General features: G+C 40.7%; 9 protein-coding genes and 1 long non-coding RNA gene across 23 annotated transcripts in view; 7 read left to right on the forward strand and 3 right to left on the reverse strand.

Annotated features, from left to right (window-relative positions):
- akap8l (A kinase (PRKA) anchor protein 8-like) overlaps positions 1-3077 on the forward strand; it is a 10742-nt gene extending 7665 nt beyond the window's left edge. Inside the window, exons 9-13 of the mRNA XM_019276400.2 lie at positions 238-379; positions 735-840; positions 926-1056; positions 1393-1488; positions 1762-3077. Coding sequence (XP_019131945.2) covers positions 238-379; positions 735-840; positions 926-1056; positions 1393-1488; positions 1762-2226 — 940 coding nt within the window. The 3' untranslated portion in view covers positions 2227-3077. The remainder of the gene's footprint in view (positions 1-237; positions 380-734; positions 841-925; positions 1057-1392; positions 1489-1761) is intronic.
- A 1242-nt stretch (positions 3078-4319) lies between these two features.
- On the forward strand, positions 4320-22764 carry LOC104933358 (bromodomain-containing protein 4). Of its 5 annotated transcripts, none has more exons than XM_027283477.1 (22): positions 4320-4419; positions 7775-7930; positions 9330-9570; positions 9682-9774; positions 11111-11248; positions 11369-11501; positions 12319-12728; positions 12814-13188; positions 14574-14702; positions 14913-15134; positions 15327-15586; positions 15680-15780; positions 15875-16135; positions 16530-16628; positions 16761-17153; positions 17660-18271; positions 18965-19065; positions 19220-19340; positions 19495-19628; positions 19768-19958; positions 20291-20537; positions 20635-22764. In XM_027283477.1, exons 3-22 carry the CDS (start codon positions 9424-9426, stop codon positions 20698-20700), a joined length of 4233 nt encoding a protein of 1410 aa, XP_027139278.1. In that variant the 5' UTR covers positions 4320-4419; positions 7775-7930; positions 9330-9423; the 3' UTR covers positions 20701-22764. The 5 variants fall into 5 exon arrangements, with proteins under 5 accessions (XP_027139278.1, XP_027139280.1, XP_027139279.1 ...); XM_027283479.1 differs by having other exon boundaries at positions 20294-20537; XM_027283478.1 differs by having other exon boundaries at positions 7826-7930.
- Positions 22765-31254: 8490 nt separating this feature from the next.
- On the forward strand, positions 31255-48616 carry LOC104933360 (lysophosphatidic acid receptor 2). The gene is made up of 5 exons (XM_010748782.3): positions 31255-31815; positions 38331-38817; positions 39910-40404; positions 42335-42591; positions 46190-48616. The coding sequence occupies exons 2-5, from the start codon at positions 38562-38564 to the stop codon at positions 46292-46294; spliced, it is 1113 nt and encodes a 370-aa protein (XP_010747084.3). The 5' UTR covers positions 31255-31815; positions 38331-38561; the 3' UTR covers positions 46295-48616.
- LOC113746594 (uncharacterized) lies at positions 47982-49967 on the reverse strand. The gene is made up of 2 exons (XR_003462983.1): positions 49851-49967; positions 47982-49123 (listed from the first exon to the last, which is right to left on the reverse strand). It is a non-coding gene; the product is annotated as an uncharacterized LOC113746594 (long non-coding RNA).
- Positions 49968-52360: 2393 nt separating this feature from the next.
- LOC104933363 (protein NLRC3) lies at positions 52361-60557 on the forward strand. Its single transcript, XM_027283161.1, has 9 exons — positions 52361-52521; positions 54404-54561; positions 56579-56787; positions 56958-58836; positions 59265-59438; positions 59554-59727; positions 59840-60028; positions 60181-60233; positions 60510-60557. The coding sequence occupies exons 2-9, from the start codon at positions 54434-54436 to the stop codon at positions 60548-60550; spliced, it is 2847 nt and encodes a 948-aa protein (XP_027138962.1). The 5' UTR covers positions 52361-52521; positions 54404-54433; the 3' UTR covers positions 60551-60557.
- A 6-nt stretch (positions 60558-60563) lies between these two features.
- On the forward strand, positions 60564-67235 carry LOC109142509 (Caspase recruitment domain-containing protein 16). Its single transcript, XM_027283162.1, has 8 exons — positions 60564-60636; positions 60791-61017; positions 61285-61340; positions 64087-64304; positions 64420-64697; positions 65818-65931; positions 66052-66193; positions 66448-67235. Exons 4-8 carry the CDS (start codon positions 64145-64147, stop codon positions 66816-66818), a joined length of 1065 nt encoding a protein of 354 aa, XP_027138963.1. The 5' UTR covers positions 60564-60636; positions 60791-61017; positions 61285-61340; positions 64087-64144; the 3' UTR covers positions 66819-67235.
- Positions 67236-67637: 402 nt separating this feature from the next.
- LOC104926858 (protein NLRC3) lies at positions 67638-95420 on the forward strand. Of its 6 annotated transcripts, none has more exons than XM_027283158.1 (15): positions 67638-67690; positions 69966-70123; positions 85844-86049; positions 86171-88022; positions 88690-88863; positions 88976-89149; positions 89276-89449; positions 89929-89981; positions 90503-90969; positions 91192-91244; positions 92178-92395; positions 92511-92788; positions 93237-93350; positions 93481-93622; positions 93823-95420. In XM_027283158.1, the coding sequence occupies exons 2-15, from the start codon at positions 69996-69998 to the stop codon at positions 94158-94160; spliced, it is 4371 nt and encodes a 1456-aa protein (XP_027138959.1). In that variant the 5' UTR covers positions 67638-67690; positions 69966-69995; the 3' UTR covers positions 94161-95420. The 6 variants fall into 6 exon arrangements, with proteins under 6 accessions (XP_027138959.1, XP_027138960.1, XP_027138957.1 ...); XM_027283159.1 differs by lacking the exon at positions 67638-67690 and adding an exon at positions 68687-68860; XM_027283156.1 differs by lacking the exon at positions 67638-67690 and adding an exon at positions 68687-68851.
- Positions 95421-96298: 878 nt separating this feature from the next.
- On the forward strand, positions 96299-112464 carry LOC104926863 (calmodulin-regulated spectrin-associated protein 3). 5 transcript variants are annotated; one of them, XM_019276423.2, is made up of 19 exons: positions 96299-96504; positions 101103-101380; positions 102007-102147; positions 103046-103132; positions 103305-103340; positions 103894-103941; positions 104920-105058; positions 105344-105483; positions 105859-105952; positions 106066-106117; positions 106357-106418; positions 106506-106536; positions 106711-109165; positions 109264-109385; positions 109478-109761; positions 109863-109962; positions 110636-110748; positions 110838-110956; positions 111050-112464. In XM_019276423.2, exons 1-19 carry the CDS (start codon positions 96369-96371, stop codon positions 111380-111382), a joined length of 4770 nt encoding a protein of 1589 aa, XP_019131968.1. In that variant the 5' UTR covers positions 96299-96368; the 3' UTR covers positions 111383-112464. The 5 variants fall into 5 exon arrangements, with proteins under 5 accessions (XP_019131968.1, XP_019131971.1, XP_027139401.1 ...); XM_019276426.2 differs by having other exon boundaries at positions 106813-109165; XM_027283600.1 differs by lacking the exon at positions 103894-103941.
- A 2197-nt stretch (positions 112465-114661) lies between these two features.
- soul5l (heme-binding protein soul5, like) lies at positions 114662-121453 on the reverse strand. Its single transcript, XM_010740809.3, has 7 exons — positions 121210-121453; positions 120543-120602; positions 119634-119715; positions 119422-119542; positions 119178-119317; positions 117524-117687; positions 114662-116887 (listed from the first exon to the last, which is right to left on the reverse strand). Coding segments are annotated over exons 1-7 (1059 nt in total). The 5' UTR covers positions 121212-121453; the 3' UTR covers positions 114662-116397.
- A 1641-nt stretch (positions 121454-123094) lies between these two features.
- gpr108 (G protein-coupled receptor 108) lies at positions 123095-133972 on the reverse strand. Its single transcript, XM_019271872.2, has 18 exons — positions 133344-133972; positions 132709-132828; positions 131360-131410; positions 131081-131172; positions 129832-129902; positions 129446-129648; positions 129306-129368; positions 129101-129202; positions 128884-129017; positions 128080-128155; positions 127859-127932; positions 127650-127767; positions 127425-127555; positions 127162-127205; positions 126671-126720; positions 126403-126486; positions 125590-125711; positions 123095-124803 (listed from the first exon to the last, which is right to left on the reverse strand). Exons 1-18 carry the CDS (start codon positions 133437-133439, stop codon positions 124716-124718), a joined length of 1719 nt encoding a protein of 572 aa, XP_019127417.1. The 5' UTR covers positions 133440-133972; the 3' UTR covers positions 123095-124715.
- Between the last annotated feature and the right edge of the window lie 3712 nt (positions 133973-137684).

Below are 137684 nucleotides of genomic sequence, written 5' to 3' on the forward strand. Positions count from 1 at the left end.
ACATATATCCTAGATATTCAACTTCACCTTCATTTGTCCCTCTTCTTTGCTTTCTTTCTCATTGTTTCTGATATTAGTTTGTCTTTGTTTTCACTGTACATCACTACATCCGTTTTGTTGCAATCACTGAGCTCTGAGCTCACAGGGCTCTGCATGATACGTGATTTAGATCATTTCTATTCAGACTGTCGATCACCCTGTGCCTTTTTTTGATGAACCTTTTTTTTTTCTACCCAGGGTGATGTTTGCATGCTCTGTGTGTAAGTTCCGTTCGTTCTACAAGGAGGAAATGGAAACTCATCTTGAGAGTCGCTTTCACAAAGACCACTTCAAGTTCCTTTCCGGCCAACTGTCCAAACCCACGACAGACTTCCTACAGGTGACTGAAGTTTGTCAAACATCACACTTAGACACTCTAACATGCAGTAGATGTATGAAGGGATTCGTGTCATCCCAAATCGCACATTCGCACTAATTGTCAGTCATTTGCTTTTGGACACACAAATAAGTATTTGTATTTCCATGACAAATCTGATAAACTAGTTTAGGGTCATTTGGTTTTCTGTTTTTTTTTTTTTTTTTTTAACAATATTGTCCAGTCTTAACAGAAATATTTTCACAAAGAGAGTTTTCATTACAAGATAGCATGAAACAATAGCGCTCATCAGGCTCACTGATGAAAAATCTCTTGCATGAAATATAAACTAATAAAAACTTTGTTTTTGTTTTTGTAGGAGTATTTGCAGAACAAGTTCAAGAAGACAGAGCAGAGGGTTGACCAGTTGGAAAACCACAGTGCTACCATCTGCCAGGTGTACAAAGAGCAGGACCTCACCAGGGGTAAGCAGCAGTTTACAGTTGTCTAAGATTTAGGAAAAAAAATATTGAAGTTCACTCATTGCAATTATTACTCACGTCTGTATAGATCTCGGTATGGAGCACTTCATGAGGAAGGTGGAAGCTGCCCATTGTGCAGCATGTGACCTTTTCATTCCCATGCAGCCCCACCTGATACAGAAACACATCAAGTCTCCTGACCATAACTACAACCGGAAGGTATGGCACATTACCCCAAAATCATCTGGGGAAAAAAAAAAAAGCTTTTTTTTCATGTAAATATTTTATTATGTTTGGTACAAGCTAATGTTGTTTTTAATTCTGATAAAGCGGGCGTAAACAAACGCAATGGGTCATTATTGACTCACATTTATAATTTCATGCTGTTGCCAGAAGAAACTGAACTTGTGTTTCACAACATTACTTGAACATTAATTAACAGTTTTTCTTCAATCCACTGCTCACTACTCTGTGTAGTGGTGTTCGAATGAACTCTGTTGCACTCTGTCCTATGCATAACATGGGGCTGTACTCTATCTCTCTTTCTCTCTCAAGGGTATGATGGAGCAATCCAAGAGGGCTAGCCTGTCAGTTGCTCGTAGCATCCTTAACCACAAACTCATTGGCAAGAAGCTGGAGAGCTACCTCAAGGTATGAACAGTGTCATGTATCTGTGCATGGGCTGGAAAAAAGAATGCATGGTATTAAAAATATAAAACAATTGTGCTTAATTTACTAGTGCTATCTGCTTTGTAAATAGAAATGAAGACATGGGTTTAGGGTCACAGTGTAATTGCACATTTTTAACCACAGTGCAAGTGAAACTAGTATACACCGCTCACTAGTTTTATGACTTTCACAAGTTTGACTTCTGTGCTCTTAACCACTTAAGTTGTACTCATGAAAATATTCTTTTGTCGTCAGGGTGAAAACCCGTTCTCTGGTAACCAAGACGACCAGGATCCAGAGGACTCCATGGTGATGGACGTGTCTGAGCTAGAGATGACCAGTGAGACAGCAGACGGCCAGACAGACACGACAACAGTCAAGGACGAGGCGGCGGCTGAAGGAGAGCCTGGCCAAGAGGCGGTTGAGGGTGATGTGGTAGCGGCAACAGAAGCTGCAGCAGCAGATGAAGCAGCAGCAGCAGCAGCGGAGGAGGAGGAAAAGATGGAGGAGGAGCTAGGAATGGAGGGAGAGGAAGCTCGGAGGAACCTGGAGGAGGAAGAGGAGGAGGGTTTTGAAGTTGGAGAGGAGGAGGAGGAGGAGGGATATGTGGTCCGCGATGAGATCAGTGAAGAGGGATTACAGGGTGAGCTGGAAGAGGAGGAGGAGGAAGGAGTAGAGGCAGCAGAGGTCGAGGAGGAGGAGGATAAAAATGATGAATGACTTTTGCACCCTGTGCGTGACTTCTCATCCTTAACATCTGTCCGGACCAGTCATTGACCCCACACAGTCCAATTAAACAAATTTCATTGTCAGGCGTAAGAAATATATAAACCTGCTCCCACCATCCACCATTTTTATTGTTTATATAATTTAATTTTTAAAATTTTTGTTTAAGGAAAGGTTTACATTCTTTAAGATACTCTTTTTCGCTATCTTGCCGAGAATTAAATGAGGAAATTATGAAAAGATAGTCTGTCTTAACTGAACCTCTTATGTTTGTCTACAAACTGTCTTTGGAGGTGATGATGGAGAGAGCCAGACCAGTGTTCTCCCCGTTTGTAGTCTTAATGCCAAGTGAATCACTTCCCTGCTCCAGCTCCATTCTTAACATAGACCTGAGTGGTATCAATCTTCTCATTTGAAAGTCTGCAAAATGGCAAATAAGTATATTATTTAAAAATGTCAAACTATTCCTCTTGATACTTTTTCTTGTGCCTTTTGTTCAAATTTTTTTGTTGTTGTTGTTTTGGTTTAGATTAATTTGTTCAGAATCCTTTAAGAAATGTTGAGTATTGTAAAGTGGAGAGATTTTGACATTGTGTACTTTATTCCTCATCGGTTACCTAATGCCATAGCATTCTGTCTATTGCCAGTGTTGATGGTAAATGGATGATTTTCCAACCTTTTGGTAACATCTAGAACCGAGTGTGCGTTTTTTTTTTTTATTCTACAGCTGGGATGACTGAGATAATGTCTACTGTCTGTTGAATAAGTATGGATATTCAGAATTCATCAGTCATTTAACAAACAATCTTGTTTCACTGAAATAAGAAATAAATTTGTTGAGTAAATCATTGTTTCACTGTTTTTGTATTGAAAATTTTAACTTATTAACAAGTTAATGTAAGAAGAGTTCAAACTGTAAGCTTGACTGACCATCATCGGCATCCAAAATAAATGTTCAGAGCTCAGCTGAATGAAAAATGTAGGCACTACCTCAATATTCAACAAGAAATTCTGTATTGTCGAAAGAGATAAACTTTCAGCTCACAGTTGGTGCTGATGGCATGTATTTACATCAAAGGTGAAGGAGCTTGAGGAGTTGCAACACATACTGATGTAGCTGTTAAATATCTATTCATGACAGCTTTCTTGGATTTAACACAAACGGTGACCACAAGGCGGCGTACCAACTCCATAGACACCCCAAACACAAGTATCAAAAACATGATTAATTTTCCATAATATTTTATTTTAGAAACAGCTCGTGTGTTACCACCTACTGACACAAATTCCTCGGAAATAAGCCATGACAGGAATACTGGCTGTGGCCTCATAAATACCTCACTTATCAAATCAATAAGATAAAGAACATTACATTTACAGAAGTTACCCTGTTCAACGCCCTAAGATGCAATAATAGATTCATGAAAAGATTCAATAATAACATAAATGTATTTTGTAGCTGATTACTGATAATTAAATGGCTGATTTTGCTTTATTTTATGAATATCCACTATTTGGGATTATACATCATCTTATTCATTATAGATTATAGAAAATCATGTATGATACACTGTACAAGTGAAAGGGTTGTGACAAATAGAGAAGTATACTGTATAAATAGACATGCGCACACTATATAACAGCGATAGTGATAGTAAAGTGACGTGGATATTGCACAGAGTAGTTCATTACAAGTGACAGGTGTTCCAGTCTGGTTCAGTATGTGTTTATTATTATTGCTATACAATTTCTATATATTCTGTATTTTAACACCCTTCGTTTAACATTTCTTCTATTTTCCCAGTACTGTGGGGGATTGTACATTATTTACCGTTTGCACTTCCTCCTCCACCGCACTTTTTCTGTTTTGGATTTGCATTAAAAACCTGCGTAATATGAGTTTCTAACCCGGTTATTTACGTTCATGTAAACAAACAGTTCAAAGACGGAGCCTTTATGATAAACACCAACCTGTTTTGGAGGTTGAAATCATTACGAGGTATTGCATGATGCTGCCGCCTGGGGGTGGAGGAGGTGAAGGAGGAGGAGGTGGAGTTGTGGATGACATTTCGGCTGACAAACTTCGGCGTGCCTCCGTGCGTCTGACGTCACCGACGTCGAACGGGACTGTTTGTTCTGGATTTGGGGCGAGGAAGGTCCGCGAGCGCTGACAACCGACCGAAGAAGGTAAAAAAAAGCATTTTAAGCCTCCGCGTGGATGACATTGGCATATCAAACGAAAGCATACGACTCCGGGGATCCGGTAAAAGGTCGAGAACGGCCGTCGGGGGCGTTTTTCGCGCGCTGTCAGTGTGCGCTTCGGCAAGCGGAGCATGAGCTGTCTTCGCAGGCCTTACACCGGTTCGGGCACGCGAGATAGATGATTTTATGTCTTTTAAATTAGCGCGATTCCGAGTCACTGTGCGTATCCTGTGTTGTATCCCCCTTCTCTAAATACTCACGTTATGGTCGTTCACGTAGCGTCTGGCAGTCCGCGCTGTCAAGGTGCACGTTAGCTGCAGGTCGGTATCATGCTAGCCGTGTAGCTGCTAGGCTGTTTGTTTGTAGCCCCGTAGGCCGTATTCGTGACATAAGTTACGCCGTCTCCGCAGCGTAGTTTACGCACGATGGCGCAGGAAGCTCATGTGAAGCGCGGCGTACGTCATTTCGAGAATATCAACCCCGTCCGAGTTTGTACTCCGAGAGGCCGTTTACGTGCGGAGCTGTCACTTTGCTCTCAGTGGACATGGCGACGCGCTGACAGGGAAGGACAAGAAGCACGCAGCTCACCGATATAATGTGTCTCTGCTCTGTCGGCGGTGATAAATACGCTCAGCGTCGTTAGCCTCTTTCCTTTTCTCGGATAATGTTACCGGTAATATGAAGAGCGTAGCTGCGTGATAGTAGCAAAATGGCTGATACATTTTCCAGGATAATTAATTTAGGTGAATTTAAATACGTGTATTCGCTTCACTGTCTGGTCTCTTATTATTATTATTATTATTATTATTTTATAGCTAAATAGATGTCTAATGTTGTTTAGATTAGATTAGATATACTTTATTCATCCCACCACGGGGAAATGTACTTGTTACAGCAGCAGAGGAAAGTGTAGCATACACTACAGAATTAGAAAAAAGTAGAAAAAGTAAAAATAAACAGACAGAAATATCTATAACCTACACAATAAACACGAAAAACAATCAACTTTCAAAACAGACAAGTACTGAGGATAAAAGTGGCATGATATATAACAAGAGTATTGTAATGTAAAGTGACCATAGTGTAAGAAATATTGCAAAGAAAGTGACCATGATACAAATAATAATATTATTGCAAGAGTAGTGACCATAATATAAATAATATTACAAAAGTAAGTGACCATAATATAAATAACTGCAACGTATAAATGAAATAAAATAGAAAGGTGGTGGTGCAGGTGTGGAGCCTCTCCTTCGTACACCGTGGGTGTAGCAGTCTGTTGCTCAGGGACCCCACAGTGTCATGTAGGGGATGAGAGGTGTTGTCCATGATGGATGTCAGCTTAGCTAACATCCTCCGCTCACCCACTTCCTCTGTGGAGTCCTGAGGACAGTCCAGGACAGAGCTTGCTCTTCTAGTAAGTCTGTTGTAACCGTATACATAATATACAGTATAGTACAGTATATATAGTGTCAGGACAGGATAACCTGGGTTGTTAGTACCTTTAAATTAAAGTTTAAAGCATCACCCACTGTCTGCTGATCAGTTATTAATGGTACGGTAACGGCATGAATCATAATATTACACATAGTGTACCCCTTGCTCCTTACACAGTCCTTTTTTGACACATTCTGTAGGTACTATAGATGTAAAACAACCTTTTAGTTATCTGACTGTGGACCTGTAGCAGAAGATTGACATTTATCTTATAATATTTGCACACATTGTGTATATGTATTTAACAAACACAGGCTCGGATAAGTTATAATAATAGTCTTAATGATTAATAATCAGTCTTTTGATAAGAAGGTTTGGATGTTTTTAGGTGGAAGAAATTCAGCAGTCATCAAGAAGCAAAAATGTGAAACATATGAGACATTCCGAAAAAAAGGATCATTGACGTGACATAGACTCAGATGGTTTCTAGAAACTGTCATGGTCAGGGTTCAGTGTATTCTTCCATTAAAAACATGGATAAAGTAACTCACATCCTTTTCATATGGTCTAAAAGTCGCTGAAATATAAATCCACAAACTAAAGCACAAAAAGCTATAAAAGCAGCCAGCACAGTATTTACATGCACACGATGAAAGGTGCCACATAAGGATTATAAAAGAGCCACTGGGATATAGTGATGCACCGATTCACTTTTTTCACCTCCGATACCGATATCTGAGGTTTAGTATGGGCCGATACCGATCCAATACAGTACAACAATCTTTAAAAAAAAACAATAGCTTCACACACTTGACAGACATAAAAAAAACAGTCAGATCTTTGATTTAGTTTAGTGCAAAACTGATTTTAACATCCAACACATCTCCTTCGAAGTTAGCTGCTTTATGGCGCCTCCGTTTTGTTTACTCAGTTCAATGGAGTCGAAGCATTTACTGCGCAGGTATGGCAAGTAGCCGTCGAGTTTGTTGGCTGTAGGTAGTGTGAAAAAATTCCAGATCCGCTCGCTCCATTTTGAAAACAATGTTGGCTTCCGCATGCCGCGTTGCTTGCGTATGACGTCACTCACAGCGCATAGCACAGAATTAGACCGAATAGATCGGCCGATATGGATCGGCCCATTGTCACGATACCCGATCTAGAATTTTCTTCAATATCGGGACCGATCGGTGCATCTCTACTGGAATACTGAAAAATGAAGAATTGCTCATTGTGCTGTCTAATTCCCTGGGGAATAAAGAAGAGAACGTAGCATTACATTCTATATATCTGGACCATAATGTCTGCACGTGGTCCTTTTGTCCTTAACTTTGAGAAGTAAAGTCCTGGAAGACAGATTGTAAGCAGAGCACACGGATACATTCATAATGGACGGTAAAGTGTGTGGAAACATCAGACAGGAAGTTAGGTAAAGGCTCATGACAGCTTAGAAACCTTTTATCAAGGCGCCAAAACTCAGTTAAGAGGCTGTTTACTGTGTGTACTGTGTCAGTGAAATTTCCATTTAGAGAGAGAGAGAGGTCATTTCCCGAAAATACTGATGAACATTTTTGAATTAATTTAAGTGGATCTGTTTAAAATATTGCAATAATGTGAGAAATGAACGAAAAATATGCAGTCTCCATTGAAGTGGTTAGAAAAAGAAGTCCGGGTGACATCAGAGCACCATCAAATTTCCAACATGTCATGAAGGAATGCAACATTTGTCTGTGCTGTTTCAGTTGTACCAGCACCATTGGTTCTTTGCCTGCATTATGTATTATTAGCTTGCAACACACCGTGCTCAAACTCGGCAACATGTTTTAATGTTGGTCAGAAACAGCCCCCGTGTTGAGATTTAGTTTTTTTAATCAGGCCTCCTCCTTTTTATATCTTTCTCTCTCAGGTGTGACACTCAGCCCTCTCTCTGTGTGTTGTGGTCTCCTTGCCCCCACAGCGTGTCGCTCACTGACCTCCAGTGTTACTTCAAGAAATCACCGCCTCACCAATTGAGATATGATCACACAACTGGATTAGATCACAGCTGCACGGCAACAAACATGTGAGTCTTCAAAGAGGGGGGGGGCATTTGGTTTACAGAGAGCTTGGTAATAGAAATGTTGAGCTCAATGATGGCAAGTCTCTCCGCACCTTTTAGCCTTTGAGCCTCTAAGATTAGTCATTGATTTTTAGAAAAAGTCATCACTGTCCCCTTCTTCAGCTTACACAGTACTAAATCAAAGTAAATACTACTCCATAGACAAACTGATCAGGTTATCTTCTAAATTACATCTTCCTTTTTAATGGTTTTTACTCATTTTACTACTGCGTCATATAACTGGCTGTAAATAAATCGCATGTTTTGTCCAGCACAGTAATGGCATGTTACTATACTGATTGAAATGCCTTCCCCACCAGTTGTCACTGATGACAGGTAAAGGTTTTCACTGAAGTAGTACCTACAGCCTACGCTTTGCCTCCTGTCGCGACAAGCGTTTAAAACCGATTCTAGTTTTTTGGATTAAAGACTAACATTGCACTGACTAGTAAAACATGCTTCTCACTTTCTTTGGGGGGTTATGCTCAGCTCGTAACTAATATCCCCTGTTGGCAACTGTAACTGTTGAATGACTGTCGAAAGGAGAGCTCATTTCTTCTTTCTTTCCCCAGTCTCTACTTTTCCATATTTATTAGATAAAACTCATAATATTCAGCATCTTGGACTATCCTTGAGCTGGTTTGATCACTAGGAATAGCGTTTGCATGGTAGATTTATTAATTTATTGTTCTAATGTACATCACAGAGCAGTCAATCAGCATATTGTCATATTATTTCTATTAGTTGACTAGCTCTGCAACTGTACAACGAAATACAATACAGCCTCCTGTTATTTTAAGCTCATATTTAGATTATTTAGCATTTCGAGAGCTTCATACTGTACCTAAAGTCCACAAATCTGTAATGTGTTTACATTTTCCACTTCTAACTGATGAGGCAGAAAGGCCACAGGCAAACAGTCTTTATTTAACTGTTAAGCCGTCAGTCAACAAGTCAAACTCTTGTTTTTATTGATGTCTGACAGGTTTGGTCAGGAATGCACACACGTTTACACGTGTAAACAGAGATGTTGTGTCTTCAAAGCAAGATTCTTTTTTTTTTTTAGACCAACAACAACAACAACAAGGGAGAGAATAACAAATGAAGACATTTGGCTGCTGTCAGAGCAGCTGAAATGCAGACGAGGCGGTGTGTGTGGGGGGTAAAACAAGCATCTTCTTTGCCAGGCTGTCTCGCTCTCACATACTGAAGCTGAAGCTTTAGAGCAAATGCTTCTTATATTTAGTCAGAGTGATGGGTGGGTTGGTTTCATATTCGATGAGGTGTGATAACGATTCTAACCGTGTATCCTGAGTCATGGTAACAGTCGTGATGAAGCTGCATTTGTTAATTGTCCTTCTAGAGAGTCGAGTGAGGAGTGTAATGGCCTGAGGGGGCGCCCCCCGGTCCCACCTGCCCCTGCCAGGTCCAATCTGCCTAAACTGTCTGCTCAGCCTATGAGACCCACCATTGCGATGGGAGACGGACTGGAGGCAGGCAGCAGCCAGAACCCTCCCTCTGCCCCACCGCCTCTCCCCTTTAACCCTCCACCCCCTGAAACATGGAACCCCTCCAAACCCAAACGACAGACCAACCAGCTACAGGTATGGAGCTTTCAGGCTGTGTGTTTATACATGCAGATTGTTTTTGGACTTAAATCTGACCGCTTTTTGTATGATTTTTTTTTTTTTTTTTTTTTTTTTGCTCTTTTTCAGTACCTGCTTAAAGAGGTGTTGAAGTCAGTATGGAAACACCACTTTGCATGGCCCTTCCAAGCTCCTGTAGATGCCATCAAACTCAATTTGCCTGTGAGTCATGTGTGTTTTGGGTCCCAGTAATCAAAGTGTGTAGTCCAAAACACGCTGATATCATTTTAAATGATTCTCCAGAAAAGGCTGCTTATTTTTAGACTTTGGCACATTTGTTTAGACCTAAGTCTTCAGTTGAGTGATTACCAGCTGCCATAGACAGGAAAAACTTGTTAATAAACACCTGTAACTGTAGCACCTGCAGACTCTGTAATAAGTCTCTGCTGTTTATAGTTTATTTACTTGGATCCCCATTGACACAACAGCTACTCTTCTGGGGTTTCACTGTCATTGCTGCAGAGATTTGCTTTTGAGGAGAGAAATGTGAAACTGAAATAACAAGCAGAACACTTCAAGTTCATTTTATATGCTCTATATTACACTTCATATGTCATGTGGGAGCCAAACGTGTGTATATAGTTTGCATTGTGTGTTTGTTTAGATCCCACACATTTTGTAGATCACCTTTACTTCCAGTAATTGGCACAGGGAGTGTGGTTGTGTGGTTATTTTTACACTTACTTGGTGGGAGTTTTGGACAACGAGGGTGACAGGCTCCGCTGTTTTCTGTTTACTTAATTGTAGCGCCAGTTTTCCATTTAAAACGGCAGCTAAGATGCTGAGTCAGCTCCTACTCCTACCAAAATTAAGTCCATGTTGTAAGTTTGATGGTTATTACAACAAACTGAAAGAGGCATAACACAATGAACAAAACTTGACTATATGATACGCAACGTGATTATAGAAAATAAGGTGTAAGCACAACCACACTCCCTGTGCCAAATACTGAAAGTAAAGTTGATCTACAAAATGTGTGTTAAAGCTAAACAAATAAACAATGCAAATCATATGCACATTTTGGCTCCTACAGTCCTATCAAAGGATACGGCTTGGGATGTTGTATATTTATTTTTATGGTCAACAAATCCCATTTAAAAAGGCGACAACAAACATGCTTTTTGCTTCTTCTCTTATTATCTTCCACTTTCCCCAGCATATGGTTGGCTCCCAGCCCCAAACCCATATGGGTCATAAATAGATACTCAAACAGTAATTAGTGATTTTCTTGGGGGACTACTTTCATCCATTGATTTTGTGCACTAGTAAGGATTTATGGCAGCAAGACAACATGTGAAATTGATTTTAAGTAAACCAATGTGTCCATCTTTATCATAAAGGACAAACATGTCAGCTAGTTCAATGTTGTGGCTCATCAATGTGTTTCTAATGCATTCTATGGACTTTGTGAGTGTTGGACTGACAAGATTTAATTCTTCACTCTCCTCTGACACAACACTAACCTAATACTCTCTACCTGCTCTCATTCTCTCTTAAGGACTACTACAAGATCATCAAGACACCTATGGACATGGGCACAATAAAAAAACGTCTGGAGAACAACTACTACTGGAATGCCCAGGAGTGTATCCAAGACTTCAGCACAATGTTCACAAACTGCTACATCTACAACAAGGTCAGTCGCTGGCCATTAAGTTCTAGCTACATGAAGTTCAGGTGACTTTATCCTACTCATTAAAGGCATCTGTGTGAAGCCCGTGCCTTCTAAAACATGTGCATGTGATTGTGTATTTAGCCTGGGGATGATATTGTCCTAATGGCGGAGGCCTTGGAGAAGCACTTTCTCGAGAAGATCGCGGAGATGCCGCAGGAGGAGATGGAGATTGCTGTGGTCGCCAAGGGACGCCGAGGAGGCAGACGGGAGCAAGGTGTGACTTTCACATGTAATATGGGCTGGAAAACTGTCTACATGGGACACGGATGTGATGTGTCACTTAGGTGGAGCAGGTCTAGGATTTTTTTTTTTTTTTTACCTGCTACACAGGGTCCCTCTTTGTAGCATGTGGTTGTTTGCCTCCTTCATTGTGTATACAGGTTTTATAGGCTATACTAACTTGTACTGAATTAACTGGCTCATCGTGTACCAACATAAATGGGGAAACAAAGTGGCTCAGAGCACACGACACAATGCGAAATGTAAAAACAAAAACCAGAATGATTCTCTGCTGCTTTGCATTGTTCTGGTTCAATTATTATTATTATTATTATTATTATTATTATTATTATTATTATTGCTTTAACTCTCCTGTGAGCATGTAGCAGCTGCCTTGTCACGCCACGCCCGTTCCCCGTGTATTTTGGCTCTAATTGCCTCTGTTGCCTCTGGAGCCGCTCTCTTCCTTTCATTAACAAAGTTATTACAGCTTTTTAAGGTTGTAATTGTGCTTTTGTGTGTTTTTGGTCTACTTTTTAAGAGGAAGTGCCATGAGTGGCAGGTAAATGATACTAACCTAACTAGTCAAGCTTGTTTGTAAAGTTGTTATGTTGTCTGTACTGGTTCTTCCTCTTCATCTACTGTGCCTCACATAAAACATTTTTAGTTAATTCACGTCTCGATTGTTCGTTAGTCATGTCTGGTATCTATGAGCTTCTCATAATCCGTCTAACAGGTTCAGAGTAGGTATGTATGAGACTGCTTTGGCATTTTTAACCTTAATCTTTTTGTGTTAATATTCTTTCTTCCAGCTTTAATCACCAAGTCAGATTCAGGCCAAGACTCATCCTCGCCCTCCACCACCCCCCACACACGAGGCTTCTCATCCCCTTCGACCACCCCACAGACTCGTGCCGCGCCCACCCCACAAGCCCCTCCCGCCCTGGCTCTGGCCCAGCCGATGGTCCAACCTCTGTCCCAGCCTTTGGTCCTGCCTCAGCCCCCACGCGTGCCTCCTACACCCACCTCCCACGCACCCCATCTGGGACCTCCGTTTCCCCTCTCGACACCTGACGTCTTGGCACAGGGCATGACCTCTGTTCCTCCTCCAGCCCCGACACACCCAGGCCTCACACCAGGCCTCACACCAGGCCTCACACCAGGCCTCACACCAGGCCTCCATCCCGCCCCGATGCTGCAGAGCTCCCCTGCCCTCATCAAGGTGAGGAGAAGTCAGCAGCCATTCTCATTAATAACAAGCTTATTTGTTGTCATTTTCTAACCTATGATCTCTAACGCCCCAACAGCAACGAAAGAGCCAGAAGAGGAAAGCAGACACCACCACCCCCACAGCCAATGACCAGCTCAGTGAATCATCTCCTGTCTCTGCTGAGAATCGGCCACGCCGGGAGAGCAATCGCCCGTTAAAACAACCCAAAAAAGACGTGTTGCAGCCGGACTCTCAGCACCACCTGGGAGGTGGTTTGGAGACAGGAGGAGGGACGGTTACGCAGACGCGGCAGGATCAGTTGCGTTCCTGCGCACGCCTCGTCAGAGAGATGCTGTCCAAGAAACATGTAGCATACGCCTGGCCGTTCTACAAGCCTGTTGACGTAAAAGCTCTTGGCCTCCACGACTACCACGACATCATCAAGCATCCCATGGATCTCAGCACCATCAAGGTGACTTTATTAGGATTGGTAACAAACATGTGATGAGGACTTTGTGGCTGCCAGTACAATATCTAACTTGTGATATTTTACATGTAAATTCAATTCCTCTACAAAATCCCTTTTTAATAAAATAATTACCCAAACAAACAACCTAAAATGCAGCATAAAACGATAAGAAGCATATAAACAAATATATAGTGTTAGGGTTGCAAAGGTGTGGAAAGTTTTCAGGAAATTTCCAGAAACCTTCCATGGGAAGTTAAGATGGGGGAATTTCTGAAGTATTCCAAATCTGAGACTTTCCATGGAAATTATGGGAATTAACTAGAAACTGGGGGTAATTTAATAATTTGGGGTAAGCTAGTATCATAAATGGTCAATGAAATGATACTAGCTATGGCTTATTTAGCATCTAACTTAGATAGCTATCTACTTTATGAATACATTTCTGGGCGTTATTTGCAAGTTAGACATTAATACCATACATTAAATATATTTATCCCATACTATCCTCAAAACTTACTTCACTTTATGTAGATCATGGGCTCAAATGTGTGGCTTCAGTTGTCTTGTGCTCTCGTCCAGGCTTGTAGAAATCATCTGTGCATGTAGAGAGTGTGGCCTCAATAGCAGTAAGCAGTGCTATGTGCATCCGATGGAGGAATAGCAATAGCAACAATATTTAAGTTCCCTGTTTAAGGGCCAACCTTAAATTTTGTAAATTCCTGTTTTATTCCCATAGAAAATTTCCAACTTGAAAAATTCCTGGAATTCTGCAACCCTGAAATGAGGTTAAAATAGACCACAAGCATGATTAAGCATGTGTTTTATTTGGGTTTTTTTTAGCTCAAGGCTAGTCTCCAAAGGGATTTTTTAATTTCATTTAATATCTTTTATAATACGTGTCAGCTTTGATCAGTTGGTTTTATAGATCCAGTTTGGTTGGTGCAAATAAAATCTCAGGTCTTGCTTTTTTTTTTTTTTTTTTTTTTTTTTTTTTGACTAAACAAATGAAGAGTACATTTTTAAAACTTGATGGATCACTGTGTAGTATTAAGTGGCATCAGGTCGTGTAGTTGCTGATTACAACCCCCTCACCTCCCCCTCTTCTTCCTTGCGTGAAGATGAGACGACAGTGCTTGGCAAACGTGCTATCTTGAGCTAATGTTTATTTGTCCATTCTGGGCTACTGTAGAAACATGGAAGAGTGCTGTCTGTTGACAAAAACACAGCTTTTCTTATTTTCCGGTGATTATACACTCATGAAAATATAGTTACGAATACTGTATTCTATTACTGCCACAATCAGCCAATAGAGCACCGTTAATCTTGCAAAAAAAAAAAAAATGTGGATAGCTTTTGATCATGGCGGTGCATTTGTTTGTCTCCTGCAGAAAAAGCTGGACAACAGACAGTACAGAGACGCTCAAGAATTTGCGGCAGACGTCCGGTTGATGTTCTCTAACTGTTACAAGTACAATCCCCCTGACCATGATGTGGTTGCCATGGCGCGCAAATTGCAGGTGAGCAACATATCCTACGTGTTGAGCAATCCGTAAGATGAGTTTAGGAAGGAAATGTTGCGTGTGACGCGTTTACTTTTTGCCACGTAATGTAAGTGTTTGGGAACTGTTTGTATTTCAGATCAAGTTTCATAGTTTATTGTTCCCATGTTAAACACATCTATAGCTACATTTCGCCATTATTGCTCTCTGCCGTGCTCCGTCTAACAGGACGTGTTTGAGATGCGTTTTGCCAAAATGCCTGATGAGCCAGAGGAGCCCGTCCCTGTTCCCACCCCGTCGTCGGTCCTCCACCCTGCCCCCTCCACTCGACAAGCCCCGCCTCCTTCTGCTGTCTCGGAAGACGATAGCTCCAGTACCTCCGAATCGGAGTCCTCAGGAGGAGACTCAGAACAAGAAAGGCAACAGCGATTGGCTGAGTTACAGGAACAGGTTAGAGGATGGAAAATGAAGGGGGAGGGAGGCTTATGAGACACGACAGGTGGGTGGGCCACGCAGAACAGCTTTACCGAACGTGGGTGAATGCTGAAACACGGAAGAAACAAATATGCAGGTTGCCGTTTTTTGTTTTTGTTTTTCATTTCAGACCAAACAAACAACTGTTTGTGTGTTTGTGTCGTCTAGCTAAAGGCTGTCCATGAACAGTTGGCAGCACTCTCACAGCCACAAACGAGCAAGCCCAAGAAGAAAGAGAGGGAGAAGAAGGAGAAAGAGAAAGAGAAAGAGAAGGAGAAGGAGAAGGAGAAGAAGAAAGAAAAGCACAAGAAGAAGATGGGAGCAGAGGAGCCTGTGGAGACCCCTCCCGCTGTGGTGCTTCAGACGTCTAAGAAAAATAAGAGCAGCAAGGAGCTGATAAATGCAAAGAAGGACAGGAAAAAGCCTGGGTAGGTGTTCCAGAGGTGATAAAATATAAATAAATAAGTGATGTTATTCTAGCTGCGTTAACTGGAGCTAATCTGATCATTTGCCAATCACAGTAAAAAGGAAGGAGTTAAAAATAGCCGCCCAGCTGTGCTGCCTCAGCCTGGACCAACCCCTCTCGTCCCCTCGGCGTCTCTCGAAGCAGAGGATGACATGGGTATGTGTGTGAGAGGCATGTCGAGCATGCGAGCATGTGTTTTGAAAGTGTCTTTGGCTCACTATCAACCCCGCTGATATGCCTTCCTCCCCAGATGTATTCGGGGGCGTGTCCACTGACAGGTGCAAGCCGATGTCGTACGAGGAGAAGCGCCAGCTGAGCTTGGACATTAACAAGTTGCCCGGCGACAAACTCGGCCGGGTCGTGCACATAATCCAAACACGTGAGCCTTCGCTGAAGAACTCCAACCCAGATGAGATAGAGATTGACTTTGAGACTCTGAAGCCCTCCACGCTGAGAGAGCTTGAGAAATACGTGTCGAGCTGCCTCAGGAAGAAGAAAAAGCCGTCATCAGGTCGGTTGTTTGTATTTTTAAGGACTTTTTTTGGTTCATACACTTGCGCAGGTCTAGTTCTACCGCTCATAATTAAATCCCATGTAACCACTTAGCAGTGAAACATCAGCAAGACTACGTGATGCATAAAGTCAAGTTAATCCTGTCTTCAAGCTACCGTCGAGTCACCGATAACATTTGATTTCATTAGTTGGACTACGTTGTATTTAAATTAGTTTATGTTTGCCTGTTAGCTTAGCTTAGCACAAACGTCTGGAACAGGGAGAAAAGCTTATCTAGCTCTGTTTATATTCAAGCCAACCAGCTGCTAGCCTTTTATTATTTTATTTTTATGTCTCAATTAACTTCTCATCTAACTCTCCACCAAGACTGATCTTGATGTTTTTTGTTGCAGTTGAGAAGCCTCTGGAAGCAACAAATGTGACAAAGATGAAGACAGGATCCTCATCTTCAGACAGCAGCGACTCCTCTGATAGTGAAGACTCTGAGAATGGTAACACACACACACACACACACACACACACGCACACACAACAGCTGTCAGCAGAGTTATGTTGAGAAACAGCAGCTGTACTTCTTGATCATATCAGCTTTCCTTGTATTTCATATAACGTTTGTCTTCCAGGGCTGGTTCCCAAGCAGCAGAAGAAGACCTTGTCTAACAAAGACACCAAGAGACCGCACCAGCCCCTCAGTAGCGGAGCGGGCCCAGTCGCTCCTCAGCCTCAGATTCAGCCTCAAGTGATCCAGTCCAAACCACCATTTGTCCCACCTCCACCTGTCCACGTCCCTGTCCCATCTCTGGACACGTCCCAGCTGTTGACCTCTGGATTTGATCCTCTGGCTCAGTTCATGAACCCTCACCTGACACAGTCGAACACACAGCCCAATCCAACCATTACTACTGCCGGGGGGGCCCCCGTTGTGTCTGGCCTCCTCAACGCAAACGCACCCACTGGCCAGACGCCCACTGAGACGCACCCTTTCCTAAACCAACATCCCATCATACCTTCACCAGGTGTGTACACTTCAGTATCACGTTGCACAGCTTACATCTTTGAAGTTAATGGTCCTGAATGTGACTATATTCATGCAAGTAATGAGTGGTAATTGTCGTCACATAGGTTGTTTTGTCCAACCAGCAGAACACTGAATGATATTCGGTTTTAATCATATACAGTTTATGATTTTCAGCAGATAAAAGTAGCAAATGGCACATCTGGTAACCGAAAGAGGCAAATATTTGACATATAATACTTGATAAATCGCTTTAAGAATTGGCATAATCAAAAATGTTGTAGATTGTTTCTGTCAATCAATTTATTTGACTTATTGCTTCAGTACAAATACTTTTGATCCATATAAAAATGTCATCCTGGCACTCATTGTGTTTATGCTGTTGACTGTCTCTTTTAAAATTAAAGACAAGGTTTCAGCAGCATATTTTTGTCCAGAAAGGGGAAAAAAACATTCATAATTTAATTTTGTTCTGTCCCTGTCCCTCCCTCTCTCTTGTGTTTGCAGCGATCCACAATGCTCTTCCCCAACAGCCTTCAAGACCTAGTAACCGAGCAGCACCCCTTCCTCCAAAAATCTCACAGCCTCCCCCGTCCTCGCACTCCTCCCTGCCTCCATCCACCCCACCCCAACTTCAGCCCTCGCTTCCACTCACTCTCCCCCCTCAGCCTGTTCCCCGGCCACGTGTTCCTTCACCCCCATCGCACGGCATCCTGGGTACCCTCTCGGCGCAACCTCCCCAAGCCCTGCTGGAGGACGACGAAGAGCCGACGCCCGTCACTTCAGAAATCACGCCCCTCAATCAAGTTCACAACTTCTTGCAGTCTATCCAGCCTCGGCCCAACATGCAGACGCTACACGCTCACACGCATTCGCCTGCGCAGGTCGCCCCTCAGCTGGTGCCGTCGATGCACACGCAGGCTGTGACAACACCAACCCCTCCTCTCGCGCAGAGACACAGCTCGGGCCACGTGCACATGCGGCAGCCGTTCCCACATACACACACGCCGGCGCCACAGCAGCAGAAGGGGGTGGCCCTGCAGCAGAAGGTGCAACAGATGCAACAACAACATCAACAGCAGCCGTCACCACGCAGCAAGGCAGAGCCTTTCTCAACAGGTGAGATAAACTCAAGGCAGTGATTCCCAAACTGAAGGCCCGGACCTGCCAAGGTGATCAAAGGAAAAACGTTTCTGTCATAAAATGTTTATTGTTTTACAAGCTCTTCTCTTATTTGAAGTAAAAACAGTAATACATGTTGTAAGTGGGGGCTGTCGGAGTAAAGAGTTTTGCAACAAGAAAGCACAGTTACGTTTTTAAAAAGCAAACCAAAAAGTGTTGTAACAGCAAGTTAAACTAATCCAAGCTTAATCCAGCTTCTAAAACTTTTCATTCACTACATGTTGATTAATCCAATATTGATAATGGAAACAGGACAAGTAAACTGCTGCTGTCCTAAAAAGAGTAAATGAAAGATAATATAGTAACGACACAGTGATGTTTTTTGGTCCGTGTTTGTCTTCCGTGTAATTTAAACCGAGAGTAATATATCGTGTCATACCTGCGTCTGCGTTGTGGAACAAGCTAGCGTCCTCTCTGAGAACGGCTTTAACTTGCAAGGTGTGAGGGGGGCTTGTGACTAGTGGATGCAGCTGAAGAAGCAAAGGGCCAAAAGTCATAGCTGATCCCTGGGCTGCTGCAGCAAGGACTGAGCCTTTTTGTACGTACATGGGGCGCACACTCTAGCAGGTCAGGTACCAGGGCACCCGTTAGTAGTGGAGTATTTGCCAAATTTCTTCTTGTTTTTTCTAGGTTGCCTGCGCGAGAGCCCTTCTCCCCTGATGATGCACTCTCCTCAGATGCCTCAGTTCCATACAATGGGACAGCAGTCGCCCTCACAGACCAAGAAACATGTGAGTGATCCACCAAACCAGTATTTGTGTTTGTGTCTCTGACTATGTTTGCGAGTTAAAGGTTACAGTCAGACCAGTGTTTAATGGAAATGTCAGTCCTTGTCTTGACTCTTTGTATGTAAATATGACATGATATGAATGTGTCTGTCTGTAGGAGCAGAGGTCCAACCTGGTTGGGGTCAAAGAAGAGAAACCTTCTCAATCTCCAGTTCTGCCCCCCTCGCCCTTCAGCCCTGCCGTGCGTCAAGACTCACACAAACCAGACAACAAACACAGTGAGTATTTGTATTTTTAGTAGTAAAAAATAAATTTCCCAAATGTTGTCAGCAAGTTGTCAGAAACAGTCATGGAAGCATTATTTCTAAGGGTTTTATGATTCACTGATTTAAGGGCATATGTGCAGTTAATCCCCATTTACGTCTCCTGCAGGATTAGATCTGAAGTCAATGGATGGTTCTCGCCCCGTTCCCCGCCTCCCGGACTCCCCAGCACCACCCTGCTCCCAGCAGGATAATAAAATCAAGCAAGAGCCTAAAACTCCTATAGCTCCCAAGAAGACACAGGTGTGTGTGTGAGATGAGAAGTTAACCCCTTCAGCCACGTATTACAACTACACGACACTTCTGCTTTGTTTGTTTTCGCTCCTTCAACTCAACCTGCCGTTTTTTATTCCTCTCCTCCCTTCTCCTTGTCTTCTCCCAGGATGTGAAGTTAAAGAACATGGGTTCATGGGCCAGCCTGGCTCAGAGGTCCCAATCCACGCCGGCCTCCTCCGTGCGCTCCTCCAGCGACAGCTTCGAACAGTTCAGACGGGCTGCCAGGGAGAAGGAGGAGAGAGAGCGACAGCTGAAAGCACAGGCTGAACAGGCCAGGAGAGAACAAGAGAAGCTACGGTAGGCGGAAAGAAAATGGAGAAGTGTGTAATAAGAAAAGCAGAAGTCAGCAGCAGGATTACGATATTTTAGGGTGACACAGAGAGCCCTGGGAAATGATTCAAAATATAATATATGCAAATTATAGCATGTTTAGCTTTCGTTTTCACAACAGAGTCAAAATATGTAGCCATTGGAGACGAGCGATGTGCAACATAAAAAAATGATTAATTCTGATATAATATAGGTACCAGGCTGATAAATCCAGTATTAGTTTTATTTAATCATGGTTCATTATCATTAAATTAATTAGCAAATCTTACAGGATACTATTGTTTGTTTTGTTTTGTTAGTAGCCGTGACGACGACGACACCATGGAGCAGACTCGTAGAGCGCAAGACGACGCCCGCCGACGCCAGGAGCAACAGTCACCGCTGGCTCCAACACCTCCGGCTTCCACCCCGCCCACTCACTCGCCACAGGCCCCGCCCACACAGCCACAAGCCCCACCCCCGCCCTCCTCAGCTGCACAGAACACTCCCGACCAGCAGAGGGAGATGGCACGACGCCGCGAGCAGGAGAGGCGCAGGAGAGAGGCGGTACGCACAAAACTATGAAAGGAAAAATAGAAGAAGAAAAAAATCTGATTTTGAGGAGAGTGTTTTTAATTCTGCTTGTTCTCGCTCTTACCTGCAGACTGACACCATTGACATCAACTTCCAGAGCGACCTGATGGCCATCTTTGAAGAGAATCTGTTCTGAGATGGGGGGTGAAAAAGCAGACGAAGGGAGTGAGAGAAGGACCTATAGACACACACACACACACACACATTCACAAACATGCATATAAACCACAATGCTCTGAATACACATGGTCGCTGCTCACACAAATGCACACACACAGACACACAACCAAACACACATGATAGTAACTGTCCCTTTCTCTCAGTAGTTGAAACAGCTGGCTTGTGTCATGTGAATGAGAGGGGGGGAAGTGAAATTGGAAATAAGCAACCCTCTTTTCCTCCAACCTCAGATACGTTTTGGTGTCTGGCTTGGTGTTTAAGGTTGGTCGGTCTTCAAGGACAAAAGGTTGAAAAAACGAACAGCGAGGATAAGATAGTCGGCTGCCTCAAGGAAAGCAAGAAAAACAGAATGAAAAGAAGGGGACAGAACTTTTACATTTAAAAAAAAAATATTGTCAGTGAAGAGGTGAATTTAATTTAAGAAATTAAGTGAAAAACCTTATTCTCTAATGTCTTGAGAGGAGAGAAAGGGGTTTTAAAGGAACGGGTGAACAAATTACAAACGGACAGATCACTTTGTTTTTGTTTTTTTTCCTCTCTTCTAATCTCGTCCCTCTTTTTTGTTTTTTTTTTCCTTTTTTGTTTTTTATTTTAAGATGGATTTTAACTGGGAGGGGTGGGCTGGTGTGGTTTAGTTTGTCAGGTTCAGCGGTCATCTGAGAGTCTTGTTGTTTTCTCAGGACACAGTGGGAACGCAACACCCCCGGCCACATTCACACACTTTTCTAAGACATCCTTCCTCCCTTTTGCTTCCTTCAAATTCTCTCTCTTCAGTGACAAAATTGAAGAAGTGGAGGTTTCTAAGGTGACGCTCGTCTGTGTGCGTACATCGAACATCCGATGCGGCGGCGATGAGGAAGGAACGATGGCATTTTAAAAGTTTCAGAGTGTGTCCTTTGCCTTAGCGCTCTGGCCTGTAAACTAACAATCATACCCTACAAATTATACATATTATATATATAAATAGATACATGAATATATATTATATACGACGAAATGTCAGCAAAAAAAAAAAAAAAAAAAAAAAAAAACATGAGAGGAATTTGGATTTCGGGGAGCAAAGCTCGTCTCTGTGTTCATCTCTGAGCTCTGGTTTTGATTTTGTAGAATTTACTGTAAAGAAGAAAAAAAAACTTTTTTATGATTCTATTGAGAGGATTGTTTCGTCTGTCTTATTCTCTCTCGTACCTTTTCTGTTTGTTTGTTTTTGTTTTGTTTTTTTCTCGACTCTATGCCAAAACCAATCTATTGAGTGCTGAAAGTTCATTCACATTTTTTACATGTAAAATACATCTTCTTTTCACTTTATATTAAAGGCTATGTTTTTATTGCTATTTAATTTTCCTTTATGCCCTTTTTAAATCCGAAGTTATGCAGCAGTTTGCTCTGTAATAGTCAAGAAGCGGTTCAAAAATCACTGTATGTCACTTCTTTACTAGCCCCCATCATTCTGTAGTTGTTCAGTAACTGCACTTAACTCTTACATTATTTGCATCTTCTCTCTCTTTTTTTTTTTATTATTTCCTCTCATCATGTACATGTTTTTAGTCTTTCTTAGCCGTCATGTCCACCACTATCTTTCTCGCAGCTTCTACAGTCTGTATAATAGGTTCTTGTTTGTCATCTTAATGTCTTTTAGTTTTTATTTTTAAAAATGTTTTCATCATCCATGGTAACTATTTTGGGATGTCGTGTGCCATTGGGTTTTTCTGGAAGCGGGAGGTTTTCCGGGTTTTCCCGAGGGTGGGCCCAGAGATCTGTGAGTGTTTTCGATTCTATAATCACTTTTAATGTTTCATTCATTTCTTTTTCCCTTTTCATATTTGATTGTTTTGAGTTTATTTTGTTTTTCTTTTCCCTTTGCTATTTTTCTCTGATTTATCTTACCCAGAACAACCTGTTGGTATGTTGGTGAGTGAGGCATTGAGGTCAATAGATTCATCTTGTTCAGATTATGGAGTACAACATCTTTTTTTAAGAAAAGTATTAAAATGATATTTAAAAAAAAAAAAAAAAAAAACTTTAAAAAAATCTTGTATTTTTTTTTGCCTTCCACACTTAATCACACACATTTCATTTGGTCTATTATCCAGTCTCAGCCACAGGGGGGAGCTCTAAAGAAACACAGAGGTCACGTACAGTTCGCTCACCATGCCCTGTTACCTCACTCCAGTCCACACGCTGGCTTTAGTCTATTATCTACATAGTATTTTAAGTGAACCGGAGCACAGGCTTGTTCAGTCATCAGTGTCCATTCTCACGGATGCTCCTGTGGGCAAATAGAAACAAATCTCATAGAAAAGTGGAGCTGTTACTGCAGCAGATTATTGTCCATAACTTTTAAAGATTAAAAATGTTCAACTATCACATATGTAATACTCATTTGTCTTCAAGGACAGGGTGGCCAGTACAGATATGTAAGAATAATAAATTAAAAAAAGGTTATAATGTGTGATATAATAATAATAATAATAATAAGCAATAAGAAGTTACAATATACATAAGAATAAGAAAGTAATCAATACAAAAATATATAAAAAATTGTGAAGGGATGCAAAAGGAGGTAGATAACATGCATACAGCTAATAAAAACATAAACATGAAGACTTTGTTGTACTGTGATGAAGATACATCTAAGTAAAACTATTTTACATTTGCATGATAGTAGATTGAAAAATATAAAACTTAATTTTGAGCAGTGAGTACGTGAAATCAGTTCCAGCTATATTAAAATGTGAAAACCTCAGGGACAACGATGTTGTCATACAATCATACACAAACTAGTCATGTAATGCTGGGGTTCAGTTGTTTGCTATTTCTTTTTACACGTCAGACGGTGAAGGTAAATTTGATGCTCGCTGAAAAGTTGCTGCCACATTGTTAGAAAATGTGCCATTAGCTTGACTTCCATATGATTACATTATTATGATACAAAAAAACAATGATCATATGTAAAAAGTGTGAAGTATTTGACCTTCCAGTCATAGATCACAGTTCAGTTTCAATGCGAGAATAAAGTGTAAGAATGATCGGAAACTATCAAACGCACAGGAAATGAATGTGGTGTAAAAAAAGAATGTGGACCCAAGGTTTCATATGCATCAGACGTGTTAAAGGGCTCCCTCTGTAAGGGGACCACTGTGCAGGATGTACTTTTACAACAGAGGATGTTATGCTTGAGACCAGTTCAAACCAGACGCAGGTTGGAGAGAAGCAGCGGACATGCAAACATTGTCAGTCACATAATTTTAAACAGATCTGAGTTTAGAGGCCTACTATTTTAGGATGTGTTGCCTTGATTCTCAACAATCACACATCTGAAACCTTGGCAAACAGACACTGCTAATAATACTGCTGTTATTTAAACTGTATCCTAAACTCTGTCTCCTGTGGCCTTGAGTGGTCTGATAATGTGTGCAGTACACTGATAATCCAGCTGTTTTTCAGTCTTTCTTTATCTCATTTAACAGAAAACATTCCTCATTCCTTATTTGACTTTCAAATGAGCACCTTTGTGATGTTTGCATAGCATTCAACTTGTTATTGGATCCAGGGCGTCACAGAAACCTATTACATTTCCCAAAAAAAACCCAGTTGGAGGAGAGGCCAGTGAAACTAAATGTAGGAAAACTGCCAAGCAAAGCCCTGAATTTATCAGGTGAGGATGAGAAAAGGCCAACATAAAGATAAGGGATGCTGGTGATATGCTGCGCTCGCTTCTTCTTTCTCTAGATAACAATGGCAAACATGTACAAAGATACCATAGCTAAATAGTCTGGGAATGTGAGACTTGTGGCACAGACTGTAACTAGAAGTGAGATTTCGACAGAAAACAGGAAAATAAATGAAGAAGTGAAAAATGTGCCGAAAGTATGACAGGCAGAGAGAGGGGGGCGGTGAATGAGTAGCAGATAAAGAATGAGAAACATCACTTACTACTGCATGTGGCAACAGATACCAGAGTGTTGCCTCAATGATTAAGCTTTGAGTGTTCGCCGAGCAGTCATGTGATCCTCTTAGAGGCAGAGAAGCGCAGCTCTTTTTATTCTTGACCTCCTGTGTTTGTTTTATATACACCATCAAACCACTTCCTTTTCGTTCTGTTCTGTGAAACATTTCAGAGGGAAACATATGTGTGAAAAATGGGTTTTGGCTTGTGACCTTATAAAACAAAGCAACGGTGTATTACTTCTTACCCCATCTCAATGATTGCATACTGGTTGTGACCAATGCCACCAAAAATATGTTTTTCTTCTTTGATTTGAATATTTTTCGAGGGCAGAAGAGGTAATAATATCAAGAAGAAAAACATAATTTTGTGTAGCAGAAATGTTTTTTAATCTTGTGACCCCCCTCAGATTTGTTTTGTGACCCTTCTTGTGGGGTCCAAACACCCAGGTTGGCAGCCACTGCTTATCAAGATAACATTTTCTATGTAGGACATAGAGCAGAAACAGTAGACAGGGACTGTTTATATCTCTGAGGGTAGTGTGCTCCTCATAGCATAAACAGGGATTTTGTATCAATGATGTCATCGATTCTCTATCATTTGCACCAGGTTGTAGACATTTTATTTCTGTTTCTGCTGCGAAGTTGAACATTTTAATATTTTGGAGGCATTAGTTTGTGCTTGTAGTTTGATGTGAAGGTAAGTAAACTCATCAACAGGTGGAAAACTCAAGCTGCTCAAATTAAACTTATGCAGAATTAACAGCATGGCTGTCTTGATTGACAGGTCGGTGTTGTTATAAGTGGCTTGTTTGAGCGATCAAACATCATTCAGTCCACACCCTTTATGGTCTCAATCAACTATAAAGTCTTTAGCTGCTAAAATGCAGCTAGTCACTAACTTTGTCAATGAAAACAGCTGCCTGCTGCCTGATGTGTCTGGATATGATAGATGTTGAAACGTAACCAGGAACCAACAGAGTAAAGTTGTGGATTGTGCAACCCAAATAATGAACTGAAAGATGCTAAAATGCACCACAGAGCTTAGAGAAAACAGATTTGGGTGATGATTTTCTGACCTCTATCACATTTCTTATATCACATTTTTGAATGTGGCGTCTTTCTAGTGTTTTCTAGTGTCCAGAGCAGCACTTTTTACACTACATTTTAGCGTGTTGCCTCTGCTGCAGGAAACGAAACAGACGTGGGCACATGGAGGTCTATTCAAAGCTATGTTCCTCAGGAAATGTGATGTCATCTTTTAAGAGAGACATTGTGCATTTGTGTGTGTGTGTGTGTGTGTGTGTGTGTGTGTGGAGGGGGTTTTACAAACCTACAGTACCACATGCCAGCAACTTGCGCTGCACATGTATGACTTCCTCTCAAGACTTGAGTAAAAACTACAGCCACCTCTTCCCGTTAATGGCATTAAGAGCGGTGGGGGGTTGGAAATTAGTGTTCGGGGCAATCATTGGGACATCAAGGCCCTCTCAAAATCGATGCCAGATGACAGTAAGCAAATCCATGTGTGATTTATGCGCACGCAAACATACAGTCACAATTTAGACTTGGAACACATTTCTCAAGTCCCCACATGAGTCTAACAAACACACACTTATACATGCTTGCTGACACATTCTGCTGCTCACACGCAACTTGCTCTCATGCTCTGGATCTTTGTTGTTTTTTTTTTTGGTGCATATGGTCATCTGTGGGAGTCGATCTGGCTGTGATTCAGTTGTTGTTGACTGGGCCTTTCCTCTCCATCTCTGCCATTTTGCTGAATGCTGGTTGAAAATGTTCACGCCCTCTTCAGTAAATCACTCTGAGGCACTTCTGCTTTTCCTCCGTTGTTGTCCTGGGATCCACACAGCATTTCCTTTTCCTCCCTTTTCCGTTTCCTGTTCTAAAATAGAGCTTCCTTTTGTCTGTTTTAACTTTTATAGTAACACTCTATTCTTTTTTGAATTAACCTTTTGACTTTTGGTTTTGGCATTGTTACATTTATGCACACTTGGTGCATAAATAGCACCAAGAGATCTATTGAGCAGGGTTCATACCCCGACACAACTCATGGTTGTGAATTAATTAAAGACTTGTGAGCTGATTAACATAGTAAGAATAAAAAAAACTAGTGGAGAATGAAAGCTTGTCTTGAACTTGGAAACAGCAGATGACTAAACAATTTCACTAAGGTCCATTCAGTAGTTGTTGTTAACCTCTCACCGGTATCACCCAACCTCAAGCTATACATACGCACCCAGAGGAACGATCAGGTAGCTCAGCTAAATACTGACAAAATCCGTACACTCATGTATTTGTGTTCAAAGGTAAGTTAATTAAATGACACATTTGAATTAAAAGAGAAGAGAATTGAAAGTTAGCTAAAACTAATGAAATAGATTTTTTTCTTTTACAATATGTTTGTCGTTTTCTAATGCCTTAACATCTCATGAAACAAATAAACAAAACAAAGACAAACAGTAACAATACAACAGTTTAAGACCAGAAATATGTACAGTACACAAACACTCGACTTGCACCAATGTAAGATAGAATAAATTAGAAAAAAATAGTAGTTTAATTAGTAGTTTCCCTACATTATTGACAATTTCCTTTCAGGTAGAGCCTACATTTCTTTTTTAAATTAGATTTCTGTATGGTTTTCAGAGCTTGTTCTTAGCAATGTAAGTTAGTCTTTCCAGACCAAAACAATCCAAAAGCTCCCAAATCCCCAATGATGTTGCCACCATACTCTTCCACCATAGTACAATACCCCTCCTGGCTTGAAGAAGTCTAAAGTCAGGAAGCTGCTTCAATGTTTATATAAAATCCTTCAGACACATTGCAAGCACACATACTGTTTCTGGCACTGCAAGGGGTAATAGTATCAATGCAGACTTGGCCAAAACTGAGCCAAAAACATTGTTACAATTTAAAGATTGATTGATTGAACTGCATTGATCATTTTGGAGGCTGTTGAACTGCATCTCATTATACAGAGACGTGTTTCTTATTCTAGTCTAGTCTCTTTATGAAAAACTATGTTGTATGCTGTAAGATCAGTTTGTGTGGTGTGTTTACTCTCCAACCTGTAACTCTTACTGTTCTCTGTGCTGTTCTTATGTATTTTATTGTGATTAGAGATTCTACTGGCATAAGTTCAGCAAGTTGTGCAACAGGTGATTCAAATAATTTTCTTCCATGGAATTATGGGGCAATCTAACTGTCGGAAATGCTGGTTTGACCGGACCTGAATACTATCAGCTATACATATATCAGCCATTAAGTTAGATTGATCGTAGAAAATCACGTAAGATTTTTATTACAATCTTTTTTTTTGCTGTTCCCATCAACTCTGAATGGATCATACTGATCAATAGTTGCGCTCTTACCACAGTTTGATGTCCATTCATACAAAGAAAACTTACATAAGGTACAATTCAAGATCTAATAACAACAAATTTCACAACTTAAATTTAATAGTATATTTCTCTGGCCTGCTGGTAACCCTGGGTTTGTAGATATTATGCTCCAACATGAAGGATTTGTTTCGTCATGTGCTGTGACAAACATGTGTGAAAGGCATGGAGGGGCAATCAGCATCCTCGTCGTCATGGCGACAGCATACGCAGCCTCCAGGCAGCTGTCTGTGACGCTGAGAGGAAATAAGGGAATGGAGAAGCTTGATACAACAAACTGGAAAGTGTGACAGCTGGAACACAGAGACACACACACACATGCTGGCTACATACTCAGACACGCAACCTGCCTAATAAGGAAAGCAGATTGTACATGTTGAAACACGCCTGTCACATTTCTCACACGCAAACCTCCACACACTCGGGCCATTTGTGTAAACAGGAAAGGGTATCCAAAGAGTTTTTCCTTGCCCCATCTCTTCACTCTCCATCTCTGTCTGCCGTGCACTCGTCCTGTTATTTCCTTCTTTTCTCTGCTCACTTTCATTAGGGGACACTTCCGATAGACCTCTGAAGTTCCATAAACCTTTATTGCATCAATATCAAGTGCAAACAGCGCATCCCAAGCTCATCCAAAAGACAAGATAACTAGACAGCTTCATTTTGTCCCTGGCATAATGTAAAAACAGCCTCTCTGGATTCTGCCCTCTCACTGGGTTGGTGAACCCGGCTGCCTTCTGTCCTCGTTTTCTGAATAAAAGATGAGCCTATTGTTGCTGGAGGTTGGTGGTGTTGCTTCTGTGGCTGTCATTGTTTTGAACAGGCAGATTTGGTTGTGATGAGGATGAGGACAAGGTCAGTAGGGCAATATCTCTGTTATGTAGATAACATGATAACACCCAATGTGTGTTCGGTCATTGTTTACATGGCTTCTGAGATCAATATGAAGTAACAGCATATTTAAACATTTCCCTCACAAAAGATAGAGCTTCTGCTAACCTGACGTCAAACAAGAAGCAACGACATTACTTATTTAAAAGCAGGGATTACAACCTACAGAGGGAGAATATTGACACAAAGAAAAAGAAGGTATTTAAACCATGAAATGGACTGGACACAGAAACTACAGCTGCTCAAGTGGATATTTCAAGAAACCTGTAATGAACTGTGGTAGAAAAAGCAGTGTAGTTAATTGCAATTCAAGATACACAATTACAAATACAAGATATGGATGTTTTTTTTATGCTTACAGATCATGACAGGAAATATGGAGGCGGGAGAGAAACAAAGGTTGGTTCTCACCTATAACAAACTGTGGTACTCAAACCAGAAGGCCTCACTTTGTAGACAAAGAACTGACATTCAACAAGCTCATAAAAACATCTCTCTTTATTTGTCGTGTGCCTTTGCCCTCGCATCATTGGTTTCTCTCTGAACTACAGTTTACTAATTGAATGAATCATATACACTTACCTGTTCATGAGGTTTGCTACTGAACATGTCACTCGTCATGCATACAGATGTATACACAACTTACCAAGAAGCAACTTTAGATATGAGCAAGTTACGATCCTGAATGTTGTTTTTATTTTTGGTATTGTGTAGCGTATTCTATCGCATCGTATCGTATCTTAACTCAGCTTTCTTCCTTTCCCTAATCTAATCTGAAAGCGTGAAACTCTTTTAACATGGACATATGGGGTTTCCATGAATGAAAAGAACCTAAACTTGCTCGTCCTTACTCTACTACTTGTACTGATAATGTTGTTGCTGTTGTTTCAGCTGTGACTTCCACTTAAGCAAAGGTAAGTTTTTTTCATGATATTTTTATGATGACAAACATTTTCACCGGTTGTTGCTTCATTTCATGTTGATTTCCTCATGTGCATTTGCAAAGAGGAAGTTAAATAAAAAGTTGGAAATACTGACATTATGTATTAACTGAAACTTGTAAACGTATCTCAACTAAAACAGCATCATCATCTTAACTGACATAATAGTAACAGTAATAGTAAGCTATTACGATAAAGATCATCATCTTAACTGACGTCTTGTTCCGACAACACAGTTTACTGCAGTAACTTTCTATATGCAAAGTTACTGACATTTAAAAACACAACCTAAAATACAGACGGCAGGTTCTGGGTTTTGTGGGGTAATTTATTTAAAGTACTTCAGATGCATGCAAACAAACAAATTTGCCTGCAGCTTTTGGTCACGTCTTTTGTTGAAAAAAAGATGTCAATCATAATGGTGAGAAAGAGAAAGTGCATGGGTCCGTGTGATTAATTCTTTAGATTAGGTGACAGACACAGGACCAGACAGAGCCACCACTCTTTGAGCTTCACGGCGGCTCTTCAGAAACCTAAAGGTCCATGATCATATCATCCATACAGCCATTTTTCATAGCTGCACGTGGGGGGCTGGAGAGAACCCGCACAAACATCCCTGCACCACCATGACACCTGAATCAGATCATAAAAATGGATTATAATTACTGATGTGTTCATCACGTTAATGTGGTAGCTGGTAAATGTGGAGCTAAATGCTTAAACTTAACTAAACTTTGCTTATCATAAACTTACCTTAGTTTAACTCTGCTTACCTTAAATTGAACTTAAACCCAGCTTAAATTGAGTTTATCTTAAATTTAATTTCAACAGACTTAATATTAGTTTTGCTTAAACTTAACTTAATTTACATTGATCTTATTTTAAATTTAACTTAAATTTAAATAGACTTAATCTTAGTTTTGCTTAAACTCAGCTTAATTTAAATTTAGCTTAACTTAAGTTTATCTTAAATTTCAATAGACTTAATCTTAGTTTTGCTTAAACTCAGCTTAACTTAAACTTATCTTAACTTAAGTTAAGTGTATCTTAAATTTCAATAGACTTAATCTTAGTTTTGCTTAAACTCAGCTTAACTTAAACTTAGCTTAACTTAAATTGATCTTATTTTAAATTCAACCTAAACACAAATAGACTTAAAGTGCAATACTTCCTTTATTTATCTGTATAGAAACATCACCATTTGTACATCTCCTTCTTTACAGCTGTTAAATAAATTTGTCCTTTCCAGGACTAACCTCCAGCAATCCTTGGGTATTAACTATTCACCTCCCATCGCTGTCAAAATCATATAAACCCGCCTGAACCTCCCTGGTCACCGTGTCTGTCACTCCTCAGCTCCAGCATCATTGGCTGTTCTGCTTCCTCGTCAGGGGGGGTGCTGGAGGGCGGATACTAAAATCTCAGGTTGGCAGCAGCAGCACAGCGAGGAGGTCCAACCCGCTCCTTTGTGAGAGACACACAAGGCAGCAGCTGCGGGAGGAACGGCGCAGGAGCGTGCCGCACCCTTTGTGCTCGTCCTGGGACTCACCTTGTAGATCACTGCGCACAGGTAACCACCGTTCAAACTACCGGAAGCAAAGGGGAGAAAAAAAAAAGTCCCGACACAGGTGACCGACAGACTTTTTTGGACTAAACAAGGAAAGCTGGAATGGAGCCTCGGTAGAAACAGATAAAAAAAAAAAAGAAACCCAAGGATAATTTTTGGGATTTTGGCGCATATTTTTCACCAACCTGTGGTCAAAGGTGTTCAAATTGGCGCAGGTACGAGAACAGGTTTCATTCGCTTCAGGTTTCTCAACACGAGTGACTCTGATCTGGATTTACTTGATAGACTGGTTCAAAGAAAAGGTGAGTTCGGATTTCTCTTTTCCGTATTTCTATGTTTCTAATTGACTTTGCATTGTGAAATCCCTCCGCTGTGAGTTTCAAAGTGTTTGATGTGTTGGCTCTTTATTGTTCCTCTGTTTGGAGGTCCTGGGCTCCGATCAGCACGCTGAGGCATCTGCGCCGTCTCAAAGGAGTCTGGACTTCATAACAGCCTCGGACACTGTCAGTCTGACCGTGCCTTTTCCCAGAAATGATCCCATCTTGTAATGCGACTTTTGTCCTCTCTTCTTCTCCTTTCATTCTTCCTTTTGAGCCTGGCTGGGTGTAACCATCCCTGGCTGGCAAACAAAGTATAAAATGGTTTACTTATGTGAGCAGGTTTCAAGCATGATAAGCTTTTTTTATGGTTCATATTTTACAGTGTAGATGTTACCATTTTTTTTGTTGTTGTAACCTTTACAATCTAATGCAGTCCAGTACAACAGCCCTGCAGTAAATCCTGTCCATGTGAAGGTTGTACAGTTCAGGCTGTGTTGACACTGTGTCACAGAGTGTTGACTCAACTCCATGGCAGTTTTTGAGGTAGTAAATAGTTGTGGTGTTATATTGGACTGCAATGAATTCAAATCTTACCCGCTTACATTTACAGAAGCAAAAGAACAATCTCTTAAAGGCTGTAACTAATGATTATTGCCATTATTGTTTAGTTTATGAAAGAAGATAGTGGAAAAAATAACTTATCAATTTACTGTCATAAAACAGAGTATAGTTGCAAACTTAAACGAGCTGGCGTTTGTGCTTAATATGCAAAAAGATTAATTAATGAATCCCTGCGATAGTTTGTGATTTATTTGTTTTAGCCCTACATTTCTTAGACTTCTCATATAATACAGTCCAACACATTACAGCAGTATTAACATTCCACCTTTTCAGTTTACACTACATTACACAGTCACATTTTAATCTTAGTTACTTAATTCTTTTGTTTTTGATTGAAACTGACCGTTTTTGTTCAGGCACAGCTGCTTGTGTTTACACGACATTCAGCAACTTAAGCTTCTTTGGTTAAACAAAGACGCTTTAATCGAGGTGTTAAGGTGAAAATGCTCCTTTTTATCCAACAGTTTGTCCAACCAAATGGTCCAAAACCCAAAGATGTTTAATTCACAATGATGAGAAAATGAAGTAAAACAGTAAATCTTTACATCTGAGGAGGAAATTGTTTGACGTTTCTACCTGATAAATGATTGAACCTAATCATTTCACGCTTCTTTGTTTCGTCATGTGCATTTGGATGATCTGATGTCTACTCTCACATCTCCTATGAAGATTGACTTTGAGGTTGTAAGGTGAACAGGACTGGGTTTTTTTTTTCTAAGAAAAGCTTTTAAAAAAAAAAAGTCAGTCAATTATGGAAAATACTGACATTATGTACTGAAACTTGGTAAAACCGCATCACTGTCATCATCATCTTAACTGACGTGTACACATAGTTTACTGCAGGGACTTCCAATATGCAAAGTTACTGACATTTAAATACACAACCTAAAATACAGACAGCAGGTTCAGGGTTTAATGAGGTAATTAATTTAATGTAGTCCAGAAACAAAACCTGTGTTGGCCATGGTGTGCAGTAAATCAACCACATTGGTTTCTTGGTGTGGTTGGAGAGGAAATGCATGAGTCTGTGTGATTAAATGGCTAATGGAAATCATTATGCTGGTGACGCCCAGACTGCCCCACCAGTCGCATGTCCATGCTTCACAGCTGGAAGGACGCGCTTTAGAAGAAGCAGTTAATTAAAACAAATACACCCAGACAGAGTGCTCCCGAGGAGATGAGCAGAATTTCTGTCTTTACCTGGAATTAAAGGTCACAAACAGACGATCTCACCCTACCACCACCCCCGCCACCTCCTCTGCAGCATGTGGTGTATAAACCTTTCTTGATGCAAAGAAGCTGCTGGCTGAAGTTGATGTGCTAAGGCTTTAGAGAGAGTGAGAGGGAAGGAGGGAGAAGAAGAGACTCGGGTGTGGCTCCTCTGGTAATGACTGGTTTGGATTCAAACTGGTGTTTACTGATTCAGCCCAATCCATTCACACACAAACACAGACGTATGATGTATAAAAACACATGGTCATGCAAATGCAAACACTCAGAGCCACACAGAGTGAAAGCACCACAGTGAAACGTGGTGTCCAGATACTTTGTCAGTTTCGTTGGGAAGGGATCAAACACAGTGAGGCCAAGTTTAGGGATGTGCCCAAAATTTGAATGAGCTAAATGCTATAATTACAGTAAAAAAAAAAAATTTTTACTCTCTTGTCTGTAAGCTATAAGCTGTTTGTGAGTCTGTAGGACAGCTTAGTTTAGCACAAAGACTGGCGAAACAACTAGCACAAACAACCGATTTGATAAAATCTAATGTGTTTAATTTGTTGCGGCTGTGGCTTGGAGGTAGGTTCGGTCCAGGCTGCATGTCAAATGGTCACGTTCAGGCTGCCCTATCAGTTAGTGCTGTGGCTCAGTGGTAGAGTGGGTCGTCAAATAACCCAAAGGTTAGTGGTTCGGTTCTCGCTGCACCAAGATTGGAAGGTGAACTGACAACCGGTGGGGTTGTGGTACACAAACTCTATGTGTGAATAATAAAAAAAAAATGCATAGTTTAACAATTTCAATTCTTCTTTAATGTGGGTTGTGTTAACTTAGACTTCCTGCAGTCTCTGTTGGTTGCCAGGCAACAGCTCAAATTTGTTTTTGCACTTTGGTTTTTGAACTGGTAAACCACTGGTGGGGTTGGGAGGCAGATTTTGTTTCCTGTGCCAGGCTAGCTCTTTCCCTCCGTTTTCAGTCTTTGTGCTAAGCTACGCTAAAGTATCTGGGTCTTCAGTGCACTGCTATGTTTACTCATCAGTCTCTAACTTTGTAACTTTTTGTAACGTCAGGTGGTGCACGATTGTTGTTGTTCATTTTAGCTGGAAAAAAGCTGCCTGCTGCTGGAAACAGGTGTGATGACAGCGTATTTTCTGTGGTGAATCCACTGTACTAATTAGATTCTGTTGGTTCAACATCCTTTGATTGCAGCTGCATGATCGGTGTACAGTTTCATTTGTCTGAGACAATATCATGAATTGAAAGTAAAATGACTAAACATGCACATCCACGAGAGGCAAGGACATGTTTACTGTACCCAAATATTATATTTCCATCCTTTTTAAAAACATCTGTCTACCTTTTTGAGCAACATCAAACATAAAAATGACTTCAGTCTTGGTATCTTATGTTAGATTACGTGCTCTAAAGTATGTCAGTTTGAAGATTGTTGCAAGATCTTTGTGGTTTTACGAACCGTGATGCGAAGGTTACACAGATTAACTTCTACATCACTGCTTTGTTTGCAAAGTACACCGGAACAGACAATCAAAGTCTGCATTTTAGCCTCCGGGAGCTCTGAAATGCTATTGATGCACAATCAACACTGACTTGCCTGGTGGCTAAAACACAAATATATATATATATATATATATTATAATATATATATATATATGTATATGTTTTTTTTATGTTTTTCTTTTAACGAGACATTTGATGCCAGCTTTTGATACTTTGATACTACTTTTGACAGGTTTTAATACTTCATACTATATGCAGTTTTTTTCTTTAGCAAAGCCTGGAGCATACATTACCCACAATACAACTTGACAGATTAGTTTAGTATATTCTCATGTGTTAGTTTTTTTTATTTGCTGAATTAAGTGCAAAGCTAAGGTGAACATAAATGTTGGATTTGGTTTTCCTATGGTTTTTAAACACATGGTAGTGATAGGCACAGAGACATTTTGAAAGGTGAACTTGAGAGCTCATAGTTCCACATGACTGTGTGCACATGACCTTGATCTGCAAGGTCTGTGGAAGATCAACTGTAGTACTATCATCTGTTTGATTGATGGCTTGTGTCTCAGACGGGCACAAAGGCATGCAACGAAAACCTTTCTGAGTCTCTTACTCAGAAAGGTTTTCGTCTGCATGTGACAAAAATGAGAACTTGTGGGCACTGTTCAGCCAGTCTGCAGGCACACACACACATACACAAACCACAAATGTTTTATGTATGACTGCACCTTCATGTTCATCAGAAACGATGGTTACCATCAGCTGCCACTGAAATGCCGCTGCCCTGCCAGTGTCTGCCCCAGATACTGACAGCAGCAGTTGAAAGATTAATTAAGAAAAAATTGCAAATTAAAGCAGAAATCATGTAATGGAAATGCTACTTCACTACAGTGAATCAAATACAACACACTGATGACTGTTTTATAAAATAAAAACTAAACACAAATGCCAAAACAGCAGCAGTTGCCGTGGCAGGGCAGTGGTAACCCGACACGGCCGAGGCAGTGGCGGCTGCCACAGAAACCGGCAGCTGATTCCGACAATTCTGAGTTTAAAAGTCAGAATTCTGAGAAAAAAAAACATTTTTTTTAATAATCCTCTTCCGTACCTGTGAACTCAAGACTTTGACTTTTTGGCTCTTCAGCATCGTCTTCCTCTTTTCCCCCCGATATTTCCTTCAACTAACAAACCTTTTTTCTTGCGGTTGCGTCTCACCCATCATTTCATTCTCAAGCCTCTAAAGTTCTTATTATCTCCACATTTTTCTGTTTTTGATTTGGCACCTCTCTCCACACACCATTGGGAGGAGAGTGGGTCACCGAGGCTCCCTCCCTGTGTGTGTGTGTTGTGCATGTTTGGTTTGCGATTGAGTTACATAGCTCGATTGTGTAATTGTGAGGTGTGTCTCTGCTGTTTCCATTGTTGAGAGAGTTGAACTTGGAGGAGTTGGCAGTACAGTGCATGTCATCGTGCTGCGCTGGCTTTCACAGGAAAATGGAGAATCTGTGGCTTCAAATGCAACACGTGGCCTGTTTAGTTTACCGTAAATAGAGGATTGAAACACGCGGTTGTTGCCTACACATCGATTGCCTGGCATAAAGTTAAGGCTGAGCTCTCTCCTGAGCTGTGCTTGGTTTCATATACAGCATCATAAAGCCTTGTGTGTTCCTGTTGTGACTTGACAGATAGTTGGTCTTTGAGCTCAGTAGTAATATGGTAGTGCAGATAACTGCTGCTGTTCATCGAGATTGTCTGTCTGGTTTATGGGGATCTAAACTCTTTAACATGCCAGCTTCATGATTAATATTTTTGCTTTTTATATAAGATCATAATGTACTTATTTTCAAACAACAAAAAACAGTAAAAGTCATCTTTAGTGGGCTACTTTTTCTTTATTTATTCATTTGTTTAAGCCCAGTTAGTTTAACTGAACTGTGTGTATAATAAGCCCCCCGAGAAACACAATATATTGTGGTTGGGTTAGCAAAAGGTCACATAGTTAAATCTTAGCACTTACTAGCAGTAAGTTTAAAAATAAATCTCTTCAAATGTAAGTGAGCATAGCGCACTGATGGCTTCAGTAATGCAACCTGAAATCTAATTAATGATGTGCTGTCACATTTACTGCTAGTATAATAATAAAGATCCCCACCAGACGTGTTTTAAGACGGATAAAAGGACTTTACTATTTATATCTACATCTCCCTCACTGAAAAATCCACAATCTCTGATGCAAATATTATTTAATGCAAATGATTAACTGCTGCACACACATTATATCTCCACTTCAGCATTTAATCTTTTTGTGCACTAATGGTTTCACCTTTCAACATTACATTTACCTAAGATGCCTGTGTGAGAGAAAGTTTTCCTCCTCGGTAGATAAAAACAACTTCCAGTGTCAAAGTGCACATTTGTCATTTTGCAGAGTGAAAGTCCAACAAGGGACGTTGAGTGGATGAGGACAAAAAGCATTAGATCATTTGATTATTTCTCTGTTGTGTTTGCTCACATGCGTTGGCTGATAATTCTGTTTGCAGTTAATCATTATGAATTCATCGGCCAATTACATCCTTCATTTAATTGTTTGATTGATTGTAATCTAATTTCCGGTTTTCCAATTTCCTAGAGTCAAAGATGATGCCATTAAATGTCTTGTTTAGTCTGACCTATAAGACTCTAATAAGTTTACTGTAATGTGAGACGAGGACAAGATGTAAATTGTAACATTTGGGAAGCTCGTTTTGGGAGTAATGAAGATGATCAAAACAGTCTAAAGACAGAGCGTGTCGTATGCTGTATTCACTTTAAAGCCCATTTGAGGCAAATTGACTTGACTGGTTTGAATTTTGAATAAATATGACATCCTCAATCCTTTTTCTAATACTGAGATAATGATTTCAGCTAACCCAGCCACATGGTTCATGTATGTACATGTTAATTAACTTGTATGACCTAATGAGTTTAAATAGCTTACACACAATATTAATTTGAAAATTGTGATATGCACACATCTCTGTTGGTAAGAGCAATTCATAATGTTGGTAGTTCAATAAAGGTTGTTTGCACATTGATTTTTTTGAAATCACTCACTCATAGGGATTGTGTTTGTTGTCTTATGCTAATATTTAATTTTTCCACAGATTGAAGACCCGCAGATCAAGAGTGCACAAACCTCCATACAGTGAAGGATCCCTCCAGTCCTCACCTGTTCAGCTGATGGCATGCAGATCTCTAACCCACCTGAGAAGGCGAGTCTGAACGGTTCCCTAGACCGTCCCCTCTGCTTCCTGCCAGCAACTCCGCTCTCCTCTCCGTCTTCTTCATCACCTTCAACTTCTCTTTGATCCCACAAATCCACCAGATATCTCAACATGGCAATGCCGACTGACAACCCAGAACAATGCTACGACAACGAGTCTGTCAAGTTTTTTTATGAGAAAAGTGGAAAGAACATCAGCGACCACTGGCGCAGACGTGACTATGTGATTGTCACTCTTGGCATGACGGTCTGCTTCATTGTCATTTTTTCCAACCTTTTGGTCATAGCTGCCATTTTCAAGAACCGACGCTTTCACTTTCCCATCTACTACCTGTTGGGTAACCTGGCCTTGGCAGACCTCTTCTCAGGTACAGCTTTACTTCATCTGCTTCCATGTTGTTGTTATTATTCTAACTCAAAGTACCACAAATTATATTAATAACAAATGTTTCCCTGTTCTCTGCTGTAAAATGTGTTCATGATGTCGTTTGTTAATTTTAAAAAGATGTTTTGAGGGAATGTGACTTTTTTTCCATATGACCATAGTTATGTGGACATGGATGTTTTTGTGTCTCTTTTAAACCCATATTAGCTTAGATATTTAATGTCTAAAGTGCAACACACACAGGCTGTGTCATGTAGTGTCCCATCTGGGGAACAAATGTGATGTGAAGTTTTGCTTTTATGGAGAGTATATGAGTATAGATGCCGGGAAGTTGCACAGTGGTGTATCTAGACACATGTTGCTGGTAAATCTGGAATGTCGTATATCAAAACATCATCAGTGTCTATTTCAAATTGTGTCATCTCTCCATAAAAAGTCCGGATGTGCTTCTCAAATAATTAGGGACATTTCCCTCCTTAACACTCTAGACTAATTGTTTCAGAGTTAACACTTTTCCTTAAATATTTGAAAGTATGGATGATGTCTTTTTATCATTAGAGCCCAACAATAGAACCACCAAAGTATCTCAGGCTTACATGGAAATAAACTTGACATTGATATAGTTAACATGTGATCCTATGGATATAGTTGGGAGCCACCCAGACCTTGAGGGGAAAAAAAGAGTGAAACACACAGATAGCCAGTGGAATAAAACTTAAATTGTGGTTATACGTTATATGCGTGTTATAATTAGTGCAGAGCCTGGCAGTTGTACATCTAAAGACTGTGTTTACTTAAGCATGAGTAGGGTAAGTTACAGTAGTGTGGGAGAAAACAAACAGATCAGATCATAGTGATTTTGCATAACTGGCTAAAGCTCTGGGCAGCTATTTTATCTTGCTGATTTAAATCAGGATAAGTGACACCAAGTTTTCTGAAGCTAGAGGTGATACTGGTGGACAATGAGCCAAGTTGTGGTGAGATGCACTTAAGTGCCATAATGTAATAATGTGATTCATCCTGTAGCTCTTTGTTGCAATTCTTAAACCTTATCCTTAAACTTTTCTCTTCCCAGGTATCTCCTACCTCCACATGATGTTTCATACTGGTCCCTGGACAATTAAGCTGTCTGTACACCAGTGGTTTGTGCGACAGGGACTGATTGACACCAGCTTGACAGCTTCAGTCCTCAATCTCCTGGCTGTGGCCGTGGAGCGCCACCAAACCATCTTCAACATGCAGCTGCACAGTAAGATGAGCACCCGGCGTGTTTTCATCATCATGTTGTTCATCTGGCTGGTGGCCATAATCATGGGTCTGGTTCCCACCATGGGCTGGCACTGCCTGTGTGACCTGGAGAACTGCTCCACCATGGCACCCATGTACAGCCGCAGCTACCTGGTGTTCTGGGCCATTCTCAACCTGCTGACCTTCTCCATCATGTTGGCCGTCTACACCCGGATCTTTATATACGTGAGGCACAAGAGCAAGCAGATGTCGCAGCACACCACCCAGATGAGACATAAAGAGACGGTTTTCAACCTGATGAAGACCGTCTCCATGATCTTGGGTAAGGAAGCATACGTAGTACAGAAAACACAAACTTGACCTATTTTTGACTGGAAGGCGTGAACTGCTGTGCTCGTAAACATTTTTCTCTTGAAGCTTTGTTATCTCAATGATCAATGAACCTGATTTCACAAGAAAAGTATTCGACATATTTCCGATGCAGTTATTCACATGAAATTTAGATCAGACATTGGTACTCTGTACTGTAAAACTACACAGATAAAGAAATTACAGCTTAAGGAGAAAATGTATGAAATGCTCACTAACATCACAATAAAAATTATATTTTAAAAACAATACTCTGACCCAAAAAAAACCCCTCAATGCCAGCTGTTTCTGGAGCTTTCAGCTGCATCTCGCAGTCATCATCACTGGAAGTTTTTTGTATTTTTTAGTTACATTAAAGGACTCTTAAATACTGAATATATTAAATGTTATTTAGAGTCATAATTCATTATTATTTGGTTTATTACAAATTATGAATAGAAGATCTTTGTAGTGGATTAAGAGTTATACACAGGTATCGTTTTAACTGAGGTAAATGTGATAAATAATCATAGCAAAAAAAATTAATTAAATTAAAAATATTATCCTGTGCACAAATACATTTATCTCAGAGCACACCATAATATAATTTATATTACTTGAGAAACCAAAGCATCTCACACACTCTGTGGCTTGTCCTCTCTTCATTAGATTTGTTTTTAGACCTTCATCAAGTAAAATCTCTGTGTAACCTGTGGTGCGTGTGCGTATGCGTGCAGCTTCCTAGCCTTGCAGCAGGAAACAACAACTTCTTTGTACTTGGGGTTGTTGTAAATGAGATATTTCTATGCACCACCAAGACACTCATGTTGTGCGTTGTACAAGAGATATAAGCAGTTTCCTGAGAAATGCCGGCCTCATTCTTTAGAAAATAAAACCCCTGACAGCCTGTTTTAACGTATGAACGCAGACTCAGACTTGCATGCAGGTTCCTCTCTTAGCTTGTCTGTACTTGTTAACCCTCTCCCTTTTATATACACACACACACACACACACATATGTTCACTCCTTCCCATTTTCTCCCGCTGATTCCTCCTTGTTTTGACCATGCTCCCTCGGTCCTCTGCTCTCTTTCTCACCCTCCCCTGCTCCTGCTTTTGCATTTTGAACTTTCGATTAAATTCCTCAAAGTTTTAAAAATGTTACTCGTCTTTCTCACCGTCGCTCAGCAGCCTGGACTCAGCACCTCTGGCATGCAAGGAGGGCGAGAGAAACCGTGAGCATGCCCTGACAGGGAGCTGCATAGTTCAGTTACTGTGACAGAAAACAGCTTCTCTTCTGCCTGTATGACATCCCTGTGTGGGGTGTGTAATCGTGTACCTCTGTGAGTTTTTTGCCTTAAGTGAGGATATTTGACATTTTGGCTTTTCCTCATGTCGTCAAATTGCTATTTGAGGGTTAAAACTTGGCATTGCTGTAGCATGTAGTTGTAATAGTTAAGGTCATGGTCAAGGGCTGAGGAATGCATTGCACATTGTGCGTATGTGTTACCACATTTCCGTCTGTAGCTTCTGCATGTGCATATATTAGTGCTGAACGTGCCTAAAATATGTGCACATGTTGAATTCCTGAGCTGTCTAATCAAGTGTTATGATAATGAAATCTGATCATACAGACTAAACCCAGTCCACATGCTGACATGTTGTGTGTGTGTGTGTGTGTGCGTGCGCATTGTCTGGAAAGGAATTTTTCTCCCTTACCTACCCCCTACTTTTTCACATTCTTTACAACTCTGTCTGTTAATTTTCTTTCCTCTGAGTAACTCCCTTTTGTTATCTGTAACTTTTGTTGATTTCCACTGTTATTACAAGTCTTCTAATGACCTTATGTCTCCTTGATCTCCCTCTCTCTCTCCCCACACCACCCTCTCATTCCTCCCCCGTCAGGCTGTTTTGTGATCTGCTGGACGCCCGGCCTGGTGGTGCTGCTTCTCGACGGCCTTCACTGCGACGTGTGTAAGGTGCTGCTCTACGAAAAGTACTTCCTGGTCCTGGCTGAGTGCAACTCCTTCGTCAATCCCATCATCTACTGCTTCAGGGACAAGGACATGAGGAGGACCTTCATGGAGCTCTTGTGCCTGTGTCGGCGGGGAGGAAAGAGCAAGAACGCCTCTGGAGTTCACTTTAGCACCCTGGAGCACGAGGTACTGTCTGAGAGCAACGGAGCAGACGACAGCAATGACAAACAAAACAACCACTCGCACTAAGGATTCTTAAAGATAAACCCCTGACACTGAGATAGATAACATGCAGTATGACCCCTTAAACACTAGGCCAATGTGACAATTTAAGGTTAAATCTAAATGCAGCTTTTTATTTTTGGTTTTGCCTTTCATTCAAAAAGTAATAATCATGTAATATCACGGTTGAAGATGCTAATCTCTCTAATCTGATCTGTAGGCAAGGCACCAAGATTTATTCATCTGAAGCGATCTTGTTTTAGTTTGTAGTCAAGGTAGTATTGACCAGACATGTTTGAGTGGGCTTTGGTTGCAGCAGTCCGTGTGGAGAGCTAAAGAGGCTTTGACTGAAATACAATCTTCAACACCCACCAGCCGTCTTTATGCATCTTTCTAATCATTTTCAGAAGAAGTCTTATCTTGGCTTCCACAGAAATGGGAGATCAAGATGAGATTTAACAACACTAAACAAAAACTCATTTTAACAGGTATTTTAAAGCCTAAGTCACTTAAAGTGACTATAATTCTATATATTTTTTTATGACAACAATGCTTCGATCAAATGGTGCAAAAGTAGGCACACATAGTTTTGTAGTTTTGGTTTACTCTCACTGCTCTCATAGCATCGTTTTAGACCACAGCAGGCAGCTGTGGAAAAGGGCAACCACCTGCTCAAAACCAAACGGAAGACAGACACAGTTATTAGTGACTAGCTGGTGAACATAGTGGCACATTTACACTCAAGAGTTGGTGGAGACCAAAAATAGAGCTAAAGGAGAGTTAATATCAGATCCGCATTCATCGGGTGGACAGAAACACTTCAAAAATGATGAACCTTGCATATGAAAAACGATTGCACCTGATAGTTATTACCGATGATGACTGGTTTGTCTACTATAGTTATTACTATTAAACCTTATGTCCATCCTAATTTAATTCACTGCTTTGACCAAATATAAACAAGCACGCTTCTGCTTTCTCTGTTCGTGTGTGCATGATTGCAGAGAGCAACATTATGCTGAATATAAAACTGCTGAAACTTATGACACTATTTTCGTGGAGGCAGAGGTGCTAACGCTCAACCACAGGCTCACTGTGTTGAATTCATAGACATGACTGCATAGTGCCACCAAAAGCTACATTTGTATATACATAAACAAAAACAGAAACGATTGTGCACACTGAAATCAACTTGAATGCTCTTTCAGTTTCAGTGTTCATTTGCTTAGTTTTGAATGGAAAAACATGACGCCCTTGTGACTTGTGTTGATAATCTGTAGCTGTTAGTCAGTTACTTTGCCTTGACTGCTAGTTCTGTCTGTATGGCACCTCTGGTGTGTTGTCAAGCAGCAGAAAAGACAAAAGTGGCCCAAAAAAAGTATCAAGAAAAAGGCACATGGCTGAGCACTGACAAAAAAAAATCAAAAATCTTTTGATAGGTCTAAAGACAAAGCAATGAAAGGGCTGCAACTGGTAATGTGTCAACTCAATTCAGTCTATAAAATGTGAAATAATAAGAAAGAATGTCCACCATCATTTCACAGACCCTGTTAGTCTATATTTAATTTACAATAAGATAAAGAAAATAGGTAAATCCTCTCAACCACAGTTTTTTTTTTTGTCATTAACTATTCAATTAATTGGGGTTAGGATTTGGGATCGCCTTTTTCCTCACACTGGAGTTTGAACAGTTTTTTAACAGTATCAGTCAGTTTGTTAACAGGAAGTGCATCCAGTGGCCACGTCTGGTAAAATAGGCGTCCTTCATGCAAGTCTTAAAGGACCACTTAACCATTACTAATTAAATGTAAGTCACACTGAAGCTGAAGTAGATTGCATAACACTATTTTACTCCTGTGTGCTGAACATAGAAACTGAATGAATGGAAGTAAATGAGTATTCTGATTGATTTGAGTGTGCAGACTTTTTTTTTGTGTGTTTGTTGGACTTTAGTTACAGGCAACACTTTTTAGGTTGGCATGATGTTTTTGTTTTCAAATTTCCTCTCCCCTCACTAGTGTCTCACTTCTGGGTGCAGAGTGGGACATTGTGAGCACATTTGCACCCACAAAAGTTTTATGTTGTAGTGAAATTATTTTTATGATGAAAGATCTTGACGCTTTTGATAAATCGATTTGGTTTTGCTGTCATTTGCGTGATAATGACTTTTCTTTTTGTTCATTTGCTCTCTTAATCATACTGACGGTGTCTTTCCGGCTCCTAATGTTTGCCTGCACACCACAATTTCAGCCAATCTGAGAACTGGAGTAGGTACATTACTAATTTGCTGTTTTGTCTCCATCTTTGTTTGATAATGATTTCTCTACAAAATCAAATTTGTGTGTGTGCAAATACTCTTTGTGCTCAAAATGTGTATTTAATGAATTACGACACAAATGTGAAACTCTTCATCCAACCAGGATGTCAAACTTTCCATGAGGCAAACTTTAGTAAAACATCGACCAGCATTGTCTCATGTAATCATTACACTCCCGTTACTTTATAGGGACACACATCATTTCTATGTCCTCAGTGTTGTTTGCTAATTTGTGTGTGTGTGTGTGTGTGTGAATGTGTGTCTGTGCACGTGTTGTACAGTCTTAACCCAGTCCAGATGTGTACTTGTGGTTGGAGTGGGTCATGCTTCTTGCCACATTTCCTCTGACTTGTTATTCTGGCATGTGTGTATGTTGGAGATGTACTATGTCATTATTTCTCTTGTGCGCACACACACACACACACACACACACACACACACACACACACACACACACACACACACACACACACACACACGCACACACGCACACACGCAGTCTGTTATTGCTGCTAGCAGGAAGCGCAATGTGTGTGTGGTCTTGTATGCATGTCAGTGTGTATACTGATTCACAGAAGGGTTGTTTTAATGTCTTTTTGTAAGTGACATTAATGTTAGAAAGGAGGCAGGAGATGGTTGGAGCAAATTTGCAGTTGCTCTCTCCATGTGTTGATAATAAAATATTCAGTGCCATTTATGGATAATAGCAAATCATTAACTATAACTACTCTTAAAGGGAATGACCTTTGCCAGCAGGTATTAAAGGGATAACATTATACTCAATATATATTCTTTGTCTTCAGATTTCAGATAAATTAACTTGTTGATACTCATTTTCATATTATTGTAGTCTAACTGTTGGTGTTGTTTTGACAGTTCAGAAACATTTTCATATTATTTAGGGTCTATTTTTGTACAATTGTTGTTACAACTAATATGAATAAATGCATAAATCTGCCTACATCTGTGATATTTTGTCATGTCTGTCTGCCTGGTTTGTCTGCTTCTCAGCATGCTTCTTTGGGAAATTTGGAATCAGGTCAAAGTGTGTGGAAACACTATTTCAGGGACCTTTCTATCTCTGCTCGTTTTGATCTTTTTGCTAGTTTAGACATGACTAACCCATTTTTTCTTTTCTTTTTCCCTTCCTATTACTTCCTACTACACCTAATCCCCCGCCTTCCTGATTCCTTATTTCAACTCTCGCCTCATACTACTCTTATGTCTCTCCACTTCTGTCTTTAGAACTATAAAAGTCGTAAAGCCGAGCCGATGGAAAGGAGCAACGGGACGCCTCTCATCCATGAAGTCTCAGAAGACATGCCGGTCTCCTCAGAAAAGTGGAATTAACTCTTTCAACACATTCAAGACATGCAGATACACACTTGACACTGAAATCCACTGATCTGCGCATGCTCACAAACAAGCCCTAAGTAAAAAACTTTTCCTCTGCTGCCAACAGCGATGGTAATTCTGCTTTTTGTAATTTAAAGCTAACTCAGTCATGGGGCAAAGAAGAGTTGATTAACTTTGAATATCTGATGGCCAACATGATGGTGGATGTATCTTCTTATTCAGTGTTTCTCAAACTCTTACTACCAAATATTAGTTTATCCAAGTACCACCATTATGACAGATGTGAAAATACAGTAGCGTATTCAGGGTTCACACAGGAGGCAGGTTTATTCGTGATCTTTCTTATTTATTGTTGACTGTTGTTGAATCCTGAACCAAGAACTAATTTTATAGATTCCTCCTGATATTTCCTGTTTGGATCCGTGATTGCAGTGTTGAATCATCATTATTTTACCTCCATTTATTGTCTTAGTGCTACATTTATTTTGTAACTAATCACAGATGTATGTGTAGCTACGTGCATGAAAGTGGCTATTTCGCAGACTGGAAGCCGAAGTGAGAGGCTCATTTGCGCTCCATCATCAACCTTCAGCAGACAGAGGGAGGCAAAGCCTCCATCACTGGGCAATTTAAACAATATAAGGACTGGCACTAGAGAGCTAATTTCCTGTTGGGACATAAGTGAGCAGCAGCAGTAAACAACCACTGACCAACTGGAACATGGTGAAAACGTGTTGCAAAACAGAACTTTTGAGCGAGTGCCACAGAGTTGTATAATGTCTTTAATATTATATTCATGATGGACTAATGTGTATGCGATACAACAGCCCTGTGATAAATGATCACTTTATGAAGGTTATATTATGTTGAAACTGTTTTAGAGTTGATATATAATCGACTGCATCCATCCTATTGAACTGGGTTAAAATCATTTGTATAATTTTTATATATATTTTTTCTTCCTTAAGCTCATAGCAGAAACCAGTACTACTCTGTACTGGACTTTATAAAGGGTTATAAGTTATGACTAACGGATTTGTTTGTTAATTTATTATCGCTTTATTGACCAATTTTATTATTAAGAGCAGCATTTGAAAAATGTGTGACAGGCTCTGTTTGGATGTTTTTGTTTTTTTTTAACCAATCTGACTACACATTAGTTATTCTATTAATGTCTCATTACTGATCTAAAAGCATAATTAAAAGATCAGTGTGTGGGATTTAGTGGGATTGTGCATTGCTGGTGTTCCCATTCCAAGTTTAAGTGACGATGGCCATGAAACGTGCAAAAGACCAACTAGACTTAGAATATCTAGAGCCATTGTTTGGGTTGTCCATTGTGGCCTACTGTAGAAACAGTTCAACATGGTGGACACCCTGGAAGATGCCATGCAGCATCTGTAGATAAAAAACGGCTCATTTAAAGGTAACATAAAAAAAGTTCTTATTCTAAAAATAAAGTTCTTATTTTCAGGTGACTATACACAAGTAAAATCATAGTTTCAGACAGTATACATATAATATCTCTGCCGTATTCTGTAAATAAAGCTTCTAAATTGTTCAAATGATTAAACATTAATAAAGCCTCAAGTTAGAATTTATAATTCTGTTTAAAGTATTCTTATATCTCTTATTTGCAGTTTTTAGCCCAATATTTATGTGTGACACGCACGTTAGATAATTTTTTACTCTTCACAAAGTGGAAGTGACAAATCTGATGTGCATGTTATGTTACACTGTTATTTTTTTCTTTTCTTTTTTTCCCCATAAATATCAAAGCAGTTCTTCACAGTATGCTATAAACTGTTCCTCAAGCTTTTATTTTTTATTTTGTCTGTGTGTCACTGTATGCTGCTAAAACTGTCGTGTTTGCATCATTTAAATTGTCTCTGTGCTGGAATGACGCATACTATTCATTCGTAAATTGCTTGTGATATAAAACTTTATTTATGAACACATTGAAATTGTAGATTAGTGCACTTAATTAGCCAGCAGAGGCAGCTCAAAAAAAGAAAACATAAAGGGAAATCAAAATTTTCTTCGTTATGATAATATCCAGAAATGTTTAAATTTCTAAATTTATCTTTTTTGTCAAGCATGACTTGAGCTGACAGGAGAGTGTGAGATTAGTGACGTGATATGAAGCTTTAAGGTAAATATATTGCAGCTGATTTATGTTGATATTGAGCAAAACTGATGTCAAGATGTTTATAGGAAAGAGCCGTTATGACTGTAATGCTGTGTTTTGGTATCTTGTTTGCAGCCATGATCTGCCCTTGGAAAGCGACAGTGACATCATTAAAAACTTTGAATACATGTATCTCTCTGTCTTTTGTCTTCCTGCCAGATTCAAGGTTCTTTCTCTCTCCGTTGTCTATTTGCTTTGGCTCCTGTTGGAGAGTCATAGACAAATGGATTCATTAAGTCTCTTTTTGCTCCAATTATTAGTCCATTTGTCTCATTTTTCATTAACCCCTCTCTTTTTTTGCTTTCCCACTTTCCCCAGCCCTCCTCCCTCCTTCTCATTCCTTCCTGGTGAAAGATGACTCTGAATTGACCCCTTTCTGATGTTACCAAGAGAGAGTCTTTTCAGTGATATCGGCTCTTTCTTGTCTGTTGACAGCGAGAATCTCTTCTGGGAATGCTTCTCCTTCTTCAGGTTGTCCAGCTTCAGTTTATCCAGTGACAGGACACTCTTCTTCCTGCGTTTTTTACTGGGTAGCGCCCCCTTCAGCTGACACCAGGCTTTCTCCACAGGTGACTTCTTCTTCTTTTGCCATAAAAAGGTTCTTTTAGAGGAGGAGCCACCCATAGCCAGCTGATCTGCAGGACAACATGATCAAGGTGAATACAGAGAATGTTCTGGAGGCCAGTTTGGTTTTTTAAAACATAGGTACGGGAAAACCACCATTCAAAACCATGATTTTGAACTTGAAATATTTTGTATTATATTAAAAAATTCACTACATTCAAGCTTTTGGATAAGCTAAACTAAAAGTACCCCAACGGAAATGGAAATGGAAAATTCAAACGGCACATAAATTCAGACTGATTTTCTCATTTATTTAAACTTTTAAAATTATTCCAGTGGTATAACATTGAGTGCAAGTGTTCAGTAGTGGTAAAACTTTAAATAAGGTATGCAACTGTTTATAACATTTAATTTATTGTTGCCTTTCTTTGCTTTACCAGATGATTATTAGATTCTGATATGTAAACATTCAAAACAAACAAAACGATTGCACTTGCAAAGGTGTGCTTGAAATGTAGGTCAGAGACTGATGAAAATAGTTTACCACAAAGCCTCAGTGTAATTGTCCCCAATTTTATACTGGCAGGCATTGCCATTGTTTGTTTCGCACAAGATTATAAACAAGAAATAAGAGATTTATTGAAATAAATTGAAAAAAATAAATACTGTAAGTAATGGAAGGAATAAATTAAAGTCTGTGAAAGCTTCAATATTAAAATGGCCAGAAAAGACAGACTGAGTTAGCTCTACATTTACTTTTGTTTACACACCTATACATACAAAAATATGCATACACACCAAATGGGTCTTCTGTTGTCGGTCAGACAGAGGGTTGTGTTTCTCCTTGTTTGTCCTGCGTCTTGAGCTGAAAACTAAGTGACTAAACTAAAACCGAGCCTACAAATAAGAAGCCAGTTCTTACCTTTATCATGATGTAAGATGTGAGATAGGAACACTGTACCACAATGTCTCCATTTCCGTGATTTCTTATTTCCTTGGGAGATAGTCAGCCACCCAGCAATAAGAGAACAAACTGGTTCTTTTACATTCTTAGTGGTTGATGTGTCTTTTGTTTGTGCTGTTTCAGACACACCAAAAATGTTTGGCTCTTTACATGTGCACATACACTTACAGTATGTCAAAGGTTTGGACTCCTTCATTCAGTGGTATTTCTTTATTTTTGTGACTTTATACATTGTTAATTAACACTTAAGACTTCAAGACTATGAAGTAACATATAACATTGTGGTAAACAAAAAGTGTGAACAAAGCAAAATAAGTTTTATATTTTAGATATTTTAAAGTAGCCACCTTAGGCAGCTTTGCACACTTGACTTTATAAGGTAGTCACCTGAATGCTTTTTAATTAACAGGTTTTCAAAAGTTAATTAGTGGGATTTCTTGCCTTTGATCAGCTGTATTGTTCAGAGGTAGTACTGGCATACAGTAAATAGCCCTATTTGTCTATTGTAGTTCATAGCAGGTCAACTAAATAAAGAAAAATGAAGGTTAGTCACTTCTGTAATTTAAAATATAATGCATATTTTGCTTTGTTTACACTTTCACAGCAACATTTTGACTCATCAAAGCAGTAAACTGTGTTACAAATAACATCAACATCATCAGAACAGCTGTGATAGTGAGGCGGTATGAACAAGAAACTGAAGAAGCTAGATGGAATTCAGCCATCATTCATTTTTATTATTCACAAACAGTCTCATATATTGTCCATAAACCCAACAAAGAAGTCTAAAGGTTATTTGATATTTTCAACAATGTTGTTTGTACAATCCACACAGGGAATATTAGGCCCATAATAGAAAAGGGCTGATAGTCCGAGTGCAGCAAACCCAGAGAGGGAATTTGATACACTGAGTATTTTACAGGACTATCGCATGGCCGTCACAAACATCCACATCACATTCCCACTTATGATCATGTCTTTGTAGAAGGAAACAAGAGTAGCGTTTTCCTCTGTTTTCATAATTTTTGTTGTGTCTTGTTTACCTTTTGCAGCTTCTCTCGCAGCAACGAGATGAAATATCAAGTGGAAGTATCTAAATGTCAGTGTAGTGTTAATTCATCAATTAACTCACTCATCAACTCTGGCACCTCTGCTCTTCTCCATCTAGTTTCTAATCTGACATTACTCTGGGATACAAGCGATTTATTTACACGGTACAACAACCAAAATGATTTTATAACTTTAAATAATAATGCTTTAATAAAAGAAGGATTGTCATTTGATGCCATTGTTGTGGCTTTCCCGTTTCACATACTGCACACATACAGAACTTGCAGACACAAATTACACAAATGAGGGATATATTTATTGCTGTGTTAACAATGTTTAATGACTGCAAGAAGAATATAAACTCTTAATAAACTTTTATTTTGTGACCTGCTCTGAAAGAAAATCGCATACACATGACACGGGAGCTTAAATACTAAAACAATAACATTTCACCATATACTGGGTGTAGTTTGCTTTGATTCATGTATGAGGTCCCACACCAGAGAAATTCACTTGATACACGCAGCTTGCAAAACACAAGGTGAATAAATGAAATAGAAAACGGTACGATAAAATACAATTTATGTATGTTTGCATATTGGATCCTTTCACAGAAATAACGGTGTTGTATGGTGTGCATTACACTAAGATTCACATATACAACGTGTGTATATATAATAAGAAATTGGTAGAGATTTTACAGAATGCAGCTTATTATAATTCTACAGTGTAAATGAATAAATATAACTGCCAGGAGAAAACAATTGCACAGTGAAGTAGTAGAGTGCACTGAAGAAAAATAATTGCACAACATAGTATATATAATTATAATTAGCATAGGAAAAAGTAATTGCACGGCATAGTGTAAGTTAAGTAAGATGTAAGTAAGGGTATGCATGTATAAAATGAAATTATAATAGTGAAACAGTGCAGCGTTATGCCATGGCGGTGCTCCCACAGTCTCATACAGGAGGTGAGATGAGTTGCCTTCCTCTGTGGAGTCCAGTCCAGGACAGAGCTGGACCTCTTGACCTTTACTGAATAGCTAGACATAGCTTAATATGGAGTATTTATTTAATATGACATGTTCACTTATTTTTCTATTTAATTTCTGTCTGTTTTACTTTTTGTATTTAATTAGGCCTTTTGATGTTGTCTCTCTGTCTATAAAAGAAATGTAAGTAACTCAGAAGCAAAGATTCTGCTGAGGCTGAATCCCACCCAGAACCAGTCAAACACCAAACTGACGTCAACACTGTTAAACCCGCGCGCTTCATCCACACCTGCTCGGGGCAGCAGCGTGCCGCGAGGCATCCTCTATACCGGAAGTTCAGGAGAAGAAGTTTCTCGACCGACGTCGAGTCAAAATTCTTGGCGCGAGAGGGCTGCACTGCGAGTTAGGTGGCGCGTGAACTGACCGTGACACTGGCCGAGATTATTTTGAAGATTTGTCCGGTAAGAAGAGACTTTGGGGTTATTTCTGTGTTTCTACAAAGAGGTAAATGTTTACAGGAGCAGGTCGTGACTTCATGAGAGACACGCGGATTTAAAAAGAGGACGAAAAAAAGACGCACGAGCTCTGATACATGTTGTTCATTTAAAGTCTGTGACGTCATGTTTGCTACAAAAGTTTATTAATGTATTTATTTATCATTAATACGAGGCTGTGTAGTTCTCTGGTTGATGGGTGGTGACAGCAGGAGAAATACCACTGTTGAAAACACTGACAGCTGTACAGCTGTGTGTGCACCGCCACCTCACCCCGTTATAAACAAAAGCACCGAGGAAGCGCCATTTCAGGCAGGTTAAAGTATAATACTAAATAAATAAATAAAACCCATTAAAATGTATGAATAGTTATATAAAACAGAAGTAAAGCATAATAAAACATTCAGAAAAATAAAATAAAATAAAGGTTAAGATATATAAAACAGACTAACCAATAAATAAATAAAAGTGAAAATAGTGTAACAGATTAAAATATATAGACAGAAAAACTTCTCAATATAGTTAAAGCCAGATTTAAAAAATAATAATTATTTTAAATTGTATTACTTATGATCAAAACCTAGCAAGTAAACAACTTTAGCAGCCAAACATCAAGCAAGTACGTCAACATAAGACAGAGCAACCAGGTAATATTACTTACTAGTCCAACAGTCTTTGCTTCCTTCATCAACATCATCTTTGGTCGTTTCACCTCTGACATTATGTCCGAAGAGGCTGCTGACCAGAGTAATTCTGTTTTTCAAAGATACTTTTAGAGGAGGTTTATGAGATTTCAGACTTTTCTGCTGTAGTAAAGGGAAGGTTTATGAGATTTCAGACTTTTCTGCTGTAGTAAAGGGAGCATTGAGCGGTAGTGTAGCCATCTTGCGTGTGTGCTTGTTGTGAGTAGGTAAATTGTAGAACAGGTTTGATCTGAATTCAAATTGTGTAGAGCTGGTTTAGTCATAACCTCAAAGATTGTAAACAGTGTGAGAGATGCTGCATTTTGGTATAGTGGTAGACTGGCAGTATTCTACAGTATGGGATGAGGCAATGTTAGAATAATAGTTCAGTTCACATTAACTCAAACCAGTCTGCAGACACTTTGAATCTGCTGTTGATGAACATCACACTCCAGGTTGTGCTGTACTAAATGTCAGTATGGCTGTTATTCGTTATACCGAATAAAAGCATTACAGCAGAGTCAATTCTGCCCAACTTCCAGTTTTCTTTATACTGTCATTGGTTTGGAAGTTTAGAACTGTGATGAATATATATGTACATCTGTTTTGGAAATTATTACATCTATATACTTTGGATACATTTAATTTTTGGACACTCTGGACTGAGTGGGGAAACTCGATGTCTAGAAAGCATCAGTGTTGCCTGGGACCGGGAATGTCATCTCTGATATGTTGTAAGGGTCGGCCTGCATGCTGGAGTAGTACATTGGATCTCATTACATATAGGGGTCTGCTGACATGACCACTGAACATGTTTTCCAGTTCTTAGTCATATTTCACATATCTTTATGGAAACTGAGATAGCATGAGCAAAAATGTGTATTTTGAGAATGAGTTGGCATATAATATAAACACATTTTGATTACTTGTTTTATGTACATTGGTAACCGGTATATTAAATCTAACTTTGTTCAGGGTCAATGCAGAATCCTCTCATTGTTGTGACGACTTCATATTGTTACTTATACCATTTTAATGCACCTCTTGCCATTTGAAGTTTGGTTAAATTACAAAGGTCCTGGACATAAGTCATACATCATGTTTTCTATCTCTTTGATGTAATGAAGATTATGTCCTCATATTAACATTAGTGTGTGTGTCTTCAGTGTTTCTAGTTGACATCAGACTGTCTGAAGATGAGTAAAGTGATGGAACAAGACGACATATCAGAGTCTCCAGGATCCAGCTGTCCGTCTACAAAGAGTGACCAGTCCAAAGATCATCCTCCAGTCTTCAGCGATGAACCTGGACCCTCAGGCACAAAGTAAGAGGCTGTTCCTGCTGTATGAGTACAGATCCAAAACTGGGTAAAAACAGAAAACAAAACTTAAAAGTTTCGTTAGGACAAAATGTCAGTCATGTATATGCATTAAAACATAAACATTCAGAAAAACATGATTTAACCAACACCTATTTCAGTCATCATTCATTTACATCATTCAATAGACATATTGGTGCAGAATGAGGCTTAGCATCATCTTGATGGCAGCATATGTTGCTCCAAAGCTTGTATGTGTACCTTTCGGCATTAATGGTGGCTTCACAGATGTGCAAGTTACCCATGCCATTAGCTTTAACACATTTAAACGTTTTTAAACTTTGCACTGTCTGGATGGTCCTTTTCCTCTTTAGCTCAGAGGACACAACGTTCATGATTTCCAAAAATTATTTTGACACGTGGACTTGTCAAACCACAGTGCACATTCAACACAAGTATAAATCAGGCCTGTGTACCCAAGTTTCTTCTTTGGTTCTTTAAATCCCCACAGTTATCTGATGGCAGCAGGATACATGTTGATAAATCAACAGTGGCATCATACACAGTGTTTATCTTCATTAAATAACATGAAAATGACACCAAGCTGCCACACGGACCACAGACACGTCAAATACAGCAAACCGGTCAATTATAACAGAGATAGGCACCATCACTCAGGCCTGTTGCACTTTGTGCTGCTGCTGAACTAAGATAGTAGGTTGGGATGTCTGCACAGTCTTTGAAACCAACACCTACTAGTTTATGCTTGTGTAATGAAGGTCATCTTCATTACTTAGTTTTGGTAGCAGTAGCACAATGAGTAAATATATTAAAGAACTAGACTAGACTCTGGCCCCATCAAGCCCATAAATTAAGTAGCTGTCAGCGTGTGTGTGCGTGCTTGTTTGATACAGTCAGGCTTGTCAAGCAACCAGGGTCAGGTGCAGCAATCAAGCGCAGCTGTGCGTGCGTGCTCTCTAGAAAATACAGAAAATCTCAAAGTGAACCCCTACGAACAGGTGGCCATAAATGCCAAACAGTGTGGCATATCCAAAAGCCAAAATGACTGTGAGCATCCTCATCTTGTCGACCATAGGAATGCTGAGTTTTAGTGGTTAAAGTAAAAAAATGTGACCTCGGGAGATGGAGAAAGAACAGGTGCCCCGTGTTCCTTTGGGAAATTTCTCCTCTTCAGTTTACATGGGAGTAGATGGGGCAGTGTGTGTGTGTTGCTGGCGCATCAGTTCGTCTCTCTCCAAAACTATAAGTCTGACAGCTTCAGCAATGATATCACTGTGACCCCATCAGATTTTCCTACGTTTCTATCTATAAATAATTATAATAATTTCTCTCCCTCTCCACTCCAGCGATGATGTCACGCACTCTAAGTATGGGGAATAATGTATATAGTGTGCCTTGCAGGCACACTCAATGAAATGTGTGTATATATGTGCAAGTCACTCACCTGTTGTCGGCTGAAAAATGTCCCCAGGTTAGCTGAACAGTATTTAAAGGTTTCGGACCATACCATGAGCTGACTGGTGTAGGGGGGGGTGCACTTTAACCACTTCTTGGGAGTTTAATAGATTATTTTGTAATGTTCAGCACAGGTAGAACATAGTGTGTAAATGTATTTTAAGGGTTTTGTCTAATGTTTGGTATGTTGAGAGGTAATGGGAGGGGCAGAATACCCCAGACTGTGTCAGGGGCTAGGTTGGTAGCAGCAGCAGGGTATTTAAGGCTGCCAGTTTCACCACACGCGGCTGCTGGTAGGACTACTTGTGCTCCTGGTCCACAGTATGCGTTTTAAATCTGTATGTTAATGTGGAAATGTTGGTGTAATAAAACACCTGGTTGATATCCAGCCCCTACATGTCCATGTCCTACTGTAACAGCTTGTCATTGCATTTACTTGATTAAAAAGGGCACGGGGTTGTGTTAGCTTACTGTTATCTCATCATCTAGACAGTGTTTCAGTCCATTAAAGGTTTTCTTTTCAAATCAAATGTCTATGTATTCACAGAGTGAAGAAGAAGAAGAGGAGTCATGTTACTATGGAAGAGCAGCCATCCTGTTGCATTTTGTGTCAGGATGTCTTGAAGTATCCAGTCTCTGCTAACTGTGGACACTGGTTCTGCAGACATTGCTTTACCTCCTCCTGTCCCCAGTGTGGAAAAAGGTCCAGAACAGGACCTGAACTGCAGACAGCCATTGCGAGCAGCACTGTACAAAGTAAGATGTTAATGTCATTATGTTTGTAAACACGATTTTTGAGTGTTGCGACACATATTGTTCTTAATCGCAATTTAAGGTGCATTTAAAAAAGTACTCCATCTTCTTCTTTTTATTATAATGTTCTTTGAGTTCTGGAAATGCTATTAATCTTTTTAATTTTCTTCCAGTGGATGTTTGTCTGCAGGAGGTTATAGATGAACATAAAATGAGTCTGAGGGAGAGATGCAAATGTGTGACTGAAGGAATTGATGAAAGAGGAAGTGAAACCCTACTCAACAGCATCTACACTGAGCTCTACATCACAGAGGGACAGACTGAGGTTAATATCCAACATGAGGTGAGGCAGCTTGAGACAGCTTCCCAGATGGAGACCCTCCATGACAGTCCAATCAAATGCTGCGACATCTTTAAAGCCTTACCTGAACAGCCAAAACACATCAAAGTTGTTCTGACAAGCGGTGTGGCTGGTGTTGGAAAAACCTTCTCAGTGCAGAAGTTCACTCTGGACTGGGCAGAGGGCTTGGAAAACCAAGATGTCAGTCTGATCATTGAGCTTCCATTCAGGGAGCTGAACTTGGTCAAAGACGAGAGGTACAATCTTCTCACGCTGCTCCACGACTTCCATCCAACATTACAAAAGATCACAGCAGAGACACTCGCAGTCTGTAAACCTTTGTTCATCTTTGACGGCCTGGATGAAAGCAGACTTTCATTGGATTTCAACCACACTGAGGTTATATCTGATGTGACACGGAAGTCATCAGTCAACGTACTTCTGACAAACCTTATCAAGGGGAATCTGCTTCCCTCGGCTCTTGTCTGGATAACTTCCCGACCTGCAGCTGCCAATCAGATCCCTCTGGCATGTGTTGACAGAGTAACAGAAGTGCGAGGCTTCACTAATGCCCAGCGAGAGGAGTACTTCAGGAGGAGATTTAGTGATGAAGAGATGTCCGGCAGAATCATCTCACACATTAAGGGATCCAGGAGCCTCTACATCATGTGTCGAATCCCAGTCTTCTGCTGGATCACTGCTAAAGTTCTGGATCACATGTTGGCCACAGACCAGAGAGGAGAGCTGCCAATGACCATGACTGGCCTATACTCACACTTACTGCTGGTCCAGACTGAGAGGAGGAAGCAGAAGTATGATGAGGGACCTGAGACAAGTTCACAAGAGCTGACAGAGGCTGACAGGGATGTTCTTCTGAAGCTGGGGAAGCTGGCGTTTGAGCATCTGGAGAAAGGAAACATCATGTTCTACCAAGAAGACCTGGAGGAGTGTGGTCTTGGTGTCAGAGAGGCCTCGATACACTCAGGAGTCTGTACAGAGATCTTTAAAGAAGAGTGTGCGATCTTCCAGAAGACTGTCTACAGCTTTGTTCATCTGACCATTCAGGAGTTTCTGGCTGCAGTCTACTTTTTCCACTGTTACACAAACAGGAAAACAGACATAGTTGATGAATTCCTTTATAATCACGAAGATGATGATAATGATTCTGATCCTGATTATTCTCCACCATTATTCAGTGACACAGATGATGATGAGGATGACAACGATGGAGACATGGACAATGGCCGATCTCTTGATGTCTTTCTAAGGAGAGCCATGAACAAATCCTTAGAGAGTAAAAACGGCCACCTGGACCTGTTTGTTCGCTTCCTTCATGGTTTCTCTCTGAAGTCAAACCAGACACTTTTAAGAGGCCTGCTGGGTCAGGCAGACAGCAGTCCGGAAATCATCGAGAGAGTCACCAAAAACCTGCTGAAAATGAACACACGTGATATTTCTCCTGAGAGAAGCATCAACATCTTCCCCTGTCTGATGGAGATGAATGAACACTCAGTATATCAGGAGGTCCAAAAGTTTTTGAAGTCAAAGACCAGATCAAAGAAGAAACTCTCTGAGGTCCACTGCTCAGGTCTGGCCTACATGCTACAGATGTCAGAGGAGGTTCAGGATGAGTTGGACCTGGAAAAGTACAAAACAAAGATAGAGGGAAAACACATACTGATTTCAGCTGTGAGGAACTTCAGGAAAGCACGGTTAGTATTGATGTAGCCTAGCAGAGGTAGCTGTATTGAGGTGTGTGTTGACACAACTGTAAACAATTTTGACTTCAAGGAAAAATACTACTCAATACAACTTGTGCTTTATCCAAGGTACAGTAGAGTTCAGCTACCTTTTAAATATTGTCATTTAAGTTTTTGTAAACCTTTCTAAAGTTAGGTTTAAATTGGCTGTGGTTATACTTGGACATTTTTTTACGCAGTTAATTCTCCAAAGTTTTATCATGAAAAAATTCTGGTCAGTTGTCCCACAAATCACAATCTGCCTCAAAGTCAGACAGAGACGAAAGAAACCGACATCACTATGTTTAGTATAATAAATAAACTCAAACTGACAAGTGGTTTTCGAGCTGCCTTCATTCTGTTTTGACACATTATTAATTAAATATTGTCTTTATTTGTAGACTTTCTGGGTGTGAACTGTCAGAAATACATTGTAGCACCGTGGCCTCAGCTTTAAGTTCCAACCCCTCCCACCTAAGAGAGCTGGACCTGAGTAACAATTACCTGGAGAATTCAGGAGTGGCAAAGCTGTGTGATGGACTGAAGAGTCCACACTGTAGACTGGAGACTCTGAGGTCAGTTCACTTTGTGTTTTACTTTATATTGTATGTATTTGATCTAAAAAGATTTACTTTGTGTGTTTATGACCTGGTTAACATGTCTGATTTATATTATATTTTGTAATTACAGACTTGTTGAATGTGAAATAACAAGGGATGGCTGCGCTTCTCTGGCCTCAGCACTGAAGTCCAACCCCTCCCACCTGAAAGAGTTGGACCTGAGTGACAACGAACTGCAGGATTCAGGAGTGAAGCAGCTGTGTGAATTTCTGGAGAGTCCAGACTGTAGACTGGAGACTCTGAGGCCAGTTGATTGTCATCTCTCTCTTGCAGATGTTTTATCTTTAAATAATGGATGCTTTCAATTATTTTTCATACATGGATGATGAACTATATTTACTTTTGTATTGATACAGGCTTCAAAGCTGTGAACTATCATGCATCAGCTGTGATGTCCTGGCCTTAGCACTGATGTCCAACCCCTCCCACCTGAAAGAGTTGGACCTGAGTAACAACAAACTGAAGGATTGTCACACAGCAGATTCAAGAGTGAATCTGCTGTGTGAATTTCTGAAGAGTCCAGACTGGAGACTGGAGACTCTGAGGCCAGTTGATTGTCATTTCACTCTTGCAGATTTTTTATCTTGAATGGATGCTTTCAATTATTTTTCAATAAAATTCATGAAATGCTCAACCATGGCAGTGATGATTATTTCACTCTTGATATGAGCATGATATGAACTGCTGTATTTTACAGGGTTGATGGCAGAAAAAACAGGCCTACATCTGACCGGCATGACGGACATGAAGGTGAGTAAAAGCCCACTAGAAGAAATTGTTAGTTATTAAAGCATAACCGTAAGGTTGGCTTTTTTTCTTTACCACACTGGTTAATCCCAGTAACCATAGGCCTTTTTTTTTGCTTTTTTTTTTGGTAAAGATGATGTCTTGATTCTCAGTCTTTGTTATTCATGTGTAAATTTGATTGTATGGACCTGGTTTTAACTTGATGCTGACCCCCCTCTGTGCTTCGTCTTCATTTTAATCATGCCTGTGCTTGCTTTTGTACTTTCACGTTATTTGTAGTACATTTTGATTTTTATGACTTGAGGTTTACCAGTAGATGACGGCGACGATGACGGCGGCGACGACGATGGCGACGATGGCGGCGACGACGATGGCGACGACGGCGGCGACGACGAGCAGAAAGACGGTGAAAGACATATTACAAATGGCCTTGGTCAGCCTTGTACTGGGGATATGGTTGTTAGAGGTTTATGAGTGTTGGGTCACCAGGATGTCTAAAAGTGAGTTTGACATTGTCTGTGTTTCTTCTTCCCCTCATCCTGGCTCCAATTACCCACTAGATCAGTCCACATCAAACACAAATGTCAAGTCTGAGGACATCAACGATGTGTCTCAGGACATCGATGATGCATCTAATGGGTCTGAGGACCACGACGATGAGTCTGAGGACGAGTCTGACGAAGAGTCTGAGGACCTCTTTAGCGATGGCGGTGTGGATAAAAAGGATCAGCTGTGTCCTGATGATGAGCAGCAGCATCAACTTGCCTGTCAAAAGGCTCTATCACATGTCAGTTTTTCCAACATTTTAATTGATTTTTTTCTTTTTTTTTTCTTCAGTGATCAGACTCAGATTCTTCTAGTTTTTGTTCTAGGGTTTAATATTTCTTACCTTCTAAATTCTACTTTCATTAAACTACTAGCTGCTATTCATTGTAGTTTAGTTTCTGCCTTCATCTCATCTATTCTAATTAATCCTCCAGTCCAGTTTAATGAACTAATATTGTTTGTTTTTTTTGTTTTTTTTTATATTGTTCGTTTTTTTTGTTTTTTTTAGGGCAAGTTCATTTTCACACCTGACCTGTTGACTGAGTCTGGAAATACTTCATACAGGTAACCAAATCATAAAATACCAAATACTTCAACCTCCTCAACTCCTTTCAGTGATTACACTTCATCCACCACTACTACTGCCTAATAGCTAAAATGCACCATTCAGCCACTGAGAAATTGTTGGGAAGCCAAAGAGAAATGTACTTGCTGCAAATCAGAACAGAGCACTGAAATATTAACGACTGTATTGGCAGAGAAATAGAAAGTCTTGGTGGCAGTTTGTCACAATTCTGACTTTTCTAACTTTACTCATGTTGGGTGAATGCCAGCCTTCATTACATTCTGTGTAACTGGGCCAGCCAAATTATGAAAATAAAGAGGTCCAGCAAAGAGGCAACATCAGGGCAGAGCTAGCAAGCTCTGGTCCAGCAAAGAGGCAACATCAGGGCAGAGCTAGCAAGCTCTGGGAGTAGTTGACTTTTTTTGATTCATTTTCTGCTCTTTTTCGAACATTAATGCGGCCCGCAGCGGTGCGAGGACCCCAACAAATTATATATCAAAACGTGCGTCTTCATCCCGAATCGAGTGCTATTACTTTTCTAAGAGAAAACTTTCCCATAGGGAATTAATGGGGAGGCCCGAAAAAAAATACATTTCAACAGACATTTTCAACAATGAACTGCTCTGGCATACTTTCACCGAGAGACTTAATTTAAACTTTAAAACGTAGGTATGCTTGCCTTCTCTTCACTACACTTATCGACAGCTTTTACCATTTTTAAACTATCAAGGCTTAAAGTTGAGCAGGTTTTTACTCAAATTTCTGGGTTTATAATGGGTGTTTATGTGGCGGAATGTTTGTGCTAGAGTGGATGACATCATCAGCTAGAGTGAGGAGCAGGGAGAAAAATCAGTGAAAAAATAAAACGTATTCGACTGCCGTGGCCTCAAATGTACCACTACAGACACGATTTATACATAGAAACGTAGGAAAATTTGTCGTCTCACTCACATTCGCCTGCTAAAACTGTCAGATATATCGTTTTGGCGGGAAACGCAAACAACTGCCGACAACTGCCATTTGAGCAGTTATTGGCTTAATTTGAACTTGTCAGTCTAAAATGGCCGACAGAGACAGCAGAGCAGCTAGCGTGTTAGCTAGCTCTAAAGACATGCTAACATTAGCGGCCAATGTTAAAATTAGTGCAAATGGTAATTGAAAGCACATCAACGCTAGCAATTAACATTAGCCACTAATAACCAAATACATGTTACTTGTTAATATGTTAATGCTAACATGCTAATGTTAATTAGCATTAGCCATTAAGAATTAAATATATGCTAATGCCAAAATGGTAATGTTAATTGTTAGCCGTCTGCGCTAGCAATTAACATGAGCCCCTAAGAATTAAATACATGATCATTGTTAACATGTTAATGTTAACCTGCTAAAGCTAATTAGTATTAGCCACAAGGAATTAAATACATGTTATAATATATAATTGTTAACATGCTAATGCTAACATGTGCGTCAGTGCTAGCAATTAGCATTAGCCATTAAGAATTAAATACATGCTCATGTTAACATGCTAAAGCTAACGTGCTACTGATAATTGCTAGCGCGTTGTCTGTCTAAAATGACAATGACAGCAGAGCAGCTAGCGCATTAACAATTAACATTAGCCATTAAGTATTAAATACATGTTAATATTAACCTGGTAATGGTAACCTGCTAATGCTTATTGATTACTATTAGCCACTAAGAATTAAATTCATGCTCATTGCTAACATGTTAATGCTAACATGCTAATGTTAATTGCTAGCACGTTAAGGCTAGCCACTCATTTTCAGTCATTAAGAATACATGTTAATGCTAACATGCTAATATCAATTGTTAGCGCGTCATAGACAGCAGAGAAGCTAGCGCGTTAGCGGTAGCTGTAAAGACATGTTAACTGGTAACATTAGCGGCCAATGCTACAATTAATGCAAATGCTAATATACTAATTAACATTAGCCACTAAAAATTAAAGACATGGTAATTGCTAACATGACGCACTAGCAATTATCATTAGCATGTTAGCAAATTGCCATGTTTTTAATTTTTAGTGGCTTAGTGGCTAATGCTGATTTAGTGGATAATTAGCCACTAAAAATTAAAGACATGGTAATTGCTCCTGTGTCTAAATAAACATGTTAAAAATGACTATTTGAGGTGTGCTTTTTAAATACAGAACCCTGGCAACAGCCCACTCGTCACTCTCAACATTTTTGCGGGAATTTTCTAGTTGTATTTCTTCTTGTTTTATAGATCTTTGTAAAAAGAATGCTGCAAGTGAGATATAAACAGTGGGAAACTTTACTCCTACCATACCAAATCTCCCCTGTCTTAATTCTTACTTAATTACAGTTTCATTCTAAAGAATTTATTACAGGTGAGATTTATGTAAAATCATGGCTATGTATCTATATACAGTGTACATATAGCAAAATAATAAGTTCAGTAAAATGACATGTAGCCCAGGGTTCCTTAGTCTTTGTTAAGAAATCCTGAAGAGGAAAACACTCTGTCTTAGTAATTATGTCAGATAGTCTAGCTAACAGGATTCCAGGCATCCCAGTTTTTCTTATATTGTTAGTTCAGCGTAAAATATCAATTCAAGTACATTGAAGTCCTGAAGTTCTGTTACCTGTGTGAGTCCTTGAAGAGATCCACACTCAGGACTGTCGGCCAGTTTGGCCAGTTGTCACAAAATTGTCCAAAGATTGAAAGCTTGTGGTAAATCGGCTCTTTCGTGTCCTACAGGTATAAGTGTCCTCGTCCAGGTTTGTTCCAGTGTGCTAGAAGTGGACTGGGATTTGTTATGACTCAGGAGGCGGAGCTGCAGTACAGGACCACCCAGTGGGATGACAAAATCTTCTATGAAGCTGAGGTGAAGGCTGCAGGGCTGCTGTTCGATATCAAGTGTTCAAAGGATGCTGCAGTCTGTCAGCTCCACTTCCCACACTGTGAAATGATGGATGGTAAGGACACTACTGCGCTTTGTGAGTGCAGAGTTTTGTTAGAGCAATGATTTTAAAAAACTGTAACATTGAGGTTGTTATCAGTAAAAAGTTAAACAGCTCTGTGTTTCTACAGAGCCGCTGCCTGACGGCCTGCTGTCTATCATCCACATTACTGAGGATGGAACGAGCATCCTCAAGCCGCTGGAGATTACAGACACTCATGTGGTTGTCAACGTCCCTCACCTCTCTGGCTTTGGCATAGTGAGGCATTTTGTTAAATGGTTATTGAACATAAGCAAAACAAAGCCAGATAGAGGCCAAGTCCTGCTCTTCCTCACACCGCCAAACCCAAGAACACAGAAGCAAAAACTCAATGTGTTTCTCCTGCCAAGGAACATCCATCTGGACGAGGTAAAGCTTCATGTTACAGCTCAGTCCAAATTTATCTGATCTTGCTTAATGATGATGATGATGATGATGATGATGATGATGATGATGATGATGATATGGGCTTTATTTGTCATTAAAGGCTTAAAGTTAGCGTAAAGGAAATTTTGAGACTTCTTTCATTTAATATGTTGGAAAATAGTTGCTGAAAACATGTGAAAAGACTTTAATAATTTATTATATTACTGAATGTGGAGTTAGAGTTTTAAACTGTTTTTCACCAGTTTTCAGTCAAGGATTTTTTGGGCAGTCCTAAAGGGTGGCTCGATGACACACTGAGGCCACCCTGAGCATACACCTGCACCCCGAGCAGAGAGACAGAGATTAATTAATCCCGCTCAGTGTTTCAAAGTTAGTCATGTCATTTTCTGAGCTCATCTGACACATTTCAGTCACTTCAAAATTATTGTATAACTGCTCCCATGAGTGGGCGTGGCTTCAGCGCATTCAATGGAGACACCCCCACAGTCCTGAAGCTGAAAACTTACTGCTCATTTGTACCTTTTTTAACACCTAATTTCATAAACTTGTTGATATATCTAATCATTCAAATTTGGCTGTGTGGTAATAACACTTTCTTCTTTGATCTGACAAACTCAGAACATCTTACTTTATATGGACTTTAAAAATGTTACAATTTTTCAAGTCAACCATATCTGTCAAGTGTCCATTTAAAGATTTTCTTTCTGTAATAATTCTGTTTATACTGGATAATAAAATATCTCTTCCCAATATACTTTTAATGGAAGTGATGGAGGACAAAATGCATTGTCCCCCCACTAAAGCTTGACAAGGTAATTCATGTTAAATAAACTGATTGCCTCCTTCTGTGGTTCTTGTCTTTCAAACTGTGAAGATTTGCCATTTTTTCATGTGCTATATGACTGTAAGCTGGATGTCTTCTGGGCTTGGACTGTTGGTTGAATATGCTGCCTTTAAGGAATTTGTCATGGGCACTTTTCAGTATTAATTTCTTTCTTTCACAGACTAATCTATAATAAGGAGAATCAATTGTATTATTAAGGCTCTAATAGAAGATAAATCCTCTTAATTAAATGTCAAAATGTTCTGATGTCTCTTTAAGGTCAGCAAACAGCACCCACATTCTGAGAACATTGAGGTTCCGTCTGCATGTAAACTCATCGACAGTCAAAGTTACAGTCTTCAGTGTCCTCAAGCCACCAAAGTACAGCCTAAAGTGAGTATTTTAAATAAAAGTCTTTATCTGATTTCTGAAAATACTGTTTGTTACCTTCAGTTTACTTTGGACACTTTGACAATACAGACACTTCTGACACAGTAACACTTTGGTTTTCAGAGAGCAGAGTTTGACCTGGAGTTTGGACCGAATTTCTTCCCAACATTTGAGATTCGCCTGCCTACAAACACAGAAGAAGTCACTTTAATAGTCAAAGACAAAAATCAGATGGAGGTCTGGAAGCATGACGTTGATCTATTTGGTAAAGTCTTCATCCCTCTGCAGCATCTTTCCACATAATATAGAACCACCTGATTGTACTGTTTCACAGTACGAGTATTTTACAGACTAGATATGTTGCTGTAGCAGACAGAAATGTGACATTTAACTTCAATTTATTGCTGTAGCAGACAGAAATGTGACATTTAACTTCAATTTAACTTAAAAATATATATATATTTCTAAGAGATCCATGTTTAAAAGTGATTATACGTTTAAAGTTGTTTTATCTTCCAGATTCAAGAAGGGAAACTACACAGAATGTCCCAGACGAGGACAGGCTCCCAGGCGAGGACAGGCTCCCAGGCGAGGACAGGCTCCCGGATGAGTTCAGGCTCCCAGGCGAGCAGAGGCTGTTCTCAATTCGGGAAGAGTTTTTACAAAGAGAGTCTGATGCTAATCTGAACAAGATTCTGGATAAACTTCTTCAGTTTAAGATCATAAATGATGAGGAAATGCAGTCATGCAAAAGTAAAAAAGTCACTGCAGAAAAAGCACGAGAACTGATCGACACAGTGCGAGGAAAGGGATCTGAAGCCAGTACAGCCATGATCAAGGCTATCAGTGAGGTGGATCCTTACCTTTCCAAAGAGCTGAAATTAAGCTGAAACGAAAGCTGGAAACTGGAGTGTGATGATGAACCTCTGTAACATCTGGCTGATTTACAGCCTCTTGTTTTGTTGAACGAAAACCACCACCCAGCGTCATTTATCTGCAAAACCTTAAAACAGATAAACCACGACCTGATGGGGAACATGATTCAACTGAAAGATGATAGAAGTGGATAGACGAACTTATTCTGAAGGAGAACAGGACAAAAGGTCAGCAGACCACAGTCAGACTGTTGTTTTTTGTTTTAGCCACTAGATGGAGGAAGAACTTCACTGATGGACAAAAAAAGGTTCAGCTGGAGCCACGCACAGAAATGAAAAGCATCTTTCTGAGTGAATATTATACACCTTATACTTGAAGAGAAGATCTGATCTGATGCAGTTCTTCAGAAAAAAATAAAATAAAGTTTTGTGTTTGTGTGTGTTTGTTGACTCGATGCAGGGGCGCAGATAGTGGGTGTGTCAGGTGTGTCATGACACCCCCACTTTTGAATGACCGTAGATCCGTCCCACCCACTTTTATGTAGCTTAACGTTTTTTTTTTTGTTTGTTTTTTTTTTAAACTTTGTCTTCTTCAAATCTTCTGATTCAAGCATCACGAGGAAACCAAAATATGAATTAACATAATATTTGGTTTACTGAGGTGTGTGCTGATGTGCATGCGTTGTGTGTAACAACGCGTACGCATCAAGCAAGTGACTCGTTTGGACTGTGCAGCAAAGAGTGTGGGGTCGTCGTCGACTTTGGTTGCCACGGTTACCAACTGATCACTTGGACAGCTAGCTGCACGTTCAGCACGGCATGGCATGATGAGAAGGACAACAAAAAAGCAAAAGACTATTGTGTCATTTTTTCAAAAAGTCACTTCTGTAAGTAAATTGTACTTTTTAAATATATACTTCATCACACCACATTGCATTTCTGAGAGTCTCGAAGCAATGTCCTCTCGTGAAAGTAAAATCGTACGAGGCAAGACAAACTTTCGCCTTCTGTCTCCGCGTAGCCTGTAGCCTACATGTAAATACCTCGTTGGACATTAATAACGTAATGCCGTTTTAATGTTAATCTGACTTTCCTCGCCACGCACGAGCATAGGCAGGGCCGGTCCTAGCTATGGGCAATGTGGGCGGCCGCCCAGGGCGCATTCTCCGTGGGGGGCGCCCCGGGAGCGGGGTGTTGACAAGGCAGAGGGGGGCGTCGGACAGACCGACGGGGCGCACGGGCGGCCGTTAGGGCGCACGAGAAAATGTTCGCCACGGGGGGGGGGGGCAGCTTCGTCCCCCCCAGTTTCTCAGACCTATCTGCGCGCCTGACTCGATGATGTTTCTGTGTGAGGATAATGACTGTGTGAAGGAAAAACCTCTCTCATCTCTCAGCCTCTCCGCTGTCCGCTTGCCCTCCTCTGGTTCTGGCATGACACCAGCTCCCCCCCCCCCAGTGCTCTGAGCTCACAGTCCGGGCAGCACTGCTAACAAACTGAGCTATGGTCAGCTTATACAGAACTTTACTGTCCATCAGGAAACTGTAAGTCACAGAGAGATAATGCAGAGCAGTCAGAGGGAAAATCAGAAAACGTTTTCTACATAAAATATGATCCAGTTTCACCAGAATTCATTCAATTCTTTCTGTTCAGGGACAGGTGATTACACTACTGTTCATAACATAAAGTCAATAATTTACATCAGACATCTGCAGATATTATAATAGTACAAAGTTCCACTCATAGTCTGACAAGTCAAGGCAGCAACACAAGTTTCACAAACAGTAACTCAACAACCAGAGAATCAAATCAAACACTGTAAAGCAGAGCTGTGTCTGTATATCCGGCTTGAAATATGACACGTTTGTTCAGTGCTGGAAGAGGAAGTAAGACAGACGTCCTTTAAAAAGAGGAAACAGGAATGATCCAGTAGTGCTGAGATATTTTGAAATGGTTTTAGTCCCTTAAACATAATATTAACATGATTATTTATAAATCTAGATTCTAAACATCTGCATGACTCCAACTGATCGAGGGGTTTGTGTCACAGGTTAGTAAGGTAGATTAATACTTACATATCATCTTGTTAAATGTTTATTGTAAAGTTTAATTTAATTCTGTTTTTCAAAGATACTTTTAGAGGAGGTTTATGAGACTTTTCTGCTGTAGTAAAGGGAGCATTGAGTGGTAGTGTAGCCATCTTGCGTGTGTGCTTGTGGTGAGCAGGTAAATTGTAGAACAGGTTTGATCTGAATTCACATTGTGTAGAGCTGGTTTAGTCATAACCTCAAAGATTGTAAACAGTGTGAGAGATGCTGCATTTTGGTATAGTGGTAGACTGGCAGTATTCTACAGTATGGGATGAGGCAATGTTAGAATAATAGTTCAGTTCACATTAACTCAAACCAGTCTGCAGACACTTTGAATCTGCTGTTGATGAACATCACACTCCAGGTTGTGCTGTACTAAATGTCAGTATGGCTGTTATTCGTTATACCGAATAAAAGCATTACAGCAGAGTCAATTCTGCCCAACTTCCAGTTTTCTTTATACTGTCATTGGTTTGGAAGTTTTAAAACTGTTATGAATATATATGTATCTGTTTTGGAAATTATTACATCTATATACTTTGGATACATTTAATTTTTGGACACTCTGGACTGAGTGGGGAAACTCGATGTCTAGAAAGCATCAGTGTTGCCTGGGACCGGGAATGTCATCTCTGATATGTTGTAAGGGTCGGCCTGCATGCTGGAGTAGTACATTGGATCTCATTACATATAGGGGTCTGCTGACATGACCACTGAACATGTTTTCCAGTTCTTAGTCATATTTCACATATCTTTATGGAAACTGAGATAGCATGAGCAAAAATGTGTATTTTGAGAATGAGTTGGCATATAATATAAACACATTTTGATTACTTGTTTTATGTACATTGGTAACCGGTATATTAAATCTAACTTTGTTCAGGGTCAATGCAGAATCCTCTCATTGTTGTGACGACTTCATATTGTTACTTATACCATTTTAATGCACCTCTTGCCATTTGAAGTTTGGTTAAATTACAAAGGTCCTGGACATAAGTCATACATCATGTTTTCTATCTCTTTGATGTAATGAAGATTATGTCCTCATATTAACATTAGCGTGTGTGTCTTCAGTGTTTCTAGTTGACATCAGACTGTCTGAAGATGAGTAAAGTGATGGAACAAGACGACATATCAGAGTCTCCAGGATCCAGCTGTCCGTCTACAAAGAGTGACCAGTCCAAAGATCATCCTCCAGTCTTCAGCGATGAACCTGGACCCTCAGGCACAAAGTAAGAGGCTGTTCCTGCTGTATGAGTACAGATCCAAAACTGGGTAAAAACAGAAAACAAAACTTAAAAGTTTCGTTAGGACAAAATGTCAGTCATGTATATGCATTAAAACGTAAACATTCAGAAAAACATGATTTAACCAACACCTATTTCAGTCATCATTCATTTACATCATTCAATAGACATATTGGTGCAGAATGAGGCTTAGCATCATCTTGATGGCAGCCTATGTTGCTCCAAAGCTTGTATGTGTACCTTTCTGCATTAATGGTGGCTTCACAGATGTGCAAGTTACCCATGCCATTAGCTTTAAAACATTTAAACGTTTGTAAACTTTGCACTGTCTGTATGGTCATTTTCCTCTTTAGCTCAGAGGACACGACGTTCATGATTTCCAAAAATTATTTTGACATGTGGACTCGTCAAACCACAGTGCACATTTAACACAAGTATAAATCAGGCCTGTGTACCCAAGTTTCTCCTTTGGTTCATTAAATCCCCACAGTTATCTGATGGCAGCAGGATACATGTTGATAAATCAGCAGCTCACAGTGGCATCATACACATTGTTTATCTTCATTAAATCACATGAAAATGACACCAAGCTGCCACACGGACCACAGACACCTCAAATACAGCAAACCGGTCAATTATAACAGAGATAGGCACCATCACTCAGGCCTGTTGCACTTTGTGCTGCTGCTGAACTAAGATAGTAGGTTGGGATGTCTGCACAGTCTTTGAAACCAACACCTACTAGTTTATGCTTGTGTAATGAAGGTCATCTTCATTACTTAGTTTTGGTAGCAGTAGCACAATGAGTAAATATATTAAAGAACTAGACTAGACTCTGGCCCCATCAAGCCCATAAATAAAGTAGCTGTCAGCGTGTGTACTTGTTTCACACAGTCAGGCTTGTGGTTGCCAAGCAACCAGGTGTTGCCCAGAGCAATCAAGTGCAGCTGTGCACACGTGCTCTCTCCAGAAAATACAGAAAATCTCAAAGTGAACCCCCTCAAACAGGTGGCCACAAATGCAAAACACTGTGGCATATCCAAAAGCAGAAATGACTGTGAGCATCCTCATCTTGTCGACCATAGGAATGCTGAGTTTTAGTGGTTAAAGTTAAAAAATGTCAGTTCACTTTGTGTTTTATTTCATATTGTATGTCTTTGATCTAGATTTACTTTGTATGTTTATGAGAAGACGTTTTCCTCTAAATATGTCTGATGTGATATATCTTGTAATTACAGACTTGGTGTAAATGAAATAACAGGGGGTGGCTGTGCTCTCCTGGCCTCAGCACTGAAGTCCAACCCCTCCCACCTGAAAGAGTTAGACCTGAGTAACAACAAACTGCAGGACTCAGAAGTGATGCTGCTGTGTGAATTTCTGGAGAGTCCAGACTGTAGACTGAAGACTCTGAGGCCAGTTGATTGTCATCTCTCTCTTGCAGATGTTTTATCTTTAAATAATGGATGCTTTCAATTATTTTTCATACATGGATGATGGACTATATTTAATCTTGTATTGATACAGGCTTCAAAGCTGTGGACTATCACGGATCAGCTGTCGTTTCCTGGCCTCAGCACTGATGTCCAACCTCTCCCACCTGAAAGAGTTGGACCTGGGTAACAACAAACTGCAGGATTCAGGAGTGAAGCAGCTGTGTGAATTTCTGAAGAGTCCAGGCTGTAGACTGGAGACTCTGAGGCCAGTTGATTGTCATTTCACTCTTGCAGATGTTTTATCTTTAAATAATGGATGCTTTCAATTATTTTTCATACATGGATGATGGACTATATTTACTCTTGTATTGATACAGGCTTCAAAGCTGTGAACTATCATGGCTCAGCTGTACTTTCCTGGCCTCAGCACTGATGTCCAACCTCTCCCACCTGAAAAAGTTGGACCTGAGTAACAACAAACTGCAGGATTCAGGAGTGAATCTGCTGTGTGAATCTCTGGAGAGTCCAGGCTGTAGACTGAAGACTCTGAGGTCAGTTGATTGTCATCTCTCTCTTGCAGATGTTTTATCTTTAAATAATGGATGCTTTCAATTATTTTTCATACATGGATGATGGACTATATTTACTCTTGTATTGATACAGGCTTCAAAGCTGTGAACTATCAGAGATCAGCTGTCATGTCCTGGCCTCAGCACTGATGTCCAACCCCTCCCACCTGAAAAAGTTGGACCTGAGTAACAACAAACTGCAGGATTCAGGAGTGAACCTGCTGTGTAAATTTCTGAAGAGTCCAGGCTGTAGACTGAAGACTCTGAGGCCAGTTGATTGTCATTTCACTCTTGCAGATGTTTTATCTTTAGAGAATGGATGCTTTCAATTATTTTTCATACATGGATGATGGACTATATTTAATCTTGTATTGATATGTCCAGACTGTAGACTGGAGACTCTGAGGTTCGTAGCGAGTTGAAGTCAGTCCATCCTGATGAGTGATAAGATATTTTCCTCTTGCCATCTTGAGCACAGCATTTGTATTCATGCCACAGAGCATAATTGAAAGTTAATTGCTCAATTGTACCATGCAGAACATCTGTATGGTTCTCCACTCATTTATTAAAGGTTTTCCTTTTAATTTTTCCCCTATCTGACAGTAGATATTTTACCAACAAATAAAGCGTTCTGTCCATCAGGAAATTCATTCAAGAATTTCCTAGTCTGCTTGTTTTCAATTTTACTAGCTACTCTACACCTCAATGGCAAGTGGTCCTAAGTCGCAAGTTAAATGGACTGAATTTGAGACCAGCACTGGTACACTGCAGGTCCAAAGAGGAAATGCTCAACCATGGCAGTGATTGATTATTTCACTCTTGTATTTTACAGGGTTGATGGCAGAAAAAACAGGGCTACACCTGACCGACATGAAGGACGTGAAGATGAGTCTGAAGACCTAGGCGATGAGTCTGAGGACCTCTGCTATGGGTCTCAGGACCTCTTTGGCGATGACAGTGTGGATGAAGAGGATCAGCTGTGTCCTGATGATCCAGAGCAGCAGCATCAACTTGCCTGTCAAAAGGCTCTATCACATGTCAGTTTTTCAACATTTTAATTGATCTGTCAGTGATCAGACTCAGATTCTTCTAGTTTTTGTTCTAGGGTTTAATATTTCTTACCTTCTAAATTCTACTTTCATTAAACTACTAGCTGCTATTCATTGTAGTTTAGTTTCTATTCTAATTAATCCTCCAGTCCAGTTTAATTAACTAATATTGTTCCCTTTTTTAAATTTTAGGACAAGTTCATTTTCACACCTGACCTGTTGACTGAGTCTGGAAATACTTCATACAGGTAACCAAATCATAAAATACAGAATACTTCAACCTCCTCAACTCCTTTCAGTGATTACACTTCATCCACCACTACTACTGCCTAATAGCTTAAATGCACCATTCAGCCACTGAGAAATTGTTGGGAAGCCAAAGAGAAATGTACTTGCTGCAAATCAGAACAGCACTGGAATATTAACGGCCGTATTGGCAGTGAAATAGAAAGTCTTGGTGCCAGTTTGTCACAATTCTGACTTTTCTAACTTTACTCATGTTGGGTGAATGCCAGCCTTCATTACATTCTGTGTAACTGGGCCAGCCAAATTATGAAAATGAAGAGGTCCAGCAAAGAGGCAACATCAGGGCAGAAGAGAGCAATATTTGTATTTCTTCTTGTTTTATAGATTTCTGTAAAAAGAATGCTGCAAGTGAGATATAAACAGTGGGAAACTTAACTCCTACCATACCAAATCTCTCCTGTCTTAAATCTGACTTAATTACAGTTTCATTCTAAAGAATTTATTACATCTATTTCTCCAATGTTTTAAACATTTGCACTCTGCTAAATGTTAATATTGACAGGTGTGATTCATATAAAATCATGGTTATGTATCTATATACAGTGTACTTATAGCAAATGAATAAGTTAAGTAAAATTACGTGTAGCCCAGGGTTCCTTAGTCTTTGTTAAGAAATCCAGAAGAGGAAAACACTCTGTCTTGGTAATTATGTCAGATAGTCTAGCTAACAGGATTCCAGACATCCCAGTTTTTCTTATATTGTTAGTTCAGCGTAACATATCAATTCAAGTACATTGAAGTCCTAAAGTTCTGTTACCTGTGTGAGTCCTTGAAGAGATCCACGCTCTGGGTTAGGGTTAGTTTGACCAGTTGTCACAAAATTGTCCAAAGATTGAAAGCTTGTGGTAAATCAGCTCTTTCGTGTCCTACAGGATAAGTATAAGTGTCCTCGTCCAGGTGTGTTCCAGTGTGCTAGAAGTGGACTGGGATTTGTTATGACTCAGGAGGCAGAGCTGCAGTACAGGACCACCCAGTGGGATGAGAAAATCCTCGATCAAGCTGAGGTGAAGGCTGCAGGGCTGCTGTTCAATATCAAGTGTTCAAAGGATGCTGCAGTCTGTCAGCTCCACTTCCCACACTGTGAAATGATGGATGGTAAGGACACTACTGCGCTTTGTGAGTGCAGAGTTTTGTTAGAGCAATGATTTTAAAAAACTGTAACATTGAGGTTGTTATCAGTAAAAAGTTCAACAGCTCTGTGTTTCTACAGAGCCGCTGCCTGACGGCCTGCTGTCTGACGGCCTGCTGTCTGACGGCCTGCTGTCTGTCATCCACATTACTGAGGATGGAACGAGCATCCTCAAGCCGCTGGAGATTACAGACACTCATGTGGTTGTCAAAGTCTCTCACCTGTCTGACTTTGGCATAGTGAGGCATTTTGTTGACTGGTTGTTTAACATAAGCAAAACAAAGCCAGTTAGAGGCCAAGTCCTGCTGTTCCTCACACCACCAAACCCAAGAACACAGAAGCAAAAACTCAATGTGTTTCTCCTGCCAAGGAACATCCATCTGGACGAGGTAAAGCTTCATGTTACAGCTCAGTCCAAATTTATCTGATCTTGCTTAAAGGCTTAAAGTTAGCGTAAAGGCAATTCTGAGATTTCTTTCATTTAATATGTTGGAAAATAGTTGCTGAAAACATGTGAAAAGACTTTAATAATTTAATATATTACTGAAATGTGGAGTTAGAGGTAAAACTGTTTTTCTCCAGTTTTCAGTTCAGGATTTTTTGGGCGGTCCTAAAGGGTGGCTCGATGACACACTGAGGCCACCCTGAGCATACACCTGCACCCCTAGCAGAGAGATAGAGATTAATTAATCCCGCTCAGTGTTTCAAAGTTAGTCATGTCATTTTCTGAACTCATCTGACACGTTTCAGTCACTTCAAAATTATTGTATAACTGCTCCCATGAGTGGGCGTGGCTTCAGCACATTCAGTGGACACGCCATTTTTACCTGATTTTGACACCTAATTTCATAAACTTGCTGATATATTTAATCATTCAAATTTGGTTAATAACACTTTCTTCTTTGATCTGACAAACTCAGAACATCTTACTTTATATGGACTTGAAAAATGTTACAAATTTTCAATTTCAGATTTCAGATTTGTCAGTCATATCTGTCAAGTGTCCATATAAAGATTTCTATCTGTAATAATTCTGTTCATACTGGACAATAAAATATCTCTTCCCAATATACTTTTAATGGAAGTGATGGAAGACAAAATGCATTGTCCCCCCACATAAGCTCGACAAGGAAATTAATGTTAAACAAACTGATTGCCTCCTTCTGTGGTTCTTGTCTTTCAAACTGTGAAGATTTACCATTTTTTCATGTACTATATGACTGTAAGCTGGATGTCTTCTGGGCTTGGACTGTTGGTTGAATATGCCACCTTTAAGGAATTTGTCATGGGCACTTATTTTCTGACATTTTGGAGATCACCAACCCACAGATTAATCTATAATGAAGAGAATCAATTGCATTGTTAGGGCTCTTATAGAAGATAAATCCTCTTAATTAAATGTCAAAATGTTCTGATGTCTCTTTAAGGTCAGCAAACAGCACCGAGATTCTGAGAACCTTAAGGTTCCGTCCACATGTGAACTCATCGACAGTCAAAGTTACACTCTTCAGTGTCCTCAAGCCACCAAAGTACAGCCTAAAGTGAGTATTTCAAATAAAAGTCTTTGTTTGATTTCTAAAAATACTGTTCGTTACCTTCAGTTTACTTTGGACACTTTGAAAATACAGACACTTCTGACACAGTAACACTTTGGTTTTCAGAAAGCAAAGTTTGACCTGGAGTTTGGACCGAATTTCTTCACAACGTTTGAGATTCGCCTGCCTACAAACACAGAAGAAGTCACTTTAATAGTCAAAGACAAAAATCAGATGGAGGTCTGGAAGCATGACGTTGATCTGACTGGTAAAGTCATCATCCCTCTGCAGCATCTTTCCACATAATATAGAACCACCTGATTGTACTGTGTTTCACAGTACGAGTACTTTACATTGCAGATATGTTGCTGTAGCAGACAGAAATGTGATATTTAACTTCAATTTAACTTTTTTTCTAAGACATCCATGTTTAAAAGTTATTTATTTAAAGTTGTTTTATCTTCCAGATTCAAGAAGGGAAACTACACAGACTGTCCCAGCCGAGGACAGGCTGGGACATTCATTCAGTGAATGTCAGTCATGCAAAAGTAAGTCATGCAAAAGTAAAAAAGTCACTGCAGAAAAAGCACGAGAACTGATCGACACAGTGCGAGGAAAGGGATCTGAAACCAGTACAGCCATGATCAGTGCTATCTGTGAGGTGGATCCTTACCTTTCCAAAGAGCTGAAATTAAGCTGAAACGAAAGCTGGAAACTGGAGTGTGATGATGAACCTCTGTAACATCTGGCTGATTTACAGCCTCTTGTTTTGTTGTGTTGTATTTTTAATAGGTTGACTTTGCCTCAGGAAGCCTCACACAACAAAACTTTGACTGCATTGGACACATGTTGAGCATGAAGTGTAGATGGTGTTTTTATACCTAGTGTCCCGACATACAGTATGTCGTCATCCTTTGGATCAAAGTGTCTCTTTCATGTTCTGAGCATAGATACATTTCATTCAGAGAGTTTAGAGCATTACAAATCACTCCATCCAGTTAATTAAAGTGTGAATGAGAAGCTTAGCTGCTCTAAACTCTGACAGAATTTCTCTGATGGACCGGTGGCTTGTTGCTAAAGTAGCTAACTGCTGCTAACTGTAGCTGTTAATAGTGGCCAACAGAACCAGAGAAGGCGTACGCAGGTACAGCAGATGTTCTGAGTTAGCAAAGTAAGCAAAATCTGTGACTTTATTTTTTTACTCGTGTCTACACTGATCATTGACATCTGTATCTTTTCATCTGCAGCGATGGGGACAGCTACACCCTCCGCCTCCTCTACTGTTGCTGCTCCTGGTGCTCCTGCTGCTCCTGCTGTTCCCGCCACAATGATGGCACAGGAAGGAAGTATGATCGTCTCCCCAACAATCAGCATTGGCACATCTGGACCATTGAATATAACCCTCAATAAATCATGAAACACAACAAGGACAGGACAGGATAACTATTTTGATCTATTTTTTTAAATAAGTGGTGCTATTGACGTCCACTACACATATTACTACTGTCATTATTGCTACCATATCTCCGTTACAGTTTATAGTTAGTTTATGATTTACTGCTTCTGTGCATCTGTGTCTCTCCATCTCTATCACAGGTTCCACTGCTTCTGTAATCATTTTATCATTCATTGTAATTCATTGTCATTTTATCATTCATTGTAATTGTACAATATGTTTGTGTTGATTTGTTCTGTACACGTGACATCTATTGCACGTCTGTCCATCCTGGGAGAGGGATCCCTCCTCTGTGGCTCTTCCTGAGGTTTCTTCCACCTTTTTTCTCTGTTAAAGGTTTTTTGTGGGCAAGTTTTTCCTCACACGAACCGAGGGTCTAAGGACAGAGGGTGTCACTCCCTGTACAAATTGTAAAGCCCTCCGAGGCGAATGTACTTTGTGACTTTGGGCTATACAAATAAAATCTGATTTGATTTGATTTGATATTGACATTTATTATGCAACTGTATAATCACCCCTGATGAAAAGAAATATCTATGGAGTCAGGTCTCCCTTGCCCGGACGCGGCTTACTGGGCCCCCCCCCTGGAGCCAGGTCTGGGGGTGGGGCTCGCTGGCGAGCGTCTGGTGGCCGGGTCTACACCCATGGAGCCCGGCCGGGCACAGCCCGAAAGGATGACATGGGCCCCCCTTCCCATGGATCCACCACCCATGGGAGGGGTCTCAGGGGGCGGGTGCGAAGAGAGATGGGCGGCAGTCGGAGGCGGGAACCCTGGCGGTTCGACCCCCGGTTGCAGAAGATGGCTCTGGGGACGTGGAACGTCACCTCTCTGGCGGGGAAGGAGCCTGAGCTGGTGCACGAGGTTGAGAGGTACCGGCTAGATATAGTCGGGCTCACCTCGACGCACAGCGTGGGTTCCGGAACCAGTTTCCTTGAGAGGGGCTGGACGCTCTACCACTCTGGAGTTGCCCCCGATGAGAGGCGCAGAGCGGGGGTGGGAATGCTTGTTTCCCCCTGGCTCGGCGCCTGCACGTTGGGGTTCACCCTGGTGGACGAGAGGGTAGCCTCCCTTCGCCTTCGGGTGGGGGGACGGGTCCTGACTGTCGTCTGTGCGTATGCACCGAATGGCAGCTCAGAGTACCCACCCTTTCTGGAGTCTTTGGAGGGAGTGCTGGAGAGCGCCCCCTCTGGGGACTCCCTCGTCCTCCTGGGGGACTTCAATGCTCACGTGGGCAGCGACAGTGAGACTTGGAGGGGCGTGATTGGGAGGAACGGCCGCCCTGATCTAAACCCGAGTGGTGTTCTGTTATAGGACTTCTGTGCTTGTCATGGACTGTCCATAACAAACACCATGTTCAAGCATAAGGGTGTCCATATGTGCACTTGGCACCAGGACACCCTCGGTCGCAGTTCGATGATCGACTTTGTGGTCATAACGTCGGACTTGCAGCCACATGTTTTGGACACTCGGGTGAAGAGTTGGCTCAGATGGTGGGGGAGGATGGCGGTCAGACCTGGCAGGCCCAAACGTTCTGTGCGGGTTTGCTGGGAACGTCTGGCTGAATCTCCTGTCAGAAAGAGTTTCAACTCCCACCTCCGGGAGAGCTTCTCTCACGTCCCGGGGGAGGCGGGGGACATTGAGTCAGAGTGGACCTTGTTCCGTTCCTCCATTGTCGAGGCGGCTAACCGGAGCTGTGGCCGAAAGGTGGCCCGTGCCTGTCGTGGCGGCGGCCCCCGAACCCGCTGGTGGACACCGGCGGTGAGGGATGCCATCAAGCTGAAGAAGGAGTCTGAAGAAGGAGCCTGTGGGACTCCTGAAGTAGCTGATGGGTATCGACGTGCCAAGCGGAGTGCGGCCTCGGCGGTTGTGGAGGCAAAAACTCGGGCGTGGGAGGAGTTCGGTGAGGCCATGGAGAACGACTTTCGAACGGCTTCGAGGAGGTTCTGGACCACCATCCGGCGGCTCAAGCGGGGGAAGCAGTGCACTGTCAACACTGTGTTCAGTGGGGATGGGGTGCTGCTGACCTCGACTCGGGACGTCTTGGGTCGGTGGAGGGAATACTTCGAAGACCTCCTCAATCCCACCAGCACGTCTTCCCTTGAGGAGGCAGAGCCTGGGGACCCTGTGGTGGTCTCGCCAATCTCTGGGGCTGAGGTCGCTGAGGTAGTTAAAAAGCTCCTCTGTGGCAAGGGCCCGGGGTTGGATGAGGTCCGCCCGGATGTCCTCAGGGCCCTGGATGTTGTGGGGCTGTCTTGGTTGACACGTCTCAACAACAGCAACATCGTTTGGGCATCAGGGGCAGTGCCCCTGGATTGTCAGACCGGGGTGGTGGTTCCCCTCTTCAAAAAGAGGGGCCAGAGGATGTGCTCCAACTATAGAGGGATCCCACTCCTCAGCCTCCCCGGGAAGGTCTATTCGGGGGTCCTGGAGAGGAGGGTCCGCAAGATTGTCGAACCTCGGATCCAGGAGGAGCAATGTGGTTTTCGTCCTGGTCGTGGAACTGTGGACCAGCTCTATACCCTTAGCGCGGTCCTGGAGGGTGCATGGGAGTTTGCCCAACCAGTCTACATGTGCTTCGTGGACCTGGAGAAGGCGTTTGACCGTGTCCCTCGGGGAGTCCTGTGGGGGGTGCTCCGGGAGTATGGGGTTCCGGACCCATTAATATGGGCTATCTGGTCCCTGTACTATCGGTGCCAGAGCTTGGTCCGCATTGCCGGCAGTAAGTCGGACCTGTTTCCCGTGAGAGTTGGACTTCGCCAGGGCTGCCCTTTGTCACCGGTTCTGTTCATAACCTTTATGGACAGAATTTCTAGGCGCAGCCAGGGCGTTGAGGGGCTGTGGTTTGGTGGCCTCAGGATTGGGTCGCTGCTTTTTGCAGATGATCTAGACCTTCAGCTCTCTCTGGAGCAGTTCGCAGCCGAGTCTGAAGCGGCTGGGATGAGAATCAGCACCTCCAAATCCGAGACCATGGTGCTCAGCCGGAAAAGGGTGGAGTGCAGCCTCCAGGTCGGGGATGAGATCCTGCCTCAAGTGGAGGAGTTCAAGTATCTCGGGGTCTTGTTCACGAGTGAGGTAAGGATGGAACGGGAGATTGACCGGCGGATCGGTGCGGCTTCTGCAGTGATGCGGACTCTGCACCGGTCTGTCGTGGTGAAAAGGAGCTGAGCCGAAAGGCGAAGCTCTCGATTTACCAGTCGATCTACGTTCCTACCCTCACCTATGGTCACGAGCTTTGGGTAGTGACCGAAAGAATAAGATCACGAATACAAGCGGCCGAAATGAGCTTCCTTCGCAGGGTGGCTGGGCTCTCCCTTAGAGATAGGGTGAGAAGCTCGGCCATCCGCGAGGAGCTCAGAGTAGAAGCGCTGCTCCCGCGACCCGACACAAACGGATAAGCGGGAGAAGATGGAGATGGAGATAATTAGAGAAATGGAAACCTTTGTACATTGTAATACAACATTTGATGTACAACTTTGAAGAATATCTGCCAGCCAAATATTTCCTGTCATAGCCTTGGTACAACACTTACTTTAAGTCTGCCTATTAAGCATTTATAAGCTGTATACAAACATGTATAACACACTATATTGTAGTAAGGAGATACAAGGACATTTAAGTGTTTATTAATTTTTACTGCTTGTTATGACTTCTCTGATGAAACACTTTTTTTTTTTTGTATATCTTAGGAGTTATAGTTGCTGACAAATACATTAATGAACACTTGTATCTGCTTACAACTTGAAACAATTTATTCAGTGTTTATATAATGCTTATAAATGAGTTATTACATCAAACCGGTAAAATTAGAGTTCTTCTGACCTTGTTAATATTTTATATATTAGGTGACCAAAATCTATTTTTAAATGCGTTTTTATATCAATTGAAATTGAAACCTACTGAGGTGGCGATAAGCAATTCCTCCATCTCATACACAGTGGATCAGAAACACCTTATACTATATGAAGCTAGAGAAAATTAAGCACACACTGTGAAATTCTTCAGGCAAATTCTGTATAATTTGGCAAGCTTTCCTAAAATATGTAGAAGAAGAACTGGAGCTAAATGGGGACTCCTTATGTTATTTTAATGATTTAAAATTAGAAGTCCATACATTTTGGCATTTACATTATTACATATCTAGCTGTGTTTATGTGCTGGTAATGTTTTTTTTTTGTAAATAACTCATGATTATTCAATAAAAATTTAGTTGGGTGCCTCAGTAACCCCTCAACCCCTTTACACCCCTCCACACTCATCCACACCCGGTTCGCCCAGGGCGCAAATGTGGCCAGGACCGGCGCTGCATGCACAGAAATGAAAAGCATCTTTCTGAGTGAATATTACACACCTTATACTTGAAGAGAAGCTGGGAAATCTGATGCTGTTCTTACTTCAGAAAAATAATAAGAGAAACAAATACTGCTGCATGCTGAATATTTCAGTTGATCAGCATCTACAACTATTTGTAGCACTTCATTATGTACACCTGTGCAGTCTAATGTGATCCAATACAACCTATCTGCCATGAATTTTACTTTTATGCAGCTTTACATTTTTCAGTTTTTGTTGCCACTGTCAGAAAAGTAATAATTCCACTTTATATGTATTATTGAGCCAAAGTGGGTGGTGGTGTTAAAGAGGAGTGTGCTATACTTAACTTATACTTAAGTGCCTGAGCAAGTTATGTGTGAGAGTTAGGAGAAACTTTTAGGTTTTAGAAAATGATCCCAAAGCATGCACTGATCTAGCCTCAGGTCTAAATGTAACAGGTGTCTGATTTGTGAAAGTTGGTTTGTGTTTGCTGACTTGATGATGTTTCTGTGTGAAGGAAAAAAACTCTCCACTCCACTGGAAATCCTGTTAATTTTAACTACAGCTGCTAACTGAGCTGTCGTCTGATGGTTTAGTTTAAAAGTCAAACTGAGAGTTGGCCTCATCTTCACCTTCATTATCTGCTGATTGGATCGTTTTCTAAAGTTTCATTGTTTCTGTGTACTGTCCTGGTGCTTTCTGATTGGAGACATTTGTCAACAAATTTGGAATATTTTATGGAAAATAAAACATTTTATATCTCGTAGAAACAACACTGCTGCTCTTCATTACTGTGTCTATGGGTATGTGTTCCTGTCTGTGAGGACCAGTTTCAGATTCTAACCATCGTAGCGAGGACATTTCTGCATTGCGAGGACATTTTGCAAGAAGCCCAGCTTGACGTCTGTCTCTCAGTTGTTTATCTATTGAAACTCTTGACAGTGGCTAAATGTCAGTCCCAGATTCACTCTTGTCTAGTGACTTCTTGCTTGGTCACTCTTTATTTTCTCTTGGGTCTTTTCACCTATGTCATTATGTCCATAGAGACTACTGAGTCCAGTTACATTGTCAGCTTACCCAGCATCAGCATTCCCCCACGTCCCAGGCCTGAAAACCTCTTTCCGGTGGTACAAACAACAACACTGCTCTGAGCTCACAGTCCGGGCAGCCTGGCTAACAAACTGAGCTAATGTGACTTAATAGCAGCTATTGTTCACAACAGTTTACTTTACTGTCGATCAGGAAACTCTGCAAATCACAAAATAATGATGAGGGAAACCAGAAAACATTTCCTTCATAAAATGATCCAGTCTCACCAAAATCAGTGAGATACTTGTTGGTCTGTGACTTACTGTAAATGCTTCTTCTGAGTGATCATACATGGAGCACAAAGTTGCACAGTGCAAGAGCAGATGTACGGACCACAGATTGGGAATTCACCTGATTACACATTAGTGTAGCATCAAAAATGTTTTAAATCTGTTATTTCATGGTAGAAAATAACACAGTGTTCCTTTAATTCTTTCTGTTCATAGTAATCGAAAATGAAAGGTGATTTATGCCAGCTACTGTCACGTGACAGCACTTGCGGATGTGACTCAGCCTAAAGTAAAATGACATGTTATGACAGTAGAAAGTTTCACTTGCGGAGCTCAAGGCAGCAACACGTTTTTTACAAACATCCAGTAACTCACCAACCAGAGAATCTAATCAAACGCAGTAAATCAAAACCGTGTCTGTATATCAGGGTTGAAATATGACACTTATGGAAAAGCATGTTGGTTCAGTGCTTAGACATGAATAAATAAATAAATAAATAAATAAACAAATGTGGAAGGTGGGGTAACAGGAAGTTTCACACTAGACAAAGCGAAGAGTATATAAAAAAAAGAGAGGGAAGCGTGCAGTTGAGGCCAACCTGTTTGGAGTTTGATCTGGTAGGCTCCATTTTATAATACATTTAAACCATGATTTTAATATTGGAATTGTAGGACTACGACATATTTCTTTAGTTTTATTTGTCAGACTCTTCATGTTTGGTGAGGGACTAAAGCTAAAGTGATCGTTAAGGCACATCAGCGAAGACACAGGTATGCTCCAGTGTAAACGGATTAAGGGTGATTAAGGGATTTAAAAATTATAAATAGACAAGTTAAGTTAAGATGTTGCTGACAAGGTTCTTTTAAAACATGAGGGGTACACAGAGCAGAGTTCGGGGCATGATTTTAAAAAAAGGATCCATATTTTATTTACATGAAATGCATTAAAATATTTGTATAATAAACATGTCGGTGACTGGGATACTCCCCCCATGTCGCTCCCCGTGCCCGCCGTCAGCCCCTTGCTTCAGTCCGCTGCCTCTTGTCGTCTATTCCCGCCCTCAGCTACCGCCGTCAAACCCCGACGGACACATGTTTGTAGCGTCGCTGTTTTGGTTTGTCGTGCACTCGACTTCATACTCCACCGGGAGCGTTTCAGAAGCGTTTAGCCCGCCAGACTTTGTTTACTTGCCCGGTTTTGGTCATTTTCCTGGTTTATGTGCTTATAAATATACTTCTACATGTGTAAAATGTGACACGCATATTAGTTTGCACGGGGTATTTTATTTTGAAAATACACGCATATTAGTTTGCACGGGGTATTTTATTTTGAAAATCCACCGTATTCCGCTGCTGCTAATTGTCACCCAGAGCCATTTTGAGATTGAGAAGGCATACATGGCTCTTAACAGAAGATTTTAAGTTCATCTGCAAACTTGACTCAGGAAATGGCTGGATGAGGCAGTTGCTTGGATTTCTGCATCTGTCCATGACCAATACAGGATCCTCTTAGTTGTGACGCCAAAACAGATATATTACTTTCTTATTACTTATACCATTTTAATAGATAGATAGATAGATAGATAGATAGATAGATAGATAGATAGATAGATAGATAGATAGATAGATAGATAGATATACTTTATTTATCCCAAGCTGGGAAATTATAGTGCAGCAGCAGCATTACACAAAGTGACAAGTGACAACAAGAAATAAAAATATACTATAAAGCAAACTATACATAATAAAATATCAAAAAGCAATAGTAAATACGATAAAATAAAATATATTGTACAGATGTATATACAGCAAGTTGGCAGTGTTGATATGTACAAAGTAGGGAGAAATGTGATGTGACTGTAGATTATGCTTTAGCTTTTATTGTACAGTGTGATGGAATGTGGCAGGAAAGATTTCCTGTATCCTGTATTTCCTGTAATGCACCTCTTTCCATTTGAAGTTGCATTTTGGTTAAATTACAAAGGTCCTGGACACAAATCATACATCATACAATCATTATAGATCAGGTTTCCTGTCTTTGATGCAGTGGAGGTTATGTCTTCATATTAACATTAGTGTGTGTCTGTGTGTATCTTCAGTGTTTCTAGTTCACCTCAGACTGACTGAAGATGAGTGAAGTGATGGAACAGGATGACATATCAGAGCCTCCAGAATCCAGCGGTCTGTCTATGAAGAGTGACCAGTCCAAAGATCATCCTCCAGTCTGTGATGAACCTGGACCCTCAGACACAAAGTAAGAGACTGTTCCTGCTGTATAAGTACAGATCCAAAACTGAGTAGAGTTCCAGTGTAGAAAACTCACCCAATACTCAGACAAAAACAAAAGCACAAAACAAAATCATAACAAGGCAGTGAATTCTGCCTACTTGTAGAAGAATTGGAAAGAAATATTTAAGTTCTGACTCCCAAAGTTGTGTACAGAGTGCAGTCCACAGGCACAGAGCAGTGGGACGAGTAGGCCTGTCTCCCTATGATTTAGGGCTCTGCTGTTTAGGAGCCCAGCTGCTTTTCTGCTAGACAGTGTTTCAGTCCATTAAAGGTTTTCTATTTAAAATCAAATGTCTATGTGTCCACAGAGTGAAGAAGAAGAGGAGTCATGTTTCTGTGGAAGACCAACCATCCTGTTGTGTTTTGTGTCAGGATGTCTTGAAGGATCCAGTCTCTGCTAACTGTGGACACTGGTTCTGCAGACATTGCTTTACCTCCTCCTGTCCTCAGTGTGGAAAAAGATCCAGAACAGGACCTGAACTGCAGACAGCCATTGCGAGCAGCACTGTACAAAGTAAGATGTTAATGTCATTATGTTTGTAAACACGATTTTTGTTGCGACACATATTCATTCTTTTTATTATAATGTTCTTAGAGTTCTGTAAATGCTATTAACCTGTTTTATTTTCTTCCAGTGGATGTTTGTCTGCAGGAGGTTATAGATGAACATAAAACCAGTCTGAAGAAGAGATTAAAATGTGTGATTGAAGGAATTGATGGAAGAGGAAGTGAAACCCCCCTCAACAGCATCTACACTGAGCTCTACATCACAGAGGGACAGACTGAGGTTAATATCCAACATGAGGTGAGGCAGCTTGAGACAGCTTCCGAAGTGGAGACCCTCCATGACGGTCCAATCAAATGCTGCGACATCTTTAAAGCCTTACCTGAACAGCCAAAACACATCAAAGTTGTTCTGACAAGCGGTGTGGCTGGTGTTGGAAAAACCTTCTCAGTGCAGAAGTTCACTCTGGACTGGGCAGAGGGCTTGGAAAACCAAGATGTCAGTCTGGTCATTGAGCTTCCATTCAGGGAGCTGAACTTGGTCAAAGACGAGAGGTACAGTCTTCTCACGCTGCTCCACGACTTCCATCCAACATTACAAAAGATCACAGCAGAGACGCTCGCAGTCTGTAAACCTTTGTTCATCTTTGACGGCCTGGATGAAAGCAGACTTTCATTGGATTTCAACAACACTGAGGTTATATCTGATGTCACACAGAAGTCATCAGTCAACGTACTTCTGACAAACCTTATCAAGGGGAATCTGCTTCCCTCGGCTCTTGTCTGGATAACTTCCCGACCTGCAGCTGCCAATCAGATCCCTCTGGCATGTGTTGACAGAGTAACAGAAGTGCAAGGCTTCACTAATGCCCAGCGAGAGGAGTACTTCAGGAGGAGATTTAGTGATGAAGAGATGTCCGGCAGAATCATCTCACACATTAAGGGATCCAGGAGCCTCTACATCATGTGTCAAATCCCAGTCTTCTGCTGGGTCACTGCTGAAGTTCTGGATCACATGTTGGCCACAGACCAGAGAGGAGAGCTGCCAATGACCATGACTGGCCTATACTCACACTTACTGCTGGTCCAGACTGAGAGGAGGAAGCAGAAGTATGATGAGGGACCTGAGACAAGTTCACAAGAGCTGACAGAGGCTGACAGGGAACTTCTTCTGAAGCTGGGGAAGCTGGCGTTTGAGCATCTGGAGAAAGGAAACATCATGTTCTACCAAGAAGACCTGGAGGAGTGTGGTCTTGGTGTCAGAGAGGCCTCGATACACTCAGGAGTCTGTACAGAGATCTTTAAAGAAGAGTGTGCGATCTTCCAGAAGACTGTCTACAGCTTTGTTCATCTGACCATTCAGGAGTTTCTGGCTGCAGTCTACTTTTTCCACTGTTACACAAACAGGAAAACAGACATAGTTGATGAATTCCTAGGTAATTATTGTTATTCTCAATCATTCGTCAATGATACAGCTGATGATGAGGATGACAACGATGGAGACATGGACAATGGCCGATCTCTTGATGTCTTTCTAAGGAGAGCCATGAACAAATCCTTAGAGAGTAAAAACGGCCACCTGGACCTGCTTGTTCGCTTCCTTCATGGTTTCTCTCTAAAGTCAAACCAGACACTTTTAAGAGGCCTGCTGGGTCAGGCAGACAGCAGTCCGGAAATCCTCGAGAGAGTCACCAAAAACCTGCTGAAAATGAACACACGTGATATTTCTCCTGAGAGAAGCATCAACATCTTCCCCTGTCTGATGGAGATGAATGAACACTCAGTATATCAGGAGGTCCAAAAGCTTTTGAAGTCAGAGACCAGATCAAAGAAGAAACTCTCTGAGGTCCACTGCTCAGGTCTGGCCTACATGCTACAGATGTCAGAGGAGGTTCAGGATGAGTTGGACCTGGAAAAGTACAAAACAAAGATAAAGGGAAAACACATACTGATTTCAGCTGTGAGGAACTGCAGAAAAGCTCGGTTAGTATTGATGTAGCCTAGCAGAGGTAGCTGTATTGAGGTGTGTGTGTTGACACAACTGTAAACAATTTTGACTTCAAGGAAAAATACTACTCAATACAACTTGTGCTTTATCCAAGGTACGGTAGAGTTCAACTACCTGACTAAGGAGTCAGTTGATGTAATTGACCAATACTGTGATCGGTATCAGTCAACGCTGTTTCTAGCAATTGGTGATCAGCTCCAAAATCCTGTTTGGATCACCCTAAATAAGAATAGAAACCTAACCATTCACACATGAAAATGTGTGTCTAGTCTCTATTAGTTTAATAAGTTTTTCACTGGAAACCCAAATCCACAACAGCCTTCTAACTTATTCAGAAATTATTTTCAATCCAGATTTGAAATATTGTCTTTTAAGTTTTTGTAAACCTTTCTGATGTTAGGTTTAAATTGGGCGTGATTATACTTGGACATTTATTACACAGTTAATCCTCCAAGTTTTATCATGAAAAAATTCTGGTCAGTTGTCCAACAAATCACAATCTGCCTCAAAGTCAGACATTGACGAAAGAAACCGACATCACTATGTTTAGTATAATAAATGAACTCAAACTGACAAGTGGTTTTCGAGCTGCCGTCATTCTGTTTTGACACATTATTAATTAAATATTGTCTTTATTTGTAGACTTTCTGGGTGTGAACTGTCAGACATACATTGTAGCACCGTGGCCTCAGCTTTAAGTTCCAACCCCTCCCACCTAAGAGAGCTGGACCTGAGTAACAATTACCTGGAGAATTCAGGAGTGGCAAAGCTGTGTGATGGACTGAAGAGTCCACACTGTAGACTGGAGACTCTGAGGTCAGTTCACTTTGTGTTTTACTTTAGATTGTATGTCTTTGATCTAAAAAGATTTACTTTGGTTGTTCATGACCTTGTTAACATGTCTGATTAATATATCTTGTAATTACAGACTTGGTGAATGTGAAATAACAGGGGGTGGATGTGCTTCTCTGGCCTCAGCACTGAAGTCCAACCCCTCCTACCTGAAAGAGTTGGACCTGAGTAACAACGAACTGCAGGACTCAGGAGTGAAGCTGCTGTGTGAATTTCTGGAGAGTCCAGACTGTAGACTGGAGACTCTGAGGCCAGTTGATTGTCATCTCTCTCCTTCAGATGTTTTATCTTTAAATAACGGATGCTTTCAATTATTTTCATACATGGATTATGGACTATATTTAATCTTGTATTGATATGTATCCTGTGAATACAGGCTTCAAAGCTGTGAACTATCAGAGATCAGCTATGATTTCCTGGCCTCAGCACTAAAGTCCAACCCCTCCCACCTGAAAGAGTTGGACCTGAGGAACAACAAACTGCAGGATTCAAGAGTGAAGCTGCTGTGTGAATTTCTGGAGAGTCCAAACTGTAGACTGGAGACTCTGAGGTTTGTAGCGAGTTGAAGTCAGTCCATCCTGATGAGTGATAAAATATTTTCCTCTTGCCATCTTCATCATCTAAATCATCTAAAATCAGAATGAACTGGGTCTGCACAGCATTTTTATTCATGCCACAGAGCATAATTGAAAGTCAATTGCTTAATTGTACCATGCAGAACATCTGTATGGTTCTCCACTCATTTAATAAAGGTTTTCCTTTAATTTTTCTGACAGTAGATATTTTACCAACAAATAAAGCGTTCTGTCCATCAGGAAATTCAGCAAAGAATTTCCTTATCTGCTTGTTTTCAATTGTACCTGCTACTCCACACCTCAATGGCAAGTGTCCCTAAATGACAAGTTAAATGGACTGAATTTCAGACCAGCACTGGTGCACTGCAGGTCCAAAGAGGAAATGCTCAACCATGGCAGTGATTGATTATTTCACTCTTGATATGAGCATGATATGAACTGCTGTATTTTACAGGGTTGATGGCAGAGAAAACGGGGCTACACCTGACCGACATGACGGACATAAAGGTGAGTAAAAGCCCACATTTTAAACATCTTAAAGAAATTGTTAGTTATTAAAGCATAACTGTAAGGTTGGCTTTTTTTCTTTATCACACTGGTTAATCCCAGTAACCATAGCCAATTTTTTTTGCTTTGTTTTGTTCTGCATGTTGTAAAGATGATGTCTTAATTGTCAGTATTTGTTATTTATGTGTAGATTTTTTTGTATGGACCTGGTTTTAACTTGATGTTGACCCCCTCTCTGCTTCGTCTTGATTTTAATCATGACTGTGCTTGCTTTTGAACTTTTCACGTTATTTGTAGTACATTTTGATTTTTACGACTTGAGGTTTACCAGTAGATAACAACAACAGCAAACATGAGCAGAAAGACAATGAAAGACATATTACAAATGGCCTTGGTCAGCCTTGTACTGGGGATATGGTTGTTAGAGGTTTATAAATGTTGGGTCACCAGGATGTCTAAAAGTGAGTCTGACATTGTCTGTGTTTCTTCTTTCCCTCATCCTGGCTCCAATTACCCACTAGATCAGTCCACATCAAACACAAATGTCAAGTCTGTGGACATCAGCAATGTGTCTGCATCTGATGGGTCTGAGTACCTTGATGCCGAGTCTGAGTACCTAGGCGATGAGTCTGAGGACCATGACAGTGAGTATGAGGACCTAGGCAATGAGTCTGAGGACCATGATGATGAGTATGAGGACCATGACGATGAGTATGAGGACCACGACGATGAGTATGATGACATAGGCGATGAGTCTGAGGACCACGACGATGAGTATGAGGACCATGACGATGAGTATGAGGACCACGACGATGAGTATATGGACCTAGGAGGCGATGAGTATGAGGACCACGACGATGAGTCTGAGGACCACGACGATGAGTCTGAGGACCTCTTCGGTGATGGCAGTGTGGATAAAAAGGATCAGCTGTGTCCTGATGATCCAGAGCAGCAGCATCAACTTGCCTGTCAAAGGGCTCTATCAAATGTCAGTTTTTCAACATTTTAATTGATCTATCAGTGATCAGACTCAGATTCATCTAGTTTTTGTTCTAGGGTTTAATATTTCTTACCTTCTAAATTCTACTTTCATTAAACTACTAGCTGCTATTCATTGTAGTTTAGATTCAACCTTCATCTCATCTATTCTAATTAATCCTCCAGTCCAGTTTAATTAACTAATATTGTTTGTTTTTTATTTTTATTTTAGGATAAGTTCATTTTCACACCTGAACTGACTGAGTCTGGAAATACTTCATACAGGTAACCAAATCATAAAATACCAAATACTTCAACCTCCTCAACTCCTTTCAGTGATTACACTTCATCCACCACTACTACTGCCTAATAGCTAAAATGCACCATTCAGCCACTGAGAAATTGTTGGGAAGCCAAAGAGAAATGTACTTGCTGCAAATCAGAACAGCACTGGAATATTAACGGCCGTATTGGCAGTGAAATAGAAAGTCTTGGTGCCAGTTTGTCACAATTCTGACTTTTCTAACTTTACTCATGTTGGGTGAATGCCAGCCTTCATTACATTCTGTGTAACTGGGCCAGCCAAATTATGAAAATGAAGAGGTCCAGCAAAGAAGCAACATCAGGGCAGAAGAGAGCAATATTTGTATTTCTTCTTGTTTTATAGATTTCTGTAAAAAGAATGCTGCAAGTGAGATATAAACAGTTGGAAACTTTACTCCTACCATACCAAATATCTCCTGTCTTAATTATTACTTAGTTACTTACAGTTTAGTTCTAAAGAATTTATTACATCTATTTCTCCAATGTTTTAAACATTTGCACTCTGCTAAATGTTAATATTGACAGGTGAGATTCATATAAAATCATGGTTATGTATCTATATACAGTGTACTTATAGCAAATGAATAAGTTAAGTAAAATTACGTGTAGCCCAGGGTTCCTTAGTCTTTGTTAAGAAATCCAGAAGAGGAAAACACTCTGTCTTGGTAATTATGTCAGATAGACTAGCTAACAGGATTCCAGACATCCCAGTTTTTTTTATATTGTTAGTTCAGCGTAACATATCAATTCAAGTACATTGAAGTCCTTTGTTGTGTTACCTGTGTGAGTCCTTGAAGAGATCCATGCTCTGGGTTAGGGTTAGTTTGACCAGTTGTCACAAAATTGTCCAAAGATTGAAAGCTTTTGGTAAATCGGCTCTTTCGTGTCCTACAGGTATGAGTGTCCTCGTCCAGGTGTGTTCCAGTGTGCTAGAAGTGGACTGGGATTTGTTATGACTCAGGAGGCGGAGCTGCAGTACAGGACCACCCAGTGGGATGAGAAAATCCTCTATGAAGCTGAGGTGAAGGCTGCAGGGCTGCTGTTCAATATCAAGTGTTCAAAGGATGCTGCAGTCTGTCAGCTCCACTTCCCACACTGTGAAATGATGGATGGTAAGGACACTACTGCGCTTTGTGAGTGCAGAGTTTTGTTAGAGCAATGATTTTAAAAAACTGTAACATTGAGGTTGTTATCAGTAAAAAGTTCAACAGCTCTGTGTTTCTACAGAGCCGTTGCCTGACGGCCTGCTGTCTGTCATCCACATTACTGAGGATGGAACGAGCATCCTCAAGCCGCTGGAGATTACAGACACTCATGTGGTTGTCAACGTCTCTCACCTGTCTGCCTTTGGCATAGTGAGGCATTTTGTTAAACGGTCATTGAACATAAGCAACACAACTCCAGATAGAGGCCAAGTCCTGCTGTTCCTCGCACCGCCAAACCCAAGAACACAGAAGCAAAAACTCAAAGTGTTTCTCCTGCCAAGGAACATCCATCTAGACGAGGTAAAGCTTCATGTTACAGCTCAGTCCAAACTTATCTTATCTTGCTTAAAAGTTTGAAAGGGTTACAGTTCTTAAAGTCAATCATATCTGTCAAGTGTCCATTTAAAGATTTCTTTCTGTAATAACTCTGTTCATACTGGACATTAAAATATCTCTTGCCAATATACTTTCAGTGGAAGAGTGACAGAGGACAAAATGCATTGTCCCCCAACTGTGAAGATTTGCTATATCACTATATATGGTGTAATATATGACTGTTAGCTGGATGTCTTCTGGGCTTGGACTGATGGTAGAATACGCCACCTTTAAGGAATTTGTCATGGGCACTTTTCAGTTTTCAGCAACCCACAGATTAATCTATAATGAAATGAATTAGTGGCATTGTTAGGGCTCTAATAGAAGATAAACCCTCTTAATTAAATGTTAAAATGTTCTGATGTCTCTTAAGGTCCGCAAACAGCAGCCACATTTTGAGAACATTGAGGTTCCGTCCACATGTAAACTCATTGACAATCAAAGTTACACTCTTCACTGTCCTCATGCCATCAAAGTACAGCCTGAAGTGAGTATTTCAAATAAAAGTCTTTGTTTGTGGTGCAACATGCTGACATGAATTCTAAAAATACTGTTGGTTACCTTTTAGTTTACTTTGAAGATACAGACACTTCTGACACTAACACTTTGGTTTTCAGAGAGCAGAGTTTGACCTGGAGTTTAGACCATATTACTTCCCAACATTTGAGATTCGCCTGCCTACAAACACAGAAGAAGTCACTTTAATAATCAAAGACAAAAATCAGATGGCGGTCTGGAAGCATGACGTTGATCTGACTGGTAAAGTCTTCATCCCTCTGCAGCATCTTTCAACATAATATAGAACCACCTGATTGTACTGTGTTTCACAGTATGAGTAATTTACAGAGCAGATATGTTGCTGTAGCAGACAGAAATGTGACATTTAACTTCAATTTAACGTTGTTTTTCTTTCTAAGACATCCATGTTTTAAAGTTATTAAAGTTGTTTTATCTTCCAGATACAAGAAGGGAAACTACACAGAAAAATGTCCCAGCCGAGGACAGGCTCCCAGCCGAGGACAGGCTCCCAGGCGAGCAGAGGCTGTTCTCAATTCGGGAAGAGTTTTTAAAAAGAGAGTCTGATGCTAATCTGAACAAGATTCTGGATAAACTTCTTCAGTTTAAGATCATAAATGATGAGGAAATGCAGTCATGCAAAAGTAAAAAAGTCACTGCAGAAAAAGCACGAGAACTGATCGACACAGTGCGAGGAAAGGGATCTGAAGCCAGTACAGCCATGATCAGTGCTATCTGTGAGGTGGATCCTTACCTTTCCAAAGAGCTGAAATTAAGCTGAAACGAAAGCTGGAAACTGGAGTGTGATGATGAACCTCTGTAACATCTGGCTGATTTACAGCCTGTTGTTTTGTTGTGTTGTATTTTTAATAGGCTGACTTTGCCTCAGGAAGCCTCACACAACAAAACTTTGACTGCATTGGACACATGTTGAGCATGAAGGTGTAGATGGTGTTTTTATACCTAGTGTCCCAACATACAGTATGTCGTCATCCTTTGGATCAAAATCTCTCTTTCATGTTCTGAGCATAGATACATTTCATTCAGAGAGTTTTACAAATCACTCCATCCGGTTAATTAAAGTGTGAATGAGAAGCTTAGCTGCTCTGAACTCTGAAAGTTACAGAATTTCTCTGATGGACCAGTGGCTTGTTGCTAAAGTAGCTAACTGTAGCTGTTAATAGTGGCCAACAGGCTTGAGCCTGGTTCCCACTGTTGTTCTTTGTTTAAGCCACTAGATGGAGGAAGAACTTAACTGATGGACAAAAAAAAGATTCAGCTGGAGCCACGCACAGAAATGAAAAGCATCTTTCTGAGTGACTATTATACACCTTATACTTGAAGAGAAGCTGGGAAATCTGATGCAAGTTTTTCCTCACTCGAACCGAGGGTCTAAGGACAGAGGGTGTCACTCCCTGTACAGATTGTAAAGCCCTCCGAGGCAAATGTACTTTGTGACTTTAGGCTATACAAATCAAATCAAATTTGATTTGATTTGTTCAGCATCTACAACTATTTGTAGCACTTCATTATGTACACCTGTACAGTCTAATGTGATCCAATACAACCTATCTGCCATGAATTTTACTTTGATAGAGCTTTACATTTTTCAGTTTTTGTTGACACTGTCAAAAGTGCCTGAGCGAGTTCTGTGTGAGAGTTAGGAGAAACTTTTAGGTTTTAGAAAATGATCCCAAAGCATGCACTGATCTAGCCTCAAGTCTAAATGTAACAGGTGTCTGATTTGTGAAAGTTGGTTTGTGTTTGCTGACTTGATGATGTTTCTGTGTGAAGGAAAAAAACTCTCCACTCCACTGGAAATCCTGTTAATTTTAACTACAGCTGCTAACTGAGCTGTCGTCTGATGGTTTAGTTTAAAAGTCAAACTGAGAGTTGGCCTCACCTTCACCTTCATTATCTGCTGATTGGATCGTTTTGTAAAGTTTCATTGTTTTTGTGTACTGCCCTGGTGCTTTCTGATTGGACAAATCTGTGAACAAATTTGGAATAAATTATGGAAAATAAAACATTTTATATCTCAAAGAAACAACCCTGCTGCTCTTCATTACTGTGTCTGTGGTCATGTGTTCCTGTCTGTGAGGACCAGTTTCAGATTCAAACCATCGTAGCGAGGACATTTCTGCATTGCGAGGACATTTCGGTCAGATCTTGACAACAGATTATAAACTAGTTCTCAATGTTAGTGAGTTTAGTTTAGTGTCCGTGAATATAAAAGCCTCAGTTATAATAAAATATGTTGATAGATGTCCTTATCGCTGTGCTGTGAATCACTTTTGTATCAAATTGTATACCCTTGTTGACAAAAACACTTAACCTGGTGTGTGTTTCTTTATGCAGGCTTTTGTTTTTCATATTGTTTTTTTTTTCTGCACTTTGCAATACATCCACAGCCTTCCATTGTTTTCACTGTGTGAGTCACCTGGTCAGTGTCTGGTGGGTGAAATCGGTGCCTGGCTCAAGGGCACCTCCATGTGGAAGAAGGGGGGCACTGAAGAACAACATTCGTTGTTCTTAGCTCTTGTATTTGCTCTCACAGAAAAAAAACGGGGGTGCTTTTATTCTCCATAGCATGAATCACTTCTTTCTGCTGCTGCTGCCTTCACGTGTGTCGAAAATAAGAATATTTTTTTTATTTTGCCACATCCCCATTGGCTGAGATGTGACGTTTACGGGGGCGTGGAGCCGGGTTACAGTGAGGTATTTTAATCTATATATCAAATAGTTTACATTTTAATTAATCTAGGCTTATAGATCAATATTAGGTCATGTATTTCTGTTTTATCTCTTTCTGTTAAACTTTTTTTTATCGTCTTTTATTATTGTGTTTCAGTCTGCATCACAGGATTCTCCTCCTCCTTCTCTCCTCCTCCTCCTCCTCCTCCTCCTCCATCCCTCCTCCTCACATTTACCCGGTGCTGCTGCTGATACTGCCGCTGCCTCCGTGTCTTCCGTGCGGCTCAGCGCGGCCATGGTGGACTCTCCCAGCGCGATGAAGAAGACCTTCTCGGTGCCGGAGATCAAACCGCTGGACCAGTACGACTTCAACCGGGCCAAGATCTGCGCCAGCGTCCGGTGGCTGCTGTCGAAATCGTACGGCTCTGCAGGTAGACTCCGATCCAGTCTTGCTGTTCACATCACTGATGCGCTGCTTGGGTGGGGCGCTTAATTATTAATCCGGCTACATATGGAGCTCTCGAGTTAGACCTGGCGTTTTATTTCGCGTTCAAGGGAACCTCCAGCATCCTTCTGCACAGCATCCATCCTTATCAGACGATGCACTGATGCCTATAACTTGCACACCTTTAAACCAACCCGAGGCTGCGCAGCTTTAACGCTGCAAGTAGGTTTCCATATTATCGATGAGGAGCCAATTATTGATGAATATGAAGCTTGTCAGATGGGATCTCCTCTGTGGTGCGTGATGCATGAAGGAACTGGAGGCTGTCATCGCTGCAATGCAACAAAGCCTTTTGTCAGAGTCGGCTACATCAGGCCTGTGAAGGGGTTAAACAGACTAAATATAACCTTCAAGAAAAAACCCCTGAATAAAACAAAAACAAAAATTGGTGTATAGATGCAGTATGTGCGTGCTGGCTGTAAATGGGTCAGGACCGCATAATATTTGTGTCAGTGTTACACGCGCACGCCGTGCTATAGCGCGTGGCTGTATAGTGAAGGTGACATAGTGAGGCTTATTAGACAATGGAGTATTTTTGGTGACATGTATCTTCTAATTTAAGCTTTTAAAAAAAAGTTTACAGATAGGAGAAATGTGCTGTTAAAACCAATATGTCTGCATTTTGGTTTATTTTGGCCAAAATACAGCAGGTGCAGCAAAGATGTATATCAGTAACACCTCCACACACTGAATGTAATACCACTCTGAGAAATCACCGCTTTATAAGGCTTATAATATGTAAGTTTTGTTGATTCTGTCTCAGTAATGTCTTTAATTTGTGGTGATGTTGTACTGGATGACATCATACCATGGGGGGCTGATTGTTTCACTAGCTATCACAGTCTATGAAATGTAAAAAATATTTTTTTAAATTATAGAGAAAATGCCCCAAGATATATTATATTTACAGCTATATAAAACAGTGTACGGCAGTAATCCCTCATATTTATGGTGCTGAAAATGGTTGAGAAGCTGGAGTATTGAATAATTTTGTTTGATAATTGAACTAGACATCGTTGTGGATCAGCTAATTGTTTCAGCTCTTTTTCCGTTATTTCACAGCAGCTTTTGGTACCAGGTTTTGGACTGTAAGTAACAGCTTTAGACAGACTTTCATGTTATATTTACTATATTTGTGTCAGGTCTGTGACAGTTGGTGTGGGACAGGAGGAGAGATGAGCTGAAAACCTCTCAGCAGGGAGGCTTCATTGTTGTCTGTCAACTGGAAAATGCCTCATTGAATTTTAATGGAAGTCGAGAAGAAAATAGCACTAATAAAGCCACACATGGGATTCATCACACACTCCTGATTCAGCTGAGAATTATTCGGCCTGACATGGCCACAGGGTGGCAAACAAAATGACATTTCTTGACATTTGTTTGTGTATGGCATCGTTTAGCCAGTTAAAACTCCCGTATAAAACTCCATTATAAACCTTAATTTAACCAGGAAATTATCTTATTGAGATTGTCCTGGTCAAGATATGTAGAAGCATAGATATAATGTAAGATAAAAATGCTTTTTTTAAATTAACCGAAATTGAAATATGAAGAGAATAGTGCAACTATCAAATCTGACTAGCTCGAAATGGTTTTGTCGATTCTCATATTTTCAGGCAAAAATCTCTAAACACTGACTATATGTTACCTGCTTACCACCAAACAACAGACTAACACACTAACACAGTGGAGCATTCAGCAGCTAAACAGATATTTCCCTTTTTAGCTGGTGAAGACCAAAAATAGAGCTAAAAGAGACTAAACAAGAGACTTACATGGTCAAGTGGCCAGGCACACACAAGATATACACTGATGTTTCTCCATAAGCTGCTGTATGTGTAAAAACATGTACGCCGATGATGGTTCTATATACCGCCTAAAAGATATACTATATAATTTGTTCTTATATAGTTTGGCCCAAAAAAGCAGTCATTGCAGGTTTAAGTTGACTAGCTATATAAAATTGTGTGAATTTGTTTATTAATTGATTAGTTTATTTGCAACAAATGAATCCTCAAATATTTTGTTATTTAATCGTTTAGACTTCTCAAATGTTAGGATTTGTTGCATTTCTTTTTTGCTTGCTGTATTGGAGAGTAAAGTATCTATCTTTGAATTGCACTGATGTTCTGATAAAACAAGGAATCTAAAAACTTTAACTTGGACTTTCTTGTAAATAATTTTTTCTGACATTTTATAGATGAAACAATTAATCAGATAAGCTAAAAAATAATTGGCCATGCATGGTTTTCAGCCCTAAACATGTGTTTGTGTAGATGTTAATAATTTGTATATTTTTGGTAATTTCTAGCATCCAATATTCATAAAATCAATACAGCGTAGCACTGATTGTTGTTGTTGTGTTGTACAGCTGAACAGACCTGTTTTTCCTAGTTGAATTAGTGTTATGTTAAATGGGTTAGCTGGTTCCTACTCTGCAGTCCAGTCTCATTGCCTCCGCTGTGATTGGGACAGAATGGCCGCTCTCCATTTCCACCATTCCCATGGTGACGGCAGTCCTATTTCCTCCCAGTGCTGCAGAGTGTGAAAGGCGAGGGTTTAACCCCAAGCAGTGTGTGTCACACTGCAGTGGAGTGTGTACTTAAATGGCTGTTTATGTAGAGACACAAATAGGCTTTCAGTTTAATTTCATTATGGTTATGTAGTCATTTTTCTTCTCTCACAGGGAATAACAGCAACATAAGAAACAACAGAAGGTTACAGAGAGAAGAAAAAGACAATTGTAGCTCTCATTAGTCAGAGTTTGATGTGTAGGCACGGATAAAGGAGTCTAAAAGAATTTGTAAAGACTTAGAGCGAATGAGGATTGACTGCAGTAGGAGATGTAGACTTTGATATTCCCTCTAAGAAGTCCACTCCAATCTTCAGGATTATCCCGATTCCATGTCCAGCCTTCCAGAGGCTGCAGAGTTGCAATATGGGTCAGTCAGGAAAGTGTGTGTTTCTGTGTCCACAGTATATATGTGTCTATGAAATGACCCACTCATAGTTGTATGAGCCTCTTGCACATCAGATTACTTGACATGCACATACACCCACACTTGTCTAGGGGAACATAGCTGAGCTGTTCATGCAGATGATGATATTATCTTCTCCTGCAGGCTCCCTGAAGTCAGACGCTGTCACTTCACTGTCACCTAATTTCCATAGCGGGAAAACTTCTTCACTTTTATCCAGTTGTTATTTAGTTTTCTCTTCCTGAACTGATAATATAATGGAGCTGCATTCTCTCGGCAGCAGCTTGTACGACTTTTGCAGCATTTCCCACATGGGACAATGTGTCGACGAAGCAGTTCTCCGCTTTGTTCTCTGAGACGGAGAGAGAGAGCAATGCAGGGAAATTAATTCATTTTCCCATTTGTTGTATCTACAGGAAGAAATGTCTCTTTACTGCACTATAAACTCCTCACATGCAGCTCAGAAAATGTCCTTTAGTCAATGAACAGGTACTTCCACTCTAATTATCTCGGCTTGTATATCATGATTGAGTACACGCTTTCAACTTGCCCACTGAAATATTGATTCTGGGTTGTTGTTTTTTTCCTTCTATATATTAATCACGGCTTTGCTAACTTGCTAACAACATGCTAACCACATCCACATATGATGCTGAACATGTTCACCATCTTAGTTTAGCATCTCAGCATGCTAACAGAAAGTACAATTGAGGCTGATGGAAATTTTGCAGGGATTTGGTCATAAACCAAACTGTTGCACAGATTTAAATTTGGACCCAATGATATCGCTATCACTGGAAAGTCAGTGGATCAATGAAGTCATTACGAACCATGAATGTCAGATTTGTGTGCATCAAGAAGAAGTTGGACCAAAATATGTGAAAACTGTGAAGAGAAGCCAGTGAAAGTTTTAAAAACTGCAGTTCCTCAAACGTCCACTTAAAGGCTGGTTACAGAACGAGTCAGTCCCCATGTTAAAATGTCCAACTTCACAGCAGAAATAAACATGTTTACAGCCTGGTACAAAAATGAATTTCTATATAACTCACCTGTTCAAATTATATTAAAGCTTAAAGTTGGCATAATTAACAGCATGGTAGCTTAGATTGACAGGTGGGTACTGTTACAGGTGGCTTGTTTGAGCACCCAAGCGTCATTCGCCCACCTCAGGTCCACCAATGAGCCACGTCTTTGCCCATTTTTAGATTAGCTGGGAGGCGGAAGAGGCAGGACTGCCAAGATGGCAGAAACCAGAGCCACCACACTCTGAGCTTCACAACGGCTCTTCAGAAAATTGTGGGTGACGTCACAGATACGACGTCTATTCTTTATACTGTTAAAGAGATTCATTCCCTGGACACCATGCAATCTGTAATCCATCCAAAAGTTGTCAAGGTTTCAGTAAAATACAAAAAACCTGCTGGTGGTGTTAAAGGAAAGGGATTCATCCTCATGTCTGCACAATTTTCATGACAATCCATCTAATAGTTTAAATATAAGACACATTTCATTACCATTCAAGCTCAACAAGACTGTCCTCTTTCAGAAAATGTCCCCGTGGAGCTGCGGGAGCCGCTTTACAAGGACCAGTATGAACAAGAGCACCTCAAGCCGTCCATCTCAAAGCTGCTTCTCTCTCCTGAGATCTACTGCCGAGCCCAGGCCTTGCTGGCCCAGGCACATGGGGTCTCTCTGCCAGCATCGCAGGGGTCCCCATCTGACAACTCCGCTCTGCTGCAGTTCCTCATTAAGAAAGGTTTCACCCCAAAGGTCCAGGATGCAGACGTCACCGAGGCGGACCTCAGCTTTGTCCCCATTAAGACGGTGGGTGTGTTGGCGAGTGTATTTGATTTCCAATTGTTATTTATTTAAAGGTGTGTCAGATTTAGTGGGCTTTATTTACTGAGTATGGCAGAAACTGAATATAATATTCACAAATATGTTTTCATTAGTGTATAATCACCTGAAAATACCTTAAAATGAGCCTTTTATGGTCCTCTACCACAAACCAAACCACCATGTGTCTGCAGTAGCCCAGAGTGGACAAATTAAATACTGGCTCTAGATAGGACCTTTTGTGTTTTTCTGTCAGCTCTTAGTGCTTTTGTATCCATTCATTAGAGAGGAGTGGCAGTAAGGACAGGAACAGCAGATGAAAGGAGGGAAGTAAAGTAGGAAGGAAACGAGAAAGGACAAAAGATGAGGAGAAAGGGTGGAAGAAAAGAAATGGAGGCAGAAGGGAAGAAGGAAGGAAATAAAGTCAGATTTTGCAGCCTTCCCTTGTGTGCATTGTAAAATGTTTATCAGCAAAGTAGAAAAGAAAATACAAGCACTTGGTACCTACAAAGTCAGTACTGCAGTACATTCAGTTTCCACCTCTGCCGATTTTATTGATTATTCTGAGACCGTCAGGTCAGGTGGTTAAACAGTCCCTCTTGTGATTGGTGCAGAAAGCCCACCTCGCCCTGATTGACTCTCTGATGACGCTGGCTGCCAAAGAGACGGTGGGCAGGGTGAATATGGCGGTGGAGGCGGAGCAGATGGGTGTCGGGGCTCCGTGGGAGAACGCTCTGCTGTTCTGGGTTAACAGGGTGAGACCACAAAATCATTGTAACAATGCTGATGTCACTTTCAACCGTTGCCACCATTTTAATTGAAACATCTGTTTGATTAAAGGACAGCTTCACAGTTTTCAAGAACTCATTAAAAGGTGGTTTCTCATCATTTATAGACTTTGATGAATTGACACTTGGATGTTAGGACCTTAAAAACCAGGGTAAACCCTATTTTAGGAAACAGGAAGTTCTCAGTAAACCCAGAGATGTATTTAAATTCTCCTCCAAAAAAATGGCCACGAAACTTCTGACTATTAGCAAACCTTTCTGTTTCTGATGTGGACGTCGCTAGTAGCAATGTCAATAGCTAATAGTCAATAAAACTTGATACTTGTGACCTGCTTTTGTCCGTACAGACAGTACAGATGGTGCATGTGTCTGACTGTACTAGGATTCTTTTTATTGTTTTTCTATGAGCCCATGCAGCAGTACAGTGAGTATCATGAAAATTAACATATTCAATCTTAATTATCAAACAAAACAATAAGGTACGCACTAGTTGGACCTGAAAGTAATGATACATACATTTTCCTTCAACAGTGACTCTTTACTTGCCATATTGCTTCTCATTTTCAATATATATTCATATGTATATAATGTGTTTTTTCTTTGGCGCTGTGTTCATTTATTTGGTTGTATCTGGTGCGACAATAGAGAGAGAGAGTAAATTCTCACAAATTCTTATGTTGTTTTTTTTCAGTTATTTATAGGATTCACTTGCGTGTGTGTCATTATTTGACTCTGACACTGTCTTGTTTTTCATGCATGTCATCTCAGGAAAGTGCACCTTAAATATTTTGGCGGGTTGAGGGGGGATTTGTTTCGTCTCTTTGTGTTGGAAAAATAGTGATCTCATCCTTTAAACTTCCTATAGCTGAACCAGAAGTTGAGAGAAATCACCGAAGACGAAGAGCTCCCCAAGTCGCAGACATGTACAGACCTGCAGCCTGCTCAGGATGGGGTAAAAATACTCCCACCCCTCAACACACACTTACATAAACACACGCATGATGTTTTGCTACTAAGCAGCTGTCTGTCATACGTAGCTGTGTTTCTGCATCTTCTAACATCGACCTTGCTCTGCTTTGTTTTCTCCCCCTGGTTTGTCTCTGTCATGCCTTGCTCTCTGGCAGTGTCAATCCACCCGTTGGTACTGGAAACTAGTCCCCGTAAGTGTAATCTTCTCCTGTCTATCTCACACTCTGAATCTGTCCATCTGCTATGGCTGACATTATTGTGCCTGCACACATAACTCTTATCTGTCCCGTTATGAGTACAAAGAGCCTTTGTGCCATTTAAATATCTGCTGACTTTTACAACTGACCAATTAGATGCTACTGAAAATGTCTGTGATTTTTTTTTTATTATTATTTATTAACTGATGATGTTTCGGACACTGAGGTGATTATGACTTTTTTTTTACGTTCGGTCATCGGTTTCATCTCAAACTGCCCAGATTGTCAGAGCCGGGGGGGGAGGAGGAGATGTTGGAGGAGGAGGGAGGGAGGTGAAATAACTTCCTCGCTGATAATTAAACTACTTCTACGCCCGCTTTGTTTGTCCCCATCCTCTCCGCCTCCTTCTCCTTCTCCTCCTCCTCCTCCTCTGTCGCTCTTCTTTCCCTGAGCAGTGCCATGTGACTTTGTGGTGTGGCGGTTCCCATGATGACCGGCCCCCTTGTCATTTATGCTTGTTTCCCTCTCTCTGCCATCCCCCATCCAGCATGCTATCGCTTTTTGTTTGAAGGAGTCTGGGAATAAGCCGCCAGTGGTAACGTATAACACCTCGCTCTTTTCTCACCCTCATCCTCCACGTCTCCCGTAGCAATGCACCCGACTGACTGACAGACTGACCAATCGCCACACCTCTCCCACGCTGTCGACCAATGACTGACTGACTGCAAACTAATCACTATTCCAACCCCAAGGTTGGATGGATCAATTAAGACTCATTAGCTTCTAACAGTTTATCCATATTTATTGTGTTTTACTGCTTTCCTTCAAGTGTATGTTACAAAGCCATGTTATAGGAGGCATAAAAAGACCAGATGTTACCTTTAAATGTTTTCACCTTTTACCTCCTCCAACAAGGCTGCCTAACATCATTCAGCATAAGTTACAGCTGACGCACATGCAGCATTTGTTTTGTTTTGGATTTGATTTCGTGCACATTCATTTTGATAAAATTCACTTTTTTAAAATCCTATTATGTATTTCTTTACCTGATCAGAGTTAAAGGCTCACGCTGTCGTCAGTGCCTGTTTCTGCTGCATGGACACCGGAGGACAATTGTTCTCGTTTTCACTTATAACCACTGACATTTATCTGCTCATAGTTTTATTTTCCATTTTATATTTGAATTGTTTTAACCTTTGCACTGCATCTCCTGGTTGATGTGTATGTGTGTGCAAATGTTCCTTAATTGAGGCATTGTTGTTCTCGTGCTTTGCTTCTGTGGGTTTTCTCCTCTGCTTTTTTTCTAGAGTTTGGCTGGTGTCATAGTTTGAGTCTCTGGATTCATTTATTGTCTGAAAGAAGGACAGCCCTGGCTGGTTTTACATTTATTTTGCCACTGTTCTAACTCTTAAACATAACATAAACCTTAATCTATTTTCATATTTGTATTTTTTCTGCCTTATGATCCTTCTTTTTTGCCCATTTGTTGTCTTTGCAAAACTCTTCCTCTTTTTACCTTCTTCTCTCTACTCACCGTCCTCCTCCTCCTCCTTCCCTCCTTTCTCTCCCCTAGATTCGCTATAGGAAGGACAAAGTGCAGTCTAAGCTGACTCCCACTTTCCCTCTGGTTTATGCGGTCAAAGATCTGTCTAATGGCTGTGCTATAGCTGCTGTGTTGCACTTCTACTGCTCCAGCTTGCTGCCTCTAGAGGGTACATAAACACACACATACTCAGACGCAAACACACATGCATACAAGTACACATTTTATGATTAAATATTTATGTTTATACATTATAGCTAACAGCTTGAATGATGGTCCCATCACTTTAAAAGTTATGTTCACATTAAGAGCATTTGACTCTTAATAGTACTTGTAGTATACATTTTAAGCATATTCATATTTTGCTGCTGAATTTGTCAAAGCACTTATGTTTAAAAAAAACAATGACAAATGATATACACAAACATTATAACATATTGATATGTCCTTCCAGATGTGTGTCTAAAGGACACCATGTCAGTGGCTGACAGTCTCTACAACCTGCAGATGATCAAAGAGTTTTGCGAGAGCAGTTTACAGAGTTGCTGCCCCCTTGCTGTGGAGGACCTGCTCTACGCTCCACCGGTTCTGCATGTAAGCATAACGACTGTTTCACATTTATGAAGACAGTTGAAGTGAGGAGAAAGAGAGACATGTGAAAACAACGGCACAATAAATTCTCTGTGGAGGAAAAGTATCATCGTTCTGACTTCTACTCGTGCACTAATCAGTCGATCCCGATGGCTGTGTGAATGTGTATACATGGTTAGCTCCTAAACACTGATGAGCAGTTGGCACCTTGCATGGCCATGAATGTATGGGTAAATGAGACACGTAGTGTAAAAGCGGCTTGAGTGATCAGTGCTTTATAAATGCACATAGGATTTTCAGCCTGGGTGTAGTTACTCTTCAAGGTGTTGGCAGTCCCTTTGTACCTTTCGTTGTAACCCACTGTGCTCTTTTCCTCAGCTGAACATCATGAGCTTCATAGCTGAGCTGCTGGAGTGGTTTGAAGTTAAGAAGCCTGATTTTGTCAAGCCCATACAACCCATCGACCTCACAGGTCTGTCACCTCTAGTATATTAATACCGTTAGATGTTTGATGAATAAATATCAAGCCTATGATCATCCTCTGACACTTGTCTTCTTTCTGTCTTTCTTTCTTTATGTCTTCAGATGTCTCAGGGTTACTAGATTGTACAAGTCCTGTCAGCGGGAACAGCAACAGGTAACAACATTCGAGTAATACACGTGAAAATGGTCAGGAGCATTATGAGCCTCAGTCTGATGTATGCAGCAGTCTGAACCTAAACTACCACAACATTTATTGAGCTGATTAAAACCTAAATAAATCTGACAAATATTGTGAAAGAGGACCTGGTTGAGGCAAGGAGAAATTTCAGAGAAAATGCACATGGACACACACACACTTTAACATTATTTTTTTACTGTATTCTTCTGTTTCAGTGGTTCTCCTTCCTTCATCTTCAAACAACCCTTTGTGCCTATCTCCTCCCCCGTGTCACCAGGTAAGAAATAGTAAGAAATGGACAGAATGCCTTTATTTGAATGGATTCAACCAAAACAGTCTTTGTTTTCTTAATTTGTCTCTCCAGAAAACAAAAGTTGGACAAAGAAACAAATCAGGTAGTTATACATAACGACTTCATGTGATCTCTATAGTAAATGTTGTGTTGCATTCATGTTTTATCTTAATTTTTAATCTTCTTATTTGGCTTCTGTGGTCTCTGCTTTTCCATTCTTGTTTGGCACAACCCGTCCATTTGTCCATCCTTCCATCGTCATCCATCCTCTCTGCAGTCGTCCTCTGTCAGCAGTGACTTTCAGCATCCCATTTGGGCTCGACAGTGATGTTGACATTGTCATGGGAAACCCAATAGATTCTGTCTTTCGCTCCGTCAGCACTGACAGCCTCACCACTGGCATCCCTGCAATAACTTCACCAGTGAAATCAGCAGGGATGACCCATGTCCCATACAGCCCTCCAGAGGATTTCAGCCACCTGGTCAGCGCTTCGGCACCATCACAGCGTGCATCTTGGGGTCCTTATGCACACACAACACCAATGGGAGAGCTACCAACCATTGAGGAGGCACTACAGGTGGTTCATACTCCTGGCAACAAAGATCGGAAAAAGGGAAGGACGGCAGAGAAAGGAGTAAAAGGAGTGACGGTAGGAAGGCCAGAACCCAGGTTACGTCCCGAAGGAGCCCCTGCTGGTTTCTTCCTACACTGCCCTGAGGAGGATAATCTCCTCCTCAGTAGCTCTGCTCCCTGTCGCTCTGGAGTCCTCTACCATCCTGTTGGAGGAGGAGTGGGTGATAATAAAAAGCAAGGAAGAGGAGAGAGGAGGGAGAGATCAGGACGCACCTCAGATATGTCACGTGATGACGACTCTGTTCTACGAGATGGCAGTGTTGACTCCTCTGAAGCATCGGATGATACCCCTAGAAATGCCCCGGGTAATATTCGACCCAATAACGGTCGCCAGGGAAACCACAGCACCAGCAATAGTCCACGCATGACAAGCTTTGCTGAGCGACGAGACAACAGAAGAAGACATCCTGCTGCTCCTGGGGAGGAGTCGGCCTCTGCTCCAACCCCAACAACCCCAGGCACTCCACATACACCCTCTACCCCAGCAGGGCTACCTGGCTGCCAGGACAGCCCAGGTCCCAGAGGCCCTGAACCAGGCTCTGAGGCCTGGGAGTTGGGGGCTCGTCTAGAGGAAAAACGTAAAAGCATTGAAGCCCAAAAACGACGCATAGAAGCCATTTTTGCCAAGCACAGACAGAGGCTTGGAAAAACAGCTTTCCTTCAGCTGAAAAGAGAGCAAGGAGAGGGAGGAGGCGAGGGAGCAGAGGAGGATAGTCTTAGCCTGGAGGAGCGCCTCACGCGTATGGAGGAACAGCTGAAACAGGAAGAGGAGAAGGAAGAGAAGGAGAAAGAAAAAGATGCAGAGAAAGATAAAGAGAAGCCATCTGTTTCCAATCCTCCTCGGCTGGAGAAGCAGGTCACATTCTCTATTGAAAGTAAGAAAGGAGCAGAGAAAGAAAAAGGAGGGGAAACTGTCATCGTGGAGTATAATGAAGTGGTGCAAAAGTTGAGTGAAGCTCTGCAGTCACTACAAAAGGACATGCAGAAGCTTACAGAACAGCAACAGCAGCTCATGAGCAACCAAAGACCCAGAAGTACACCCAAAACTACTCCAAAATCAACATCCAGAAGTAATGCCAAAACCAAAACTCCTCCTCACACCCCAACAAAGACTCCACCAAGAACCCCAACAAAGACTCCTACAAGAAGTACCAGTAAAGCTTGGGTGATTCCTCCTGTTTCCAACCCGCCCTCTGCCTCCTCCCCATCACGACGTTCTCAAGTTCTTACTTCTCCCAAAATTATCGTCTCTTCCTCGTGCCCAGCTCCTCGCACAAAGATCCACTCCTCCTCCACTCCACGCAGCCCCAAGCACCACCCTCGTCCCCAACATCAGCCTCACCCACGGCCCTCTGAACTGAAGTTCCCACCACTCAACCGTGTCTTGACACCAACCCAGAATGTGGACACGCTCCCCCACCTGCGCCGCGTGTCTCCCAGCAAGTGTCAGGTTCAGACCTCCTCTTCCTTCCGTATTGGTGGGCCTCGGACTCCTCAAGAGTCTCCTCAGCAAATCCAGCAACCACAGCCTGATGAATGCACCTCAGACACAGGCTCTAGCGAAACACCAACACAGTTCAGCCTTGAGCTGGAGCTGGAGGAGACGGAGGCCGTAGGAGGGCTGCCGGTATTGACACAGCCCAGACAGGATCGTCCCAGGGCTGCTGGCGGAAGCAGTTCTGGAGCTCCTTCTGAGTGCTCGTTTGAGAGCGAGACTTTGTCCCTTTCTGCTGCGTACAGCGCAGGAGGTGAAGGTGGGAGAGGTGGGGTTGCGGGGATGCACTGCAGCCTGATTGAGGTCTCATTGTCATCTCATGGAGGGCCAGAGGGGGGCAGTGATGAACCAACTGATGAAGGACACGAGTTTTCCTCTGATTCTATGAGCGACCACACAGAATCTGCTGCAGACCCAGCTCGAGTACTTGCTGCAGAACCCCTAGACCCCATACAGCAGCTGGAACTGGCCACAGGAGCCAGAAACTTGCCAGAAGAACAAACTGAATCCAAAGGAGAACAGACAGGACACACTGAAACTTTGGAACCAAGTGGAGAACAAAATGAACTGGGGACAAGAGGAGGGATTCGGTTCTTCTTTAAGGTGAGTGCTTGCAAAACAGAATGGAAGACTTTGTTTTGCATGCATATTTATTCTGTCATGACATTCGAGTATATGATCGTGTGCTTGTGTGGTTGTAGGAGGAGGTACATAGTGAGGAGGAGATGGCCCAGCGTAGAGCTTTCTTGTTGGAAAAACAGCAGAAGAGAACTGAGGAGATGAGGAAGAGGAGGCAGTGGCATGAACAAGACAGGGAAAACAGGTAACACACACAAGGTGGATGCTTACACAAGTCTTTATGTCCAAAGCTGAGATGCACCCATGTAAAAGTAATCCAATTCCTCTTGATTTCAGACCATTGTCAGACAAAAGAGTGGCATCTCCCTCGGGTACACCTCCCGCAGGCACAACTTCACCTTTCTCCACGCCTCCCGCTACACCAGTCCGCAGGGGAGATTTCACACGAGGGGAGTATGCACTGCGGCAACAGCTCAGGATCATGGATGACCTGGACAAAGTGCTTCAGCATAAGTCAACCACTCAAGGACGATCTTCCACTAAGAAAACACGCTCACGGCCTCGCAGCATGACCAGGGAGGAAACAAAGCTGTCTCTGAGTCCAGCCAAGGGAACACCTGGTAAATTCAAAAGTGAAAAAAAGTTTCCAACAAATTAAAAGTGTCTGTGTTGATTTTCATGACTAAGCTGTTTTGATGTCTTGATATTTATGTTTTTTCAGGCTCGAAGTTGAACAAAGTCTACTCTCACTCCTCCCTCAACCTGGCAGCCACAGATGAGCCAGGAAAGAAATGTGCAGACCCCACAAAGAAGCCCAGCAGGTACACTGATACATCTCATTTAGCTCTCATTCATACAGTTTTTATTCACAATGGTGTCTTGAGAGATGAATGCAATGATCGTCAGGTCAGATTTGGTTGGTCTTTTTAGGCCATAATGAAATATATTGCTATTATTGGATGGAAATACCATGAAATTTGGCACAGATGCCATTTTTTGCCACAAAGATGCACCCAAATGACTTTAGAGATCCTTTGACTTTTTGTTGGCTTAAATAACATGTCAAAATGTCCACTTGTCAAATAACTCTTAAGATTGATGCCAATATGCTAAATGTTACCGTATTACAATAACATCTTAAGTGTTAGTATATTTTAGTATAGTAAAAGTATTAAGTAAGTAGAGGTAGTAATGTCCAGATATTAGCATGACATGCAAGATTTTACAGGTTCAACTTTAGCTTAACACACAAAATTGTAAACATGGATCCGCTGTTCCTTAAGACTTAAGACTTTAAGAGGTTACAGCCAAAGACCTAGAGTTGTGCATGGAAAGGCACTTCTGGTCTTGCTCTATACCCCTAGTAACTTTTAGAAAGAGAAGTGGATGGTGGGGTTGATGATTCAACTGTGAATCCAGTTGATTCTGAAGTATAATACAGTCTCAGTATGAGGTGATGAACTATAGGTTCATTGTGTGACATTTCTCCAACAGCCGCCCTGGTTCACCTGCAGGATGTATGACACCGAGTAGACTGGCAAATCAGAATGGAGACAAAGAGTGGGAGGTCGGTTCGAATGGTACCTCACCTGCCCCAGAATACACAGGTACAGTACTGCACAGCACAGTATATCTCAGTTCTTCAGTACTCATCATGGGTTAGCATAAACAAGTGTGACCATGTTTGTATCTGCAGGTCCAAAGCTCTTCAAAGAACCAAGCTTGAAGTCCAACAAATTCATCATTCACAATGCGCTCTCTCGCTGCTGCCTCGCTGGAAAAGTCAACGAGACTCAGAAAAACAAGATAGTGGAGGTAATTTACTTTACAGTGAGCCCCTCTTCAATAAAAAATAATGACATTAACCATTTAAATCTTTCTCTTACTTCCACCTTTGTCCAATCACAGGAAATGGAGAAGAGTCCCGCCAACCACTTCCTCATCCTCTTCCGTGATTCCAGCTGCCAGTTCAGGGGCGTTTACACCATGAATGCCGACTCCCAGGAGCTCGTACGATTGGCTGGCGTAGGCCCACGGACAATTAGCTCCACCCACGTGGAATCCATCTACAAATACAGTTCAGACAGGAAGCAGTTTAGTGCCATCCCCTCTAAAACCATGGGCATGAGCGTGGATGCCTTCACCATCCCCGGCCATCTTTGGCATGGAGGTGGAGGAGCAGCGGGAGGGGGAGGAAGCAGGAGAGCAAGCATTACTAAGAAGGCAGTGATTTCGAAGTGAGGAACATGTCACACTGATGTGTTAAGTTATTCACACTGTAATTATAGTGGAAACTGTGGTCAAATATGTAATACAAGAGGGGGAGGAAGAAAGCATTACTAAGAAGGCGGTTAAAACACGTCACAGTGACAGATCATTAAAGAAAACACTGTAATTAGAGTGAACACTGTAGTCAACAGTTACATGCACACAGATGAGCCTTCAGCCCTGTGTGTGCAGACCTTACCTCTCTTGCCCTGGCATTTTACTACAAATACAAAACACTAAAAAATTGTTTCTACTCCCCCTTTATGTGCATGAAAATGTTAGCGGCACAACTTTGTTTTCTTAAACAGTGACACGCTCAGATCCAGAGTGTACAGAGGAAGGTTTTGTAAAATATTAGGTCAATTGCACAAGGAAGAGTTACTTTTAAAAAGTCTCATTACTTATACTTTCATTGTTTGAAGTACAAACTCAAAAATGACTTTTTTTCTTTTAGAAGAAAAGGAAACTTTATGAAGTTGTTTATTGAAAAACACTGACTTTCATAAGACACACGATTATTGTCTGTTCTGCAGAACGTCTCCCGGTTCTGAAGTAGTCTCAAGTAGAATACCACTTTTATACATTAAGCCAAACAACAGGAAAAAAAAAATGCCTTCTCATGTCAGAGTTACTGACAGGACTTTTATCTTGTACAAGTTTCAAATTCAATTCTACCAACAACCGTCAACAGGTGGAGTAAAGCACATTTGTTTTGCAAAATGAAAGATAGCCATAAGCATATGATGCAGAGAGCCAAGGCGAACATTGCAGATCTGTAAATGTGTTGGTGGTTTTCAGAGATGATTACCACAGCATGGATGGTTATTTACTGTATGTGGTATAAGCTTATTTCAAAATACTATCACAGTGAAAGCTGAATGTTTGATCAAACTATGTTGATAATGGGTATACTGTATGTACGAGTGTCAGACGTCAAATGAAGAACAATGAACTAATAGCATATTGAGGCTGACATCTCATGCCAAGCTTACATTTAGAAGTACATGGATTGTTGCACTCGTTCGGGATGGGTTCCCACAGCTGGTATTATTTTGGACTTTTTAAAATACCTTGATTTGTTAAGCTCCGAGGCCAAAGAGTCCCTTATCGAATCTTTCATTCACAATGTCTCTTACCTTGTTTACCTTTTTCTTAAACTAAAGGCATGTGCAAAGAAAAAGGGTGACGTGTACAAACACGTACTAAACTAGTATCTGACTAACCAAACAAGATGGACTGCCTTAACTCAAGCGTTTCAAAGTCAACAAAACAACCGTGAAATGCAATATTTGCAGACGAGTTCTTATGACAAAACAACAAGCTTAAATATTTACCTATCGTGTTAAAGTACGAACTTCATCATCAGCTTGTTACTGTGTTCTGTGACCTGTAGCAGAGCATTGCGCATGCAGAAAAAGACATTTAGTTGATATTTGCTTCAGTGATAAAGTAGAGTTAATATTATTTCCGGTTTCTGTGGCTGTCAGCTTACCGGTATAGAGCAAACACTGTTTTCCCCCACAGCAAGACGAAAAAAAATAAAAGATCGATAAGGGATTCAAAAGTATTCTGATTTGATAGGCTGATTCAGATTTGATTAAAATCAAACCCTAACCCCTACCTCCTTAGGAGTGCACACAATTAAATTGGTGTGTTTCAGACCAGCATTCATGTATGAAATAACAGACTGGATTAAACTCCACTGATCAAGCTGTTTTTCTCCTTTGTTCTGTTTTTTCGTCACTCTTTCAGTTCTTTCAAGTTTCCTGCTCTGCCCGCACGGTTTGTTGTTTCTCTCAAACCTAATGAGATCTTGTTATTAGCAAATAGGCAGAGCACTAAACGGCTGCTTAGGACCTTTCAGCTACAACTGGGACCTCTAAATAATGAATGTGTGAACTGTCTTTGGGTTCCTCTGATCAGAAAGACAAACTGTGTGTAGCTTGCACCTTAGGAAACATTGTAAATAAGCAAAACAACAACTTTCTCCAACAAGTTTACGCAACTTTGTGTCTTCATGTGTGAGATGTAACAACGGTTTACTACAGCAGACATTTGTGATTAAAAGTATGATTCTGGCCTGTAAACAGTTTCTCATCCATTTTTTTTTTTTTTGCGTTTCCGAGGGTCACATGTGTGCTACTGTCAGGATTATTATATTTGTTGCCACTTGGGGGCAGCACAACAAGATAAAAATATAACATTGACATACAGACAGGTAAAAATTGAAGTAAAAGCCAACATAAAGTGTCTTATAAGGTGTAAGAACAGCATCAGTGCTTTATAGCTTTGAGACTACAAACCACCATTCTCCCAAAAGATATTCCCTCATTTGGTGTTTTGGTAATGATGGTGGAGAGCGCTGTCAGGCGTTCTGCTGGGTTGAGATGTGGTGACTGCAAAGGCTAAAACATATAATTCACGTCATTTTCATATTGCTCAAACAGCAGATGTTACTATTGAAACATGAACCAGTTGAGCAGTGAGCTTTGTGACTGAAGCTGCCATCAGTGCCCCAACAATAACCCCTCGTTGAAAGTCCCTTAAACCTTTTCCTCTGGTCGTCTTGAATCAACTGGACCTGCTCACTATTTTTTTCTAAACACCACAGAGCATGACTGGATGTTAATGGCTTAACTGGACCATGCAGTTAACCTGTGTCTAAGCATCTGCATTCGTTATTTTTCTCTACCCATTTATTTAGGTTTTTCCTTTAATTCAAGAGAGACTTTATTGTCGAGGACTGGAGAGGAAACTGAGAAGACTCACTAACAAGTTCATTTTACAAGACTGGATTAAGTTTGGAACAAAGATGTGCTCCACGAGCAGATGGAGGTAAGTGTGTGCTACTGTTATTCTACTTGAACATTTAAAGGTTCAGTGTGTAGGATTTAGTGGCATCTAGCTGCAGATTTGAACCAACTGAATACCCCTCACATCACACCCCTCTCCTTTTCCAACAATGGAGACTGCAAAACACACCAAAAAGGCCCCATCTAATGCCAGTGCTTGGTTGTTGGGCTACTGTAGAAACATGGTGGTGCAACTTGCTGAGCTCCGTGGAAGAAGACTCTCTCTGTAGATATAAATGTCTCATTCTGAGGTAAACAAAACACAATGGTTATACACAAATGAAAACAAAGTAATGAATATTACATATGCTAAATGTTACACTGGACCTGCTCAGACAGGTCCAGTGTAATTATTCTTTTGATTAATAAAGACACCAATAACACAGTGAGCTTGACAGACTTGAGTTTGTTATGTTTTGTTGTTTTTTTATTGCACCTTCCTCAGAACATACAGGATGTAGCTCAGACACGCACAGATAGAGAAAGTCATTTATTAACTGATGTAATTCATATTGCATTGATTGATTAGGCGTAATTCTTTTGGGATCTTTGGGGGCAGTCCTGCCACTTTTTAGATTATATAAAATCAGGATTAAGGACTGATTTTCTATGTGCAGATACAAAGTATGTCCAAGATTTAAGGCTTTCATTTCTACAGTGTGCAAAAACTAGTGGTTTTAATGGTTTTGTTAACAATCAAAATCTTTTACTAAAACATTTTGTTAATATATTTGAGGCCTGACAAACATTTGGTTTTTGAATCCTGCAACTATTGCATATATATAGCTCTCTGCAGTCAGCCAAAATATGCATCATGTCACTGTTGACTCTGTGTGCTGACAGAGCAACGCATGACTCTACAGCACCACTAGCCATCAAAAACTCAACAGAATACCTTTAATATAAGAAGTTTAGGTGGAGTAACTTTCAACATTTTGATACATTAATAGCTTTTAATTGTGGTCAAAGTGAACAGAGGACTAATCGCATCTCGCTGTTTTGTACAAAATTGTCACCTTGTGCAACATTTTCTTCTAACTTAGCGAGAAAACTTACATTTTTACACCTAGGTTTGGAATTGACTTGTGTGGATCAGACTTTAGATTCAAAGACGATAAAATATTTATTGCTGTTATTATTATTTTTTGCTGAGCTTTTAACAAAGAAATTAAGTGAAAATCTCTAACAACAAGCCATTTTCTGGTCCACAACACATTATCCCTGGTGTCATAATCCAAATTTATATTATTGTAATAAATATGTTCATTACATTCACAAAATCTGATCAAAGCTTACCTGATAATTGATTTAAAATACTGAGGAAAAACTTACAGTCAGTGTTTTTACAGGCACTTTTGAGCACAAATATTGGGGGACAGAAGAAATAATAATTAGGGAAATGTCTTGCAATTATATAACCATAAAGTATTAGGTTTAATCCTGCACCAAAGATCCCAATGAATGTGCACACTGATTTTATAACGATTCACCAATATGTTGCCACATATACAATATCATGAAATTAACCGACATGAAGCTGAACAGAGAGTAGAAGCTTGTAGGATGTTATGGCTCGAAAACTATTGACAGGAACTTTGAAGAATCACTAATCACAGCATCAAACTCCATTTTACAAGTGTGGCTAGAACACGTTATGATTGTTAAGTTTCCTCTGATATACAGTATGGGCCTACGTCCCAGCATACACTCACTGATTACAGACAGATTTCCATTGAAGTCCTATTAGTTGCTAAGTTAGTTTTAGGGTTAAACGGCATCTATCCCTGCCTTCAGCTTTAGCTAGTTGAATCAACACAATAACCATGGATAACTAACTAATACATACATGTTACTTAATTCTATAATGCAGCTGGCGTGATAACCTCAAAACGACAAAGTGGACAAGCATGTGTTTGCTGATACAGAAAGCTGCAGGTGCAAAGCTGTGATAGAACATATCGTTTAACACTAAGTGCCATAAGAAGGAGTTGGTGTAATACATAGGAATAGAGAGATTAGGAGGAAGAGAACAGCTTCTGCATCTATCACCCACCTCCACTGCTTCATTTCTGTTTAGATCCCATGTTAATATAGCTGGAATAGCTGCTTATATCAAATTTGAGTGGCGCTAATGAGCTAGTGAGCGTCATCCGGCTCGACCACAGGGTTATTGTCAGCTTGTGTATCCAAGCTGTGGGCTGTGCTGTTCCACTGGGCAGCATCAGACTGGGGCACCAGGGATGGGCTCACAGAGGTGGCATCAGAGGAGTTGGTTGTTATGTCCAACAGGATCTGGGCGGAGGTGGTGGGATGGCTGAACGGGGCATCAGCGAGCATGTCGGATGACTGACTAGGTGGAGCGTTAGATGGGAGGAGAGTGGTTGTGTCGGAGGGTGTTTCTGAAGAGGAGTTGTTGGATGTTGAGTTTGTGGAAAGGTTGGAGGGATCGAGTGAGGGGGAATCAGAGAGTGTGTGTGGAAGAGGTTCAGACGGCGAGTCTGTGAGTGAGCTGGTTATAGTCAGCCTGGGAGTATGTGCAGGGGTCGGTTCCTGTGGATCTGTGCAAATTAGCTGTCCCTCGGCCACATACCACACCTCATTGTGCCTGTTCAGCAGCTTCAGGGGACTACAAACACACAAGGAAAGGACAAGAGACAAACACAATTACAAGTGAGTAAGGTGAGCAGTGATGTGTATATAAATAATCCTTCAAGACTTCCTAGGCATGTTTTCTCACACCTAGTAATCTTTTAAATCCACAGCAAGCGTGTGCGTCATTATTTTTGTTTCCCCTGGAAACAGTTTCTGTTGTTGTCTGTGCTACTTGCACTGTTTCTGCACTATTTACACATGTTTTCTTAAGTTGCATTGTGTTGAACTCTCTGGGCCACCATAGAATATAGATTCAGATTTGTATCAAAATACACAAGGTGATAGACATGCTGATTGGCTAATAGCAACTGGGAAAATAACTAATTCGGCTGTGAAATACGAGATGGATGAAATTACCAGCCAGTTGTGGCTATTTAAGCTCATTATGTGTCATGCCACCTAAAACTGAAATGCTGTTAAATTTTAGAAGCTTTGTGCACCTGTCATCGAAATTTGGTAACATTTCTTGCAATAGAGAGATGACTGTTAATGTCAATTAGGCAACACCTGGAACAATTTGGCAGAATAACAAAATGAATAATGATGTATGTAAAAAATATTACATATGACAATACTAAAGAAATAAAATGTTTGTGGACGTGTGCAATACCTGTCATAGCCGACTCCGTAGTGGTAGCTGTGGTTGTAAGAAGCCCGAACTCTCTCTAGTTCTTTAGTCAGCAGGTGAGCGTGAAGCCTGGAGGTGACTGACAGCATCCAGCCTCCGTAACTCCTCACATAGACGTCCATCTCTGGCATCTCAGTGAAATACAGCTGTGCAGGAGACATGGATACAACATTAATAGTCACACACTGACACAGTAGATGGTTACGTCAGAGAGTAGGCAAGGCAGCATAGAACACTATTCAGATAGATGTGTACACGTGAGTTTGAAGCAAAGGTTCATGTCAGGAAAAGACAAAACATTGTTTTCATTAATAAGATTTTAAAAAGATATACATATATATATGTATATACAGTTGTGTTTGTGTTCATCTTATGTAACATCTTTGTGAAATATTACATTTTCTTCTTTGGGACTTGGACTGAGTTTATTTAAATTGAATTGAAATTATCTGAAGAGTTTAAAGAGGAAATCACTCTATATCCCTGTGGTGGCTTTGACATGTATTTTATGAGCTTGTCATATTTTTCTTGTTATTTATAATCTGAAATGTAACTATTAACTATAGCTGTAGTGTAATGGAGTAAAAACATAACATTTCCTTGAAATTTTGTAAATTACAAGTAAAACATATTATCCCATATTGTACTTAAGTAGAATAAAACATGTAAATGATAAACTGAGTAAAGGACTGGGCGATTAACTTTTCAATATTACTTACTTTTCTATAATATGAAACACATGACTGACTCAATAATGAAAAAGTGGATTTTTATATATCTATGAATTTATTCCTTAATTTATTTGCACTCATTTATTAATTTACTAATTTATATTTGTTCCCAAATTAAATGAACGTGAACATAAGCAAACAAACTGAACAAAAATAGTATCGAACAAACAAACAAACTTCTTTAAACTTTTTAAATGTCTATGATGACTTAAAACATAATAAATAAATGAATATATCAAATTTTCTGTATCATTAGGTTAAATATTGTTAGGTATAGTCTGAAGCGGCGTTTCACCAAACTCAGGGTGTGGCCCAAAATGGGTCGCAGATTTGCTTTCATTGGGTCCCAGTCCCAGATCAGCAGAGTATAATCAGCATAACAGTATAAAGATATGTGAATTAATTTTCCTAATTAAAACATTAGAGGAGAGAAAAAAGAAACGCACTTGTCGAAGTACAGTCAGCACAATACAGAAACATGACTAGACAGGAAGTAAATATTGAGACCATATAATTGTTGATGTAAATAAAAATAAAAAATATAAATAAATAAAAGTTACACTGTGCATACTTTGGTTTAATATTGGTGGATATTTAGAGCACATTACAGATTAATCAAACAGATGACCAATGTGAATCTGCAAAGACTTCAAATCATAAAACAGATAGAGGACAGCAGCGCTGATACCATCATGAGACAGCACTATCTATTTCTATTCTGCTGAGTCAGTCAAAGCAGCACCAGAGCCAGCTGCACTAAATACTGTACATCTGTCAATGCTGTCTATTGATCTTGGGGCAAAAATAAATGATCAAGTTACACACAGAAACTGGGAGGATAAAAGTATTTGACCTCATGACTGGCAAGGGCAAGCTTCACCCTGCACATGTCGGGCTCAGCTCACCTTGTCATTGGTGGGCACGGGTGGTTTGTCCTGATAGGCTGCCGGGAGCGGGAAATTGAGCGTGTAGACAGCTGGTTCCCACATCTTGGTTTCCTCTGGGATTTTGACCAGGACAGGGGCGGTCATCTCCATCTGGATGCCTGCACATGACACGAACACACACACACACACACACACAAAGAAAATAAGACACAAAGTGAACACACTCGTGAGTGCTGATTTGCTGCTTCTGTCTGGTCCTCACCTCCTTCATTGGCTCCAGTGATGTACTGGAAAAGTCTCCTAAAGGCCATGGCTGCACCTACGCCCATGAAATAGGCTTCGGCATCTGTTGACACCCAACGAGTGGGGCTGTAGTGTCGCACCTGAACACACACACAGGGAAATGAAAGAACAAAATGAGACTTCACGGTTTGATGGGAGAGTTTTATTCTGTTTGAAAGAGAGTTCCCTCACCTCATATTCATCTGTTTTGCAGATCAGGTCATACTCGAGACATTCCTTTGACTCTGTGCAAAAGCTGGTGTTGGTACTCGGTCTATAAGAGAGTGACAACAGAATTCATATTATCTATACTATAACTTTTGTGTTGTTTGAGGCTATTTTTCAGGGTTTGGATGTGACATCTTAGAGACAATAACGATAATAGACAATAACGTGCTTCCAACTTTGTGATACAAGTTCGGCTATTTCCTGTTTCACCATGACAATGCCCTTGTGCATTAAGACACATCCATAAAGATGTTATTCCCAGTTTGGTCCCTGTGCAGAGCCCTGACCACAACCCGTATCCAGCCCCTTTGGGATGAAATGGAGCCACGCCGTATCACCAAACACCAGCAGTAAGCACAGGACTTCTTAAAATAGAGATTACAAAGGGCTTTACGTGAAAAAGAAATGTGAACGATGGAGATAGAGGAAACCGAGACGATATAATAAAATAAGGAGAATTAAGTCTGTAACTCACAAAGTAAAAACTATAAAAATCAACAAAACAAATGTGAAGGATGAACACTGACTTTGTGTGCAATCTCTTTTAGTATGACCTTGGAACAGACAGAAGTGTTTGTTCCTCCCAACGGTCAGAGGACAAAACAACTCATTTAAACAGAGAATGCCTGTTTCGTTGTTCAAAGTATCACCTAATGACTGTATTAGTGTACTAATGCTCTTCACAGCATCCAGTTAAAAGCTTTCCTAGAAAAGATTAATGCCCTGTAACTCAGACGTCATGACCGCTCCGCTCTGTCTACATGCAGGGCTGTTCTTAAAATGCTGAACTCCTCCTAACAAAATTGCCAAATGAATTTAATACACATATGATGTCCACATACTTTTGGCAATGCAGTACATTGTAAGACTTACCCAACACTTCCTTCAGCAGAGACCATCAGGGCCAACGTGGCCAGGACTAAGATGAAAGCCCTGAGGAAGAACAAACCACACATCCTTATTGTAATTACAAAAACAAAACAAGGCGCAGGCTTTTAAATTGTGCTGTAGATCTGAAAAAAGCTGTGACTGTGAGTGTGTGTGTGTCAGTATGCGCGTCAGTTGTGCTGCATTCCGGTGTTTGCACTGCAGAGATGAAATGGGACACGTTCCCCTGCTTAGAGCGATGCAAAGAGAGGAGAGAGAGAGAGATCTGCTGCATCATCAGCCTCTGCCTTTCAAAATCAAAGGCGTTTTGAGGTCATTACATCCCCTTCACCATGACTTTTCCACTGCGTAACTTAACCAAACACCCGATTTAAAACCAAGACGGGATGGATTGTCGCAGAATACAATCACCACTTCATGTCTGTCCTGCTGCATGCGTTTTTGTTTTTGCACAGGTGTTGCAGCAGCTTATGAAATATGGACTAAAAAAAAAGATCAGATTTCCATGCACGCACAACCGATCAGCAATGACGCAAATAAATCAACTTTACCTGTCCATGACGTTGCAGAAAAAGTCGCTAAAATAAGCATTGTGCATAACCTAACTGTGTGATATTTATTTAAAATATAATATATAAGAGCTGATACTCACATTGTCCTTTCCACCTGCCAGGGGAGCGCAGGGAGGAGGTGGAGGAGGAGGATCGGTGTGATGGAGACTGCAGTCTGCTGCACTCTGACGGGCTTCGGTGGATTTACTGCGGACTGCAGTGAGGACCAGCGTCCGCCTGATGCTCGCAGGAGGGAGGGGCCGAGCTGGCACAAGGATGCAAACTATAGTGGACAAACACTGGACAGATGAGATGTGCCTGTTACCACTGCGAGATTATAAATCCGGTCAAGAACATCGTTAATCCATCATACTGATCCATGAGGGGATTGAGAGGAAGTCCCAAATGTATATTGCTTTTCTGATACAGGCTGTTTATGGTGTACAATGTAACCAAACTGAGCAGTACAAACATTAGTCTACAAAAAAACAAACAAAAAAAGAAGCTTTGGCTACTTTAAAGGACCACACCATTGTGTTTATTTATAAATTGTGAATATTTGACATTATTGCTGACAATTTTAGAAAACATCCTACAGGTTTTTCGGAATGTATTATCATTTCAGGCAGCTGATGGTCTCTATTTATTTAGAAAAAGTAAAAACTGGAATAGGGCTGAAACAGCTATGTTCATTATTGATTCATCATGCTCATGAAAAATGGATTGTTTGAGCTAGAAATTTTCCAACAGGAAAAATGCCTGTCACAAGCTCCCAGAGTCCAAAGTGATGTCTTCAAATGCTATTTCATCTAAACAAGCTAAACAAGATATATATTGAGAGCAACATTACATAGGCACAGGCACAAATTTGCATATTTGTCATTTTGAGCCCACCAACCACTGTCGTAAACATGGACAGCCTTGTCCGGTGGCCTTGTCTTGTTTCTCGCTTTTTCCTCTTCTTAGACTTAGACTGCACTTTATTGATCCCTTTTGGATGACTCCCTCGAGGAAATTGAATTTCCAGTAGCATACAGACACTTGTGTACAAAATAAAGAAGGTACAAAATACAAATATAAGATAAACAATAGACTCTTAGCTAAATATATAAAGTAAACTGTAAACAATAAACTCTTAGCTTCCTCCATCAACATCACCTTCTGCCTTTTTGCCTCTGTCATTATGTTCATGGAGGCCGCTGAGCCTCGTTATATTTCCCGCTTGCCCAGCTCCTGTTCTAGCACAACACCAGCTCCACTTCCTAGGCCTTTGTGTTCATGTTGGACCCAGTCTTTCATAACAGGAAGCTATTTGAGTAAATGTTTTCAGAGTCTTTAAGTGCAAGTTGATTTAATAAGTCTGCTTCAGTCATGATCAAAATGTACACAAACGTGACATCTACTGTGCTGGTTTAATCAGTTTAATTTAGTACATTTTAAATGTATAATTTCAGTATGTTCATGAAAACCAGAGACAAGGATCAGAGGGAAAGGGATGTTCGAGAGCTGTGGTACTTTGTTTCTAACGTGATACAAATAGACATCAACAAGTATGAAAGGAGAGATTGTCTCTCTTAAAGGGGTTCCTCAATAAATCTTCAAAATCAATTGACTCATCATAACACTACTCTGCTTGTGAAGACAGATGTATAGCGTGCGTGTGGCTCTGAAGGAAGTCTGTCAAGTCTGAGAAAATTGGACTATGACACTGCAATTTTTCTTTTTTTAAATGGAAAGACAAAGGGTATGGTGTGAGGGCGTTGAGCTTGAAAGGCAAGCGAGGATTTACTAAAAATATGTTATTGCTGTTGCATAATTGGATGTGTAGGATTTATATCTTTTGACTTTGACTAAAAGCCAGTACTGGCATTGAATTTTCTTTTAGAGGACACCCTTCATTATGGAAATACAATGCTAATTTCCTGTTAACACATTTAAAAAAAAGCAAATTGCTTCAGTACATATCATACTACAGTATATACACACACACATAACAACTTTATTTGAGACCTTTCCAGAACATCAGCTTTATTGTGGTTATTCACATCAAACAGCTTTCTGTAACAAGCACAAAACCTTTACCGTTTAACTGGTTTACAGACTGGTTACTCCCGTCGCCCCAGGTACACAACACAGAGACCCTTAAGACACTAACAGTCTGTAAACACCGTCATCCCTGTACAGGAGTGTCAGTAGTTCTCAGTAGTCTTTCCTTGCTTCCTCATGTTCTCTTCCCATCTGTCAAAAAATTTCATTGAAACTGAACAGGTGTCTACAAAGCCTCTATGCAGTTCTTATGAAAGTGTTATGTGCCTCCTTTTGTATCGACAGTCTTCCTCTGTAAATTATTTACAAATGGCCATCTACAACGCTGCCAAGCTGCACACATCTGATTTTTTTTTTTATTCCACCAATAAGTCATCAATAATTAATAAAATAAGCTTCACATCAAGAGCAAGAAGGTAAAACCAAAAGCAGACAAATTCAAAAAAAAAAAAAAAAAAAAAGGATCAGTTAGGTCACTTCTCGGCCCAGAGTGGCACAGCATGGCCAAAAAACATAAATAAAAATAAAACAAACAAAAAAAGAACAAGGCTGTTAAACACAAGTAGGGCCACTGCTCTCGTTATTTCAGAGACAGATCCAAAAATTATGGAGGTCCACATGTCACCATCTGGGCTGAATTCACAGAGATGTGACCTCAACCACTAAAGCACTAAATTACAGCAGCAGTCCATGTGACGGACTGGGAGGAGCTCTTCCCTCTCCAACACAAACAATAATACTGAAATATAACATTTCAATATGCAGTAAGTAAATATATTGAAATATATACAACCTCTTCCATCCATATATTTCAATATACAAATCAAAAAAACGTTCTGTATACTGTACTGCAATGAAGCCGTTGTATAATGACATACAACGACATACGGTGGGACATTACGGACTCCTGAATAGTGGGAAAGAGAATAAGATTGTTGCCTAAATTTTAAATATATACTGATTAGCCTTTTACCTGAGTATGGGCTGTTGTCTCCAAAGGGAAGAAAATTATATTTAAAAAAAACAAAACAGAAACGAATGTTGTGTTATCTCATTCTCACAGACACACACACCTGTACTCACATCACACACGAAAAGGTACAGCTAAGAGGCTGAAGTACCGTTTTTAAATAGCTGATATAAACACAACGGAAAGCATGTCTTTCTCTAAAATGATAATTATCTTTGGAGAGAGAGAGAGAGAGAGAGAGAGAGAGAGAGAGAGAGAGAGAGAGAGAGAGAGAGACTAAAGTACATCAGAGCTCCTTTACAAATCTCCACCTATCCCTCCATGTGATGTGGCAGGAGCTCGTCTCCGTCTGAAACCTTTTCTGGGTGGAAGTGTTCCGAGAAAATGGAGAGCGTCCAACAACAAAGTTAGTCCTTTTTTTTGCATAGCCAGACAGTGGCCACTACCACTGCAACCACTTAAAGAGTTTCAAAAAGGGAAAAGCCGTCACTGGGGGTGGGGAGCCTTGGTCCATGTTCACCCCTTGGTATGAGCTGTGGCCTGGGGATGTTTAGTGCCCCCGCCCCCCCCTTTAAAGATGCAGCCTCTCGCTCACAATGTGGACTCTTTCTGGCGATCACGTCCATTACACGTCTTCTTGACTTTGGAAATACCCTCCAGTGCACCTGACTCAGTCACTCTGGACACAGGGAGAAACAGAGGAGCAACAGCACTTTATTAAAAAAAAACAAACAAACAAAAAAACAAACAACTTTAATTCATCCTTTATCCATCACAGACAGGCATTAAAAGGTCCACTGTGTAGGATTCAGAGGCACCTAGCAGTGAAGATGCAGAATGCAACCAAATAAATACTCTCTCCTTCCAAGCATGTAGGAAAAAACACATCTAGATCAGTGTTTGGTTTGTCTGCTCAGAGCTACTGTACTGAAATGGCAGTTCAATATGGCGGACTTAGTGGAAGAGGACCCGCTCTCACTGTAGATATGAAGGGCTCGAAAACATACTAATGAATATTGTATTCAATTCCTGCCAATAGATACTCCTAAATATTACACACTGGACCTTTAAATGTAGCCTAATCATTGTAGTGTTCAGATGTTTTTTTTTCCAGAAATGCAAAACGCATTTTGTGATTGGTGTTGTACATTTATTTACAGTTTAACAGTACAGTAGTTAATGCGCGACCTCTCATGGTCTAAACTAAATTATGTAAGCTAAATGTGCTCACTGCCTCCATGATAACTTTATCTAACGGTTTATATCACCCAGAGAATGATAGGGAAATATCTCAAACACCAAACCCAAAATTGCTCCTGATGTGAGTGTGAGTGAGTATATGAATGGGAGAATGAGAGGAAAACTGTAGAGCTTTAGATAAATGAGGGCAGGCTGTGTAGACAATGTGGCATTCAGACATTAAGTGCCAAAAGACTGTAGATAAAAGGGAGTAAAAACTGCTTACACTTCATCCATCTCTACGTCCTCCTCGTCTTGTGGAAGCTGGAGGTAGGGGTTATTGGACGCGGGTCGGAATTTGTAGCCCGTCAGCACAAAAAAGATCAGAGTAGACACCTCCACCAGAAACTGAAGAAACATGAGAGAGTGTGTTTAATTACAAAAAAAAGAAAAAAAAGTACTGCAACAATAATAAAAACGATCACTTGACCTGTAGTTTAACAGCTGCTGAGCTTTTAACTTCATCCACTTTCATTGTATTAAACACATTTCTTCCCAACCAGCTTCATATTATTGCCATCAGATCATTCAAACATAAACTCCTGTGCAGGACGAGGACGAGTTTGCATGTTTTCATCATAGCCTAAAAAATTTGCCAATGCCAATAAACCTCTGAGGGGAAGAATGATGTTCTTGACATTTGTTAATTGAAATGAGATATAACGTTATTTATCCAGAGGGAAATTTATGTGCAAAGTAGGAAAGAGTGCAAATATATAAAAGATTAGACATCATCTATAAAGATGCCAATCAAACATCTGAAATGTAAACAGATACATATGATAAACTCGTAAGGTGCTAATCCAGTGTCTATATAAACAAGTTAAAGTAAACAGATTAACAGTGAGATGCAGATATACTTAAATAAACAAAGGGATTTACATTTGTGATGTGTTTGCAAACGTCAAAGTGTCGTACATCTAAATAAAAAGTGCAGCCAATTCTCATTCTCAGTCATTGTTGAGTAATGAACAGGGCACTGATCTGTTACATACACATACATGTGGTCAGATTGTTAAATACATCATCGTTATCGTACCTCATAGCACCACTGCCACTGGAAAGGCATCGTGACCTTGAGCAGAATGGCTATGATCCTCGTGAAGTAGATGTAACACACGATCTGAAAAAGGAAGGTTCTCTTGAGACAAAACAATAAAAGCATGTGCATCACGCAACATCAACAACTTTAGCCTGAAATGTTTGCAATCTGAGTGGATTGAGCTGTCAATATTGTGGTTAGGCAATTTTAATTTCACTGGCAATCTAATAATGGTCAGCTCTTGTAGATGGGTTCAACTGCTTACCATCACATAATAATGCCGGAAGAGCTTGAGTTTCTCCAAATTCATGGCAGCTGAAAGAGACATGAACCAAATTTTTATTTGATAGCAGCAGCTGAAGAGTTATTGCTCATGGTTAACGAACAGCTCCAGTCTAGGTCAGGTCGAATGCATAGCTGACGTTATGCAACAGTACTGTAACATTAGTCAAGGTAACGGGGACACTTCACATACGAGTGGGATGTTTGGACACAGATCTAAAAGACTCTTTTATGTTTATTGGATTTATGAAAGTTTATTGATTCTTAAATGGAAATATTTAGAAATGATATTCTCATTTTGGGATAGTGTGATTTTGATACAGTACTAGAGGCAAGGAATCTAATCATTGTTAGGGCTAGGGCCTCTTTGGCCTTTGATGAATACAAATTTATTGGTGCATCACAACCAAAATGTACTGCAGCAGTTTTATTAAATTAAAAAACACGTGACAGGAACGTGTGTGCAATTCTCACCTTTGCCATCGGTGTTAGAAGCCTCTTGTAGATGTCGGATAGACCTATGAAGACAGGTATGTTTGAGAACACGTGTGCAAAGAATGCACTGAAAATGTGGCACTTTGCTATACGACCACTTTGCAACAAAGGTCATCTTCTTCCAACTAGCCTCTGTGGAAACTGCTTATACAAAACTAGTCTTAATTCAATTTTTCAATGGATTTTTTGAAAATGGAAAATGTAACTGATACACATTAGACAGAACACATGCACACACTGACCAGACAACGGGGAAAAGGATGGCTCCACAGCAGATGAGGTCAACCAGAAAGAGGATCTCCTTCCACAGATAGTATTCACTGGAGCCTTCCTCTGTGGACTCGATGATGATGTATGCGACATTAGCCAGGACCTGGAGGACAACGGGTGAGTTAGTCAGCAAAAACAAAATTCACCGGGTGTGAATAATGACACACAACTGTTTCGTTTCTCAAGCACACACACACCTGCAGAGGGATGACAATCATGAAGATCTTCTTTTCCTTGTCAGACAGGATGTATTTCACGAAAGCCCAGCCGGTGCCAATCAGAGACAGTGTGATGAAGAGGAGAGCCCCCTTGAGCCTGGAAAGTTCAACACAAACTGTAAAAAAAAATAATTCAAGAATAGTCTTGAATATCTTTAAACTTCATATCCTGGGGAAATTGTACTTACAGGTGTGTGATGTAATACATGACGGCCCAGCCTTCAATAGGATGCCCCTCGGTGTTGATGAAGTGATAGTTGATCTGAGAGAGACAGAGAGAGATGTTACATAAAAAACAAACAAACTGTGAGCTCACACAGATCAAACACTCACAACAATATAAGCCAAATACAAACAGGAAATATCAGAGAGAGGACAACAGTCTGCTCTGTGCTCATGGTGTACTTACACTATGGAAAACCAACGACGTGGACTTGGTGAAGGCCAGAGCTGCCATCAGCCAGTGGATCTTAAACACACTGTACCTGTGACGAACACACAGGGAAACATGGACCTTACATAGCGAAGGGTTTTTATATTTAAGCATGAAGTCTCTCGCACTGTTTATGTTTCAGTATGGTCACAGCAGAGACAGCCTAGGATGTTTTTGGACACCTCATCATAATTTCTAAGAGTGTTTGTACATGTTTTTTAATTTGACAGAAAAAAAAAACAACTAAAAACATCAAGCGAACATTTAAAAAGATGGTTGGTAAATGTGGTCCATCCATTTTTTAACATTTTGTCTTGTCATAGCAGGAAAAGCACAGGTGTGATTGATAACGTGTGAAAGAAATGGCTGAGTTTCTTTTATGCGAGCCACTTCCAGGGCCCTGGAATGTGTGGTGTTGTTTTCCAGGTTGGCTTTCTGGCACGCTTGCTGGAACGGAGCCACCATTAACTAATTTCCTGCTTTGACAAGTCAAAATGTCTCAGATGGAACGTTCATGTTCCTGTCAGGACGATCTATAATAACCTATCTTTTTATCTAATGTCACCATCAAGTAATTTCTTTATGATTTATGGCTAAATACCTGCAATGCTAATTACGTTTCTCTTGTTATAATGTCGCTGTTTTAACAACTTTAGAGGACGTGAACAAGCCATGGCTCACACAATCCGCAAAGTTGTTTTTAAATAGGGAAGTTGTAAGATTCTGCGCTGCAGTACTGTGAGCGACCATGTCAGTGTGCGTGTGTGTATGCATGTGTACCTGTGCTTCATCAGTGTGTACACCCAGATCATGGCGGCGGTGAAGAAGACTCCAGCCATACCAATGTAAAGACGAGACAGAGGAATTTCTGCTGCAGACAGATAGCCGGCTGGATTTTTCTCAGTCACTTCCACCTGTACAAGACACATTCAGGTTAACACATGAGTACTGACTAACACTGTGTATGCACGTCCTAACATACCAACACTCAACTTACAGTGAACGAATAGGGAAATTTTTGTCCAGGCGGCTGGTTGTGACAATAGTGGAACTTGAGGCTGTACAGACCCTCTGCCAGCAAGCCGACCACAATGCTGAACTATGGAGGGACGACAAACAACCGTCAGTCAACTGTCATGCCACAGAAATCAAATCAAACAAACATGACTTCATATCACATTTAATGGTTCAGAAGTTCTTACGTTGAAGTTATAGGTGCCTTCAACTTTTTCCAAAGCTAAAGTCAGTTGTTTGGTCTTCTCGAGCTAGAAGAAAACACAGATTAAAGCACTGGTTTCATGGATACAGATCGCACAAACACACACACACAAACATCTCTTACCTGGAATTCTTTTTTGTCGTCTTTCATAGGTTCTTTTGTAGGCGCTGGGCTTTTTTCTACCTGACCTTCATGCTTGTCCGCACTGCTTGTGTCCACTTTTTCTTGATTGTTTGGTTTGGCTGCATCTTGTTCGGCTGGTTGTTTATTCGCTTGTGGACTCTCAGGAGGAGCATCAGGCTCAGCAGGAGCTTCCCTTTTCTCAACTACAGGAAACAAATACAGGTTCAGGACACCCCAAGCTGTCATATTCCTTGGCTTTCACATAACTGTGCTACGCGTGAGCTATTTTTAAATTCTCACGGGATAGTACTATATGATTCCATCATTTATTCTAGTGCTTAAATAAGAAGATTTTTTGAGAGTTTAAAAGGGTACGTGACACTGACCTTTAGGTTGCTCAGTCTTTGGCTTTGCGTACAAAACGTTGTCTTGGAGTCCCATAGCCGTCACGTTGACACTACAGAAAAACATACCACACACATTGTACAGTCAACCTTCAGATTTGGGGGCACAGGTGCTAAAACATACACACGGCTTCCAACCAACCACAGGGCAACCAATTTTTGGCCATTGGTTGCAATCAGTTGCCACTTTAACATCTAAAAAAAACAAGAACAGCTAACTGAAACCGTGCATCCCAAAATAACAGGCTGACGACGCTGCACGTGTTGGTGAATTTTAAATACATTTTTTGGCTGAGGTGTGAAAATTTCGACTAAACCATCAACATAAAAAAATCAATCAAATCTGAAAGAGAGAACAGAAGAACAAGTAATCAGTGAATTGCCAGATTCGTTTATGAGGGATCTGTTAAGATAAAGACAACAGATGCACTATGGGTTATTTGTCTATCAGGAACTCAGGGTGGACTGCCAACACATCAGATTCAAATTCTGTTAGGGTTTTTTTTTTTTCTGAGCCGCAGCGTCTGTTTTCAGCTATTCCCAACGTGGAGAAAGTGTAACACGCACTGCACCCAGCGTCTTTTTGTGTGTGAATGCTCTGCCTTTCTTGTGCAGCCGCTACAAGTGATTCTAGTTGAAAATCTCAGAAAAGCACTGGTATGGACTGGGGGCTCGTCGCCCTGGTAACCAAGAAAAAAAAAATGGAGAGAGATTTGTTCTGGCTGAAACGTTTATCCTGAGCTTTATGATACATCAGGCAGAAATCATAACAGACACACTAACGTAACAAATGAAAGTGAAAAACCTATGCTGAGAGTTCTCCACCATGTTTTGTTATTTATGGTCACTCAAGTGTCTCTGTCTCCCTCCTCCGCTCCTACTCACACATACAGAGTGGACAGCACGCTGCAGTGGAGTTGCTGTTTTACACGCTGACAGCACGTTTGTTGAGCGAACAGCAGAGTGTTAAAAATTGTCATGGAGACAAAATCGAGCCTGCAGTACCTAATGCCAGCACCTTTCTACCAGGAAAAAACACCATGTGGACACAAACCCTTACTGTAATAAAGCTTTAAAAAAAAAAAAAAAGGAAAGCAAGGAAGGGAGACAGATAAATGCACAGTTTCTTAATTACTCAAAACATAAGGTGACTAAAAAAGGAAACCATATTTTCAGTTTCTGCAACTTAAAGCACAATTTTTTAAAGCTAGTGTTGAACCCCGATACTCACCTGAGCGTGTTTATATCGATAAGAAAAAGAATGAGAGGCTCGTTATTGATCATCTTTGGGATAGTGAGTGGGCATTGCTCCGTCTCCTCTGCCTGGAGAAAAAAAAAAAAAAAAAAAAAAAAAAGAAACAGTCAAATAATGACAGCTGAACAGCCAACCGCACATCACACCGCAAAACAATGTGTTATCAATAATCTGATGGATCAGTGTCTAACATTGGACAAAAATCTGCAGAGAAAGCATAATAACGCAGAAATATTCAGGATTGGATGGACTTACTGTGTAGGACAAGACTCCATTCACACGTGACCTGGAGAGGCTGAAACCGATCTAAAAAAAATAAAGTGTTATAAATGTGGTCAGTCAGTGGGTTAAAAAAAAAAAATCACATGATTTCCAACAGACATACGTTTCACAATACATTTGCCCATTTACGATCTAATGTCATTTCTCAGCACTCCATGTATGTTTTAACTCTGGCTCCACTGAAGCTTCCAAAGTAAACTAAGCAGTCAAAACACCACAGGTGAAACCACTCATCACACAATCTACAATGCAAATTAGTTCACTTGTTTGAATTTGTGCTGCTGGAAACTCCCACAGTGAACTGCCTCAAGATAATGGAGACTATCTCAATTCTCCATACTTCATACTTCCATAAGTTTTTTTCATATTTACATGATTCAATGAACGCTGGCAATAAAGGGTGAGAATACAAAAAAGAATATCGGTAAATGAAGCTCTTTAAAGTATATATCCCAATATCACTGCAGTCATACAGCAAGCTCTGTATATTTTTTAATTAATCTCACTGATAAAGCTTTATTAATTACTTTATTTTCATTTATTCATACCACACAGCGATTAACATACTTCACTGAACAAATAAAGTGCCGCATTTTATCAGTCCTTTTTATGATCCCTCGAATAACAGTTTGACCTGATAACATTAGGAGCGTGTTAAACAACAGTTGCCTTAATCTACCTGCAAACTGTTATTTCAACCTATTAAACCGCACTGCATAAAACAAAGTACCATGTGTCTATCTAATAAGATAAGTCTTTACAGATCATACAGGCACACAGAGGAACAGGTCGTGCTTTTGTCCTAGGCTTTGGGTAGGAAAGCAATACTTATAAGCAGGATCAGCTTATTGTTTGCTTGTTCGCTGTCCTGTACATTCCCTCCCTCTGCAAACCCAACATCTGCCCGCAGCACCACACACACCATCATCTTCACCCCCCTTCTGTAATCTGACGCAAACATGGTCAATCACTTTTTGACGTTGTTGCACATTATTTAACTCTGTTATATACCTTTAATATATAGTTTTTTTTTGTTCTTAATAGATGGTTACTTGTTTACATATGTTGTTTTTGTTTGTTTGTATACTGGAGTATTGTAACAAAATAATTTCCCTCTGGGATTATTAAAGTATTTATGATTCTGATTTAATTCACAGTAAGAAAATAAAACATCACCAACATAAAGGCGAATATAAAAAGCGTCTCTGCTTGCCTTATACAATAAAGTCTTTTGTCGGACTTGATTCCAGCTGTTTAAAAGCTCGGCGGCAGGTAGCTGCACCTCTCACGAACACACATGCACACAAACAAACACCTCTTACCGGGAACGTGTTGTAGGTCTGCGGCGCCTCGGAGAGGCGCAGAGAAATCAGGCTGACATTCAGAGTCCCGTTAGAGTAGAAACCAAAGTTGTTGAGGTCGACAGCATACCGAGTTTCATTCTGAGGAGAAGGACAGATAAAGAGACCTGAGCTGCTGCTGCTGTTGTTGTTGTTGTTGTGAAAAAAAGCTAATGTTAGCCTACATAGCTACCACCGGTGTTTCGGATTAACGAGCGACCGTGTTAACTGGTTACCGTCGGCCAAATGCTTCGGTGGTTGTCGTAGTTACGTCAGATGGCGAAAACAGAAAAATACCGACCTTCCTCTTTGTTTTTTGTTTTTCCCCCCATTAAAAAAAACAAATAAACTACCTGATTCGTGTCTAATTTGACAGCTACGTTTCCTCTGTCGTAACTACGACAACCGCGGATGCATTTCGCCAGTTAGCCCGAAACACTCATTAGCTACGTTTTATCACTTTCCTCCAAACCTTATCTGCAACAATGTCACAACAACAAACACGACGTGTCGTCTCATCAAAGCTAATTAAAACCTCCACACTCAGCTAGCTAATTAAAAAACAAGCGTTAGCTTCCTCTAGCTAACATATGTCGACTTCAAACCGGTCACTTTACCTTCAGGGTGAGCTTGTGTATCCTTGCTTTGCACCCAGCCAGCAGAAGAATGAATAAATATCCAGCCACGACACAGCCTCTGTGTGCCACAGCCATCACCGGGCGGGTAACGGGGACTTCACTGCTAACGTTACCGAGCGGCGAGCTCACCAGACGGCTAAACCGCGAGCTAGTTAGCGGTCTCAACCGGATCTTTAAACTCGATGTTTTGGGGTCTTTAATCACGTCGTTTGTGTTCAAATTACGCCCGTTTAAGTTGTCGTCTCCCCAATCTTTTGTGCTTTCATCGCGTCACCTAAAGAAAAAAAAGCTAAACTCTCGCTTCCTGGTGTTGAATCCACGAACAACACATTTAGCCAAGGTGCGGACAGAAGCGTCATCCGCTGCGGGCTTTACATCCGGTACACCGCCACAGGCGTGATGCAGCGAAATGTACACACGCAGGGAGGAGACGTGAGTTACGTGAGTCTGTCAGTGTGAACAATCCACATTGGTGAGTTATCCGTCTGTGGAAACGAGTCGAGTTTTTCGCTGCTAAAAGTTTTGTCCGCACCTTGTGCTGTGTAGCTTCGACGTGGTCACGTGGCCCAGCGTTTTGACAGTGAGCTTCCGGCTGAAGGTGAACGAGCCTCCACGTCGGACGGAAGTCTCCGGGTTGCCATGTCTGCAGGAATGTGATGTTTATCCTGCTTGACACGTGGAACTGAAGCTATTTTTCATTAACGAGACAAAGATAGTGTCAAACGTTATGTTGTTTGCGTTAGCTACAAGTGAAATTATAATACTTACATATATGTAATAAGCCAAACTTCACATCCAAATTAGATTTAGCATCAAGCTACCGAAAACAAACATCACTTTTTAAAGTTGTTGCACATTATTTAACTAAATAACTGTAATTGTATACTTGTTATATACTTCAATATAATATAATAGATATATATGATCTATATATGTATAGATATATATAAGAATCCTCATATTATATTATTATATCTAAGCGCGATTAATCTATCAATAAATGTTATCAATAAATTACAATGGCATTTGCTGAGAAGAAGCTTATAATAGATTTATTTAGTAAAATGATGCAAATAATGTAGAAAAACACAGAGAAAGTATATTTAAATTCATTCATTTTTGCTTTGTAAGGTGCAATATGCTCAGTGCAAATAGAAAAAAGCCCAGAAATGAGGAAATAGACGGACGAGTGCCCACCCTGTAGTGTAGACTGGTGTTTTGGCTTTGAGGTGATATGTTAAAGCGTTTTACTATTCTTCTGTGTAATGTAAATTGGCTTTCCAAAATGGGCAAATTGCCTTGTTTTTGTCCACGAGCCGTCGGCAACGTTTTAAAAGAATGTTCCCCCGAAAAGTCCGTCCTTATCGCTGTCCGCCATAGACTCTCCTGAGTTAGAGGATAGATCATAGACATATACAATTAACGCGTTATTTTGACAGCACAATATATATATATATATATAGTTATAGTCGTTAATAGATGAGTTCTGTTTAATATTTTTTTTTTTTGTTTGTTTATATACTGGAGTATTGTAACAAAATTAATTTCAAAACAAACAAAACAAACAAATCATTATTTATTTATTCAAATTAAAAATGGAACTTTAATACATATACTATATTACCTTCATTTTTTCAGAGTTCTGTTTCTTCACCTCTCATCATCAACATCTACTCTCTTGTAACAATGTGTTGCTCCCCACCATTTCCTGAGGGAAAAGTCTGGCTATTTTTTGATTAACGAGAGAAAGATAGTGTCAAATGTTGTTTGTGTTAACTATAAGTGAAATTATAATACTTACATCCGACCATACTATCTGCTGAGAGAGATCCCGCATGTCATCGTCGTTGTACATCCCTCCCTCTGCAAACCAAACATCTGCCTGCAGCACCATACACACCATCATCTTCGTTATGTGCTATTGTGTGTAACTTTGTATTTTGTATTATGTGTCCTGTGTGTATTACATTTTGTTACAATACTCCAGTATATAAACAAACAAAAACAAAATATGTAAAAACAGTAACCATCTATTAAGAACTATATATATATTATATATATATATATATATATATAATATATATATATATATATATATTAGTGCTGTCAAAATTAACGCGTTAATTGTATATGTCTATGATCTATCCTAACTAAAGGAGAGTCTATGGCGGAAAAGATGGATAAGGACGGACTTTTAGGGGGAACATTTCATTTTAAAAAGTTGCCCGACGGCTCGTTGGACAAAAACAAGGCAATTTGCACAGTTTGGAAAGCCAAATTTAAATTCCACAGAAGTAACACGACTTTAACATATCACCTCAAAGCAAAACACCCAGTCTACACTACAGGAGTGTGGCACTCGTCAGTATATTTCCTATTCTGGCTTTTTTTCATTTGCACTGTGCATATGTGCACTTACCAATAAAATGAATGAATTTAAATATACTTTCTCTGTGTTTATTCTACATTATTTGATCATTTTACATAAATAAATATTCATTATAAGCTTCAGTCTCCGAAAAATGCATTTAATTTATTGATACATTTATTGATAGATTAATCGCGATTTTATATATATATATTGAAGGTATATAAAATATAAAAATTTACAGTTATTTAGTTAAATAATGTGCAACAACTTCAAAAAGTGGGTTGTTTGTTTTCGGTTGCTTGTTGCCAAATCTAATTTGGATGTGAAGTTTGGCTTATTACATATATGTAAGTATTATATTTCACTTGTACTAACGCAAACAACGTAACGTTTGCCACTATCTTCGTCTCGTTAATGAAAAATAGCTTCAGTTCCACGTGTCAAGCAGGATAAACATCACTTCCTGCAGACATGGCAACCCGGAGACTTCCGTCCGACGTGGAGGCTCGTTCACTTCAGCCGGAAGCTCACTGTCAAAACGCTGGGCCACGTGACCACGTCGAGCTACCAAGCACAAGGTGCGGACAAAACTTTTAGCAGCGAAAAAACTGACTCGTTTCCACAGACGGATAACTCACCAATGTGGATCGTTCACACTGACAGACTCAAGTAACTCACGTCTCCTCCCTGCGTGTGTACATTTCGCTGCATCACGCCTGTGGCGGTTTACCGGATGTAAAGCCCGCAGCGGATGACGCTTCTGTCCGCACCTTGGCTAAATGTGTTGTTCGTGGATTCAACACCAGGAAGCGAGAGTTTAGCTTTTTTTTCTTTACGTGGACGCGATGAAAGCACAAAGATTGGGGAGACGACAACTTAAACGGGCGTTATTTGAACACAAACGACGTGATTAAAGACCCCAAAACATCGAGTTTTAAGATCCGGTTGAGACCGCTAACTAGCTCGCGGTTGCCGTCTGGTGAGCTCGCCGCTCGGTAACGTTAGCAGTGAAGTCCCCGTTACCCGCCCGGTGATGGCTGTGGCACACAGAGGCTGTGTCGTGGCTGGATATTTATTCATTCTTGCTGTGCTGGGTGCAAAGCAAGGATTCACAAGCTCACCCTGAAGGTAAAGTGACCGGTTTGAAGTCGACATATGTTAGCTAGAGGAGCTACGCTTGTTTTTTTTTATTAGCTAGCTGAGTGTGGAGGTTTTATTGCTTTGATAAGACGACACGTCGTGTTTGTTGTTGTGATTGTTGCAGATAAGGTTGGAAGGAAAGTGCTAAAACGTAGCTAATGAGTGTTTCGGGCTAACTGGCGAATGCATCCGCGGTTTCGTCGTTTACGACAGAGGAAACGTAGCTGTCAAATTAGACACGAATCAGGTCGTTTTTTTGTTTTTTTTAATGGGGGAAAAACAAAAAACAAAGGGAAGGTCGGTATTTTTCTGTTTTCGCCATCTGACGTAACTAGACAACCACCGAAGCATTTGGCCGACGGTTAACAGTTAACACGGTCGCTCGTTAATCGAAACACCGGTGGCTAACATTAGCTTTCCTTCACAACAACAACAACAGTTCAGCACAGATCAGGTTTTGAGGACCGGCTTCTATCTTTCACCTGTCTCTCAGATATGAAGGCATCACGCTCGGGAAACGTATCATAGCATGTCTGAACTATCTCGTATTCACATTACCTGCCACTAGCTCCCCTCCTCAACATTACACACGGGACCTTTCCTGTCTGCCTACATGCATATTATAGTGGCTTCAGATGTTATATGTTCCAGACATGAATTGCTTTCACTTCCTATATAATGCGCATTTTGTGATTGGGGTTGTACATTTCTTTACAGTTTAGACCTCTTCTCATGAGCGCCAGCATACGCGACGACCTAATCAACCACTGTGTACTCTAAACTAAACATTTAGTGAATGAGGTGATTTG

The sequence above is a fragment of the Larimichthys crocea genome, chromosome X (assembly GCF_000972845.2).
Source record: "Larimichthys crocea isolate SSNF chromosome X, L_crocea_2.0, whole genome shotgun sequence".
NCBI lineage: Eukaryota > Metazoa > Chordata > Actinopteri > Sciaenidae > Larimichthys > Larimichthys crocea.

Bases quoted from the DNA above. Each gene is read 5' to 3' on its own strand.
- LOC104933358 (XM_027283477.1), top strand. From the start codon at position 9,424: ATGAGACCCACCATTGCGATGGGAGACGGACTGGAGGCAGGCAGCAGC. The intron at 9,571-9,681 runs GTATGGAGCTTT...GCTCTTTTTCAG, and splicing joins GACAGACCAACCAGCTACAG to TACCTGCTTAAAGAGGTGTT. The intron at 11,502-12,318 runs GTGTGACTTTCA...TCTTTCTTCCAG, and splicing joins AGGAGGCAGACGGGAGCAAG to CTTTAATCACCAAGTCAGAT.
- LOC104933360 (XM_010748782.3), top strand. From the start codon at position 38,562: ATGGCAATGCCGACTGACAACCCAGAACAATGCTACGACAACGAGTCT. The intron at 40,405-42,334 runs GTAAGGAAGCAT...CTCCCCCGTCAG, and splicing joins GACCGTCTCCATGATCTTGG to GCTGTTTTGTGATCTGCTGG. The intron at 42,592-46,189 runs GTACTGTCTGAG...TTCTGTCTTTAG, and splicing joins TTAGCACCCTGGAGCACGAG to AACTATAAAAGTCGTAAAGC.
- LOC104933363 (XM_027283161.1), top strand. From the start codon at position 54,434: ATGAGTAAAGTGATGGAACAAGACGACATATCAGAGTCTCCAGGATCC. The intron at 58,837-59,264 runs GTTAGTATTGAT...CTTTATTTGTAG, and splicing joins AGGAACTTCAGGAAAGCACG to ACTTTCTGGGTGTGAACTGT. The intron at 59,439-59,553 runs GTCAGTTCACTT...TTGTAATTACAG, and splicing joins TGTAGACTGGAGACTCTGAG to ACTTGTTGAATGTGAAATAA.
- LOC109142509 (XM_027283162.1), top strand. From the start codon at position 64,145: ATGACTCAGGAGGCGGAGCTGCAGTACAGGACCACCCAGTGGGATGAC. The intron at 64,305-64,419 runs GTAAGGACACTA...GTGTTTCTACAG, and splicing joins ACACTGTGAAATGATGGATG to AGCCGCTGCCTGACGGCCTG. The intron at 64,698-65,817 runs GTAAAGCTTCAT...TGTCTCTTTAAG, and splicing joins GGAACATCCATCTGGACGAG to GTCAGCAAACAGCACCCACA.
- LOC104926858 (XM_027283158.1), top strand. From the start codon at position 69,996: ATGAGTAAAGTGATGGAACAAGACGACATATCAGAGTCTCCAGGATCC. The intron at 88,864-88,975 runs GTCAGTTCACTT...TTGTAATTACAG, and splicing joins TGTAGACTGGAGACTCTGAG to ACTTGGTGAATGTGAAATAA. The intron at 91,245-92,177 runs GTAACCAAATCA...CGTGTCCTACAG, and splicing joins TCTGGAAATACTTCATACAG to GTATGAGTGTCCTCGTCCAG.
- LOC104926863 (XM_019276423.2), top strand. From the start codon at position 96,369: ATGGTGGACTCTCCCAGCGCGATGAAGAAGACCTTCTCGGTGCCGGAG. The intron at 103,942-104,919 runs GTAACGTATAAC...TCTCTCCCCTAG, and splicing joins CTGGGAATAAGCCGCCAGTG to ATTCGCTATAGGAAGGACAA. The intron at 109,166-109,263 runs GTGAGTGCTTGC...GTGTGGTTGTAG, and splicing joins GGATTCGGTTCTTCTTTAAG to GAGGAGGTACATAGTGAGGA.
- soul5l (XM_010740809.3), bottom strand. The intron at 119,716-120,542 runs GTAAGTCTTACA...ACTCTCTTATAG, and splicing joins TCTGCTGAAGGAAGTGTTGG to ACCGAGTACCAACACCAGCT. The intron at 119,318-119,421 runs GTGAGGACCAGA...TGTCATGTGCAG, and splicing joins CACTGGAGCCAATGAAGGAG to GCATCCAGATGGAGATGACC.
- gpr108 (XM_019271872.2), bottom strand. From the start codon at position 133,439: ATGGCTGTGGCACACAGAGGCTGTGTCGTGGCTGGATATTTATTCATT. The intron at 129,649-129,831 runs GTCAGTGTCACG...TGTTTCCTGTAG, and splicing joins AAAGACTGAGCAACCTAAAG to TTGAGAAAAGGGAAGCTCCT. The intron at 127,768-127,858 runs GTAAGTACAATT...TGAACTTTCCAG, and splicing joins ATGTATTACATCACACACCT to GCTCAAGGGGGCTCTCCTCT.